This window comes from Juglans regia, chromosome 14 (genome assembly GCF_001411555.2).
Source record: "Juglans regia cultivar Chandler chromosome 14, Walnut 2.0, whole genome shotgun sequence".
Lineage (NCBI taxonomy): Eukaryota > Viridiplantae > Streptophyta > Magnoliopsida > Fagales > Juglandaceae > Juglans > Juglans regia.
Window position 1 is genome coordinate 17,668,271 of NC_049914.1, and position 128,661 is coordinate 17,796,931.

Genomic DNA, 128,661 nt, shown 5'->3' on the forward strand with positions numbered 1-128,661 from the left:
TTTATGAAATAACTTTGTGGATATCTGGTACCAAATATACTACAACGAACATATACTTCGACGAACTCTTAGGGCTCTATGACCACTTGCAACATAGTTGTGTTGACACTATGGGATTGTTGAATGCTATGGCTATGATGATGAAATTCAAATATTGGGGAGAATATTGAGAAGATAAATATATTATTATTTGTGGTTGTGATCCTTGACCCCCGATATAAACTGGTTATTATAGAATTTTGGATTAGGAATGTCATCGGGGATGAGAAGGCTAATGAGTTTATTAGAGAGCTGAAAAGTGATATTGACGAATTATATAGCCATTACCACAGTAATGATCAATCTTCAACCGAATGTGGTAGCGCCTCACGCCTGACCAGCTCGACATCTTCCATAGATGACACGCATGCATAGAGTTAATTTGTTTTGATGCGACCGTATCATCAAATCCGTACATCGAGAAATATTATGCAATGTACGTCTAAGGCTAAGTATTATTTTATGGAAAATGTCGAGGCACCTAGTGATGCATTTCATTTATTAACTTGGTGGAAAGTTAATTCTACCAAGTTTCCAATCATTTCCTGAATAGCCTGGGATGTATTAGCTATTCCTATCACTACAGTTGCCTCTGAGTCAGCGTTTAGCGTTGGAGGTCGCGTATTGGATGCTTATCGGAGTTCATTGGCATCGACCGGCCCCCATCCTCGACCTCCATTCTCTTGAACGCTCTTTGGTACTTCTGCACCACATCCAACATTAAGTATGTAGAGTTCCATCAAGTCAGAACATTCAAGCTCAACATACTAGAAGATGAGATCTTAAGTTGTTCGACTATTGTCTTAAACTTTGCAAGCCTTTGAGGGAAGCCCTCACATATCTCACAAGGTTGTAGACTTTGGTAATGGAATCATCAACCTCTTTCACAAGCCAAGTCAAGCCATACCTAAAGCTCTCTGCCATAATGAAATGTTGTTTCTTCTTGGACAAGTGAGAAGCTAATAGAGTGTGTTTGTTTCTCATGCATGTATGGCGAAGTGTCATTGATTGGATAGATGCTTGCGTTGGCTATCTATCATCTATTCCCTTGATGATATAAGACACGGTTTAAATGGACATTAACGTCGTAATTAAAGTGTGGGGACCAACCCTAATCCTCATGTCATGTACAACTAGCATATATGTCTTTACATAAAAGACCGAACCCCACAAATTCCAATGCTTAAAATTAAGAGTTATTCTATTCTTAACCTATTCTATGGCCATAGATTTTTTGTTCTTATCCTTAAATCAGACTCAAATAAATTATTGCAATTTGATCTTCATCAAAATTCTACTCACAACTTGCAGCTCTCCATAAGGTAAAAAAAAAGCACTTAAAAAATAATGGCTAGCAACTAACTGGATGTCAATCTTATAAAATCTTATAAAAATGATCAAAACCTAGAAAACCCTCTTAAAAGTCTATGCATTACCACTAATCTCATACAATGACCTTATACTAATTTCCTTTTTTTTTTTCTAAGAACCGAATATATTATTTGAAAAGTACATTAATATGTATCTAATTTTGTGGCAAGTAGATGTAATTTAATTAGAGGACAAGAGGTCATTATTTGCAAATCAAATTTTAATATGTATAGCCATTATACACGGAATCGAAATTGGGAGAAAAATCTTCGAAATCGAAATTCCACAATAGGGCAACAAAATTAGGCATCGTTTAAACAACAGAATCACAAGTATCATTAAATTAGATTTACAAGTCATGGCAACAAAATCCCCAAAATTTAGGAACCCTAAATTTCAATTTCATCACAAATTCAACACCAAATACCAATTGCGAATCAAACAAATGGAGGATGTAATATACTTACGGCGTCGTGAAGGCTGAAGGGAAGTAGTCTACAGTGGGGCTAGGCTCGCAACAATGGCATGACCATGGCAAGCGATGTAGAACGTACGAGAAGAGAGAAATAGAGAGAGAACAAAGAAGCCTTACAAAAGAGTGAGGGGGAGAAGGGAGTCTAGCATTCTGGACCCCTGTGTGAAGAAAACGATGTTGTTCCACTTAAAATGGAATTGCTTCATCTAGTTAGGTTTAAAAAAAAATATATGTAAAATGGCGTCGTTTTACATATGATTTTAAAAAAAATCGAGTTCAGAGCTCATCTAACTCCGAACTTTGACTCCAACTCCAACATGAGATTTCAGAGGTACTTGACTCTAACTCCGACTCTGAATTTCTACTACCTTGACTCTGTCAGAATCGAAACTGGAGTACAGGTTGACCGGAGTTAGAGGTGGCGAAGGGTTTGCACATCCCTACGGTCTACCGAATCTTGAAAAATGGGTTTTTGGGAAAGTGTGGTAGGGGAAGGTAGGGGTTGTCGCCACCTGATAGAAGCAGAAGCCGAGGCCACCAAAGCCTATATGCGTCGAGTGTGTAGATTGAAAGAGGAGGGGAGACAACTAAAATGCCAGCATCGAAAGAGTCGTGCCATTCAAAATTTCATTTTTCTTAGATCCATTGCTTGATTTTACTTGCTCTGCTCCCAAAATGCAAAGAGACATTAGAGGGAAGATCCGGGTTCTCTGGGCAAGCAACACCAGAACGAAGGTTATCTGCCTCTTGGCAAGAAAATCCCTTCATTTGGATCGAATATTATCGAAGTTAGAGACTACAAATAAAAGTGTCTAGTTCAGCCAATGAAGGCAATCTTGGAAAATAACCCATATGTACTAATCCGACTGGTCAAACCGAGTATTTATGGAGAGTCGCAAGATACGGCCAAAAAGCAAAGAAGTCGTCGTTGCCATAGTTTATCTTTAAATCCCTTGTTGCCTATAGTGGAGATTGAATTGAATGAAAATACTAGAAATTAAGCAATCAATTGAGCTTAGTGATGCTTCCACGGTATCTCCTCTTGTTGAATCTCTATCACTTTCCTTCGGTTCGAGAGGCGACTGCTACAAAGTTAACTACTAATATTCCAAAGCCCAATCTTTAGGGTGTGTAAGTTATTCACACTCATTTCGAGAAAGGTAGATAAATTTAGGACCTAGATAAAAATGGGAGTACATGGAGTTTGCACATTCTATGATTGTAAAATATCATAAACGCAACTTCTCCAAGAAAACTGCAAGATTTCCTTTCTTGGGTTTCCTCGTTCTCACTGCCTAGGGTTGCTGCATGGTAGCAGCAGCCGCCCCTCTGGTGTCTACTCCACCACCAGGGAATTCTGTTACGACTATATCCTATGCTCAAGCGATGTCGAAGATTTCTTCTTCCTCCACTTACAAACTACCTATGCGGTTTCCTGTGGATGTTGATGGCCAACCGAGCTTTGTCTTGTCAGAGGCAGAGATGACTAGGGCTACGGAGAATTTTCGTTACGCACTGGTTTTGAAATTTCTACGCTCACGTCTTTCCCTTGATACCATTCGGCTTGCAGTGCTTAAGAAGTGGGGCTTGCTGGAGATCCCTACCATCAGCTTCATGGATGCTCACCATGTATTTATTTAATTGAAGTTTGAACGTGATTTTATCCATGCATTACGAGGGAAGGGTGAGTTATTGAGGGGTGCATCTTTTGGTTGTTCCACTAGACGAAAGAGTTTGAATTAAAGAGTGAACCCACTACGGCGCCCCAATGGATTTTCTTGCCAGGCCTTCCTCTGCATTTGTACAGGATTAACTATTTGCAGATTTTGGCATCAAGATTCAGACGGTTCTTGGGTACTGAAAATGCGACTATGAACAAGACCCGTGCTTCGGGTGCAAGATTATGTGTAGAGGTGGATCTTCTTGAGGAACCAATACAAGGATTCCCTATAGTTGTCTCCAGTGTTTCAAATATCGTACCGTACCGGCCGGTACGACCGAAATATTCCGTACCGGCCACTATTCCTGTACAGGTATTGCATATGTTTCGTACTGGCCTATATTTTGGTTGTACCGACCTGTATTTCAGCCCGTACCAGCCGATATTTCGTCCTTTGATTTTATTTTTTTTCATTTTTTCAAACTATAAGCTCATTTTTTCAAATTGTATTTATATATAATTTATTCGTATATAGACTAGTATTTTGAAATATAATTTTTATATATAATTTATTCATATATCGATTATCCTGAAACGGTACTGGTACTGAAATATTTCGTTCCAGTGCCTTGACCAGTACGACTTCCGGTATGGTATTCAAAACATTGGTTGTCTCGGCGCACAAGAAAATTTGGCAAGAGATACAATACGAGAAACAGGGGTCGTATTGTAAGCGGTGATGTCGTCAAGGCCATACGGAGGTAGTATGCCGTGTTGAGGTCAAGAAGCAACAACGGGATGATTGTGCAGCTCCGAAGAAAGTAAAATAAGATACCAAAGAGGAATGGCAAGTTGTACAAGCGGTGCCTAGTAAGGAGCAGGAGGATCAGCAAGTTGAAGTGCCCCTAGTGTTCCAGAACCACTGGTTATTGTAGAAGAGCCCCTTGATGGCCCTAGTATAGATCACATAGTGCAGGTACGGGAGGAACCTTCGGCTAGTGGATTAGTGGAGATTGTTTCAGAACTCAAAGGAAAGGGGGTTGTTGGTGGTGACTCGGTTCAATGTGAAGAGGTGCAATTTGAGGAGGTGCGATGTGAGGATGGACAGTTTTTGGCGCAAGCAGGTTCAAATGATGTGCAGAAGGAGTCTCTTGGTGACCTTGCATGTGATGAGTTGTAGATGGTTCTGGGTAAATCTTTAGAGAGGACGTGGGAGGTTACGGGTGATATCGCCATGCAAGAGGGAGTCTCGTTGGTTCGACAGTTTGCGGAGGGGCACCAGGATCTGGTATCTGAAATGTTAGCACTAGAGAATATTGCCACAGTGGCTGTCGTAAATGATGCATATAGTTCGGACCAGGAAGAGAGTGAACCTTGCCATAATTTGGACAAAAAGAAGGGTTATGGCTCGGATTCAGGTTGAAATAATCTGGTGTCTGCTATGAAGAAATCAATGAGCCAGGAATTACGTCACTCTCGACAGGTTAGTTCTTAGCTTGCAAAACTGGATGTATGATTGAGAAGATTTTGGTGTGGAATGTGTGTGGATTGTGTACATACAAGAGAAGATTAAAACGTCTAGTTAAGAAGGATGAGGCTCCCTAGATAGTAGTAGGGGACTTTAATGCCATTCGAGATGACAGTAAGAGGATAGGTGGTAACCCAAGGTCTTTATCGGCTATGGCTGAATTTAACTCATGCATTCATAATTATGGGCTCGTGGATATTGGCTTTAGTGGCTGTAGAATGTCAGTGTAATGGTCATAGAGGAACATCTAGATGATGGGCACACTTTGATCGGGCACTATCGAATACGGCCTTATTCCAATGGTTTCCGAAATTTCATCTTGAGTACCTTAATCGTAAGTCATCAGATCATTGCCCTATGTTGATATGTTTTGACAAGGAAGTGAATTCTTATGGTCCTTCTGCATTCCTCTTTCAAAGCATGTGGTGTACACATGAGAATTTTAAGATGTGCATGGAGGATGTTTGGAGGGCAGAGGTAAGTGGTAGGGGGCTAATTCAATTGGCTGCCAATGCTTAAGAATCTGAAAATGGTTCTGCGTACATGGAACAAGGAGGTTTTTGGCTGAGTGGATTATTCCATTAAAGCCTTAGAGGAATGCATGGAGTTTCTTGAGTTCAAGCTTCAGGATGGTTTCCAGTCGGACTTGAAGCATGAATATTTAAGTACCAAGGCTGAATTGGAGGTGTGGGAAAATAGAGAGGAACTGAGATTAGCACAGCAGGCAAAAAAGAAATGGCTTGAGGAAAGAGATCGTAATACTAAGTTTTTTCATGTCTTTGTAAATCAACGCAGGAGAGCATTGACTATTTCTAAAATGACCCTTCCTAACGGGGTTAGTTTGGATTCACCAGAAATGGTTCACAATGAGGCGGTTAAATTTTTTTAGGAATTCCTTACGGGAGAGGGCCCTTCTGTGCGGCCAGATTTAATGGGTCTAGTATCTTCAGTGATGAATGATGAGGAGAATATTTCTCTTTATCAAGAACCAACTGAGGAGGAGGTTTGGAGGGCTTTATCTTTAATTCCAAAAAATAGTAGTCCTGGGCCAGACGACTTCGGCTCAGTTTTCTATCTAGAGTGTTGGGATATAGTTAAAAGGGACGTGGTTGAAGCTGTTGGGGATTTCTTTTAAGGTACGCTTCTCCCAAGGTTTTATTCGACATCTTTTATTGCTTTCATTCCTAAAGTGCAGGATCTGCGAAGCTTTGATAAGTTCAGGCCTATTAGCCTGTGTAGTGTTGCTTGTAAAAATGTTTCAAAAATCCTTGTGAATCGCTTGGCTAGTTTGCTTCCTCACATGATCTCATGGGAGTAAGGTGCCTTTGTCCCGAGACGTAGTATTTTTGAGAATATCACACTAGCACAAGAAATGGTTCATTCTCTTCATCGCAAGAGTAATGGAGGTAATGTAATATTGAAGATTGATATGACAAAGGCATACGACCGAGTTGATTGGTCTTTCCTATGCTCGGTCCTGAAGGGTGTTGGCTTGTCTGAAATGTTTTGTGGTTTGGCGGAGGCTTGTATGAAGGCCCCTTGGTTCTCGATCATGATGAATGGAACATACAAATGTTTTTTCAAACCAACTCGGGTCTACGTCAGGAGGATCCTCTTTCTCCATATTTGTTTATTATCATGCAGGAAGTTCTCACTTGATTATTGCGAAAGGATTTTTAGGAAGGAAAGATTGGCTCGTATTATCATCCTCGAGGAGCCCCTTTAGTGTCTCATCTTCTATATGCTGATGATCTTCTTATTTTTGCCAATGGGGAGAAAAGATCAATTAAAATGCTATTACTAGCTTTAGAAAAATATTCTTCTTGGTCTGGATAGTTAATTAACAATGAGGAGTTGGCTCTATTTTTGTCCAAAAAGGTTAATTTGTCCAGGAAGTGTGGCCTTCTTAGAATGACAGGATTTATGGAGGGTACTTTTCCAACTACTTACTTGGGGGTGCCCTTGGTGATGGGGCATCTTACGGCTAGAGCCTTGGAATCTTTGGTGACTAAAATTCAGAACAAGGTTTGTGGGGTGGAAATTAAAAATTCTATCTCAAGGTGGTCGCCTCACCTTGCTTAGGCATGTGTTGTCTTGTATGCCGACACATCTTTTGGCGGTGCTTAATATGCCTAAGGTTCTTCTCATTAAGATAAATTCTATTCTTTCGACTTTCTTCTAAGGTAAGTATAATGGAAAGACAAAAAAGATGTGGGTTTCATGATCTGCTATTTGTAAACCGATCAAGGAAGGAGGCTTAGGAATTCTAGATTTTAATGAAGTTCAGCAAGCTATGCATATGAAATTTGCGCGGTGTCTCCTAACTTTAGACAATCTTTGGACCCGGTTCTTCCGAGCTAAATACGTGAAGGAAGGCCATATTCTTTTGGCGGTTTCACGTGTAAATGGTTCATGATTTTTGGAAATCTATAATGCAGGTTTTTCCAGAGGTTTATGATCATTCTAGGGTGCGAGTTAAGGAAGGAAGAGTCTTTTTGGCATGAACAATGGTTGTCGAGTGGACCTCTAAATGTTGATGTTCATAATATTATAAATTCTAATCTCCAAGTCAAGGACCTCTAGGTTGGTATGTATGGGATGAATCTACCCTAGTAAATTTAATTGGAGAAAATAAAACTCTTGAGGTAATTCGGTCGGTGGTGACAGGTAAGGAGGGGTCGAATGTTTACAACTGGGAACTGAATCAAGATGGTCATTTTTTCATGTCTTCTGCCTGGGACATTATACGGATTTGAAGGGAAAGCTATCCATGGACGAATTGGTTCTGGCATAAACTCATTCGTAGACGTGTGGTTGTTTGTGTTTGGAAGGCATGGTTCAAGTGCCTCTGAGTGGATGCTCTTTTTATAACTATGGGTATTAATCTTGCCTCACTTGTGATTGTTATACGAATGGAAGTTCTGAAAATTTGGATCATGTTCTGTGTTCTGGAGATATCGCTACGGCATTTTGGAGGAAGGCCTCGACGGCATTGGGTGTTCGGTGCATGACAGCTTCATCATGGCTTGCACATATTTCCTGTTGGTTCAACTATGCTAAGCGTGCATCCTAGCGGGGTGTACTTGTAGGCTTGCTTCCATGTTTGGTTACTTGGAGACTGTGGGCAAGAAGGTGTAAGGCTAGAATGGAGGTGACTTATGAATCGGCAGAGGAAGTATGGATTGTGGCAAAGTTTTGGCTTAGCCAAATTTCTGAGAATATGTCTAAGTGTAAGAGGCTTTCTTCGAGAGATTATGAGATTATATCCGCTATTAATGTGCCTATTAAGCAGGTTCGTGTGAGCTAACCCCATGTGATGGTGTGGAGAAAACCAACGGCTGGGTGGGTGAAGTTGAACGTTGACGGGAGTAGTAGGGGAAACCCGGGACCTTGTGGAGGGGGTTGGAGTGATTAGTGATCATTTGAGGAATGTCAAGGTTGTCTTCTCGGAACACTTGGGTATGGGCACTAATAATGCAGCTGAATTAAGGACCCTACTGAGAGACATCATGGTTTGCAAGGAGTTTGGCTTCAATCATGTGGAGATAGAGTGTGATTCTGTGTTAATTGTTCACTGGTTGACTTCGGGTGCCTGTAATGTGTGATACCTCTAAGACTATTGGGAGTTGTTGCTTGAATGTCTAGAAGACATGGTTTTTTTCGTTTCACATATTTTCCATGAGGGTAATCCAATTGCCGACTTCTTTGCTCGTCAAGGGGAATTTGGGATCACGAGGACGTATGGATCAGGTTCTGACTTTTTAGCTTGTGCTGTGAGGGCCATGATCCGACTGAATAAGATTGGTTTTCCTTCTATAAGGTAGAAATATTTTGAATTGTTTTATTTGTGTGTGGTAGGAAGTTAGATGGTTTCTTGTTGGGCTTGGTACAGGATGATTTTTATTTTAATTTGTTTTGATGCATGGGGTTTTTTTGTAAATTCTAAATGTCCGTCTGTTATCACGGTATTTCTCCATCATAAGTGAGGGTTTATTAATAGACTTGGAATGTGGCTGCTATGTGGGTGGCTACCGACTCTTCTTAAAAAAAAAAAAAAAGTAAATATCATTTTTCTTAGATATAATTCTCGAAGTCTAAAACAAACACTTCAAAAAAGAAAGTATGACCCATAAAAAAAAAGAATTAAATTTTTCTAAATAGATTTCACGTTTTTTCAAAGAGTTTATCCTAGACTTAATCAGCAAAGACTCCTGTCTGATTTTACAAATAGTTTCAATTCAATTCATCTCATCTCATCTTATATCATATTATCTCAACATTTAAACACTATTTAAATATAAATATTTTTAAATTTTTTTCATCTAATCATTATTTAATCATTACCAAATCATTATAACTTTCTCAAATTTCTAAATAAAATACAAAAATACAAAACAAAAATTATATTAAAAAATTATATATAACAATATTTTAAAATTATAATTTTTTTATTCTATTTTTCTCTTTCATTTCTCAAAAGTTTATAAAATATCTTAACTCAAATTATTTTATTACTATTTACAAATTATCTCATTACTATTCACGTATTTTCGATCTTATCTTATTTCATTTGTACCGTAACCAAACGAAATATCACAAATAATTTTTTTGAAAATAGTCTTACGAGTTTTTTGGTAGACTTTGTCAAAATGGATGGAATTCGCAGAAAATATATTAGGATTGAAAAAATGTTAGAAATATAATTTTATTATATTTGTAAAAATAATGGGCTCTTTCAAAATATACATGGAACGAAAAGTTTTGTTAAGATTTTATTCTTTAGATTTTGCCACTTTTTTATTTTTATGTGTTTGCACATAGCAAATGACCAGATGATTTTTAAAAGCTTAAAAAATAAATTATAAAATAAATTGTAGTAAAAGAAATGATAAAAATTATTTTAAGGAAAATATTTTAATTATAAAATAATTACATACATATAAATTTATAAATTGATGTGACTTATTATGGTATGTCAGATTGTAAAGTTATTTTTATTAAAAAATAAATTTTATAAATTTTATAAAGTGATATCAATTTATAACTTTATTTTATATAATTTTTTTTAATATCCGTAGCAATTCTCTTATTTTAAGATGTTTGGAAATTGGATCTAAAGTGAAATTATCTGGAAAAAAAGAAAGAAAAGAAATTATGATAGAAAAAACAGAAAACAAAGCTAAGCGCCACAGAATCTTTCTTCTGTTCTATCCATGGCGACACTCTCATGCTCTCTCCACCCACTATCTTCTCTCTCTTGTTCTTCTTCGTCTTCTTCAACGACATCCCTTACAACCACTCATTCTCTTCCACAGCAATCCCCAGCTAAACCAGAAATCCTCGCCCAGTCCCGCTGCTCGTCTAGACTACCCAGAGCCATTCCACCATCAAGGATCTTCGTCCACCCCGTTCTGCTCTTCAGCGGCTTCGATAGCCCATTGGATACCCAAACATTGCTTGCCACTATCAGTGTCTTGGCCGCCATTGCTCTTTCTCTTTTTCTTGGTCTAAAGGTGACAGTTTCTGCTCCTTGAACTTCACGCAATTCTGGGTTTTGTTTGTTTTCGGGGAAACTTGATATTTTCCCAAAACGAATCTCTTACGCTGGCTACATATGTGTAAATGCTGACAGACTCACATCTAGGAATACATACCTACATATTTTCTGAGTAAAAGAACATTGTTTCAAAGAATGTATCGGACGAAATGAAAGGCCTATGGTGTGAAAATTTCGCGGTTTAAGTTCTTGAATATCATGGGGCTGATGATTTATTGTTGGGTTTTTTTTTTTTTTTTGCAGGGAGATCCTGTGCCGTGTGAGCGGTGTGCTGGCAATGGTAATTACTTTTCTGTACTTAGTCTTCTTTTGACATGAATTTTTTAAGGAAGTGATCAATGTTGATTTCCAATTAACTGGACATGTCTGCAAGGTGCTGTTGTCTCTCACTCTATGGTTTAATATGTATTTCAGTGTGTTTTTCCCACCCTGCGGTCTCTGTCTTTCGTTCTAATTGTACCTTTGGACATTAGTAAATGGTGGTGGTTCGGATATAGTCACCTCGAGCGGATATATACACAATATTGCATTCATTCTTGTGGAACGTATGGGCGATCCAGCAAACCTTCTAGGACGGGTCCAAAATACTTGTGAGAAAGGTACCCACCATATATTCTGGTGGAAGCTTTGCACATCTTGCTTTCAACAATGATGTCCATGTTTTAGACAATGACCAGAATTTAACAAAGAAAGAGGTGGTCTTGTTGGACTTACTCTGTTGTTGAAACAATTTTGTAGTGGGTTTAGTGTACATGGCTTAGACAATGCTTCTACTGAAAGGTAGTAATTTAGTCTCTCGTCTCTAAATGCCTAGAAAGTTTGTAAATCTGGTCTAAATAATCACTAGAAAAATGTGCTTATAGGCAAACTGGAAGTATGGACTTTATTAGGCCAGTCAATTAGCTTCCACTTGGCCATTGGTCTGATGGAACTTCTCACCGTCCCATGGGGGCAGTTGGGGTAAGGCTGTATGGATCCAGGGATCGAATCACACTGACTGTGTATGACTTCAAAAGGTGCGTAAAAAATCCAGTCAATTAGCTAAATCATAGTAAGTACTAATCTATTATCCATTTTGTATCAGCATCTTATTCTAGTCTGTGGAGGTAAATCCATTTCCTTCTAGTACGCTTTAGCAAAAAAATCTAAACGATAGTGACTTCACTTGGAAAAAGGAAGCACACTTTGTTGAGTTCCATCATGTTGATAGCAATGCATGATGAGATCATACTTTAATAATCACTTGAACTTCCATGGGGATTCTGTGGCGTTTTCTTGAAGGTAATATTATAAGGTCTTGAGGTGTGAATCTGTGCATTTTAGAGGTATTAAGAGCACCAGAAGTTTGTTATTTTAGGAAGAAAGAAAACATTATGCCTGATAAAGCACAAGATGGGATAATGATCACAAAGTTGCTAATGTGATACAAGATGATTTCACATGCAGCCCTACTGTGTTGCTGAAGAGAACTCACTGAAATTAATGTGACATGGACCACTGATTGGAAATAAGTTGTCGTCTACCACCTAGGCAAAGCAACCTTATGGTGAGACTAATTAGCTCTGGCATATTTTGCTGCAGCACAATAACCTGAACTCTCTCTGGGAACTGCATATTATTAATACATTTGTGCAATTTTTAACTCTTATTAATTGTAGCCATTTGACATAGAAAAGAGAAAATCATTTTAGTTTTGCGAAGTATGCTGCAATTCATTTTCAAGGTACTTTCTTGTGTTCCTTTTTTTATGGTCTAGGAATCACTCAATGTACTTAAGACAACTGCAAACATGCTAGAACTTATCTCTTGTATGCATCCAGTGTACTTAGCTATGCCTACTGACATCAATAAATCTGTCAAAAGAAAAAACTTGCTAGAATTAGGGATTACTAAACTACCAATCTGACTTGACTGTAAAAGAAAAGTAAGCATAATAGACCTTGGCTGCATACCTCATGAATTATTATTTCTTTAAGCTGTACATACATCATCATTTAAAATGTCGTTTTGTGGGAATTTGTTTTCTTTTTAGTTTCTTTTTTGCCCAGTATTCTGTTGTCTACTCTTACAGCCGATGATCTTTTGCTTCCTTACTCATAAGCACAACTAATCCTCTGTGTATGACTGTGTCTCCCAGTTGGACTAATGCTGGACATCCAGAAATTGGATAGTTCCAAGCATAATGAATTATCATGATGGATTTATGAGCAGTTTGGAGAGTATACAGTGGATTACTATGCTTTACTTTGTTGATTATTGCTTTGTTATTGTATAAATGTGCATTTCAAACTACTCACCGCCCCCCAAATAAATGATGTTCATCAAAACAGTTTTTTATGGTCCTGTGTTCTATAATTTTCTTCATGTTTTGGTCGTTGAAAAATTTCACTTTGTTTGTCAATTTTCTATAATTCTTCCTCTTATTGTCTCCTTTCTGCCTGTAGTGAACTATGAAATTTACAGTGACCCATAAATTTTGTATTTGGTGTTCAAGGAAAATAGCATGTTTGTAAAAGTGCTTTCTGATGGGCAGGTGGCACCAAATGTGTCTTCTGTAACAATGGTAAGATGAAGCAAGAGATGGGTATGGTTGATTGTAAGGTGTGCAAAGGTGCAGGTATTAATTTCTGATGTTCAGATACATCTGAAATAGATTAGATGATTGGGTTTTTTAAAATCAAATATTAGTTAATTTCCCCGTTTGCATTCTGTATAAGTTTGAATGGGTTACTTGAGTATGCTAATTAAGCATTTTGATGAAGTCTTTGTTATCAAGTGTCTCAAACCATTCAAGGATTTTATTGGAACATCTTTCTACTTATTGTTATGTAGCCTTCAGTTTTAAATGATCAATCCATGCATTCAGATGCAATGTGAAACTCCATGGAATGACCTATTTTCATGTGTTGTTAGAAAAGAAAATCATGCAGCTATTCTATTAGTTTTTAGTGACAAACAAGATGGTGCGTTAACCTCAAATCTTTAAGCTCGCAATTGCTGCTTATTTGTTTCATGTCATTTAATATCAACTTCTCTTAGCCTTTCTTCTCACACTTAAGCTAATTGTCTCCCTGTAGGATTGATATTTTGCAAGAAATGTGGAGGTTCTGGATATTCTAAACGGCTTTGAGCTTGTTCAGAAATATTTTTTTTCCCTCTCTCTGGCATTGTTCTGAGGTTTTTTTTATTTCCTTTTCTCGATTTCCAATCTGTAAGATTTTTCCTAGCTTCTCTCTTTCATCCAAATCCTTGATTTCATTATTCCTTTTATTTCTTACTTTTCTGAATTCCCTCCTGCCCCCTTTTGTCTATTGTCATTGCTCTTAACTGATTGGAAATTGGTGACCAAGTGAAGGAATGAAAAGTTGTAAATTCTGATGTAAAACTTTATTTTCTTTTTTGATCATTAATTTTCTAGGACCATCTTGTGGTGTCTTATGATTATGAATTTATTATTCTATAAGTTGAAGATATTGAGTAGCTAATTTTTTTTTTCTTCATTCTTTCTATAAACTTGTCCAGCCACAAGATTTACGTTTGGTTACGCAGTTCAAATGAGATGAGATGAAATATTTTGTTGAAAGTTAAATAAAATATTGTTATAATATAATTTTTTAATATTATTTTGATTTTGAGATTTGAAAAAGTTGAATTGTTTATTATATTTTATGTGAGAGTTTGAAAATGTCGAGATGAGATGAGATATGTGTAACCAAACCAGCCCGAAAGTTATTCATTAGTACTTGTGAAAGGAAAGAAAAATCGTTGAGGAATAGAATCTATATCTTCTTGTGATCCTGCTCATGCAATGGACACAAGGTAGGGAAGTTGAGGCTTTGTTTGATGCTATGATGAATGTCTGGGCAGTTTAAACTCTACCTTGTGATGTAACTTTTTGCTCGGATGGTCAGCTGTGGCAACCAAGAGCAAACAAGAACATAATCGGTTAAGCCGGCTTAAAAACGTAGGAAAAATCGTGTACGATCAAATCTTTCGAAAACTTTTATGGGTTCGCAGGTGTCAAATTAAACAAAAACAAAAATGAATTAATCTTAATTGAAACATGTAAATTTTATTTAAAATGGGACTGATGTGGCAGCCTTGTGGCATGCCACATGGCACCCCCCAAGCCCTCTTGAAAAGCCAAATGTGTGAGGCTGAGTTTTCTTGTTTGTTTTTACAAATTCTCTCATCTAATTATTATAATTTTTTTAAAATTTTTACATAAAATAAAATAAATAATTCAATTTTTTAAAATTTTAAAATAAAAATAATATTAAAAAAATATATTATAACAATATTTTGTTCAACTTTTAATTTTAATCTCAACTCATCTCATCTCATATGTAAAAACAGAAGCAAGCCCCTATCCTAGAATCTTGACAAGTGTCCACTAGGACATATTGACTTGGCCAACTTTTCTTTCTAATTTTCTCCCCGAACCAGATTAACTGCTTCCTCATCTTCACTTCTCTTTCCTTTTTTTCTATCTATGTTAAATTCATATTTAGTTTGAGTTAATCAAGATAATAAGTCAGGTTGATGATACATTGGAAAGATTATTATAACACTCCCTCTAGAATTAAGAAAAATGCTAGTTTTGGGAAATAGAGAAAGACGTTTTTCCAACTCATCTCATCCGATCATTATAATTTTTTTCAAATTTTTATACAAAATATAATAAATAATTCAATTTTTTTAAATTTCAAAATAATAATATTATTAAAAAATAATATTCTAACAATATTTTATTCAACTTTTAATTTTCATTTCAATTCATCTCATATGAACTCACTATCTAAATTTCACTTAAAAAAAGATTTAGGAGCTAGGCATAGAAGTTTCCTAATTTATATATATTATATAAAAGATTTAAAATAGAATCAACGGAAGCACTCATTAAAATGTTTAAGATCTTGTGCTTAGAAAATCAATTAAAAATAATTGAGATAAACTAGAAATTCTCCAAAAATAACTAGACCTTTACCTCTTCTCCATAAGCCAAGTCCCGTGCTACACTTTTATTCTATTCTAGATCATCACTTAGGGTGGTTAAAACATACAAAAATTAATTGAATGCTCGGTAAGAACCAAGTCACAATAAACATAATAAGCAAATAGAGTTTTCGATTGTAAAAAATCACACATATTCGTGCATTTCGTCACGTTACCCTTTTCATTCTTTTCTCTAGTCCACATACTATTAACCTTGGTGTTTTAGGTTTAGCTATCTTTATACCCGACTGGTTTGGGGCACAAGACAAAACATAAAATTTTCATCTCATCATTACACATTTTTCAAATCCTCATACAAAATATATTAAACAATTCAACTTTTTCAATTCTCAAAACAATAATAATATTAAAGAATTATATTTTAAACTTTTAAACAAAATATAAAATTCTAATAGAGTTTAAAATATAATATTTTAATATTATATTAAAACATGAAATCAATAATAATAATGTTAAAACATTATATAGATAATATCAAATTATCTATATATATATACATATGTGGGAAGCTCGAAATGTCACACCTCATATCCTAGTGTGAACCCTGTTAACATGAAATTAACATGAAATAAATAATAATATGAACTTCAATGCAAAAAATCTCCCAAAGAAAATGTCCTAAACACTATGCCATCTCCAACCTCCATTTGAGATTTTAACATAAATTAAAGCGTCAAGATGTACAACATAAGTTAACATATTCTCATTCATGACAGATAATATGCAATATACCTAGTATGCATATAACAATATACAATAATTGCAGCAGAAAAAGTCTTTCGACTTAAAATATGTACCAGAATAAGCTATGATTCTAAAAAAAAAATTTATACCATTAAACATGAAGTATGTTGCACAGGCAACTAGCCAGCACAAAATATATACAACCCAAAAACCGTAACATATTGTTTGGGAGTAGTGAACTCCTCATACACAAACTTCAAAATGGAGACTTCACTTAGTTTCTGCTAATCGATTTTGTCCAGGCTTGTTCGTTCATCTTCATGTCGACCTAACACAACTTCTACCATTTCGAATGAAAATGGTAGTTGAGACTACTACAGTGAGATTTTTATAAATCTTAACAAGTTATACTACTAACATACCAACAGTTTACAAAGCATGTATAACAATAAACATGGAGTGAACGCATGAATTTGCTTTTAAAAATAATAATGTCGTTGTCATCAGAATTTCATTTCATGCTTACTTTCATAAAACATTATCATCGGAATTTCATACTTCATGACATGCTTGCTTTCATAAAACTTCATTCATTATTGTTCTTATTCTTACAGAAGGTCAACGCCTCACAACTCCCCATAAAACCGTGTGCTCCTGCTGCTTACTGCACCACATCATAGGTTCTTTGATAAGCTATGAATATGTCATAAAAGGAATAAATACTCAGGAAGATCGTAATGCCGTCACCATGAGTACCCTTTAGCTTTTGGCAGATCGAATCTCCTTCACCAAAAAATATCTTATTTCGCACCCACTAACATTAGATGCCACTAATTCGCTCCAGAAACCTTTCGGTCCCATTTGAAGCCCATTTGACTATTCTTCGTCAACTTAAGGGATTTTCACTCTATTTTTAGTCATGCTAAAGTAGACATAGGAGTTACACTAAGATAATCCCTCATCTTAACATTGGATTCATGACAAAAAAAAAAAAAAAAAAATTACATGTTTAACTCATGCTTCATGATAGATGATAATATAATATGACATGAATGTTTCATATATTAATGGAAACTCAAAATAATAACCTTGATCTCTAACATGACATTTATTATTAAACATACTAACATAAATTGGAAGTAAGTTAGAAGCTAACATATTGACTGCTTTTAGTAAAAAATTTTCCATAGTTGAAATAAATACACACTAAGATTAGGGACCATTTAATACACCATAAAAACTCATAAAAACTTTTAAACTTCCAAAAACAGAAATTTGCAAACAACCCCTTCAATTTTTCTAAAATTTACAGTTTGACCCCTAAAGTTTCCATAATTGCATTTTGACCCCAACTTTTTCAAAACTCCATAAACCTCAGATATTTTCTGTTCTAAATCTATTTCTAACTTACGAATGCTGTTTTCATATATCATATCCAAAAAACTATGCCAACACCGAAACCCTTGAGTGTTAACATCTTGCTATTTGAATTTTAATCATAAACTTGCAATCATTTAACCAAATTTATTCTTTGATAATTTTTTAAATAGAGCTCGATATCCCGTTCATTCACATGTTTCAAGTCATAAAGGACCAATTTTTTGCAAAATAAGTGATAACTTACACAACCATAGAAATCCAATATCAAACCGTGACCTCACTTAGTGATTCTTGTTCTTATTGAGTAAAAGTTATAACCTAAACTTTTATAACCTAAACTTGATCACAATCACTTCTTGAAACTACAAACTTCCAATATACAAGTAAACTTAAATAAATTTTAAAAGAAATCATACACACAACTGAAGGCTAAATTAAAATGTGTTTCGATACTCTTGATCATATAACATGCTTATGCCCTAATTCCAACGATTTCCTTCTTAGATCTAACCCATTAACAAATTTATAAGCCTAATACAAACCCCTAAGCATTATATCATTAATAAAAATCCAACCCTTATGAAGATTAAACTCAAAATCAACCATGCCCAACATTAAGACGAGCATTGGCAATGGCTTATGCATCTTTATATTCATCTTCATATTTGCATAATATCTCTTTAAATTGGTCTACATTGGATTATACATCTTCAAAATTTTTCATAGCTATGAATTAGTGTTTCTTCAAATTTGAAGAAATACTATACACTCTCCAAATATTATTTTACTGTTTTTCTCTCTCCTACCCATTAAAATCAATTTTGCGAAATTTGTATTAAGATGATTTTGATATATGAAATTTGTATTAAGTTAATGATAAAAAGTGTTTTTTAGTACATATTAATATTTATTGATAAAATTGATCATTTTGATATATGAAATTGGTAATATTTAGATATATGGAATTGGTATTTTTGAGCACGTGGTGCGAGTTGTAGAATATATAAAAATAATAATTTTAAGAAAAAAATAAAAAAATAATAATAATTTTTTATTATTATTTGATTCAAAAATGCATAATCCAATATGAGAGTTTTATTTTTTATTTTTTTATTTTTTATGCAAAATCAATTTTTAAAAGATGTGATTTTGAATATGCATATAGAGAAACCAATGCTAGTGCTCCCAAGACATATACTAGCTCTATATGGCATTCTAAACTCCAATACTATGAATTTTAAACAAAAATCATACAACCAAGTAGTATACTTCATTTACAAGTTCAAACAAAAATTGTAATCTCCCTTCAAGTCATATAAAATCTAACTTTTACAAAACTTAAACTCAACTACTTATCACTTAACAAAAAGCATCCTACCCAAAAATTTTGTCTCACACAACTTCAGAAAATCAATCATTTTCTTCATGAAAAACCTTCCCATAATTCACAAACTTATTCATCTAACACCTATAAAAATATAGAGACGAAAACTTGCTTACCAAAAGATGAGGTTCTCGGCTAGGGGTTGAGAACTCTCCACTTCACCACACACTTGCACACTCTCAATTGTGACTCAAAGATGGGTTGCTCTCTTTTCCTATTGTGTGAACAAGGGCTAAAGTACGTGTGTGTGTGTGTGTGTGTGTGTGTGTGTGTGTGTGTGTGTGTGTGTGTGTGTGTGTGTGTGTGTGTGAGGAAAAAACCAATGAAACGAAAGGGGGTGTGGATGTGGGAAGGCTAGGGGAGGGAAGCTTTTCTTTTCCTTCACCCGATTTCACATCAAAGGCTTTGTTTGGTCTTTGAGTGTATCAGACTTGACTTAGGCTAGCATGTGGGATGTGAGGGGATTGAAAAGAGAGGGGGAAGTCCTTGATGCAGGCTGGACATGCAGAGCAGGGCATGGCTTGGTATGGAAGGGTTGCTTGCAAGGTTAAACTTGTATGTGTGTGGGAGAACCAAGCAACCAATTGTGATGTGTTGTGCGGAATGTGAAATCAAATTCAAAGTGTGAGAGAGCTAGTTAGTTCGGTACAAGGACAGGGCATGGTGTTTGTAAGAGGGATAAGGTCTTGTAAGAGAGCATGGCTTTGACTTATTTTGCACACAACCTTACACATGTGTACTATGCTTAACATGTGTCAATGATGACCAAATGGAGGGTGATGATGGTGCCATGTGTAAAGTGAGATTCCTAGAGTTTTTCAGCTGACTCGGGCATTCTACATGGCAAGTGCCAGCTGGTTGATGATGTGACACACTAGGTGACACATGGTGCTCTCCCATTGGCACAGTTGGCATCTGAAAAATATAAATTTTTTTATTGTACTATAAAATTCTAAAGATTCTAATGAATTCAATGGTGCAATTCTTTTTATCTAATTATGACCCTAAATATCTCAAAAAATCCAAGTAGGTACATATTCTCTTTACAGATCATAAATCGACTTTGCTTTCAAACCAAACCGATATCCTAACTAGTTTTAATCCATAGATCACTTTTTTTTTAGTTCTCATGTCATAACCAATTGTTCAAATTAAATAACTTATTTTAGTCTAATTTATTTAAGGGAGATACAAACAATAATAACTATTCTCTCAAATATGTCAAATAATCTAATGCCACCTGACACTTATCTCATATTTCTCTTCTAATCATGCTATGTGTCATCTATTTCAATTGTCACCATCAACGTCATCTTAAAAATAGTTGAGATAAATATGTGAGTTATCAATAACTCAGTAAATATTGAACCTATATTAATGTACAAAGTACAAACATGAGTCAGTTACAAAATGCAAAATAAAATATACTCTCAAAAATAACATTATGGTATTTCATAAGCATTTAATTATAATAATATGGACAAAAAATGGAGTGGTGTAGAGCGATTGTGTGTGGAGTGGTGCAGAGCGGTGGTGCATGTAGTGTAGCACCCTCACTGATCATGACAATAGTACCAATAGAACAACAAACAAAGGGTTAGAGAGGGAGGAAAAATGGTCACAAAACCAACAGACAGAAAGGACTCACCGTGGTGGGAGCGATAATGTGGCTGGCAATGAGGTCAAATATGTAGATTAACCATGATTTAAATATGAGAAATGAAGCCAAATAAATTAGGGTTCAGTTTGGAGCTTGAGATTTTGGGTTAAGTTCCTAACTTATTAGATCTTGGGTTTTGACTATGGTGTAGCATGGTTTGAGTTTGATTATGAAGATCAAACTTGAATTGATGATGTAAATGAGGGGAAAGTACTAGGTAAGTCTCGGGTCACATAAATGTGTAAGAATATTAGTTCTAGTTAGATTGATTATGCATTTGGCAAAGCCAATGACAATGCTCTAAGTATATAAACTTACTCCAACATAAACTAGAATCTTCAAGATTAATACATTTAAGCTATAATAACACATTTGGGATCAACAAATAGGACTTCTACCGTAGCAAGGTCATTTAATATTTAAACATTATTTCATCTAATTGAATCCTACTTTTCCTGTTATCCTTTTTTGTTCTTTCCCACAATCAGCTTTCCCCAAGCCGTTCACTCGTGCCATTTGGTCACAAAGGCACTGGCATCACCATCTTGATCTTCTTCTTTTTTCTGTACATCTCTCTTTGCCTTCATGCATGTAGATGAGAAAGGTTTTGCTTCCTCCATCACCTGCTCCTCTTCCATCTCCAGCTCCTCCATCAATAGCATGGAAATCAAGATGAGCAACTGTATTTTCTTTGAAAACCTAAAAAGAAAGAAAATCTTACCGTTATCGAAGGAGTCATTAAGGTTGGTATTCGATGGCCAAAAGCTGTAACGACCCGGTTTAATAATTATAAAGTCAATATATAGATAATCCTATTGGGCCTAAAGTATGTTTATGGGCCATATTGAAAAGCTCAATTGCAATTTATTAGACAATTCGAACTAGGTCACGACTCAAATGGGGATACCCAACCCACTTAGAAACCCATGCACACAAAATTTCCTTTCGCCCTCATAAAGCTAGGGTTTTCGGTAGCAGTCGTACATATATATATATATATATATATTGACAAAGCACGACACCTATGCCTTGGTAAAGGTGGTGATCAAGTGCTCCTTAAGTATTTTGGAAGGATGCAATACAAGAATGATGATTTTTTCACCGTCATGGATTTAGATGATAATGAGAGGTTGAAGAATATTTTTTGGGCAGATGCACATAGTAGAGGGGTATACAAGAAATTTGAAGATGTGGTAACATTCGATACCATATACTTGACAAATAGATATAGAATGCCCTTTGCACCTTTCGTGGGTGTAAACTACCATGGGTAGTCAATCCTTTTGGGCGCATGCCTTATTTCAAGCGAGGATCCAAAAGCATTTGTATAGTTATTTAAAACTTGGATGAACTGTATGAATACAAAAGCGCCGAATACTATTATCGCAGATCAAGATCAAGTAATAAAAAATGTGATCATCATTGTCTCCCCTAACACGCATCATAAATATTGCTTGTAGCACATACTGCAAAAAAGTTCTTGAGAAACTTGGTGCCCATAGTTAATACAAATATGGGCTGTAAAATAAGTTGTTATTCTCTGTCTATGACTCCCTTAGTATTGAGGAGTTTGAGAACTCTTGGGAGGTCCTAATTACCACGTTCAATTTGCATGAAAATGCATGGTTGGAAAGTTTATATGCAGAGCAAGAGTTTTGGATGTCGTTATATTTGAAAATTTCTTTTTGGGCTAGAATGAGTACAATTATGTGCAGTGAGAGTATGAGCGCTTTCTTCGACGACTATGTGCATACTAGGACAAACCTAAAAAAGTTTGTTGATCAGTTCGATAATGTAATAAAGAAAAAGATTGAAAATGAAAATGTTGTAGACTTTCATTCATTTAACTTCAAAATTCATTGCATTTCACACTTGCCACTCGAGTGGAAATTTCAAGAGTTATACACAAACACTAAATTTAGGAAGGTTCATGTAACACCCCACTTAAAAGCACCTTAGGACTTAACCATGACCCTAGCCTAGTAGAAGTTGTGATCCTTAAGAAAAATGTCATTTTTGGACCATGAGTTGGCAAAAAGAACTTATACCATTGGTTTAGTTAGTATTTTTAGTGCTATAATTTTGAGAATATGTGCCAAGGATAGAATGACAAGTGGCATATTGGAGACTTGACACCTTGGTGGAATAAGTATCTTAGTTAAAATACTAGATGGATTTAGAGAAGGCCCAAGAGTTGGTTAAATAAAGCCATAACTTATTAAGATAAGAAGGCTAAGGATAGACTCAAGACTATAGGCCCAACTTAGTAGACATAAGACTATAGACCCAAATTAGTAGATACAAGACCATAGGCCCAACTTAGCAAGACCCAATATAAAAGGCCCAACTTAGTGAGCTTTTAAGGCCAAGAAAAGCCTAATAAAAAAAATAAAAACATGAGGCCTAAGGAAAGGTCCATTGCAAGGCCAACACAAAAGGCTTGAAACATATGGCCCAATGAGATTTCAACACTTGGATAAAAAGCTATTCCTATCACTATTTCAAATTATACTCACTTACATCATACCCTTGGTGGAATCTCTCCAAAAGCCCATCCCACACACCCACCCTTAAGGTTAAAATTTTTAACCATGGTCAACTCTCCATCATGACTTCAAGCTTCCATTCCCAAAGATCCTTCATCATGCCAAAATAGTAATTTTGACAACCTTGAATGTTGACTCCATCAAGCTTCACTACATCATTTTTTTCTGGAACTTTCACCTTTCTCACCTTCATTAGATCACTCTTTCATGACTCTTGAATAGTAGATAAATCACAACCCATGTCATGCAGTGAAAAGGCATGTCATAAGCCAAAAGAGTCCACCAATATCATGTGATTAATCATTTCGATCATTATATATTATAACATAGGTATAAAATATCAATGCAGGCTAGATAGAATCTGTACAGTAGGAGAAGAAGGGAGGGACTGTCGCACAGAGGCTAGGGTTAGGATTAGTGTAAAGAGATGGAAAGGGGATCAAGATGAAGGAGAGAAGGAGAAGGGAGGGATGTCAGGCTAGAAGGAGAAGGAAAGTGGTTTTAGAGCATCCACATCCGGATGAGCAAGTTTTTTCCTAAATTTTAGCTAAAAATCATATTTCCCTAAATTTTTCTTTAAATTTTACTCATCTTTCCAAAATCTCCTATATCTCACACCCTATTATTTCTCAATTTTATTAAAATAATATTTCTTTATTATTTCTTTATTATTTTTTCTCTCACTTCTCTTTACAATCTTAACTACTCATTATTCTATCTTTTTTCTTATATTTTGAACTATTACTCTCTAGCGAATATTTTAAACAAAAATTTAAATTATTTTTTTGCGGGTACGATAATATTTTTAAAATTGTATAATATATTTTTATTTTGTCAAAATTAACCTTCTCCAACAGTAATATTTTGTAACAGTTAAATTTTAAAAATTAGTAGGAAATTGAAATATATAATTAAATTCGGAATAAAATATCTAAAAATATTTAATTATTAGGGAATTGAAATCATACATAGCACTATGAAAATGTACGTTTGTTAATAAAAATTAGTTAGATTTTTAATAAAAATGACTTTATTTAATATTATTGAAAGATATAAAATTATTCTACCTCACATTAACAAAAATAATAAAATTTAATTTTTATGATATGGTTTATAGTTTGGAAGAAAGAGTAGGAATAAAAATATATCTAAATAAATATAAATTTAGAATAAAAAAATTTAAAGAATGATTTAGGCCTAGTACAGTTGCTTCCCAAATCAAAAGTTATTTTAGGGAATGGGATGTAGCTCACATTTTTTCACTTTTCATGTTTTTTTTTCCCTAAAATTTGGTTAATAATAGATTATAGGGATACAGATGCTGATGCTCTAGTGTGCCATTTCACACATCAAAACAGTGTGTTTTGTTCTTTACCCAATACACACCGTTTCATTAGATGCAAAGAATTTCCACCCACTGTTTTGCAATTCAATTCTTCTATATACAATCGACGGTGTGGAACCGACGCGGAACCGTCTGACGTGGCACTGCCATGTTAGCTGATATTTTATTTTATTTTATTTTAAAAAAGAAAACGAATCAAATATGCAGGAAAAAGGGAGGGAAACTAAAAGCAAGCCCCTCCATTGTAAAGAGCTAAACCCAAAGACTCTCACTCTATGAATGATTCCGTTTGTGGTCACCATCGTGGACCAAGCCAATTGTTGCAGTTGTCATTCGTCACACATTCTAGATCTGAGCTGCCATCGACGTGGGTTGGACTTGATTTCCAGATCTGAGTAGTCGCGGCTCTGCTTCTTCAAACTTCCACTGCCACGATTCTTGAGTATTTCTTTCTCTTTTTTTGGACTTGATTTTCTGTTTTTCTTGACGCATTCTCTTATTTGGAAGTAGTTGTTATTCTTATTCTACTTGAAAATGGGAATTGAAAAGGCAAAATGCGATGTCTTTTTGGCAAATATCAGAGCTAGAAAGCACTATTTTTGTCTAATCATGTTCTTTAATAGTTTTTCCTTTACATTTTGTTTTTTAGACCACATCTAGTCATCTTCTTGTTTCCATTAGTTTTTACATATTTTCTTGTTGCTATTAGAGAAGAAGTGAAAGAAAGCATTAGTGGGCACTGCAAATGTTGATGTTGGGTGCATTTCGGAGGAGGAGATCACTTCCTTTTGCATAACTCCATTTAAGTAAAGTTGAGTGTCAGAAAAAAGGAGAATCTAGTGTACGTCAATCCCTACCATAATTTTAGTAAGAGGTTAAATAATCATTTGATTCCTGGATTTCAAACCACAAAAATGTAGGATAAATTGTATAGAATTTGTTAATTAGAATTTATTTATTTTAATGCTAACCGGTTACATCATATAATCCTAGTGCATTTAGTATTATTCATTTGTTGAGGTTAAAGTTGGAACACTTGCTCTAATATTCACATCGAATCTTCCCTTCATTAGTGATATTGTTTATTTGTGTATTGATGAACAAATAAACATATACTATGTGCATGGTTACATTTGTCTAATGGGAATTATTGATCTGCATGGGGTGTTGGTTTTTTGGGCTTTTGACATGTCATGAGGTGGGTGTAGATGCCTTGAACTTCATGTTTTGCCTTCCTATTATATGTCTGTAGCTCTTGAATGTTTAAGTTGTCTAATTTGTGTCTATAGTATTTGTTTTGGGTTATTGTGGCCTAAAATTGTTATATTTTGGTGTTACATAGATTTTAATGTGATTTGAGTTATACAATATTACCATTGACAAGCTGCATTTGTCTCCCTCTCAGCATGAAAAAAGGAAAAGAAGATCCATCTACCCTAAGACCATCTAGCTCAAATCCTCCATCCGCGGTATGTTATTTTATTTAATATATAAATAACATTAGATTCAATATTAGTTGATATTTATTTTCAAAATACATCAATAATTTATCCAATAACATTTTAGGACATACCATCAACTTTTTCAAACATCGCAATACACAGTTACTAGGGACCAGTACCCGTGTGGTTACTGACTTTCTGTCATATCCCGCTGCCAACCAATATCCAAGCAACAGGTGGTGATGTCATGTTTTTCGTTTAATTTTAATAAGTTGGTTTTACAAGAGTTTAATTGCATTTTTTTATTCTTTTTTCCATAATGCTAGTTACCAATTTCAACATGACATGGAAGGCCAATTGTCTCTCAGTAATACAAGCTTCGTTAAAAGCATATTTATTGGTACTGAGGATAACAGACCCGATGTTGGGGACATTGAATCGTCATGTACATCTTCTAGAGTTGAAGAAATTAATCTTGATAGACCAGATGCACAAGAAACCGAGTATGGCAGTGCCGAAACATCTGAGAAAGTGCTAATGGATGGTGATCATAAGCCAAAGTTGGGATGGAGTTTAATTCCCTAGAAGATTTAATGAGTTATTATAAGGAATATGGTAAGAAATGCGGGTTTGAGGTGATGACAAAAAGTAGTGAGAGGGGAGAGGATGAGACTGTTAGGTATGTCATCATTGCCTGTGCTCGTGGTGGGAAGGCCCGGAATAGGATTTTGAATGTCGTCAACCCATGTCCGACAGGAAAGATAGAATGTACGGTAAAGATTAATGCCTTAAAAGCTGATGATGGAAAGTTTTGGCTAACTATAGTTCACAATATCCACAACCACGACCTCAGTCCAAAGAAATCTCGTTTCTTTTAATGTAATAGAGAAGTGAGTGAATCCGTTAAAAGAGTCCTAAATACAAATGATTTGGCTAGAATCCAAATGAACAAGAGTTTTTGATCTCTTGTTGTTGGCGCGAGTGGTTTTGAGAACTTTCGAATTTTGGAAAAGGATTGTCTTAACTACATCGACAAGGCACGACATGTGATATTAGGCGCAGGTGGTGCTGGAGCGCTTTGAGACTACTCTTTACGGATGCAGTACAAAAATATGGGATTTTTTTGCATTAATGAACTTGGATGATGATGGGAGGTTAAAGAATGTATTTTGGGCAGACCCCTGTAATAGAGCAGCTACCAATATTTCAGTGATGTGGTAACTTTCAACACCACATACTTGATGAACCGATATGGGATGCCCTTTGTACAATTTGTTGGTGTAAACCACCCTGGGCAGTTAATTTTGTTGAGAGCTGGCTTGATTTCCGCTGAGGATATTGAGACCTTTGTGTGGTTATTCCAGACTTCGTTGCAGTGTATAGATGGTATAGCGCCGAAGGCTATTATCATTGAACAAGACAAAGCCATGAAAAATGCAATTGCAATTGTGTTTCCAAAAAGCCGATATAGACTTTGCCTGTGGCATATCCTGAAGGAAGTCCCTAAAAAACTTGGCTGCCATGGTTCCTACAAAAGTGGAATGAAAACTGCACTGATGAAATGTATGTATGACACCCAAACGTCGGAAGAGTTTGAAAAATGTTGGGATCAGTTGATTAGCACGTACAACTTGCATGAGAATGTTTGGTTGCAGAGTTCATACATTGAGCATGAGCATTGAGTACCGGCCTTATTAAAAGAGGTTTTTTGGAATGGAATGAGTACAACACAGTGGAGTGAGATTATGAATGCCTTTTTTGATGGTTTTGTTCTTGCTAAGATAAACTTGAAATAGTTTATTGATTAGTATGATAATGTCTTGAAAAAGAAAATTGAGAACGAAAATTACGCAGACTTCCACTCATTTAATGTCACAATTCCCTACATCTCTAGATCTCCAATTGAAAAGAGATATCAAGATTTGTGCACAAATGCTAAATTCAGGAAAGTTCAGCACCAACTTTTCGACATTATCGACTTGGACCCAATTTTACTTAAGGCGGATGGTACAGTAAATACCTATTTGGTAGATGATGAAGTTCGTGTCGAAGATTTCACTAAGCTGGTTACACATTCAATGGATTTTAGTGAGGAAGATGCAGTCGCCAAGTGTTCTTGTGATTTATTTGAAATGCGCGGGATAGTGTGCCGTCACATCTTCACCGTGTTCAAATGTAACGGGATTAAGACAATGCCAGATATGTACATTTTGGATCGATGGAGGAAGGACATCAAAAGAAAATACATATTAATCCACAGCAGTTATGACGCAAGGGATCAAAGGGAAGATGCTAATAGATATTCAAGTCTGTTGAATATCTGTTATAAAATGATTACTTGTGCAGCTGGTTCGGAAAAAACATACTGAGGATGCAGCGACTAAGTTGCATGCAATGATTGACCTGTATTCTGCAAACCAAGAACCCCTATCGATAACTCAAAAGTATTTAAAGGTTGGTGGCACGACAAATGACACAACTACAATTGGTAGTTCAATGCAAGTATTCAGTCCACGTGTTGTGCAAGGGAAAGATAGACCCCCATCTCTAAGGAGAGTATCCAGGATAGAGAAAGACCTGTAGAAAGTTAAGAAGAAGACGAAAAAAGCGCAGGGAAAGGGAAAACGCAAACAAGTGCAGATTTGTAATATTCCCTTCTTTATTTAAATTTTATAAATTTTATCTGACAAATTGGTTACAATTTATTAGCGAGATGGAGAAGATACACCAATTGTGGACACTTGCAGGAGGCTATTTGGCCCTTCCAATTTGGTCATCTCCAATGTTGGACATGTGCAGGTAATATAATAAGTATATATTTATATTTGAGTTATGATTTATTGTTGTATTTTTTACGAGTATTTATCATCAGGCTATTCCAGAAAGCATACCAACTGCTGACATTAGTGAAATCCAGCCCAGAGAAACAGTACTTCAAAGTCAAGAAAGTGTAAATGAATCCAAAATTTATCGGTATTTTAATGACATTAGTCGACATCACATTAATATATGAGTTAATAGTCTTTTACAGATGCAATTTGGGTTGGATGGATCACAACCGCTACACGTTGAGTTTTATGGATCACAACCATGACAATGATATGATTATCTTGGGTATGTTTCAGTAATTAATAAAAAAAAAAAAAGTTTTGGAAAGGTCCTTCCAAGCAGTTTTGGAAATATTCAATTTTGTCGAAAATATTTATATCACTTGGAACGGCAGTCTAATTTGGCTTTGACTTGACAAAAATTATGGAAATTGATACTATCATTCTGGGAGTTACAAGCAGTTTTGAGGATACCAATGTGTGTCAAAACTTTCAAGAATTATGGCTATGTATATGACTTGTATTTTGATGTATATAGAAGTATGGCAGTCTTTGAAGCAAATGGGAATGCTTGTAAGAATTCTTATGTTGAATGGCCATATATATATAGTAGGTTTTGATTTGTTTGTTATTTTGGACCAAATGGCAAGTGTGTGTGCTTTGAGTGGCCAAATATAGCAGGTTGGAGTTTTGTGTAATTGAAAGAAACTTTTGTTAGCAAATGAGACTTGTCAATCAAGTTGAAGATCAATTAGAGAACATGGAGAACACTCACGCTCGATATTCGCTCGAGCTTGAAGTGGTTCGCTTGAAGGTAGCTCGAGCTGACCTTCGAGTGAACTCTCTGACTTGGTGTTCTCGATGTTCAACTCGATCTGAGAACATGGAGAACTTTCACGCTCGATATTCGCTCGAGCTTGAAGTGGTTCGCTCGAAGGTCGCTCGAGCGGACCATCGAGCAAACTCTTTGACCTTGTGTTCTCTATATTCAGGCATTCAGCTCGATCTGAGAACATGAAGAACATTCATGTATGTAATTATCCTAGTAAGAAAAATAGCTTTTTGATGGTTAAGATAACTATCTCCTTCTCTAATATGTGTTGTTTCTTTTCATTTATATTATGTGTTTTTTCTTGCTACTATCATAGTTAACCTTACAATTACCATTATTATTAGATTTTTCAGAAGGGACAGGGGCTTGTGGAGGCTAATTGAACAAAGAAGAAGTCTGCATAAACATATGCTTTATCTACCACTAACTTTGACTACTTGAAGAAATACAATAATTTAGAGCGAAAGGAGCTCACTCTCACATGATAAAAAAAGATGTTGCATAGTACTGTTGTAGTGATTAACCAAAATAGACATGATTTTTCATGAGGAATAACTTATAAATTTCTATTTTCTAGTCAATCAACGGTGATAATGATTTTGCAGATCTGAATAACTTGAAGCTCTTCAAGGGGTACTTACATAGAAGATTGTAAAAAGAAAAAGAAAATACTTGAGTTTTGATAAAATACAATTTTCAGGACCTGTACAATTTATTATTTGATACAATTAATCAAGAAAATCATGTGTGCCCCAGGAAATTTCATGTTTTTCCTTTACAACATATCCCACCCACATGTATCCTATGATAGATAAATAAAAAAAAAAAAAAAAAAGATCAATGACCAGCATCTGGAGGAGGTTGTGCAGCATGCCCAATGCTACTCGAATTCCCAACGTTACTCGCATTCCCATCATCCTTAGAACAATTTGTTAGTAAAGTTTTCTCCATTTCGTTCAAGCATCGTAGGATTGTGTTTTGAAGCATATCAAATCGACTACCCATGGTATCGAAATGATATACCAAACTCTCATATCGAGAATTCATGCGCTCAAGATGAGTATATAAGCCATCTACACAAGCATCCACACTATCAATGCGAGTATCTAGATGATCCTCAATGCGATGTAGATGGCCTTCCAAATTATCGAGCCGAGTATCGATGTGCTCAAGACCAGTAACGATGTGATCAAGACGACTATCGATGTGGTCAAGACGAGTTTGGGTACAGCTCAAACAATCAAGTACTATTTGTATTCCCCGCCGATTCGGATCTGGTGCGACTATCGATGTGGTCAAGACGAGTTTGGATGCAGCTCAAACAATCAAGTACCATTTGTATTCCCCGCTGATTTGGATCTGGTGCAAGGGTGGATGGTCTTGAGCTAGATGGTTGAGAACCTGATGGCATTGCATGGGATGGTTGCGAATTGGGTGCAGGATCCTCATCATCAAAAGGGAATCAATGAATATGTGCACGATTGAGCTGAATGGTCTGACGACCAATTGGAGCCTTCAGAGGGATTCTAGGCTTTGTCTATGGAATAGGAATAGAGTGAAACAGAGCAATGTGAGTGACAAAACTCGCAAAAGGCAATCTCATTGGACTGATGAGCCTCTAAAATGACCTTGCAAAGATGACTTCCTAGATCGATGGGAACATCATTGATCAGTGCATAAAACAATGTGGCTTTGTCATGGCCGACATCATTGTGATGGTTGGTTGGGTAAAGGTTAGTAAGGATGACCCTACTAAGAAGGAGATAGTCAGGGGAGAACTTATTGGTAGGAATGCGTGTCCGACCATCCCAAGCCACCTCATATCCACACAAGCGGGTGTAGATAGCAAGGTTGCTAGGATTAGAGGTGCTAGCATACAAATATGGGGCCTCGGTAACACGATGTGTGTTAAGCAAATCAACTAACATGCCCAGACTGACTCGGATTTGGATGTTTCGGAGAGTGATATTAAAGGAACCATCAGGTGAGATGGCTTGAATGTTGGAGTAAAACTCCCGAACCAACTCCACAAACGGAGGGCGGAAACCAGTGTTAATGATACCCACTGGCGAGACTTAAAGATATGTGGCAGTATAGTCTCTTGAAGCTTACCTAGATTGACCCCACGCTCGATAATGAGAGTGCGCTTGGAAAAATTTTTAGTGTATAGTTGCTGAGCCCGAGCATTATGGAACACTGATTGGGCGGGAGCAGAAGGAGTTGGTTGGCGTCGTACACATTGCATGGTGCTTGTCTGTAGGCATAATAAAGCAAATTACACATTGAAGTAAATTAATAATGCAAATTAGAAATTAATGTCAATTAATGTCAATTTGTTAGGACAATAAAAGGTAAGACGTAGACTAAAATGATAAGTAGCAGACTGCATTAAAAACTCATCTCTAACATAGTCATTTTAATTGGGACTATCATTTTTCAAAATATTGTTGGACAACAACCCTGCAAGTCCTAATTAAAATGACCATGTTAATAATTGAAAGACAAGAGAACTAGTCTTATAAACACCAGGTTTTTTCAACACAACTACAGGAAGAAAAAATGTGAAAGAGTTGGTGGTACTTGCAAGTGTAAACTGTAAAGCATTCTATCATGCTTTGAATGTGGATGATTGGTGTTGTCCACTACAGCTCACTAGTGGGTAGCACCATTATACGTATATAGGCACATTCCATTGGAATAAAGTTCATATTCTATAATAGATTATACAAATTTTCTAAGATTTATGTATGCCTTGAAATATATAGAAGCCAAAAGGAAAGAAACAACACCTAATCTATTCTCTGTATAACTTATGGCAGATGTTATGGTAGAGAGATTGAAAGAAACTTTACCATGGTTGCAATTGCACCCATAATTTTTTTTTTTTTTGGCAACTTTAGAATTGTTTTCCTTGATAATTCAGTGTTGGTTTTACTTTCATAAACAACCAGGTCAATATACATGATACAACTCCCTTCACCTATATAACACAAAACCTCAATAAGAACATGAAAACATAACAATAACCTCTTTAATGTCACAAATGTGTGTATGGAAGGAAAACAAAAACTATTAACCTAAAAACAGTCTTACGATAGAGTATATCCATATCAATACCTACTAAATACTGTCTCAACAAACCTAAACTATTAACCTCAAACAGTCTTACCACAACGACTATATGGTATGTGATTTCAATAATTACATGACTAAAGAGTTATTGACTTCAAAATAATCATTTATGAATCTACCCTTTGCCATAAAGGGATACCAAGCACATCAAGTATGTATAGAATGTATGTTGGAAACTAAAACCAAAACACATAAAAAGGAGAAAACTAACTTGATTTTTGCAAGGGCATAATTTGAAACTCGGCTCGATTGATGATTGAACCAAAGTTTTGAAGGTTGGGGTTTCGGTTCTCTGTGGGAAGACGAACGGGTTCATCTTCCTTTCGTGGGTTCGAGGAGAAGACGAAGACCCACTCACTTTGTGTAGAAGACGAAGCTGACGGGGACGAAGAAGAGAACTCAGAGATTCAATGGAGGCTAGCCTCGTGGGGAAGACGATGAGAATGGAGAAGACGAAGAGAATCCACTTCTTGGGGGATGAGGGTTTTGATTGGGATGGAAGGGGATGGAGGCCACTTCGAATTCGTTTGAATTAAATTAGAATGATGTCATTTTGAAATGAACCATGTAGGACGCGGTGACGCGGGGGTTTCCCAAGTCGGTTGTAAGTAGAATTTTTATTCACAATTTCCTCTCTCGCCCAAGACACAGCCCCGCTCATTTTCTTTGTCCAAGACGCATCGTTTCACTAATCCCATTAGCTTGCCAGCAAAGCTTCATGGGCGGTGCCTCCCCAATACATGCTTTCGTTTAGCATTTTTCATTTAAAAATCGAATATTAATACTTCGTTTGATGTTAAAGCCTCGTTTAGTTATATGAACTATTTTATCTCATCGTTATAATTTTTTCAAACTCCTATATAAAATATAATAAATAATTCAATATTTTTAAATTCAAAATAAAAATAATATTATAATAATATTTAATTCAACTTTTAACTTTCATCTCATCTCATATCAAATTATTTGTGAATAATATTGAGATAATATATGAATAATAATAAAATAATAGTGAATAATTTATAAATAATAATTAACTATTTGTGAATAGTAGTAAATTAATATAGTTGTGTTCCTAAACACAACATAAGTCAAATCCAAGTTGCCTATTAAATAACGTTATTTATTTTTAGATAATGATATTCTTACACCTCCTTTACTACTACTTTACAATTCAGTTATTTTTTTTCCTTTTTCTATTTGAACTTTGAATTAAAAAATTCAGAATATAAGCTTCTTGCATAATTTAAAAGAAAATAAATTCAATTAACTAATGTTATCATGCAATTTAATTAAAAATAAATTCAACCTTATATAAAATTTGACATTCTTTTACTCTTTGAGTCAATTTTTTTATAAAACTGAGTTTGTTTTAAATTAATTTACATGATTACATTAGTTGATTGAATTTATTTTCTTCTAAATTATCCAAGAATGTCATATTTTAAAATTTTTAATCCAAATTCAAATAATATAAAAAAAACTGGATAATAAAATTTTAATAAAAGATTTGTAAGAATATCATTAGCATTTTTTTTACATCCCTTCACATTAGGAGTGAAAACCGATCCTATTGGCGCGGTTTTGGGGTAAAATCGACACCAACTGATACTTTATTTTTGGGGGGAGGAAATCAGCCGAAACTGATCAATGGGGAGAAGAAACACCGGCTGTCTCGACACCGGCAGTTCTCTGGTGGTTCACAGTTGGTTCATCGGCGAGTTTCGTCTGAGAGAGTAGAGAGAGAGAGAGTGTCGCAGAGGAAAGAGAGAGGGAATGAGAAATGAGATTGTGTCACTGAGAAGAAGACGACCTAATTTTAAAATGACGCCTAAACTAAACGGCGTCGTTCTACTTAAATTTTTTTTTTAATACGTTATGAATAAAATGACGCCGTTTGGTTTAATACCAAATGACGTTGTTTCAGTTGTATTAAAAACACAATTACAGACTTAAAACGACGCAGTTCCACTTAAAACTTAAGTGGAACGGCATCGTTTTGAGTACAAAATATATATAAAAAAATAACATTTCTTTAATTGGCCGGCTCAGTAGTTTGAACCAGGTTCGAACCGACGCCGAACTGGCCGATATCGGTTTACACTATTTTCTGCCGCACGCGTCAAGTTCTTCACCTGTTTCGGCCAGTTTTGAGCTCCAACGGCCAGTCTGAGTCGGCCTAGATCGGTTTCTCAATTTCTTGTACAGCCCTACTTCACATGAATACCATTTTCCTTCTATTTTCGGTCTTCTTTGCGAAGTAGCGAACGATGCGCACGCGTGTCGATGGTGTTACTGTCATCAGCACGTCTTTAACTTCAGATTAATTTTTGTTTGAACTTGAATTAAAGTTCCGAAGAGCAGAGCGGGGAGATATCCGTAATTAGCTACATATGCAGCCACAACAATATCAATGGCTCCAATGTTCGAAAATTTGAAATCCCGATCTCGAACGGTCCGCAACTTTCAACTTCAAATCATCTCGACCGTTCATCTCGACCGCTCTCGACCGCCCGATCGCACCACCTCCCTCCTCTTCCTTGACTCCCTCCCCCCCGAATTTCAAAATTCCACGCCCACACTCCATTTCTCTCTCCTTCCCAGACGAATCCCAGCGGTCGAGAGTTCCCCAAAATCCTTTGTTCCACTTCTTCGGCGAATCACAGAATGCCATTCATCTCGGACACGGCGAGCGCAATCAAGAGCCGGTTTGGGTTCCATGACCATTCCTCGTTGGACTCCACGCCATCGGTCCGCAGCACTCCAACTATTCTGAAATCTGCGTCAGAAGAGAATCTTGGGCAGTCTTCTTCGGCAGTTCGGAGTATCAGTAATTGGGATGGGGACGAAGGGGGAACCAGTAGCAGTATCGGGCCGTCGAGCCAGAGTTTCGACTTCTGTGAGGACCCCTCGTTCTGGAAGGATCACAATGTGCAGGTAGTAAATGCGAAGGCATTATTGAGCTTTCTTGTTTGCTTTAGTTGTTTGATTCCTAGGTAAACTCCAGACTCTCCTTGCCGAGTCTTGCGTCACAGTATCGGGCTTAAATGGGATGAAGATGGAGGCCCCATTCTATACAAACTCATCTGGAGTTACTCCTCCAGTTTCTTCCAGTTCCGTTCCTAAGCTCCAATTTCATGCTGCCAATCATGTGAAGCTTTTTTTAGGGTTCTAATTAATAACGGTCATTAATTGATTTTACTTTCTTGTCGTTTGAGTGGGTGTTGTATAATGGAGTGCAATTAGAAGGAAACGTATGGTAATTTATAATCTTTTGATTTAGATCAAGATTTCTATGAGCTGAAAGAAAAAGATTACAAAAAGGCTATTGAAGGATTTTTTCTTGTTGCTGGAATCAGAACTCCTAAATCTCCTTTATTAAATATGCAGGTTATCATCAGAATCCGTCCGGTTAGTACTACTGAAATATCCCTACAAGGTTACAGAAAATGCGTTAGGCAAGAAAGCTGTCAGACTATCACTTGGACCGGGCATCCTGAGTCACGCTTCACCTTTGACATTGTCGCAGATGAGCATGTTAGCCAGGTACTTTTAGATTGTTATCGTTTCTATTGCTCTGAGTTATCTTTTCCATGCCATGGTCTTCATTTAAGTGATACAACAGGAGAAACTATTCAAAGTGGCTGGATTACCGATGGTAGAGAACTGCATGGGAGGCTACAACAGTTGCATGTTTGCTTATGGCCAAGTGGGTTCCGAACCAGCTCATTTTTTGTGTTATTCTAGTATGTTTGGTTAGGTTAAGAAAGATGTTGGATTGTTCAGATATCTTCCATAATTTTTTTCCCGAACCTTGTAACAGTTAATTTGTTGAAAACTTTCTAAATTATTAGGAAATGAGTCCCAGATAATCTGTTCCCAATTTATTTGCATTCTTTTTTTTTTTTATTAATAATTAGTGATTTTTAAAATTTCTTTCACCTTTAGACTGGAAGTGGAAAGACTCATACTATGCTTGGAGACATTGAGGGAGGCACACGAAGGCATAGTGTCAATAGTGGGATGACACCTAGAGTCTTTGAACATTTATTCTCCAGAATTCAAAAGGTACGTGCCTTCCTATTATAGGTTTTAGGTGGAAGGAATTATGTTGTGTCTGTGTGGGATTACAAGAGTCCTTTTGCTTGACCTCATTGTTTGGATTACCCGTGAAATGATTTTTATTTTTCTTGAGAAGCAATATATTGAAATCTGTCGTCTACTAAATCATTTATGGATGTGTGAGCTTTTTTTTTGTCTAATTCTATATGCCTGAGCTTTTGGATATGCGCATGGATAGATAAACCTTTGACCATAATCTGATTTTTCAGTTACTTTCTTGCTTCTAAGGTGCTTCATTGATATTAAGATTTAGTTCTATAAGTTACATTGTATTTTTTTTGCGTAAGACTAAATGCAATTGTTAATGCCCCAATTTTGGTACGCAGGAAAAAGAAGCTCGTAGGGATGAGAAGTTAAGATTTACTTGTAGATGCTCATTTTTGGAGATATACAATGAACAGATTCTTGATCTTTTGGATCCATCATCTAACAACTTGCAGGTATGGGTAAATCCTCTGCTGAATTTTTTTACCAACCAGTTATGCCCGCAGAAAACCCAAACTATAGTGATGGAACTGCCTTTCAATTTCTGGAATGTCCCCTTCGTTACATATATGATGACTTAAAAATATAATTCGATGTCTCTTATTGAATTGATAAGGAAATTAAGAGCATTTTAAGTCCTTTTGAGTTGCTCCTTGTGTTAATATGACTATGTTAGAAAATTGAATTTTTTTATGCCTATGTTACAGATAAGAGAAGACATTAAGAAAGGGGTGTATGTAGAGAACCTGAAGGAAACAGAAGTTACAAGTGCTAGAGATGTTATACAACTACTTATTCAGGTAAATAACACCTTTACAACCTGTTCTTTTATTTGTTCTGATTCAATTATTTATAGTAACATAGCGCTCTTAAATATTTGGAGTCTAAAATAATTATATCCTTTACGTAAATTGTATGCAAAAAATAATATTATTTTCACTTTATCTATATAGTTAAAAGGATTATAAATGTCCTACGTACACTCTAAGTTGAAGACTTAAAGACAATTCTTCTCTTTGATATATACTTTTTTCAAATTTTTGTAAGCCTGATCTATAGAGGTTCTTGCTTTTAGTTGGCATACAACTTTTATATTGCTCCCCGTTGTTCATATGTTTCCAGGGGGCAGCCAACAGAAAGGTAGCTGCTACTAATATGAATCATGCTAGCAGTCGTTCTCATAGTGTATTTACCTGTATCATTGAAAGTAAGGTGAGTAATTTTGGAATATTTTGATTCGCCAGTTTATTGTATTGTTCACTCTGTTTTCCGAATGTTACATTGGTTTGATAAAATATTTTTCTTATCAGTGGGAATCCCAAGGTGTAACTCATCACCGATTTGCTCAGCTTAATCTTGTGGATTTAGCTGGATCTGAAAGGTGATCGGATACAAAGAACAATTTCTCAGATCGTAACTACGATTATCCTAAATAATCTTAACTTATGCCTTCATGTTGCTGTGTGTATTTTACTCACAGGCAAAAGAGTTCTGGTGCTGAAGGTGAACGTCTCAAGGAAGCTACTAATATTAATAAATCTCTTTCGACATTGGGGTGTGTTGTTGCCACTTTCATCTATAGTTCAAATTTTTTTTCATCAAGGGTTTATTTAGAAGCAAGTTATTACAATTTGTTCATACAGTTGGTATTATTATCTACAGACTTGTGATCATGAACCTAGTGAATTTATCCAATGGAAAGTCTCTCCATGTTCCTTACCGGGATTCTAAGCTAACTTTTTTGCTTCAGGTAGGTGGTGAAACCTTTGAGTTGATAATTTAAGATGCTCTGCTACTATTATTGATACTAATTGCTTGAAGTGGAGAGCATATTGGTTTTTGAACGAGATAATTTTCTTTTGCATTAATTTATGTTGGCAAAACTAATGTTTTGGATTAATAAGTTGAGAGTTTCGTAGAGCTGTTTCATAAGCAATATAGAGCCAACGGCTTAGGTGCCGTTTGGATAGTGAGTTGAGGTGAGATGAGTTGAAATGAAAATTGAAAATTGAATAAAATATTGTTAGATTATTATTTCTTAATATTATTATTATTTTGAGATTTGAAAAAGTTGAATTGTTTGTTATATTTTGTATGGGAATTTGGAGAAGTTGTAAATGATGAGATGAGATGAGATGAGATGAAACTCACTATCCAAATGGGGCCTTAATGTTGCAAATATATCTGTAGTCACTACTACCAATTGTGAAAGTATACAGTAAGCTCTTGTGTTCAGGCAATTTATTTTATAGGTAAAATAAAATTTTGTTGATAGAAGAGAATAGGTGTAGTTCAAATACTGGGGAGGTATACAAATAGAACACCTATCTACATTTAGGAACTAGAAATGGATACTAGAAATTCTGTTGTTTTCAGGCAATTTAGGCTTATTTTTATGTGAAAGCACTTCTTTTCCATGTTTTCTTCTACTGAAGTTGATCCAGTCTTGTTAAGAGAGTTAGTGGATGGAACTTGCAGTTAGTTTGCAATATAATTTCATCACATATGAGAAATATTGTTGTCCAGGTGGTTGAAATTTTAGTTTTAAATTATAATGAAGTATTTGCTTAAACATATATATGCTTTTTATGGAAAAATTATATCTTAGTCTGTATCCATTGTATATATCAAAGACATGCTGCAATGATTTAAATTTCTCTTATAAACTTTTTGGTCTCTTTTCAGGATTCTCTTGGAGGAAATTCAAAAACAACTATCATTGCAAATATCAGTCCTTCTAGTTGGTCTGGAAATTTTCCTTTTTTTTTTTTAATTATCTGCCTTTTTATCTTCTAGCTTTCCCATCTATATAAAGTATATTATGCTCTTGGATTTACTAGCATTTTTCTAGTTCAAAGTTCTCTTTCTATTGTTAAATCTTGTTCTTTCATTTGCGGTTTCCGATTGTTTGAAAGACTGTTGTCTTCCATGAACACACTGTTCTATCAAAGTGCATGAATTTCTTGTTCTCTATATTTCAATAACCTTTAATTATTCAGTTGACTTTGTTTTGGGTCCTCTACAGCTGTTCCTTGGAGACACTGAGCACCCTGAAGTTTGCACAACGTGCTAAATTTATTAAGAACAATGTATGTGATAAAGCGACTTGTATCTATTTCTATTTTTCTACTCTGGTTGTCTATAAGATGAAAAAAAGTTAAATTGACTCATTCATTTGAAACCACAATTACGATGGATCTTATGTAATTTTAATAAGACATACTTCCGGGTCTCATGTTTTATTTGCATACTGAAAGCATTCAGTTATATATCTTCAGGCAATGGTGAATGAGGATGCATCTGGAGATGTTATTGCCATGAGGATGCAAATTCAACAACTCAAGGTAAATAAATTGCAAATTTTTGGGTCCATTTGATTTCTGGCGCTAAACTTCTGATAGGTTTTTGCTACATCCGTCACTTGTGCTGATATTTTTGCCTAGAGGTCTCTCCTTTTAAGTCTGTGAACTAAACTGGTCACTGCGCCTTGTATTGAAATTATAATTTTTATCACACACCATGCAAAGAGTGTAATTTTGAGGAAAATTTTTGGCTTGGTGTTATCTGGTTTCCTTTTCTTTTTCTTTGTTTTTTTTTTTCATTCGGGGGTGGTGGCTGGTTTTATTTTCGACATAATTGTTTTAGTTCAAGGTTGGGATGTTGAACTCCTTAACCCTGCTATCCCAGTTTATCTACTCTACTTCCATAGCAATTCCTTTCTGGACTTTTCTTTTCGGAAAATTAATTGATTGTTTTTGGGTCAGTATAAGCCACAATCAGCTGTTAGTGGGGTAGCCCTCCCACTACCTACAAATTCGTACCTTCTCCTCTGATGAAGGTGGAAACCAGTTGTATGACCCAGTAGAGACTTAACAAACAGGGTAGTCGGTACCTTCATAATACTGGCTCTTTTTGTAATCACTTGCATGTTTAGAACAAATGATAAAACGTGCTCTTCACCATTTATAACAGTAATAGATGACCATATTATTCTGTATTGTTTCCGGCCAGTGAATTGGTCAGTTGCGTCATCAAAACTACGTTCTTTTGTTGACTGTTAATAGAGTGCCCAACTAGGTCTGTAACTTATAGACTTCTGGTGATCACTGATCAGTAATCATTCTTATTTGTATGATTTGTGCATTTTCAGAAAGAAGTATCTCGCCTTCGAGGGTTAGTAAGTGGATCAGAAAAACAGGATAATGATACATTTGCAGAAAGCTTTCCTGGATCTCCAGGATCCTTTAAGTGGGAAGGATTATATGGATCTTCTAGTCCGCTTGCCTCTAGCAAAAGGATGTCTCGAGTATGCGCTATTCTTTCTTAAGCTTGAGAAATCCTACGGTTTATAACTGTTGATTACTAAGTAGTTATATTGTTTTCTCAGAAAAAAGATTATGAAGTTGCCCTTGTTGGGGCTTTCAGGAGGGAGAAGGATAAAGACATTGCATTACGGGCTCTGACTGCTGAAAATCAGGCAGCTGTGCAGCTGGTATATCTGCTAACCTCCGGAAACATTTAACATAAGAGAAATGCTGTAGACAGACAACATGGACGGATGCACAAGGACCAAGGCAAAAAAAAAACTATTTTGCCTTCTTCCATATACATTCCGTGCATGCCATGTGTGTGTAGCAAGACTCTTAAAATAATGTTGTAGGTTAATTAAGTAGGTAATAATAAAGTCAGCTAGAAATGGCTTCAGCATTGGTATTAGACATTTTGCTGAATGTTAGACCCTTGGATTGAATTCAGTGGTCATGGCATTCAATAAGTGCTGTTACTTCTGCGTGATGTATTGAGCATTTGTATATAATTGGATTCCTTAAGTTATGATGTGAATTCAAACTATTCTTGAAATTAAACCATCCTGTTTTGGATTGATATAGGCCAAACAAAGAGAGGATGAGATACAGGGCCTGAAAATGAGGCTAGGTTTTCGAGAAGCTGCAATAAAGCGGCTAGAAGCGGTTGCCTCTGGGAAGATCAAAGCTGAGACACACTTACTGAAAGAAAAGGAGGAACACTTGAAGGAAATTGAAATCCTTCGTGCCCAGGTTGATCGAAACCAAGAAGTGACCAGATTCGCCATGGAAAATCTCCGGCTAAAAGAAGAAATTAGAAGGTATGTCATATTATGCTGTTTGAATCTTACTGTTTCACCCAAAATTTTATTTTTTCTTTGTTGTTTTTTCGTCCATTGGTGCAAGCAGAAAATTAACTTAACATGTTTTCATGATAAAATTGTAACGAATAAGAATGACAACATTAATGGCTAACATTATAAAAGTTATGCATGATCCTGTTGTAGAAAACAGATGCTTCTTAGTTCTGTTTGAAGAAACATTACAGGTTTTAGGATCAACAATTAGGTGTTTGCCTCATTTACTTCAACGAATTTTGGAATTTATTATATATTTGGTTTTTTCTTCATGTTATGGTTTCTTAGTGGCCTTTTTATCGAAAATTAATTTAAAATTCCAAGGCTTTATACCTCTGTTACTTATTCATCCTTTTAACCTACAGGTTAAAGTCATTTTATGAGGAAGGTGAACGGGATATGATGAATGAACAGATTCTGGTGTTACAAAACAAGGTAAAAAATTGCTCGACTCATTTCAAAGTTCACAGCAATGTTTTCTGGAATTAAATGCATGTCTTGTGCGTAAATTTGCAGTTGCTGGAAGCACTGGATTGGAAACTTATGCATGAGTCAGACCCCATAATTGTTCAGGTTATTTCCATCCATTGTCTCGAAATCTTATGGTAATCTTATTCCTGCAAGTTTTCATTTTAACTGAAATATCTGAAAATCTTGATGCTGTAGAAAGAAGTTTCAGATGTGGTGATGGAAGAAGTTCAGGGTGATGGTAATCTACTGATTTCCATTCAGGTGAGATCGAGTTTCATCTTATTCTTTCTCAATGTGTCCAGTAGCTAATCTCTCCTGACTTTACTTTTGAAATACTGATGAAGAGTGGGAGCTGCTCTGTTTCTGTTTACTCAAATCTGTATAATTTAATCCTTTGCACAGACGTCCTAAAATAGTTACTTTTGTAAGACTTTCGTGAACTAGGAAGTATTGCATCGATATGAATGTGAACAGTAGTCATAACTTAAGTAGAACACTTGAATGAGAAAGATGAAAGAACTTAAGCCTTACAAAAAGATGTCTTCTTTTCCATGTGAATAAATATGCAACAGTTGCTGTTGATCGCTTTATTCTTGATTTTGGGAAGCTATCAGGGTCTATACCAGTTTCATGCCTCTTCCTTGTCCATGTGGTAGGGCATTCCGCACTAGTGTTAACTGTCCTCATAGTCATTGAGTGAAAACGATTCTTTGAAACTGTAGGATCATGCTAGAATGACATTGGACAAGACTTCTTACCACAAATAGTTTGTCATGTGAAGTTCATCCTGAATTATTTGTCCACAAATTATGGAAATTTAACACACTATTCCAGTAACCTTGGTAGGAGAATATCTTTTCTAAATATCAAACGAAAGCTCAAATCCTTACCTAAAAAAAAAAAAAGACAAAAGTCCATTTACTTGCCAGCCTGTCATCAATCACAAATTGGCAAATCATTACTACCATTGATGAAGACCAGACCAGTTTGTCACTGTCATAAACGGCAATGATTTTAGCATATGTGAAATCTTTTAGGTTGAAAACATAGGTATATTCCATATTGGTAAATTGTCACAAGTATTTTCTTAGCTTTGGTAATGGATTCAGCTTCTTTACATTATGGTTGAACTCTCCCATGCTTGCATAAAAAAATATTTGCATTTGTAAACATTTATACAATGCTTTTTACATCTTTCAATACAGGAGGGAGGATCAGCCAGGAGGTCTTCAATTAGCGAGGAGAATGAATTCCTCCGCATGCAGGTAGAACATGTTCTTCGTTGTTTGACAATTTTCTTTCTTTTGGTTTCGAATTTGTCTTATTTGATAGAAATGGTTCTTATCTCGTTGAATACATTAAATTTCATCTATCACAGGCTATTCATAATCAAGCAGAAATGGACACACTCCACAAGGAACTTGAATTTTGCATTGAAGAGAAAGTAAAAATGGAAAGGTAATGGTGTGATGGGCATATTGCAGTATTAATTTTAATTTGATGTTTTAATAGGTAGTAAACCAATTGCTATGTTATACCTTGACCTACTTTAATTTCTGGCCAATGATTGCTTCTGCAATCTGTCTTTTTCCATAGTTTCGTAGTGCATTTTTTCCTGTCACTAAGAATGAAATAATGCATGTCAATTCGATCGTGAATAGTATTAATTTTCAAATTTTTCAGGCATGTCAATGATTTGGAAGTAAAACTTGAGGAAGAGAGAACTTCCAGGGCCACAAACGAAGGAACACTGCAAGTTGAGCTTCCTTCTCTATCAACTAATGCTCCCATTATTAATTTGAATGACCAAATGGAGCTGAAAACAATGGTTGATGCCATTGCTGCTGCAAGTCAAAGAGAAGCTGAAGCTCATGAGACAGCAATTATGTTATCTAAAGAGAATGATGAACTGCGGATGAAGCTCAAGGTCTTGATTGAGGATAACAACAAACTCATTGAATTGTATGAAAGGGCTGCTGCTGAAAGTAACTATAAAAGTACATACAAAGCTGAGAGGGCTGAAGGTGAAATTGAAGTTCACAATAGTGACAGTTTCACTGAACTTGTAAAAGAAAAAGAGACGGGGATGAAAGAAGTGGTTGAGAACCTAGAGCATCAGCTTATAGAAATTAATGAAGAGAATGAAAAATTATTGGGTTTGTACGAAAAAGCCATGCAAGAGAGGGATGAATTCAAAAGAATGCTTTCTTGTGAACAGAGAAGAGCTGAAAACAAATTAGAATTTGATTGCCCAGAAAAGCTTGTAGAAGTTGATGGTGTGGATCATATTGAGTCAGGTGAACCTCCTATGTCTTTGGAGGTTAGAGATTTAATTGTGGAGACTGCTCTCCCAGACTCGAGCCTGCAGGATAGAAGTCATGCATTTGAGAAACCTAATATATCTGGAGGCGTGGAAGTCCTTCGGGCAGAAAGTGATTTTGCAGAATTAGATCTGCAAGTTGGGTCCAGCCAAGGTTTTGGGAATTCCCAAATAATGATAGAAAATCAAACTGATTCTTCTTGTCTGTCAGATGGGCCTCCTTGCGTTGTTAGAGAAAACACGTCAGTGGAGGAAAGCACAGAGTTAGTTGAATCTATTATATCTAGTGAAGTCAAAATTTCTGATGAAGACACTGTCATGTCTGACCTACATCCTCTAGATTGTCATGCAGATTCTGCAAATCCGACTAATGTTGGGAACCTTTCATATATGGAAACAGACCCATCAAATCTTAGTTCGGCAAAGCTCTCAGATCTGAATTTGGTCAGAATGAAGCTGGCGAGGGCAGATGAACAACTATTAGATTCTGCTAAGAGTATTACTATGCTTGGCTCACTTGAGAAACAAATTAGTGAGGTTGAGAAGCTCTCAAGAAAAGTTGAAGAAATGAAAGATGGACTTGAGGATAAGAGGCAACGACATGAATCACTTAAACTCACTACCGCAGAAATGAAAGAAAGAAGGGCTCGTACTGACAAGAAGTTATCCGCTCTCAAATACTCTCTCGCAAGCTTCTCTTCATCTCTAGTATATTTTGAACAACGAGAAGCCCGGGCAAGATCAAGAGTAACTGCTTTGACATCTTACTTGGACCGAAAGAAAGATGAATTGGCCTGTCTTCAGACCCAGAAGGATGAAATTGAGAAGGCACATAGGAAGATTAAACAGACCGAATTTGAATTAAGGAACAACCTTGCATGCTTGAAAACAAAATTGGAAGAAGAAAACAGGAAACAAGAGAATGAAAAGGTTTTGTTTGCCACAGAAAATATTGAGAAAATAGATCCCTCGCAGAAGTTATGGCATTTGGGTGGCAAAGCTACTGAATTGCTCAAGTCAGAGGAAGAGAAAACCAAGTTGCAAACTGAGATGAAGCTATCTCTGGAAAAACTTGGGGACATGAGAAGGGAATCTGATGATTTGAAATCAAAGCATGAAAAGTTAGATTCTGAGATGCAAGCAGCTCAAGCGGAGATGGAGAAACTTTTACTTTCTGTGGAAGAGAAGGAGCTTGCACTTCAGGGTGTAATACAAGAGAAGGCAACACTGTTGGAGATTAGAGAGAATGGGAAGACTGAGATTGAAAAGATGATTCTTGAATACCAGCAGCATGTGTTTGAAGCAGATTTGAAGGAGTCTGAGACGAGAATTATTGAGGAAGAAATACAGACGGAGTTGAGAAGGATAGAAGAATTAGGAACAGCCAGGTCTACTGCCACTGAGGAGATTACCCAATTATTGGAAGGCCCTTGGTGTAATTCATGCTGCTTGTCGGAAAAGATGAAAGAAGAGCTGCAAAGTGTCCGGGCGTCTGTTATTGAGGCAAAGTCATTGTTGGGGGAAGGCAAGTGAAGTGAAAGTTAGTGTCCTTTGCCTTACTGTTATTATAGCGTGTACTGAATATTCCATGCAGATATATGGAAAAGCTGTGGTTAAAGCACTCGTTATTATCTACAATCATTACCATTCTTGCAATGATTCTGTATTGAGTAGATTTCAGTGTTTCTTTCTCTTCTGTTAATAGACTTGAGGTTTTATAATTACCGAACATTGTAGCATGACATTCCTTCAAATATATACCTGGAATGTTCTGACAGAACCAGAACATCAGTCTGCTTTGTCTCTTGGCAGCAAGGATCCAGGGACTACGATTGCAAGGGAACTTTCAATCTCCTTCAAGTATTCGTCTAAGAACAAAACAATCATGCACAAGATTTTAAGTTCGTAATTGTCATCTAATTGGTATAAGTTTATTTATAAACATACTAAACACATTGATGTAGAATTTTTCCATATAAATTAGTACAAAAATAAGTTTTATTTTTGTTTTTTATAATTAGTAATTTACCTACAAATTTGAATAAATAATTAGTAATTTTTTTTGTTTTCATTGGATATATGGTATCGTTTTGATATCAAATTATCAAAGTTTTTGATATATGTGCAAAATTGTAAAAAAGAAAATAAAAGGATTATTACGGTTATTTTAAATTATAAGTTTAATAAATTCTATTCAACCCTCTTAAAACTTTTACTAACACATGGGTCAGGACTTCGACTTCAATTTCAACGGAGTCGGATTGGTCAACTTCTACTTCAGACTTTGACTTCGGTCGGAGGTCAGTTTGAGCTCCGATGCTGACTTTGATTGGGATTTGATTCGGACTCTAATCGGAACTGCTAGAGGCGTAAAACAGAGTCAGAGCCCAATTTGGAGTTGGACCAGTTCACTTGGTCGGACTGGCATTTTATTAACTTGTTTTTGGGCTTGATCCAATTTCTATGCTCCACTGATTTTATATTTGAGTCTTGATAGTTGGCCGCCTAACTCATACCGCTGGTTTTGCCTACTGAACGCAGCCATGCCATGTGTCTGCCACCTGGATAAGTTATTAAAAGAAAAACAACAAAAGGCATCTGATTGTTTGAGGCAAAAGAGTTCTACTACTCAACCTCCACTGTTCATGCAACCTCTGCACTCTAGCCGACGTGGCTTTTTTTTTTTTTTCAAACAAAACTTGGGTTTTGGTTTCAATTCCCCCTCGGCCCCCCACTCCCGCGTGTTCTACTTCACGTCTTCTTCAGAAATTCGTCCCCCTCCACTCCCCCATCCAGCTCGTGTCCTTTCGCCGGCCTCACCCTCTCCCCACCCCGTGTGGTTACATTACTCCGGAACTTTGTGACTGCATTACTTCGACACCGTGTAAGAAATCTTCTCCTCTGGGTTCACCATTTTCGTACGGCTTCTCCAACTTCACCACTTCTGCACGACTTCAGTCCTCTGTTGATATTGTATTGTAGCTGTCGAGTGCCACTGTACGTCTTACAAGGGTAAGAAATTAAAGAAAATGGATTTTATTTTTCTCTTTTCGTTTCATCTCTCCATTTCTAGTATTACTCATTTTGTGTGTTTATGCGTTTATGGATTTGCGATTTGATGTTTGTTTGATCTGTGTTTTGTGGGGTTTTTTGGTTGTTAATGTTGTATGTGTATGCCACTAATTTTTTGGTTGTTGATAATATCTGAAATGAGCGAGATTTTTTGGTTGTTGATGTTCTTGCTTTTAAGGTTTGTTCTAATCTTGGAAGTGGGTGAAAATGAATGCTTGGAAGCCCAAACGGGAAGCTACTTAACAGTATAAGCCATCAAATAGAGGCTTAAAATGTATTCTTGAAATATTTTTTTTTCAAGGTTCTCACTAATAGTTGCTTTATCTGGGTGTCATTGTTAAACTATGGGTCTGCTACCAAATGGTTTAGAGAGTTCAGTTGACGTAACACCGCACTTAATTAACTATTGATTAATCTTTAAGTACTCTAGATTAGACTTTTAATTATGGGTTAATCAATTTTATTAAGGTTGATAGTGAGATTAGCATTAATATTGGTACTTAGTGTTAATGAGCTAAGGATTAGAGGGGCAAGCCTATTAGTAATTTTGGTGAGGCTTTTTAGGACCCAAGTACATTCATGGGCCTAGCCCAAGAAAACCTTAAACCAAGCCCTTAGAAAATCATAACTAGCCTTGGCTCAAATATAGGAAGGCATAAGGCTTTTGGTGTAGATTGGACCCTTGGCCCTTTTCAAGCTCATGTGGCCCAAAGCCATGTTTGATCTCATTTTAACATTCAAAGACCAAAGGCCCAATACACCATACCATTGATTTTCTTAAGCCCAAATCACACTCAAAGTACCCAATTAAGTTTTAAAAATTGGTTAAAACCATTAACCATCATACTTGAAGTTAGTGCACTTTAAGCCATGCTTTGAAGCTTAATCATGCATAATCTTTTGTTAAACATTTTAATTCAAATTTTTTTGAATTAGACCATGTTAATATCCTATCTAAACCATTCCACATGTTACTAAGAAAAAATGACATAACAAGCCCAAACCATGCTTCAATCGCTTTTGTACATTGCCTTTTGTAATGCTTGGACTGTTTTGTCCTTGGGCCCAACATTTTTGTGATTTATCCTCAAGGGTAATATGGTCCTTAAACACCTTATGAAACTCTCCAAAACTCAGTTTGAGCCTTAGACGAAATTGGTTACATCAACCAACTCAAAGAACCAAACCGGGTACACCTTGGTCTAGTTTGTGTAGGAACCATTTGGATTGAATTTGAACCAACCTCCTCCCATGGTTTGCACAACCACCCCATGCCACCTCCTTCACCACCCAATCAACAAGAAGTCCCATGACCATCATGAAGGATTTTGACTCATTTTTGTTGCCCCAAAAGATCTAAAATCGAATTGATTTTTTGCCACCACAAAACCACCTTCATCCACCCTGTTTTCAAGGGTGGTTTGAGGGATTCTCTGCCATCCAAATGATACCCCACGACCTGGAGTCATCTACAGGACCGTTGCAGCTACTATGGAGAGGCAATGATGGTGGTTTAGGACACTATTTCATTTTACACAAGTAACTTAAGCTCATGCAAGCAAATATGAAATTTTTTTCAGATTTGAGCACCTCCCACTTCACCCAATCACCAAGCCCCCAAGCCAACGCCCCTCACCCCTCTTAGAGATCAAAAGAGTGCAAACTGAATGAGTTTTGGTGAGTTCTTGAGTGTTCTTGTGTAAGACAGTCTAGAGAGCTTGGAAGGTCACGAAATTTGTAATTTTTCTTCCTCTTGATCTTAGCTAACATTTCAAACTTTGTTTCCAAGTGTTGGTACAAAAATTGGTTGAGTTTTGAGAAGGTTATGATGCTTAATGCAAAATCGGGTCAATTAAAGGAAGGTTTGAATGATTGAATATTTTTAATAGGAAGTTTAGTTATGGCATGTGCTAAGCATAATTTGATATGATCTATCATTATCCTAGTATGATTATGGAAGGTTAAATTTGTGATTAGAAGCATATCATGATAGGTTTTAAATCTATCTTGTTTTGATCATCAAACATGAATCTGTTTTAAGCATATTGGTGATTAAGGATTTCTTAGCTTTGATTAAGTGTTGGGATGAACTTGATTACTCAAGGGTTAGACTTCATAATGTCTCTAAAGATGTTAGTGATCATTAATGATTAAAGAAAATCTCATATGCATTCATTCATAGGGATCCATAGTTGAAATACACATAGGAATCAACTAGGATGCATGCCACGGGTTAGGACTAATTGGACAAGTTCCACTATGAATTCTGAAAATTTAAGGGCATTGATAGTTTTAGAATGCCAAAAATATGAACTCCATGAAGTTTGGTTAAATTTGGAGTTCATTTGCAATTAGTAAAAATTTAGGGCCTAAATGGCAATTTTTGAAAGTCTAGGGGTATTTTTGTAAATTCAATTTTTTTTGAAGCCTTTGATTTTGAACCTATTTATAAGAGTATTAACCTAACTTAGTATACACACGATTTACGCAGCTACGACGCTAATTTTGAATTTTTCTAGAAGTTTGTAAGTTGGCCTTTAACTTACACATTGATAAATTTCTTATGAATATTGATAAATGCTTCATTTATTCTTCAATTATCATTTTGAGCATAAATTATCATGTTATATGACACATTGAGTGCATACTTACATAACATATGACATTTTCACCATTTTTGGCATATTACATTTATAAATGTCATTTTTGCATGAAATTTACTACATATGCATATGTCATGAAAAATATTTTTTTAAAACATAGCATGAAAATCATTTTGTCACGAACCCAAAGGCTGGGATGGGGCATTATCCTGGTGGAACTCCTCTGTCCACTCTGGAGTATTTAATAATGGAGTGGTAACCTCTGTGTTGATAAAGAACAGTCAACAGGATTTGAATGGATTCATTTTAAAGAATGCCGGAGCGAAGTCAACATGTTATGACACCTAACGCTGGTGGGTGTACACAATATGAATTTTATGATGTTACGTTATATTTACCAACGCATTGAGAATGAGTTTATAGAAACGTAGTTTCAACGAAAGTTATACTACGGTCGCCGGCAGGTACTCACAATACATATGAGAAACTGTGACACTACCACACGTTATGTTATTAATTAAGATAATGATGTAAGTCTATGATGATGAAAGTTTATGATGAAATTTTTATGAAGAAGTTATGTCTTTTAAAAAAATGATGACGAAATTATTTACTGAGTAAAAACTCGTGTCTCCATATTTTTAAGAGATGTTGAGGAATTTGGATGGGAGACATGCATATTGATTTTCTATATCTCATGCATTACATATTTAGCATTTTTCATGATTGATTTATCTTTGTGTCAGTTATTGGTTAACTTACTGAGATTTCGAGTAAATCTCACCTATTTATGAGACCACTATCATTCCACTCAGAATGATAGAAGTTGTGTCAGGAATCGACTTGGATCAGATTGATGGAGCACTAAATTCGCATGATTAAGGAGGAATCGGATCTGGAAAGGAAGCTGGACTTAATTTTGATGTTCATAGCCCAAGTCCTTTAAGCTATAGATCGCATTAAGAGAATGATATGACTTTGTATATAAGTCTATGCTACTTTAGTATTTCGAACATGATGATTATCTAATGAAGTTGGGATGTTTAAGTTATTCTGGCATATTTTTCACCTTAATCTTTTATTTCCGCTGCGATTATTGCACACTACTAGTTGCATACTAGGATGCATTGCATATTAACTGTCATGAACAGAGGTATGTACCCTTGTGTTGCATGTCCTTGCACTCTAAATCTCCGTTCCATCCCAAGCAGAGATTGAGAGCGTCATAGTTGATAATAACGTTATAAAAGCATTTGCAGATTTTTTGGAATGCAAGTCAGACTTTGCATCTTGTGGATGTTCAATGTGATGTTTACTTAAGTTGGGTTAAATCCTCAACTAACATGATATTTGCCCTGACTGCATATTATAGCTCATATGCATTACCTTACTGATTTTTCCCCTACCAGGACTCTTAGAAAATGTGGATAGTTGACTGAATTTAGAATATTGGACTAGGGATTTTTTTTAACTGTTTTAAAAAACTTCGTTTGTCAACTTGTATTATGGTGGCACTTTGGTTTGATGATACGAACTTAATGGGTATTTAATTGTGTTTAGGCTACTTGTGCAGATTGTTCTCATTTGAAAAAGCATGTCATCTTAGGTCATACATTTAAACCTGTAATTTTAAAGAGTGATTAGGAAAATTCCTATTAGCTAGCACCTTCAAAGGTCCAGGAAAAAAAGTCCAGAAAGAAAAGATGAAGATTTGCGTAAAAGGGTGAATTTTAATACGCCATGTGGTTGTATGGTTTACAATTAGTTCAATATGTTTATCTTTATGCAGTGAAATAGCATGGACCCCCTACATGGAAAATAGTTTCTAATACATTTGAGTGGGGTGAAGGATGGCTTCCCATGTTTTTCTAACATGATGGACATCTTGCATATCGGGAGTGAGCTTTTGCATTGCCATTATCTAGACTATATACAACTTGGTTTCTTATTTAATAAAAAAGTGTATGGGAGTTTCTCAGTCGATGTAGTTTTGGCCTTAAGTTTCTAGGTTCTCTGTTCAAATATGCATCGATAAGTAGTTGCTCACGTAACTCCTTATCTTTCGTTGCTAAAAATAACTATCATTTTTAGGACGGACTTTTTAACTTTTCCATTCATAACTATCAATATTGGTAGGATGTTTGGGTTGAAACACTGTCCTTCAAGATCAGGTGGCCATGTTGGCTGTTTTAGTTGAAATTTGAGTGTTGTACTTCAAATCTGAATGTAGGTTGAGGGATTTGTCCATGGCTATAGCCATTGACCTGGTTGGATTTCTATACACTTGATATGTCCGACTACCTCTTCATTTCATTTGGCTGTGAAATTTTCGATACACTGGTGGATTTCTTGCTGCTGTTATTTTTTTCTTTTAAAATTTTTGTTTCCTGGGTTGTTTGATTGTGAGACTCATAAGAGCTTAAATTATGACATTTTATTCGATTTTTATTCTTTCTCCGTTGAAGAGGTACTGCATGTGTTGTTTGATCATAATGACGTTTTTGGGTGTGAGTTGGGAAGTTCAAGTAATTAATGTATTATGTTTTAATATTTTTTGTTCAATAAACTTATTTGCGGCGATCACATATCGCCGTAAAACACTATTCCGGCAAAAATTACCCCGTTGGGAATACATTATGGCAACGATAAATAATTATTGCTGGAAAAAAAAACTAGTCAAATGCGGCGATTTCAAGTTACCAGCTGTCAAATTGGTTTGAATGCCCTTTACTGAGGGTTATCATATCTCCATAACATCCCCCCTCAAATTGATGCTGGTAGATCAAGAAGCATCAATTTGTCAACCAAGAACTGATGCCAGTGCCGAGAAAGAGCTTTAGTGAAAATGTCGACAGTTTGATGTGAGGAAGAGTAATCACATGTTTGTCAAAGGATTCTCGTATGGAATGACAATCGACTTCGATATGTTTCGTACGCTCATGGAAGATAGGATTAGTGGCGATCTGAAATAGCACTGGTATTATCAGCATGAAGAGGAGTGGACTGAAGCTGAGGAAAATCAAGTTCACCCAATAACCCACGAAGCCATGTGATCTCAGAGCATGCGGAAGACATAGCACGATACTCAGACTCAGTGGAGGACTTGGAAACTCTGTCTTGCTTCTTACTCTTCCAAGAAATGAGTGCATTGCCTAAAAACATGCACCAGCCAGTAACAGAGCGACGAGTATCCGCACATCTGGCCCAATTAGCATCACTATACCCCACCAACTGTAAGGAAGATTCCTTAGAAAAGAATAACCCGCGTGTAGAGGTGCCCTTCAGATATCGGATAATGCGGCGGACAACGGCTAAGTGAAGATGTTGGGGGGCCTGCATAAATTGACTGACATGCTGCACAGAAAAAAAAATGTCATGACAAGTAATCGTCAAGTAGTTCAAACTCCCAACGAGCTGTTGATACAAGGATGGATCTGAGAGAAGTTCGCCTTCCTCCTGACGAAGCTTAAGATTTACCTCCAAGGGAGTAAGAACAGAGTTACCCGATTGGAGACTAGCCAATGAAATCAGTTCTTGTGTGTATTTATGCTGGTGTAACAATGTACCAGTCGGAGTAATTTGCACTTCAAGGCCAAGAAAGTACTGCAGGGGACCAAGATCTTTCATGTGAAAAAAGGCCTTGAGATTCTGTTGTAATTGCTTAATTAACTCAGTATTAGAGCCAGTAATCACAATGTCATCAACATATACCAGAAGCAGTACAATTTCTACAGAAGTCTTAAGAAGAAACAGAGAGGAATCAAACTGACTTTGAGTAAAGCGAAAAGCAAGTAAAGTAGAGCAAAATTTATCAAACCATGCACGCGGAGTCTGTTTCAATCCATACAAAGATTGGCGTAGCCGACAAACCTTTGAGGAAGGTGTAGTAAACATGCCGGGAGGTGGAGACATATAGATTTCTTCTTTCAAATCCCCATGTAGAAATGCATTCTTCACGTCCATCTGCCGGAGAGACCATCCCTGCGACCCAGCAAGTGCCAAGATAGTAGTCTGTACAATGGTCATTTTGGCAACAGGTGCAAATGTCTCTTCATAATCAATACCATACTCCTGTTGGTTCCCAAGGGCTACGAGACGAGCCTTATATCGGTCTAGTGAGCCATCAGACATAAACTTGACTGAGTACACCCATTTACAACCAATAGGTTTGACACCAGAGGGATAAGTCTCAAGATCCCAAGTGTGATTGTCTTGAAGAGTTTGGATTTCTTCTTGCATGGCTTGCTGCCAACATGCTTGGGTGGCTGCCTGAGTATAAGAGCGAGAAACATAAATAGTGTCGAGAGTGGCAGTAAGCGAGGTATGAGAAAAACCATACCTATTTGGTGGATGTGTAACCTTGGTGGAGCGTCGAGGTATATGAAGCATAGAATCAGATGACAGATCAGTGTCTTGAAGAGGCGTTGAGGGAGGACGTCTATGATACACCACACCTGTTTAAATCGCTCAATAGAAGAAGAAGACACATCATCAAAAGTGGGTAGGAGAGTAATAGAAAGATCAGAAATAACCTGAGACTGAAAGAAGTATTGATTTTCAAAGAAAATCACATTTCGGGAGATCCGGAATTTGTTTGCATGAGCATCATAACAAACAAATCCTTTCTGAGTAGGACTATATCCCATAAAAGCACATGTGACAGACTTGGCAACAAGCTTGTGACAATCAACAAGTGGCAGATGAACAAAACAAACACACCTAAAAGTATGAAAGGATTGATACTCAGGAGATATGCCAAATAATCGAAAATAGGGAGAATCATAATTTAGGGTGGCAGTAGGCAAACGATTGATCAGATAAACAGCAATAGATAAAACTTCTACCCAGAACTTAGAAGGAACAGATGAATCAATTAGCAAAGTACGGACAACGTCTAAGAGATGACGATTCTTATGCTTAGCAACTCCATTTTGTTGAGGGGTATAAGGACAAGAACGCTAAGAAATGATCCCTTTTTGTTGAAGATAAGCCTGAAAGGAATGAGACATGTATTCCCCCCTAAGTCGGAGCGTAAGATTTTGATACAAGTGCAACAAATTTTTGAAAAATAGAGAACACGTTAGCTTTAGAACAGAGAAAATAGATCCAAGTAAATAGACTATAATCATTGATAAACGTCACAAAATAACGATACTGATAATGATAAATAATAGGACTGACACCCCAAACATTAGTATGCACAATCTCAAAGCAAGTAGAAGCACAACTACCATGCGCAGGAAAATGTAATATTTTCCTTTTACCAAGATGACAAGTAGCATAATCAAAAGATACATGAGAAGAAGAATAAGAATCTTTATTGCCCAAAAAACCATGTTTCAAAAGATGAGTCAAGACAACAGAATTAGGATGACCTAATTTCTTATGCCAAACTTCATTATTATTGGCAGTAGCCATACAAGCAAAAGAAACAACATTAGGAATAGAAAACTGTAAAGGAAATAGACGTCCCACTTTAGGCCCCTTCGCGATCACCGTCCCAACACCTGATCCTGCACAAGACAACCACCACGAGAGAAATGAACATCACAATTATTATCCACCAATTGTCCAACAAAAATTAAATTGGTAGATAAACCAGGAGAGATAAAAACATTTCAAAATGAAGATCCCAAAGTAGCAATGGCAGCAATGGGAAGTGTACTGCCATCAGCAATCTGAATAGTTTGCGTGCTTCCATACTTACGAACACCATGGAGACCTGTCGTACTTCCAGTCATATGATTAGAAGCACCCGAATCAACAATCCAAGAAGAAGTGGAGGTAGGATCTGTACCTTGTAGGCCCAAAGTTGTAAAAGTAGACACAATCATCTGTTGAACCATGGCAGGTGTGAGAACAGATGAATCATAGCTTATAGTGGGGGGCGCAGAAGTAGACGAGGACTGAACAGCAGCTTGAAAGGCTTGGGAGTGGCGATTCTGAGGCCGCACATGACAATCTTTGATGAGATGTCCCTCTTTCTTGCAGTAGTTACAAACTTTCTTCGGACAGTTGCGAGCAATGTGACCGAACTCCTTGCAACTGAAACACTGCAACTTGTTCCTCCCTCTCCCTTGTGCTGCATAGGCGACATTCACAGCCTCAGAAAAGACTTTCTCAGAAGTCATACCCATCTGAGTGGATAATCGTTGTTCCTCACGCAATAATTCTCCCACGCAAATATCTAAGGAAGGAACTGGATTACGGTTCAATAAACCAGCTCGAACAGGCTCAAATTCAGGTCGAAACTTCATCAAAAATTGATTGCGTTGACTCTCAGCATGAATCGCTTGAAGAGCTGCGAGGGCCGCAGTGGGAACTTTAGCATGAACAATAGCAGAATACTCGCTCCAAGTATTAATAAAAGCAGAATAAAATTCCTCAATGGTCAAATTACCTTGAGTGTAATTGCTAATTTACAATTCCAATTGGAATTTCCGAGCGTTGTGATCTTGGTGATAAATACGATGGAGATAGACCCACATAGCCTGAGCCGTAGTAAAACATCAAAGATTTGTCACAAGATGAGACTCCATCGTCCCCAACAGGCAAGACATTACCTTAGCATCATTGACCTCCCATGGAGCAAATTCATTTTCATCAGTGGGAACTCGAGCAGAACTATCAATATGATTTGACAATTCTTTCCCTTTCAAAAACATTTTAAATTGAGATTCCTACGTAGGAAAATTCTTGCCAGTGAAACGCACAATAGTATTCTCAATAGACATGATGGAAGTTATGTAAAACAAAATCAACCCAAGCAGTCAAAAAAAATAACAGCAAGCCCAAAGCAAATCAGTTCCAACTCCAAGTGAAAAAGAGGCCCAAACACGTGATGCAAAATAATAGAAGCGCACAGACAGAATGATGAGGCCCAAGTAACACAATAAGAGGGCCCAAAAATGATACCTGCCCAGCTCAAAATGATCGGCAAACAAAAGTGCTGAGTTCACACGGAGAGGAATGTGCACCAAGCACCGACGTCAACATAACTGGCTGACCACCTCGCAACCACCACAGAACCTCCTGTCTGCCACAGAGAGAGCCGACGTGCCCACAACAACCCAACCACCACAAAGTAAGCACCGAAAGAGAGAATAACTGCCAGAAATAGAGCAACGGCCACCGCAAAGATGGTCAAACACCACGCAACCACTACAGAAAAGGCCGAAAGCCTCCACAGAGAAGGTCGACTGCCATAGAGGAAGCTGATGGACGCCCTGCTACCCAGCGACGACAAGAAAAACACCCAAAGAAAAGGATGCGCAACTCAGAGGCGTATGCTGCACCCAGAACAGTACATCGACAACCACAAAACAAGAAACCCACGAAGTTGGTGACCACAGAAAGTACCGACACACCAATATCAAGAAGAAAAAAAAAATTCTTCCTGTCACACACGAGTGATTAAAACCACAGAGATGAATAGCAGAGTAGGGGCTCTGGTACCATGTCAAATTGGTTTGAATGCCCTTTACCGAGGGTTTGTTTTCATTATATAGAAGAGAATAGACAAGATTGTTGCCAGATTCTATGCGTCCAATATGCTATACAAGGTAAGTATTTACATCAATATCTAATCTAGCTAGAAAGGAAATTATCACCAAAAGTACAATAAATCATATCCCAAATCATATCTCCGTAACACTAGCTAGCTACCAAATAATGCTAGAAAATATCATGCTGATTATAGGATTCTGATCTAATCACTTGAAATGCATTTGTAATTCTTATATGAAACTCATCTTTAATTGAGTTGTAAAAGTTTAGATTAGATTTTTTGGAGCTAGCTAGAAAGAGTTCTTTGATTATGTTGCTTAAAAAAATGAAAATGATACCGAACTTATATAATTTTTGAATGTGATCGCACCCGTTAAATATTCGAATGAAATGAAAATAAGATAATTTGATAGTCATAATGTGAAATTTAAGAAAAAAAAAAAACCCAACTTAGATTGTTCGTTGACCCATTTTCTCTCTTTCTATATATTTGAAAAGAGTAACGATAGAGTCGCATACTTCTTACAATTTTGTTTTCATAACTCTACTTAAATGGAAGATATGTTTATAAAATAATAATATTCTTATAACTCCATTTTATAAAAACAAGCTTCATTTAAAATTTTAAAATAAATTTATAAAATTTTGAAAAAATAGTTGTCTTAGATCACTTTTCATCTGAATGAAAAAAAATAATAACTGGAATGGGACTACGTTGAAAAAATAGTGTCTTCGATCACTATTTCATTCGAAAAAATAATTGGCTTGCTGCTCGCATTTATAGGTGGCCTCTTTTATCTTGAATGAGACTACTTTTAATGACTTTTTACACTCAATAGCTATTGAATAATAGTGTGATGGGCGAACAGGAAGATGGAAGGCCACCCATGCCTTCTACATCGATTTCACTCACCCAAGTATGATACACATTAGTTATTTGAAAATATCGCTGCTTCAGATATTGTAGGAGAATAGTTAGTCCATGATTTATTTGTATATTATAGGGATATTATGGAACTGTAAATCCATATAACCTGCCATATATGATGCCTCAAAATACATATCCACATCCATATCCATATGCTTGGGGTAGCCAGGTAAAGTTATTTTAGTATATTGATTTTTTTAGTACGTGGGTTTGAGTCATTCTAACAAAGTGGATTTTTTGCAGCATCCACTGCCACCCTTTGGACCAAACATGCCATCCCCTCTGTCTAGTATTCGAGGGAGTTGAGACAAGATGAAGATACAACCCAGGTAGTTCATTTTCGTCTCTTTTTATGAATTTTCTTCTACCTCCGTATTTTCCTTACTGAATTAGTTTGCATTTCGAAAAAATGCAGCATTTGGCGATGCCACCATGTGTGCCAATCATGCCCTACCCATATTGTGCAAGTGAGTCATCAACATGCCATCCAATGCTGTAGGTGAAAAGAAATTAGGAGGTACAATATACTTTTAACCATATGAGTTAGCATCCACTGTATATATAATCAAAATGCAATGTTCCTAACCATTCAATCTTCCTTGTCAGAAATATATCCACGTCCATATCCATATGCTTGGGGTAACAGGTAAAGTTAATTTAGTATATTGATTTTTTTCTATGCGTGGGTTTGAGTCATTCTAACAAAGTGGATTTTTTGCAGCATCTACCACTACCACCCTTTGGACCAAACATGCCATCCCCTCTGTCGACTAATCCGGGGGAGTTGAGACGAGGTGAAGATACAACCCAGGTGATTTATTTTAGTCTCTTTTTTTATGATTTTTTCTTCTACTTCCGTATTTTCCTTATTGAATTAGTTTGCATTTTGAAAAAATGTAGCATTCGGCGATGCCACCATGTGTGCCAACTATGCCCTACCCACATTGCGTAAGTGAGTCATCAATTATGCCATCCAATGCTATAGGTGAAAAGAATTTAGGAGGTACAGTACACTTTTAACCATATGAGTTAGCATCCACTGTATAAATAATCAAAATGCAATGTTCCTAACCATGCAATCTTCCTTGTTAGAAACTTCTTCACATCCATATCCATATGCTAGGAGTAACCAGGTAAAGTTAATTTAATACATTGACTTTTTTCCATGCGTGGTTTGAGTCATTCTAACAAAGTGGATTTTTTGCAGCATCTGCCACTGCCACCCTTTGGACCAAACATGCCATCCCCTCTATCAACTAATCCGGATGAGTTGAGACGAGGTGAAGATAGAATTCAGGTAGTTCATTTGAGTCTCTTTTTATGATTTTTTCTTCTACTTCCGTATTTTCCTTACTAAATTAGTTTGCATTCCGAAAAAATGCAGCATTCGGCGATACCACCATATGTGCCAACTATGCCCTACCCACATTGCGCAAGTGAGTCATCAACTATGCCATTCAATGCTATAGGTGAAAAGAATTTAGGAGGCACAATACACTTTTAACCATATGAGTTAGCATCCACTGTATAAATAATCAAAATGCAATGATCCTAACCATGCAATCTTCCTTGTCAGAAACTCCATCCGACATAAAGATAGATCCAGATGCGGAGGGGATGAATGAAGTATCATATGATGATAATGGAGTTGAGCCTCCAAAATCTGGTATGCAATTTTCTACTGATCAAGAGGTTTTAGACTATTACAAACGATACACCAAACAAGAGGGTTTTGGTGTTATCATAAAAAGGACGAAGAGAGATTTGGATGGGGGTGCGAAGTATGTGACCATTGGCTGTGCACGTGGTGGCATGTACTATCCTAGCCACAGTAATTTATCAAAGCCACGACCAACGAAAAAAATTGATCGTAAGGCAAAGGTAAATGCTCGCTTTGTGAATGGGTTATGGGTGTTGACCAGTGTTGATCTTGTTCACAATCATTGTACGGTTAGCCCACAAAAATCAAGATTTTTTAGATCTCACAAATGTTTAGATGAATATAGTCAGATGATGCTCGATTTGAATGATAGAGTGGGTATTCGGATGAATAAAAATTTCCAAGCACTTGTGACTGATGTAGGGGGTTTGGGAATTTCACTTTCCAAGAGAAAGATTGTAGGGATTTTATTGACAAAGCTAGATATTTAAGAATGGGTAAAGGAGGTGGTGAAGCACTAAATGACTACTTTAAGAGAATGAGGAAAATGAATGATGGTTTTGTTTCCGTCATGGATGTGGATGATGAGTTTAGAGTTAGGAATGTGTTTTGGACTGAAGCACGAAGTCAGGCGGGATATGAGTATTTTGGAGATGTTATTACATTCGATACAACATACCTAACAAATAGGTACGGGATGCCTTTTGCTCCCTTTGTTGGTGTCAACCATCATCAACAGTCCATACTATTAGGGGTAGACTTGATTTCAAGTGAGGACACAAGTACTTTTGTGTGGTTGTTTGAAGCATGGTTAGAATGCATGAATGGACAGGCACCCGAAGCCATCATAACAGACCAAGACCGGGCAATGAAAAATGCGATTCAAATTGTATTCCCGAATACAAGACATAGATATTGTCTCTGGCATATAATGCGGAAACTGCTCGAGAAATTAGGATCCCACTCGGCATACAACGCAGGGTTGAAGACTGCCATTCTGAGTGCAGTCTAGATACACAGAGTTGCGAACAATTTGAGGAGAAGTGGGGGTAGTTAATTCATAAGTATGACCTTATTGATAATGCATGGTTGCAGGGGTTGTACACTGAGAGGTTATTTTGGGTACCAATTTACTTGAAAGGTGTATTCTGGGCTGGTATGAGTACTACCTAACGGTCTGAAAGCATGAACGCCTTCTTCGATGGATATGTGTATTCCGGTACGACATTGAAAGAATTTGTCGATCAATTTGGCAATGCTCTGAGGAAGAAGGTGGAGATGGAGACGACAACTAATTTCCAGTCGTGTAACCAAACGATCCCATGTGTATCCCTATTCAAAATTGAGAGGCAATTTCAATCATTGTACATGAATGCAAAATTTAAAGAGGTCCAAGCAGAGGTTTGGGGGATGCTTTTATGTAATCCTACACTTGTCAGCACAGAAGGTAGCATTTCCACCTTCGATGTTTTCAAAGAAATTTTTACACCTGATGGACATACCAAAATTGAGAAGTACATAGTTTACTTTAATGAAGACAAATGCGAAGTTAAATGCACGTGTATCCTGTTTGAGATAATAGGGATTCTTTGTAGGCATGCATTTAAAGTTTGTCAGATGAAGTACATTCATGTGCTGCCAGAGAAATATGTGTTGGGTCGATGGAGGAAAGACTTAAAGAGAAGATACACACTGGTTAAGAGTAGCTATGATGATTTACGGGTCAATGCGGATGCTCGACGGTATGACCTCGTTTTTAAAAGATGTATAAGATTTGTGATGCGTGTATCTCGAAATGATGAGCATGTGAATGCTTTCTTTCATATGTTGGATGAGTTTGAGCAGAAGTATGTAGGATTAGAGACTTAGTCTGGTTCAACAAAGTTAAAAGAGAACATGGTCAGTGATAAGGATAAGAAAATATTAAGCCAGCACATTGTGCGGGGGAAAGGGAGCTGCCAACGGGAAGAAATGTCCCGATGGTCGAGAAGGCTACAAGGAAGAGAAAGAAGAAATAGGTATTACATTTTTCATCGTTAGTTGTGTAGATATTGGACTGCATACATATATTGTTCCTAATAGATGTTAATTTTTATTTTCCAATTTAGACTTATAGGAATCTATTTGACGATGAATCACATAATGTTGACCTCCCGGTGTCAGAAGTTGTTGCTACTGTTGACGAGGTTGTTATCCCAACCCTGTGTAGTACTATAACACAAGTAAGGCCTCTGGCCAATGATGAGGTGTGAGGTTATTCCCACCTTTTGGCATATATATTTTTCTATTTTTAATGTAATCTTAATAATAATTTTGACATTTTGAATATATTCAGGCTATGCCAAGCTTGTCCCATGGAAGTTAGCATACATACTGTCCCTGAGTTTGAGTTGAGCATGGGCTTGCTAGTTGTGTATTTGTATTTTGGAGATCTCAGTCTTTTGTGAACTATGGTGGAAGGAAGATAGAGTTTGGGCATTTTGTCTGAAAGCAAATATGGTAGAAGCACTCTGATGCTTTTTGTTTACTATTTCCAGCTACATTGTAGGGTACCAGTTTACAAAAGCTATGTATTAATGTTGTTGGTAAGCGTGAGAAACTAACATAATACCTGTATGAGTTTTAACTAATGCAAACTTCCTACTGATGCTATAACACATACTGGGTGGGTAAGAAAATTAGATGTGGCGCATTTGAGTTATGCTCTTTTTCCTATGCGTATATAGAAAATTAGATGTAGGTTAATTCAACTTGCAACTAGCACATCCAGGAAATCCCATGGTGTTCCTAACCATAATTGTTTCATATTTAACCATCTTTAGAGTATAGAAGCATCATTTCACAATGCTAGAAGGGTACACTAACATTACTGTTTTTACTCAATCATTGTATTATGCACTGGTATTTTCTTAGTGAACAAAAATAGCTAGGGATTTTGAAGCCACCTATGACAGATATGACTTGCTTATGTTGAATACAATGCTCTGTGCTTACTGTAGAGCAGGTGAAATGGAAAGCGTAATGCAAATGCTAAGGAAAATGGATGGATTAGAAATCAGTCCAGATTATAAAACTTTTCATATCCTTATCAAATATTTCTGTAAGGAGAAGCTGTATCTGCTTGCTTACAGGACAATGGAGGACATGCACAATAGAGGTTACCAACCAGAGGAGGTACGACCTTATTGAATTTGTAACTTCTACATAAGAATTCTAGAGCAAAACTGTTTTACTTTGTTGCCTCCCTCTCTCTCTCTCTCTCTCTCTCTCTCTCCCTCAGTTATGTTAAAATAATTATACAACCCCGCAGATTGTTTTTCCCTGCCTTTGTAAATTATCCTAGTCCAGGTAACACATGGTTCAATTAACTGCAGTTATTTGTAACTACAAAAGTTCATTTCCATTTTTTTATTTTGTAGGAACTTTGTTCCACTTTAACGTTTCATCTTGGAAAGAAAAAAGCACATTCAGAAGCTTTTTCTGTGTACAATATGTTGAGATATAGTAAGAGAACGATGTGCAAGGCCCTTCATGAGAAGATTCTGCACATTCTAATAGCTGGAAGGCTACTCAAATAGGCCTATGTAGTAGTAAAGGTATACAATTTTGGTTTAAGAATTCTTGTATTTATTCTTTACCAATCAAACTAGTGATTGTTTTTGTAAAACATTCTCTGCTCAGGACAATGCAGGGTTGATCTCTAGGGATTTTTTTTTTATTTTTCTTGTTTTAAAACCCAAGTTATACCGCGATGTCAGGTGTTAGAAATTCATCGAAGTATCTTGACTGCTAAACTCATCATATCTTAGGTGAGTCCCACATGTGATTAGATTACCGGGCCATGTAAAGAGAATGAGGTGGAGATCTTAACAGTAAGGTGTAGTTATCTTGAGATTTTTTATTTTAATGAAGAAACTTACTCCAGAAACACTGCAAAACATGCTTTACTTATGAGAAGGGGTGTAATCGGTCCTGTTTTGGACAAAATCTAGGACCGAACCGGTATATAGCAGTTTTTCATTTTTCAAAACCGATTACGCTCCGGTTACCCTCCTAAACTGGTCATCCGGTTTTACCTGTTTCCGGTCCGGTCCGATTTTCTGGTTTTTTTTAAATATAAAAAATATATAATAAAATATTACTTCTTATGATAAAATATTATTAATAATTTAATATATATATTATGTTTAAAGCATATGATCAATTAAATTTTCATTTTTAAGGTTAAACTTTTATTTTATAAATTATAATAACATTATCTTATATATAATTATATTAATAACATATGATCAAATAAATTACAAATGTTCATATTTAAGATTAATATTTTATGTTATAATTTATAAATTATAATATGAAATTATTTTATATATGATATATAATTATATATTATATATAAAAATTTAATATATTATTATATATTATATATAAAACTTATATATATATATATTTTATATAATATATAAAATTAATTTTTATATATATATTTTTTTCAACCGATCCGATTTTTCAGTTTAAATTTACACCTCTACTTATAAGCCTTTGGGTGTTGAAGTGAAAAAGAAGATAGGTGTGGAAGGTGGGGATATGGTACGTCTTAGGTTCAGATATTTTTTTTATAGGTTTCAGATATTATCGAACAAAAGGAGTTGGTTTAGTAACATCATTTTACTTTCTTCTGCAGAAGAATATTTGGTAGGGTGATCTCAATTACCATATAAACTTGCCGTATGAGAAAACACAAGAACTAATTTCCAAAAAAGTGCAGACTATTTTGGTTGAAAAGGACGAGGTATGTAATCAATTGATTGTGATACTCTATCTAAGTTGGGGATTAATGTTATTGTAGCGCTCTTCACAGCCTTGTCCATCATACCTTAATGTGAATGGGGCTCACATAACAGTTTGAACCAACACTGATCCAAGAATGTGTTGTAGACATCAAATTTTGAATTCAGTTATATTTATCAAACAATTCAAAAACTCTGGTCATTAGTCTGGTGCAAGATAAGGGAAAGATTTGTAAGATCTACATTTTTTTCCCCATTGACATTAATATACACTTAAACATACAATCGCGGATGTTTATATCAGTAGACTTCTTTTTTTGAAAGGTAATCAAGAATTTTTATTCATAATAAAAGAAGGCATAGCCCAATTACACAGATGTATAGATGAGAAGTACCTAACTAGGGTTTACAACCAAAAGTAGAAAATCATGGACATTTAGTCCATTAAAGAAGGCATGGCCCAAGTAGTCTATGGCTTTACATTTATAATGATTTGAATTATCTGGATATGGTATTTGAAAACTGACGTTTCTAGTTAATTCTTTCTCAGTTGCACATTTTGAGATTATTTATCATCCCAAATATGTAATATATGGCTATTCATATATATGCAATGTGGCTGTACATTAATGGGCTATACAAAGAAGAATGGTCAGATCATGTTTCTTGAACTTGTGTATTGGCCGTCCACTTGTCATTGTACTGAAATCTAGGCAACTACTTAGATGAAAACTTAAAATAGTATTTTTTTTTTTTTTTTTGAGATTGAAACTTGTTTGGTTTGAAGTTGAAAAACATTTTCAAAAAGTTTTGGAAAAATGTTATCGAAACATGGATGCTGTGTATTGCAGAAATTCAGGCACATGATGAGGGAACTGCAAGGGGCAATAATCGTTGGTTCAATATTTCAGAGCATTTTGGGATACAGTGGCTTGATGTCCCTTTTTTTAAGGTAAAATAATGGGCTAATTGTAATATCTTCCTTGTGCTTGTCCCAATCTTCAATGCTTCTTTAAAAAGAAGTTTACAAAAATTCCTAGTAAAAAATTAATCTACTTTCTCAGCTGCATTAGTTCTGCCACTCCCGAGTTCTGTCTTGATGCTATTTATTTCCAGTATCTCTTCTTCTAACCTTTTGGGGTGCAGCGTAGTAGTTAAAAAGTGAGCTTGGAATGAGTTGTTGACTTAGACTTTCTAGGTTCGTTTCCATGTTAGAAGTTCCTGAATTACATAATACGTGATTCTGGTGAATGGGGATCATGTATTTGGGGTTTACTCCCTAGAGATCTTGAAAGGTGAGGTTAAAAAACATATACGAGGATCAAAGCTTCACTCTAATTAATCTATGTTTACTGGACAATTTCTGGAGAAGAAAATGGGCTTGTGATATCCAAATCTCTGCTGGTTTTATGATATTCTTCTCTATGCTAGGTGAGGGACAGAATACTTGTGTCACAATGTACTTGCCTGTATAATCACGCTTCTTGTTGTTGAGACTAATGTTTTCGTTTTTAACTTGACTCTGATTTCTTGATTGGTGCAGGAAAATTTGGAGGTTTGTTTGCATCAATACCCTTCACTCAATTTTGTTTATGTATTTGGGAGTCATTATAGGAAGTTGAAGTTGCATTTCTTTATTTATGTATTTGGGAATGATTGTAGAAAGTTGAAGATGCATTTTGGCTACTGCTGTAGGAAGCTGAAGATGCAACTCTGTTGTTGGGTTGACTAAAGATATTTGTTGAACTCATGAACTCTGTCACTCTTGTTTAGAAAAATATCTTTTTGTATTTTATGAAAAAATATCTGCACAGTGGCTGCTGTTGTGGTGTGCTAACGTATATTATATATGTATTATATATATATATATATATATATATTTAAAAACAGAGCAAGCACATCTGGAATATAGACAAGTGGGATCATTTTAATGTTTTTTATCTTCATACCAGCTCCAAAGTTTGTTTCCACAAAGAATAATTGATGGGGGATAGGGATCAAATGCATAAATATTGCAGATATTTTCCGAACAAGATATCACCACCATATTCATTATAATCAGCGAATTGAGTTATGTATTTGGCTACTTGTTGGGTTGACTACAGAAAATTCTGTGTGGCTTTCTGAATATCCCTAGAAGGCATGATGGGTTAAAAAATCCATTCATTTGGCACAACATATCAATCTTCTTATTTTTTACAAGTAACATGACATTACCAATCTAAATGCTTTCAAAATTTGATATATAGTTATAAACTTCAGAAGATCTAAATATAAGAACCAATAACCTTTCAACTTCACCTCTTTGGTCATCGAATAAAATAATAAATAGGCAGGCTAAATTGCTGATCATCAGCAGAAACTGTCACAGTAGACAATGTACAATAGACTAGGTTTAATGCTGACAACCGGTAGCTAAATTCATAGGCACCTTGGCTAGAGCGAAAAGTCAAGCGAAGTCAAGCGAACTCTCTGACTTGAATGTAGCTCGAGCGAAGTTTTGAACCATGACAAGAGTACTCTCTGGCTTGAAGTTCGCTCGAGCGGAGTCAAGCGAACTCTCTGACTTGAATGTCGCTCGAGTGAAATGTCGAGCGAACTTTCTGGCTTGAGTTGACCCTCCCTTTTTCACTTTGACACACTTCACACTTGTTACAACATAATTTTACATAAATTTTCACAAGAATATGTCAATCAACTAATTTTTCCCTCAACAATCTCCCACTTTGACATTTCTGTGACAAAACCTCTAACCTATACATTTGGACCTAATTCTAACACACTCTACTAAGGATTCCAAAATACAGGTATAGAACAAGTTGGGATAATTCTGCACACTTAACAAGCAAATAAGCGTATCAAAATGAAAGTGCACAAAATATTCTCACATGTGTAATCAATATAGTTAAAAGCATAAGTTGATGTATACACATGACAAGCACACTTTTCATATAAAAAGTTTCTTCATTAAGAAAATATGGCATTGAGTTTCAATGAAGCATGCAATATAATAGAAGATAACAAATTGTGTTTTTCACAAATAAAAAATTCTAACACTTGTGCTCCCCCAACATATGTGCTCCAACATAACACTCCCCCTTTTTGTCACTAAATATGCAGGGGGCTCAATCACCACCATTTGACTGACTGCCATCATCCTCATTACGGATGAGCTCCTCAATGTTGTTGAGATGTTGGGTGACATCCTGTTGGAAGCCATCAAAACTAGCCTGAAGACGAACCAAATAGTCCAAAATCATCTGTAGACTGGGCTCAGTCGATGGGGTCAGTCCAGGAGATGCCGAGGAGGATGGTGCTGAGCTCGAAGGCCGAGATGCTAGTGCCGGTGCCGGTGCCAAAGGATGCTCAATGTTTAAAGGTTCAGGGGCAAGGTGAGCACGACTGAGCTGAATGGTCTTAAGACCAATGGGAGCTTTGAGAGAAATCCTTGGCTCATGAGGAAGAAAGGAGATGGAGTGGGCCAAGGCAATTCGGGTGATAAGACAAGGGAATGGAAGTCCAGTTCGGACTTTGTTTGAGCGGAATGTCTCAAATATGACCTGTCAAAGATAACCCCCCAAATCAATGGAGACGTCATTGATCAAGGCATAAAGAAGAAGTGCTCAATCATACCCGAGATCACTATGATGTGCAGTCGGGTAGAGATTAGTCAGGAAAATCCGACTAAGAAGAAGGTGGTTAGGTGAAAACTGAACCGTATGCAAAGGTATCCTACCATTCTAGATACTTGGCCTCCGAGTCAAGCATTCAGCAATGACTGGCATGGGAGGAGCAGGGGAGGTCAGGTACGGATAGACCGGGTCGGATACCTGAGGGGCATTTAACAAGTCCGCCACCATGGTAGGGGATACTCGAAAATGGATGGTCCGGAGACTTACCTCAAAGGAGCCATCATCTGAAATGTCATGGATATTTAAGTAAAATTCCCTCCCCAACTCCAAAGCAGGAGTGGGAAGACCAATGGTCAATCCAAGCCACTGGCGGGATTCAAAGATACGGGGCACAATGGTCTCATTTAGCTCACCTAAAGAGACCTCACGCTCAACAATCAGGGTGCGTCTACCGAAGTTCTCATAAAAAAGATTCCGAGCCCTAGTATTGTGGAAGTGAGACTAGGCTGGGGTGGGAGTATGTTTACGAGGACGCACACAACGAGACATGGTTTTAGGCTGTAGATAGAAACAATGATGGTTAGACATGGCTAAAGGTATTGTGAAGATCCGATGTATGCATGTCTAAAATGCCCAATGCATGATCCAATGCACATGCCTAAATGTAAACCAATGTATGCAAATGCACATGCCCAATTCAAAGAGCCAATGTATACTTTGCCAAACTTGGGTCTTAAAGACCCATTTCAAAATGAATGATACACATGCCCAATAACACAATTTAACAACCCATTTCAATACCCAAAAAAGAAGAAAAAATTTTAGCACCTTTTTGGCATTTCATCAAGCACTTCAAGTCCATGACCCTCCCATATGCAAACACCATTCCAAACACAATGCCAAGGTTGGGTTTTAAACCCAATGGAAGTCCCAAGCCTCAATGCCAAACACTATCCCAACACTAGGATAGACATGTAATGAACATGGGAACAATGCTATGCTAATGCATGATGAAAAAGTGAAACCAAAACACCATTGTGGCATTTCACCGAGCACTTGGAGTGCATCCAAGCAAAAACCAAATGAAAACTCCATGGGAGTTCCATGAACCTCCTAAATACAAAAACCATCAATCCAAGAAACCATTTAAGAGGATTCAATGACCCAACAATCCAACAACCTCCATTTTGAAAACCAAAACAAACTTCCCAACTACAACCGTGAAAAAGAAAACCGTAGCCCCCATGAGTGAAAAAAAAATGAAAATGAAAATGGAAATGAAAATCAAAGGGACTTACCGTGATTAGGATGAGATTTCTTGAGAGAAATCAAGTGAAAACCACACGGAGAGAGAAGAGGGAAGTATCGCACGAAGAGAGAAGAGAAAACGGCGCAGGAAGAAAAAGAAATGAGGCAAAAGGAAACGGCGAGGGCTTTTAAAACGTTTTTGCTCAAGCGAAGTTTAAGTTTCGCTCAAGTGGAAGCCCAAAATTTTTAACCTACTTAAATTTTTCATTATGATTCAAGTATGAAGTTAGTTTTCAAACCATAAATACATATCAAATGTAGAAGAGCACCATATTCTCATAAGACACGTAGGTAATAAAAACAAAGTACCACAAGTAATAAAGACATGCGTGTTTAACAGGGTCCTTTCTCAATCAAGAAATTTCAACCGAAAAGTATGAGTGGGGTTGGGTTGTACAAGAAACTATAAATGTTTGGGAAGCTCTTCCAAGATGCAGAAAGTCAAACCTGGATGATTCTGTTTGATTACTTGTATCAATTTCAAGATACCTGCTTTTCATGTGTGTTTTTTTTTTTTCAATAGTAGCATCATCTCTTTTTCTTTTCCATGAAAACACCATAACAATTATCAGATGTCCTTGTTCCCTTCATCATGCAATTTCCATTATTATCTGAAACAATGCACATTTCTTTTAAAAAAAGGGACTTCTGCACCATTATCACTAAGTAAATAACGCTTGTATTTTTCATTTGAAGGAAGATAAAAATGGACAAGAAACAGTTAACCAAAAGACTTGATGAAACTTGCGAAAACATAAGCATGAAGAGCACTAAGTTATACTTCTATCCATATAAGCTGTCATAATTAGACTTCATAGATAATATATCATATATGTTAGGATCCGATCATTCAATTTACATTTAAAACTAACATGATACATCTACATTCAGAACCAACCAAAAACTATTACAAGAGATACAATCCAATATAGATACAACAATATACGTACAACCCTATTCTCTACTATCATTCTTCGAAGTTCATCCTCTTGCTTCTTCAGCATTTTCTCTCTTTCTATTAGTTTGTCCTTTTCTTTTTGAGCTTCATACTCACGTATCAATAAAGCATCCTCCTTCTTCCGAATTTCACTCTCTCTCGTCAGGTTTTTCTCAGATACTACTGATTGAAGTATATCTGCCCATATGAAGAATTGACATCTTGTTTCTTCGTGTGTACAATTCAAGAATTTCAATCTTCATATATAAATAATTTTGTACATGCATTCAAAAGAAATACAAAAGTTGGAAAATTATTTACCGTTCCATAATTCGGATAAGCATAAAATTTTCTTCTAGGATTTTTGTGGGTGTGGGAGATCTTTAATGATGCTTTCAAACCACACCAACAACTTAGTGATTCCATTTCAAGATCATTAACTACACATGATAATGATTGACTCGATGCCATAGTTGATCTACGTGATGATTGATAGATGACTACTTTAAGTGCAACACTCAATTATTATCCACATGCTTCATTATCAGAGTTATTAGACGGTAGGAGAAGAACATCAAATATCATATAAACCACGAGGCAAGTATGACACCAATTTGCAGATAGAATAGAGGTATGGGAAGAAAAAATCTAGGTGCATCTATTGTTCACATCAATTTGACATTATTTTTTTTTTCAAACCAAGTAAAAATCTATCTAAAACCAGATAAAATGCATGTTAAAATGCTAACAAGTAAAAGCAGTTAAAATGCTAACAACAAGCGAATTGTATTGCATTTTGGCAATCAAAGCATGGCACTAAAAATTATCTAAAGTCCCAATTCCTATTAAAAGTTTCTGTCTTTCAAAACAGAACAAGGCATAGTACTTGAGACAATTCCCAAAACGATTATATGAACCTGCCCATCACCTCATTCTCTAGATAAACCTAAGTCGACTTAAAATTATCGAAATTTAAAGATCCAACCCCACAATCTTGATTTCAACAGGATCTGGTTTGGTATCCCATCTAAACTCCACAACTGAGGAAATAAATAAATACTGATCCAACCTTACTTCCATTCATGCTTTAGCATACCAAAAAAAAAAAAAAAAAGAGAAAAATTTAAGTGATATAGAACTGAACAACAAAAATATCAGGAAAATTCAAGTAAAATATGGACGATGTTTCCTGCTTTAGCAATACAAAGATTAAGCAATATATAATGCTACAAGAAAGCAATATTTCAACGATGTCCATGTTTTTTAGACTACTTTAATTTAGTGGAGATTAAGCAATATATAATGCTACAGCAAAGCAATATTTCAACGATGTCCATGTTTTTCAGACTACTTTGATTTAGTGGAACATGAATTTGATATGTAAAAAATGAAAAAATCTCAAAATGATTTTCTTCTAGAATACTCATTTATTACATTACATTAGATGTGGACATGAATTTTGATGAATTCTTTCTAAACAAAATAATAACATGATAAAATAAAGAGAAAATAAACAACCATATGCTGAAGCACCTTCCAAAATTTTCAATGACGAGGAAGAAAAGCTTGAGACAGAATTTGAACAAAAGATTCATTCACCAAAAAGAGAATGATGTATTGCAAAATGACATGCAATTGGGTCATAAAACACTGCAGAAATTTCTAACTAATTTAGGATTACTTTAGGATCAACTTAAAAGAACTTGGGTGAAATCCTTTTGAAAGCAATTCAAGGTTATGACTGTGCTGCTTCATAGCGACCCAATATTCAAGCTAGAAGAATGAGGAATTATTGGTTGTTGATGTTGTTGTTGTATGTAGAAATGAGCTTTGTTTCCTCAGCATGATATTGGTTGTAGACTATTGTAAGTGTGCGCACTGGTTTTGTATTTCTTCTACGGTTAGGATGGTCTTTTTCATACCACTATATTGTTGCAGTTTTGCAAATTGATCTGAATACTGACTATAACTATTTGTTGGGAAGCCAAAATTAGTTATGAATGCCAACATATGTAGCTATGAATATCTGTAAAGTTCTATGGATGTGATATCTATTAAATATTATAAAGTGTTTGGAAGCACAAAGCTTTGCTTCTGTTTATACACATCATCTTTTTCTCGACGATATTTGATAACCGTCAAACTTTCCACAAGTTATTAGGTTTGTAATTTCCTAATTCATGCCTTTTGATTTTCTAAACTTCAAGTTTTTTTTATATAGTTTTCTAACCAAAAGCTTCATAAGGGTTATTGAATTACAAACAAAAAAAAAAAAAAAGGTTATACAACTTATACTACTTGCAAGTTGTTACTGTCGATAGATAGAGTTGTTTTGGCATACCATGAAAAAGCTTCTTATTTTTTTCTCTCTATTCATGAAATTGTTACAGGATTTCTCATCACTAACATATGAACATAAGATAAATGGCAGCTCTGTTGGGCTCAGAGAGAGGCAAACCTCTAGGCGCATCAAGTTGCAAAATGGAAAGCAACATATGGAGAATGAGGGTGAGAGGACTGAGGGAGAAGAGTAACAAGAGGATCTCATGTAGCCAGAGTAAATAACGATGCACAACAAGAAATGTGCAAACAATCTAAATGAGAAATTGGTGGATGTAAGCTCAATCAAATTTTTTTTGCTCATATAATTAACAAGAAATAACTTAATACTTTACCAAATTTTGTTGGTACCCAATTCTCACCACAAATTTTTTATAAAGGAAAAACAAAAATAAAGTTCATTTCGAGGGCATCACATTATTCTCATGGAACAAAATTTTTAATGCTTTTTTTAAAACTCATTGATCAAAATAGTTGAAATTCATAAGCATATAATTATAAATGCTGAAAATATAGAGATGTTAATAAGTAGTGTTCAAAGGAAAAACAAAATAAAATGAAAAAGAAAATTGCCCTACTTCGTGCTACATAGGATATATCCACATTCAAAGGTAGAAGATATTCCTAATCCGCCACCAGAATATAGCTTGGCAGTCGCCCAAACAGATCCATATTTGAACATCGCGGATGAGTCATGAGAGGAACTCCTTGGCTTAGAGCTCCGAGAGTTCCAAATTTCTTTTGAAAAATATTCATTCCCTCCAGCCAACATGCCCAATTAGCCAGAACAAAGATTTTGTGTAATAAACAATCTAAAGGGTTTTTTTATTTGGAGTAAAACAAATACTAGGGTTTTCAGTCGGCTTTTTCTTTTGTGCATTGTACCATAGAAATGATAAATGACCCGTAACAATTGAATTCAGAGCTTCCCAAAATTTGAAGAAAGGAAAGGGAGACTGATAGACTTGCAGTTACCAATAACTATGTTGAGGGACTTGCCTGAATTTAATGGGTAAACATGTGCGATTGAGAAGTGAGTCCCATTAAAGTGTGTCTCCAAAAAAAATGCAGAAACTCTAAGAGAGAGAGACGCAACATTGACACAAAGGTAGACATTTAAAATGAATTGGAAAAAAAAAACATACCTGTGTCCAGACGGAGAGTACTGCGTTGAGTAAGAGGATGAATTTTTCTAGGTTCGGGACTGAATGGGGTGAGGGCGTCGGGGTGAGAAAGAAGGAGTGAGAGAGAAGTGTCTGAGGTTCGAGAGGGAGAAGAGGGAGAGTTGAGAGGTTTGAGTGAGAACGAGCGAGGGTGAGAGGTCTAAGTGAGAACAAGCGAGGGTGAGAGAGGACTGAGGGAGAACAAGGGTGAAAGAACGAGGGCGAGAGGAACTCAAGAATGAAGCAGCTCGTGGGATGGATGCTAAACTGTGATGTGGAGAAGAATAGAGAAGAAACGGGTTCGGCCACGTCAGGAGTGTGGCATGCGGTTAGGGAACCGGAGGTTGAGTAGATATCTTACTCTTTCGAGGCAAAACCCTGGGATGGAGTTTACATGGCCACCCTGGGAAATTCCAAACCAGATAACAAATAGTCCTAGTATTCAAATATGCATGAGCTGCGTTTTATAGTTCCAATTAGGGGTGTAAATTTAAACTGGTAAACCGGAAAACCGGCCCGGACCGGACCAGTTGATCCGATTTTGAACCGGTCCGGTCCGGAACCAGTTCCTATATTTTGAAAACCGGTCCGGTTTCGGTTCCATAGTTTCTGGGACTGGACCGGACCGGTTTGAAAAAATATATATATAAAAATTAATTTTATATATTATACAAAATATTTATATATATAAGTTTTATATATAATATATAATTATATATTAAATTTTTATATATAATATATAATTATATATCATATATGAAATAATTTCATATTATAATTTATAAATTATAACCTAAAATGTTTATCTTAAATATGAGCATTTGTAATTTGTTTGATTATATATTATTAATATAATTATATATAAGATAATGTTATTATAATTTGTAAAATAAAAGTTTCATCTAAAGATAAAAATTTAATTGATCATATGCTTTAAACATAATATATATATTAAATTATTAATAACATTTTATCATAAGAAGTAATACTTTATTATATTTTTTTTACATTTAAAAAAAATCAAAAAACCGGACTGGACTGGAAACCGATAAAACCGGAGGTACCGGTTTATGAGAGTAACCGGAGCGTAATCGGTTTTGAAAAATACAAAACCGGTACATACCTGTTCGGTTCTAGATCTTGTCCAAAACAGGACCTAACCGGACCGGTTACACCCCTAGTTCTAATGACGGGCAATCGTGCAAATATTAAAGACCTAAATCCATAATGTAAATTAAAACATATAATTATCCATAAAATTATAAATTATATTATTATAATCCATCTATAATAAAAAAAATTAAAAACTAAAAATAGATAATAGAATCATAAACATTAAAATACAATCATGCAACAACACAATCGTGCAACATAATATCATAATGCAAGCCCTAACAAACCTCATAACATGGGCTCGTGATGTGGTAGAGAACATCTTTTCTAAAGGCAAGCCAGACAACATGAGAGGTTTCCGGACCAAAACTTTGAGTGAGTACAAATTTAGATAGTGGGCAAAAAAAGGTGCTTAAAATGAGTTGGTCATGCTCATACCAAAAATCAAATTTAAGATTTGGTTGGGGTGAATCGGTGTAGGAAGTGGAAAGAAGAAATGTTGGTGGAGTAGGGTGGCTGCCATCAACGTAACCAAAGAGTTTCTGTCCATAAAGGTAGGGAAGGAGTTGGACTTTCCAGTTAAGATAATTATCACGATTAAACTTAAGAGGGAATTGGTGGGAGGGATTGATAAGTGAACGATGGGGTTGGGGCATGGTGGAGGAGGAAGGTGTATTTGAGCAGGTGGTGGACATTGATTACAGATGATATGATGAAAGTGGTGTTGGTGATGAAGCGACTGGTAGCTAGAATATTAAATGTTGAGTTGTGGTCAACAATGAGTTGATAATGTTACAAAACCAACAAAGGGCTAATAATACGCTGAAAGATTAAGCCAACAATAGACTATATATAACCTTGGTAAACTATAAAACCAAACTCAAAATGTCAAAAATGGATATGTGGCTTCAAACGATACTCACAATATACCAAAATCCAATAAAAATGGCTCATAAATAATAAAGATGCATGAATTTGAGATGAAATATGGTTGAACAGTGATGAAAATATTTTGAGAGAAAAAGTTGGCTGTAGAGTTTGTGGAAGCATTTTCTGAAATTCTTCCACAAATTCATAGTGGGGATTGTATATCATTTATAATATTCAAATGCAGCATACTGAAATTCTTCCACAAATTCATAGTGGGGATTGTATATCATTTATAATATTCAAATGCAGCATGGTTGTTACACTTGCTACACTAGGTTTCATTAGGATAAACGCTATCTATTCCTTTATCTATCTTTTGACACTGATTTAGAATATTAGTCCATAAATACCATCTAATCAAATGAATAGAAAATTTCATAATAAACCTCAATTGGGCATCTCAAAAATATTAATCCAGTAATACCATCTAAAATATTTCTTTAAATTAAATATAATAAACAATTCAGTATTTTTAAATTTTTAAATAATAATAATATTAAAAAATAATATTTTATTCAATTAATTTAAAATTATTTTTTCCCATCTCACTGTCAAAACCAGTCTAATGTGTCATCCCTGAGAATACTTCACGAATAAGAAAATTTTTAAAGGTGAAAAGCCTTCCGGTCCCTTTTGTTCTATAGAATTAACTTTATTCTTTAATTCTAAAAGGGATGGGGGTGTTAAACCCTCGTTGGTGGCTCATGGTTACCTTTTTTATTTTAGGCTATTTTGATATTTATTTTAAGAGAAATGATAGTTATAATTGTGAGTGTATAATTATGAGTGTATAATTATTATATAATCATTTTAAAAAAATAAATAAATATAAAATCTACATGAAAAAAATTACTTAATTTTTTAATAATATATTTTATTATTTTTTTAAAGTAATTATATGATATTTATACATTCTATAATGTATATAATATTATTATTATTTTAGATATTTTTTTATGGAGGTGGCTGAGCCACTGAAGTGGCATAAAAGGATCATGTGTTGACTTCTTATTGGGTCTTACGTGACATTAATCTCATGTATCTTCTCTCCCGCTAACAAATCGAACGAATGTGGGATGAAATCAGATAATTATAGAACTTTTAATCTTAAAAATAATTTCCTAAAATTAGAATTAATTCAACAAAGTTCAAGGAGTATTTTGTATTTAATCATTAAGTTTAATCAATGAGCTTTTAAACGGTAAAAGTCGTAGTCTAAAGTTTATGAGTTTCACTATAAATGCTGTGCTAACACATCTGCTTCTTCATAGCAAAACTGATAATGATGTAGCTACAATGAACTCTTTTATAATAAATCAAACTAATGCAATTATCCTACTTAATTAAAAAAAACTATAATTTTATAATATTACTCTTCATTTCATATATCTCGTTTGTTTTTACAACTTTCTTCAACTCATCTCATTTAATCATTATAATTTTTATAAATTTTTATATAAAATAAAATAAATAATTCAATTTTTTCAAATTCTAAAATAAAAATAATATTAAAAAATATATTTTAAAAATATTTTATTCAAATTTTAACTTTAATCTCATATCATCTTATCTGTGAAAATACACAAGATATAGAGTTATAAAATAGTTGTAAAATAATTATAGGTATAATTTTTAATAAAAAATTATATATATCACACTACCATCTCATTATGATGAGGTGACATTATCTATCAATTTTTATATTTATTTTAAAAAAAAGAGAAAATATACTTACAACCGTGAATTGCGTAACCGCAGTGTAATCGCTTTAAAAAAAATGAATAAAACATGGGACCCACATGAAAAAAATTAATTTTTTAATAGTGGACCCCACTCTTTTTCAAAGCGATTACGCGGCGGTTACGCACTTCACGGTTGCATGTAGAATTACTCTAAAAAAAATTATCTAATAATAATAAATATATTACATTTTATATAGCAAGATAAACGTAGAAAGAGAGCTATAACGTTACTTTTTTTCAATAATTTCATGGTTTGGTTTTGGTGCAAAACTCTTGACAGACTATGGGGTCCGTCGGGACCATGCCAGGTCAACTTGCCTAGTTATGGAGCCGTTTGGGATATCTTGTGCTCAAAATAATTAAAGAAAGATAAAACTAAATCAAAATAAATAAATAAACCAAAAAGAATATAAACGGAAAGACAAAAAACCTAAGAAACAAAAGAAGAAAAAGGAGAAAAACAATATGTGAAGGAAAAAAAGCAGAAAACATAACCAATGAAAAAAAAAAATAGAAAATAAATGTAAAAATAATGAAGTTTAAGGGCACGTTTAGAGTTAGACAAACTCTAGGATCTTGGTCCGTTGTCAAGGATCGAATTTTTCATGCATTTTAGATTAGTAGTTGCGAAGAATCTAACGGGGATTTGTCATTTGACATTTTTGCCTAAATTTCATCGCTTGATTTATTTTCACAAATTATATCATTTTATTTCATTTAATTATTATAAATTTTTTAAACTTTTAAATAAAATATAAAAAATAATTTATTTTTTTCAAATCTTAATAAAAAAAATATTAAAAAAATTATATTCTAATAATATTTTATTCAATTTTTAACTTTTATCCTAACTTATATCAACTATATAACCAATTGAGAGCTAATAGTTAAAGAGATGATACATTAGCTCTTCATTTGAGGTACAATATCCACACCAAATTATAAGTTTTCAAATTTAAAATTAAGAATAATCATACTTTACCCACTTAACTTGCCTCTTCATTTTGATATATCATGTATTTTAATTTTTTTATTTAATAGTTAAGGAAGTGACTATTAGTGTATTGATTTTTTTTTTATATATATTTTTTTGAAATGTTAAATAATAAAAAAATATAAATAAAAAAATTAAAGAAAAATGAAAAGGTCATTTAGCAGCCCGAGTAGCACCACTCTATCGTTTGTTTTCAGAAAACATCTCATCTCATCTTATCATTACAATTTTTTCAACTTTCAATACAAAATAAAATAAATAATTTAATTTTTTCAAATTTTAAAATAAAAATAATATTAAAAAATATATTCTAATAATTTTTTAACTTTAATATTAATTTATCTCATCTCTCAAAATAGAGGAGCCATGATAACACAGAGAGACAAGAGTAATGGTGTTGGTGGCTGATAACCACTTCGAAGTTGGTGTGGCACCAAATTTGGACACCAGCTTTAGAACCAACCATACTGGCCAATCTAGACCGGCGGTGGAAGATCCGACCAAAACAGCAGCATATCGATATAGCAAAATGGGGTCCGAATCCGATACTGACTAATTCCGGTAGTCTCTTGAGACGGCTGGAATAGTAATTAATTAGTACAAATAGCTTTTGGGCTTGAACTTCCTATTTTAAGTTTTTAGGATTTTTTTTTTTTGAGAAAACAACTTCATCCATTGATGACTGGAACTGGTACAATAGCTGAACAAAAAATCTTCACAACTTTCTAACACTCCACACTTCATATTATTTTTAATTTTTATTATTTTTTTCTTTTATTAAATATTTATTATATGAATAATGAATAAAAAATTTGAAATAATTTAAAAAGAATAAACTCAAAAAAAAATATTAAAAAAATATTAAAAATTTTAAAAAATATAGAGTGTAGAGTGTAGTAGAGGTTGTGTAGCAATGCTCATAGCTGAATCAGTTTGGAGTTTCCTCCAAAACACACCGCCTTCATGTCTGATACGTGTTTTTCATATCATCAAGAGTAATTTTAAAAAAAAAAAAAAATTCAGGAAATTTAATTAAAAATTACATTTAGTAATTTGATTTTAAAGTAAAATGAATTGCTTATTTTATACTTACAAAAAAGACGTGTCGTGTTATGGTACAAATAAATTTTATAAAATTAAATTTAAAAAATGACGTGCCTTGCATTAAATTATTATATTATTTTTATTATAAAATAAATTTAATATACCATATAAAAATGAAAATAATTTATACAAATTTTAAATAGACAAGTTACATATAAGTCTTTGTAAAACAGTAGATCTTACCTAAAAAAAAGTGTAAGAAAATTATTCTTTATTAGTGAGATATATTTTTTATAAAAAATTTATACGAAACTTGACTAATTGAGACTTATATCTAATATTTTTTTTAAAAAAAAATGTACCTAACATTAAAAATGTGATAAATTTATTTTTATAAAATTGTTGCAATAATTCTTTAATTTGATTGCTGATGATCAGAACGCACGAAAATGAAAATGAAAAATGATTTGTATAAATTTTAAGTAGATAAGTTACACGTCTTTGTAAAAAAGTAGATCCTATCTAAAAAAAATGTAAAGAAAATTATTTTTTATTAATGAAATCTACTTTTTATTATATGAGACTTGATTATTTGAGATTTATATTTAATGTTTTTTTTAAAAAAAATGTACCTAACATTAAAAATATGATAAATTTATTTTTATAAAATTGTAGCGATAATTCCTTAATTTGATTGCTGGTGATCAGATCGCACCAAAATGACGGTGCGGTGTGACGTGGTTTCGCTAAAAGAGCACAACGGAACGGACAGTGCAGTGTGATGCGGATAGATTGATTGATATATTAGGAGAGCTTTGGGGGCAGGGATAATTTTGGGAATTAGATGAAACAAAAAGGGTAAATAAGGTAATTGAGTTTAGGATGCCATGAAACGCATATTCGAGTCTTGAGCCGGTCTCCGTTTCACGCCCTCTTCAATAGCATTCATCCATCCATCCGTACCTTCTTCGTTCAGGTTTGGTGGGCGATACCCCCCATAATAATACCGAATCCCTTCCCAGTTTTCCGAATACAACAATACTTTCTATCTTTCTTATACTGTGTTTCTTTCTGTTCCCAAGTAATTCTTGGGTCCTCCAAAGTTTCCCATTTCTCTGTAGAAAGCATTTGAAGAGGAAGAAACTCGTTCGGTTTTGGCGGTTGAGTTTTGTCTGATCCGTTTGATTTTGAAAATTTTTTAGAGGAAGAGACGGGATGTTTAACGGAATGATGGATCCGGAGATGATAAGGCTGGCTCAGGAGCAGATGAGTCGGATGTCACCCGCCGAGCTTGCTCGGATCCAACAGCAGGTCCGCTTCCCTTTCTTTTATTACTTTATTGATCTCTCTCTCTCTTTTTTTTTTCCCTTTCCTGTTGTCATAACTTTGTAATTCAGTCTAATTTTGTGATGTCGTGCGGTGAAACATATTTCCTTTCCGGTGGCTGACGAGAATCTATGCGTTTCTACGATTTGATTGCTCATTTTGAGTTGGGACTAGGAATTGTAGCTTTATTATCTATTTTTTTCCTTTCATTTGTAGTGGGACTTTTCGTTCCTTTGTATAGTGGTTGTTGTTCGTTTGGAATTCGAGCATTATTTTATTCAATTTTTTTCTTTTTTCTGATCAGCTTTATTCAATCAATCTCTTTTTTTCAATCATATCCATATCCTTGTTATTGCAGTGTCTATGTATTATTCTTTCGAATATATTCTGTGGGTGTGGCGCTTCATTTCTACATGCCCATGGAGTTCGTTTTGAACTTTTGCCTGTATTGTTCCCCGAGAAAAAAAATCAAGTGCTGATTAAGCTCTCAATAACTTGATAGCATTTAACAAGCTCTTGCTCATTTTTTTTATCTGTGTAGTTTTGATAAGAGGTGAGAGTCTCCTATATTTTGATAGCCATCTCTGATCATTTGCATTGCAGATGATGTCCAATCCGGACTTGATGAGGATGGCCTCTGAAAGCATGAAGAACATGAGACCTGAAGATTTTAAAATAGCTGCAGAACAGTTGAAGCATACCCGTCCAGAGGAGATGGCTGAGATTGGTCAGAAGATGGCTAATGCATCACCTGAAGAGATGGCAGCCATGCGTGCCCGTGCTGATGCCCAGATCACCTATGAATTGAATGCAGCTGAGATGCTAAAGCAAAAGGCAAGTAGCAAGAATCTCAAGTTAGAACATTCATATTTTCTGCAAGAGACATGAATCATTGAACCTGTCTTTACACTGGTTAAGAAACTATGCTTGAAACTGATTTCGAGTAGGATAAAGGATAGAATGCTGAGGTGAATGATAGACATCATAGTGGGCTTTAGAGCTGTAATGATAAATGGCTTGTGAGGGCTCTTAATATAGATGCTAACATTGTAAAAAGCAATGTATTTATGGGAAGGAAAAAGCCCTGGAGCTTTTTAGATGTAACACCCCCTCCCTTATAAGTTCAAGAATGCTATTAACCTTTTAATAATTCAAGAATGCCAATATGTGGTTGAAAGCCGAGGTTTTGTGGAGAAGGTGAGATCGTGTATGTTGGTATACTGGTCAGGGGTGGGCCAAAAAGGTCCTAACTTGGTGAAGTTCCACATCATCAAGTATAATTTTAACAGGAGTAAAGTAAACAAGTACACTGGGCGTATACAAGAAACACCTAGTCCATATTAGAGAGCCCCTAATGACCAATAAGCCCGTGAAAAATTAGAAATCTATCCAAAATACAGCAAGCCCAAATAGGAACAAAACACACCTCCCCAATCCCAACCCCATCCCGAAACTCCCTCTACGAGGACAGCTTCATAATACCCTCCCTTTAGTCTTCCCTTGACTCAAACTACCTCTCTTAGTATCGTAGTTGATTGCCCAAGAAAGACGCTTTAACTCTCTGCTTTTCTTAAATCTTGATTTGGTTTCAAGCGAGTGGCCCGCCTCAATCACAGTGAGTAGTTCTGCAAATTGGTTGTCGCATCCCTCATGTGGAAGCCCCACACACTGCTGAATCTCGTTAACCTTATGTAGAACCTAATCTGATGATGAACCCGCTATATGGTTTATCGGAGGAAGAGATACCAGGGGAACAATATTTTTCCCAGACACAGCTCCCAACTACATGCCTGAGCCTAAACATTCCTCCTCACAAGGCACTAACAACAAACCCATAATTTCCTCCGCACCATCTCCTGCATTCAAATCCCCAATCTATAATGATAATCCTAGGTTTGATGCAACTGTATGGCCCATTTTTTATTCATAAGACCCCTATATATCTCCAAAAAAAGGAAATTAACTTGGTAAAACGCTATCTTGAAATAATGCTTCCACAAAATAAATATTTCTGTAATTTTATTGAGAAAAAAATGAAGAAGATACAGGCTCTAACTACTTGGAATACTTTCTAGATCCTACGTAACTCTGCCATTGAATAGGTCTGGGCATACATTAATGAATCAAGACTGACTGAATTTAGCAAAATCTACTTCTGCTTCTGTATACTTTTATGCACTGTATTGTTGTCTACCATGTATTTATGGATTTATTATCAATTTTCCAGGGTAATGAGCTTCACAGTCTGGGAAGGTTTGAAGATGCCTTGCAGAAATATTTACTTGTAAGGGAACCTCTATGTTCTTCTGAACCTTTTATTTATTTTGCTGGCTGTAGGGTTTTCCTTATTGACTGAATATTATTTTGCATCTTCTTTCTAACTAAATTTAGGCAAAGAAAAATCTGCAAGGCATTCCATCCTCCAAAGGCAGAACGCTATTATTGGCATGCTCACTCAACTTGATGTCGTGTTACTTGAAAACAAGGCAGTATGGTGAATGCATAAGAGAAGGCTCGGAGGTATGAAGAATTCAATTTTCTCTTCTGATCTAATCATGTAATATGGTATTAGTCATCCATTTATGACGTCCGTATCCAAACATTCAAAGTGATGCATCTTTTGAGAAAAAAATACATTTATTAGGGAGGCATTATGACATTCTGGAAATATAAACAGGAAGGGAACATGTTATAACATATGTAGGAAGATCAATAGACAGCATAAACTAGGCTCGGTTTGGATTGAGAGAGCTCTCAATCCATCTCATCTCATCTCATTTTATCATTACAACTTTCACAAATTCCCACACAAAATACAATAATCAATTCAACTTTTTGAAATTCCAAAACACTAGTAATATTAAAAAAATAATATTCTAATAATATTTTATTCAACTTTCAACTTTCATCTCAACTCATCTCATCTCATCTCAACTCACTATCCAAACCTAACCTAAAACTTCTTCGATTTCTTTTACTACTGCCTATATAAATGGACACTAATATATCTTAATTAGTTAGTTTCTTTCATTCCCACTATCTCTACCTTCTTTAATTTCAGTTATTTATTTTTCCTACTGCTTCAGGTTTTGGCATATGATACAAAGAATGTCAAAGCTCTATACCGAAGAGGTCAAGCATACAAAGAACTTGGTCAATTAGAAGTGAGTTTCATGCATTTACATGAGTTGTTTGCTGTGATTTCCATATTGTTCTTCTAAGGGATGCTTATTTTTATGTCAATGGATTCTGATCTGATTGTGTTATTTGATGTCATTTTTTAATATGTTAGGATGCCATCTCTGATTTGAGCAAGGCACTTGAAGTTTCCCCCGATGAAACCATTTCAGATGTTTTAAGGTGCGGCACCTCTCTCAAACTCTCTCACAATGAAAGAATCTTGCTGTTATTTGTAATTTGCTGTGGCATTCACAGTATTTAAGCCTTTGCTTCATACGTTAAGTCAGTATGAAAATCTACGTTGCTGATTTGGTAGAGTTCATCTTCCCTCTTAAGTATTGAAAATGTCCATTGCAACATAATGAATCTGAGCTGGCAAATTAGTCATGCTAAATGGCATTGAAATGTTGTCACAGGGATGCCAAGGAAAGATTGTCCGAAGAAGGTGGTGGACGTTTGCCGAGAGGTGTGTTTATTTCTTGGTTGTTGACTCTCGTTTTTCCATTCTCATTATTTTTGGAACTTATTAACTTTGAAAAAAAAGAGACTATAGCATATATATACTTAATTTTCGGTACTTTAATTCGTTTGATTTTTATTGTTTAATAGGAGTAGTAATTGAAGAAATAACTGAAGATGTTGATGCTGCAATTCCTGCAAATAATAAAAGGTCGTGCACAGAAAATTTGATGGTGCAATCACAGCTAAATAACTCTACTAAGAATCAAAGTGCAGTTAACAATGGGGGTATCACGACAAATTCTGAGGCTTTGCATGCTTTGAAAGATGACTCGGAAGCTGTAAGGTTTGTTTGCATCCATAAAAGAGTTATTAACCACTGTCTACTAACAATTTATGTTGAAGATATTACTTGTGTGTCCGCATAACACTTCATACATTTCATTAATTTGAAATTTGGAGAATTAGGTGACGTCTTTGTTGTTGTTTTCTATGTTTAATTATGTTTTTGCCTATAATATAGAAAGTTTGAATTGAGATTGAACCTCATGAAATCTTTTAAAATACTGCAGTACGCAGTTAGTGGTTAAAAATTAATGCTAAGATTAATTTACTTATGTACCATGGAAACAAATCTGATTTGCAAGGAGGGGGGAAGAGAGAGACTAGGATAGGGTGCCAAGCTACATACATTGGATGATTCTGCTAGAATTAATCCCATTAAGAGTGTTGCATGGTCTCCAGGATTCTTCACTATAAAAAAATAGATAAAAATAAAAGGCATTAAGAGTTGACATTGGATAAAAATAGTTCTCCTTTGCACTGCTTCAGTGCATTCAATTTGAAAGGAAATCCGGCTTCCTTATACTTCTTGGCTCTTTTTTAAAGAAAGTATCTCAGAACTGAACTGAAATCTGAAATATGATGTGGTGCTGTTGGAAATATACTTATCTTTTTGTTTCCTGGTGATATATAAAGGTTCTCTTGTCACTTTGGACGATTCTGTTATTGTTTTCCGTACAATCGTCGGGAGATAAATTCAAAATAGGTTAACATTTGTGTGCTTGTGTATTTACTTTATAGATCGTTCCAGAATTTCATTTCAAATGCTGATCCGGACACACTGGCTGCTTTGAATCCTGGAAAATCTGGGGAGATACCTCCCGAAATGATTAAGACTGCTTCAAATATGATTGGCAAGATGTCACCCGAAGAACTTCAGAAAATGCTTGACTTGGCTTCATCATTTCAGGGGGAGACCCCAAATTTTGTTGGAGGTTCATCCGAAAGTGATTTTAACAACTTTAAACTTGGGTCAGTTCCTCCTAATGTGACACCTGACATGCTTAAAACAGCAAGTGATATGATGAGCAAAATGTCACCAGGGGACCTGCAGAAGATGTTTGAAATGACATCCTCTTTCAGAGGGAAAGACTCAGCTCCAATGGCAACAGCTGTAAATGGTTCATATAGTGGGCCAAAATCTTCGGGAGGCCAGAAAAATCCTCTAGAAAATAGGAGCAGTGCTGTGGGTGAATCTAGTTCAGCTCGTGGTCTATTTTCAGATTCAATAAATACTTCTCAGTCAAGCTTCCCAACCTCAACTTCTGATTTGCAAGAGCAGATGAGAAACCAAATGAAAGATCCAGCAATGCAGCAGGTTTGTTCTTTTTATAAAGTAACAGATTTTTTATTGATCGGTAAACAAAATTTTTATAAGGTAACAGATAAGATGTATGATGTCATAGGTTGATGGAATTCTATAATTATGTTAGACTTTAACTGAAATTTTTTTAAAACTTTATTTGTAAAATTTTTCCTGCAATTTACAATTAGTATTACATATATTCTTAAGTTTATAAACTTGTATCATCTATTTTTGGCTCGCTCTTGTCAGTGGCTGCTTATTGTTTCTAAAGAAGTTTCAAGTTCTTAAAGATGAGTTTGTGCCTTTGTTTGTTTAAAATGCACTGTTGAACGGCATTATTTTGTTTGTGGCTAAGAATTTCATAAAATGATATCTCCATGATCTTGTATGGTCTCTATGTAGACCTTAATATTTTGTTTTATATACTTTACAGATGTTTACATCAATGATTAAGAACATGAGCCCCGACATGATGGCAAACATGAGCGAACAATTCGGTTTGAAGCTTTCTCGAGAAGATGCAGCAAAAGCTCAAGCAGCCATGTCATCATTATCACCAGAGGACTTGGATAGAATGGTACCTTCTTTTACTCATGCTTTATTATCATTGAAAATGGCCAATATTTTTTTAATGTCTAATGAATGTTGTTTGTTCATGAAACATCACAGCAGTTGCCATTAGCTAGCTTATTTGTATATATGCTTGGATCCTATCCTTACTTCTCATTCTTCAGCATGGGCCTTCCTTCGTGGGGCACTCTGCCCCCTATTTTTTTTTCTTTTTTTGATGAACTTAATAACAGAGTGAAATTATCAAACTGAAAAGTGATATGATTTCTTGATAGGTTTATGCAGGTTTACTAAAAAACCAATAGTTGGAACTGTGGTCCCTTGAAATTAGAAGATATGAAAGAGTGCTCTTGAGAAAATTCACCTAGGACACCTTGTCTAAATTGTGCACAATGTGCCATAATTGGTGGCTAATATGAAAGAATCGATTTGTGTTGAATTGTTGTTGCAGATGCAGTGGGCGGATAGGGTTCAAAGGGGAGTGGAATGTGCAAAGAAGACAAAGAAATGGCTGCTGGGAAGGCCTGGATTGATTCTGGCTATATGCATGCTCATTTTAGCAATGATCCTTCATCGGCTGGGATACATTGGTAGCTAGAGGAATGGGCTGATATTTGTGTTGATGATTGACGAGCACGATGAGAAAAGGGAAAAGTAATGCAGGGTTTAGTTGAGATGAAGAAAGAGAGAGACGACGATGAAACCAGGGCGGGAGCGGTGTATTAGTGTATAAACATAATTCAACACAATTTGGTGCCACTCCATGTAATACTTTCTCATTTTAGCAATAAAGAGTTTTTTTCTTTTAACTTCCAAAAAAAAAAAAAAAAAAAACTTGTATGTTTAAGGGAATTCTTTGGTTTTTAGAAACTTGCATTGATCTTCATACTAGAGTATATTACAGTGGTTGGTGGTAGGGAATCCAAAGGAGACCCCAATTAGGGAACTGATTTTCTCTACTCTGTAAAAGAAGGATATTATTTATTTATGGTAGCCATAACTAAGCATTTGGAAGTTCAAATTTTATTGATCACTCTCTTTTTTCCTTAAATGTTATGCTTTGATTAAAACTGGTGGCATTGTGCCATGTGAAATATAGAGAACAGATAAGCCTTAGGCCCCGTTTGGATATTCTTCTCATCATATAATTACAATTTTTTAAAAATTTTACATAAAATATCATAAATAATTTAACATTTTTAAATTTTTAAATAATAATAATAGTAAAAAATAATATTATAATAATATTTTATTAAACTTTTATTTATAACTATACCATCTCTTCTGGACTTATATTTCAAAAAGTGTGCAAAGGATGAATGGGATTCCGTACATTTATTAACAAAAAAATTCTGTACATTTATTTACCCAAAAATAATAGAAAAATACTAGTCTATCGTCTAATTTTGATTGCTCATATATTTAATTTTTTTATTTAATAATTAAAAAAATAATTTTTAGTGTATTGATATATAAATATTTTTAATTTTTTAAAATATTTAAATATGTTAAAAAAATATAAAAAATAAAAAGAAAGATTTGTGCGGCCACGCCCAGCACGCTAGCACTGCTCAAAGCAATAAGCAAACAAACAATTCAGAGTCTCAGACTTCAAATGCCTTTAGAGTCCACTTTTGAATACGACACGGTGTAAAAAGGGGGGTTTTCAACACCCAATGGGAGGCTGAAACCTCAGCCTTCCCATTGCTTTTTAAAACAATGAGATACACAAGATTGTAGCCCAAGTAACGAAATTTCTCATCTCTTTCTTTGGTTAAGAATCAAGAAGATGTCCTGAACCTCTTTCATGTTAATGTAAACTGAACTCATTTATCAATTTCACATAAAATCAAATCAAAACACAAAACAATTACATTATGTCGTTTGTTTGAGCGAAATAATTAAACATTACATTAAAATAAAAGAAAATAAATGTAGTACGAACAGTGAGAAGAGAAATTCCAAACAAGTCATACAAAGCAAAAATGAAAAACGAAGTAAGAAATAGCTACAAAAAGTCGCTCCATATTTCCTGACATGGTGCAAAAAGTTTCAACGTGCCTCCACAATGGTGGGTGTGGATCACTGTAGGGAGGTGGAGTAAAGAGAAATAATAGTTATAGTCGTGAGTGTATAAGCGTTATGTAATCATTTTGAAAAAAATGAATAAATACGAAATCTATATGAAAAGAAAATTAATTTTTTAATAGTAAACTCTACTTTTTTTCAAAACGACAGCACGATACTTATATACTCTACGACTATATGTAACATTACTATAAAGCAAAACATTAAAAACCTATTGGGGGTGGTGTGTCGGACGCTGTTGGGGGTTGAATGACAGTTATCTAAACTCTAAAGTCCCTGTAAACAACTCAAAAACTAAAAAGACAATACTAGGATACACACCAAGGGAAATAATATTTCTATCGAGAGTAGGTTCAGAGAAAAGCCACCGATTGTGATTTTTTATTTTTTATTTAATGGTTAAATGAGTGTTTTTTAATGAATTTGTGATTTTTTTAAAAATGTTTTAAGGGATTTAAAAAATGTTTTAAAAAATTACACTTAATGGGTGGCTTCTCGGAATCTACTCAGTGGATGTAGCAGTGCCTGCACACCAAATATGCATACCAATGTAAATGAATTTTTTTCGTTTAAATAATTTTTAAATATCCTTAACTATTAAGAAAATATAAATTTATTAATAGTCACTTTTTTAACTATTAAAAAAAATTAAAAAAATTAATATACACGAATGAACATATTTAATGAATACATTTGAGAGTCATACGAATGAACATATTTAATGAATACATTTGAGAGTCATTCTATCATTTTGGAAAAGAAAACCCAAGCAAAGCATAAAAACGTATACAAAAGTTGGAAATGATAGAAAAGAAGAGAAGGCAATGTGTGAAAATGGGTCGCAGACTGCCACTGATACTGGCACGCGGGCGGGACTCATGCTGTGACCAACTGCTCTAATTTTTCTTGAATTAGTCATGCGATTTCTTTTTAAGGCTTTGTTTGGATAGTGAACTATTTAATATTTTATTATTATTTTTTATATATATTTTATTACAATTCACTATCATATAATATTTTATCATTATTTTTTCACAACTTCTTTATTACTATTTATAGATAATATGAGATCACCTCATTACTCAAATGTATACTAAGTCTTGAATCTCGAACCTCGTTCTAAAATTTAGCCTATGATTTTAAAATTGAGGCAAATACTATAAAAATTTTGGAATATTTTTAGAAGTCTAAAACTATTTAAATGAAGTATTTTTAAAATTACTTAACCAAACCTATATTTTTGGAATTGAACCTCTCCAGTTTTAGATTCCCGTAAATAAAAATTAGTTTTGCAAATTCATTTTATCTAAATAATTTTATTTCTCCTAAAAGCACTTTTTAAGATTCATTATTTTGTTTTATGTCAAAAACTCTATTTATTGGATCAAGAATAAAATAATATTCTTTCGTCTATTTTTACGAAAATGATTCAAACTTATTTAAGGAATTTCTATAATATCTAATTATTTTATTAATGTGAAATATGGTCCTTGACATAATCCTAATTGTAAACATTATAAAGAACCATGATATGCATGGATATCAAACATTATCGATACAATGTACAACAATTACCTGGCTTCCCCACGGGTAAGGAAAATATCTACATGAAAAAATTATTTTTTAATAATAAATCCTACATTTTTTTTAAAGGTAGTGCCGTGAGACATGCACATTCTAAAACTGTATTTAGCATTGCTCTACAAATAATACCGAAATCGAATCATGCCAAAGAATACAACCTAAGCATGCTTGCCAATCTCAGAAATTTGAAGTTTTATATTAAATTGAAGCTTCGCCAATATCAAATTCCAACATTGTAGTCTAATACATAAATGCTGCAAGTGTCAATGATAAGGGACTAGATGAATTTACTCCGTTCATCTCATGCTAGATTTTAATTTTGAATTTCCTACTGACTGAAAGGAATCTTAGGGGTGTAAAAAACTTCGGGTGGATAGAGAAAACCGAACAAACAGGCTGGTTTTGGTCGGTTCGGTCCAATCATTGGGTTAGACCTGTCCATGTCGATTAAAATCTTCAAGAAAAGTTCAGTCTTTGCTTCATAGGGAAGGAAATATGTGTGTGACGCAACTAGTAAACCCAATACGAATACAATATGAAATTAGCGAGTTTGAGTTTGATGTTAATGAATTTGGGTAAAAACGGGTTGACCCGTTAAGACACGATTTGTAAATGAGTTAATAATTGGTCAACTTGTTTAACACGAAATCAACCCGTTTTGACCTGTTTAGAATTTATTTCAAAATTAAAATTTTATTATTGTTAAGTTGTAATATTAGTATTTCTCAATATGCTTATGTTTTTATTGCTTTTATTATTGGGATTGTATTTTTAGACCTATGCTCATATTTGCTATTGTATGGTTTGTAATATTGGTTTTACTATATGTTAAAATTTGAAAAATATTGATATAAAGTTTTTAAGATATTGTGTTTATTAATAAATATAGATTTTAACTTTTATGTAAAATTATGTTAATCAGGTCAAATGAGTTATGAGTTGTAGTTCAACCCATTTACATGAAACAAATAGGTTTAAATGAGTCGCGTCGTGTTAACTTATTTATAATTAATTATTAAACGGATCAAAACGAGTGACACGACACGACCCGACCCGTTATCTAAATGTGTTGGAAGTTTGACACGTTTAGCTTAACGGGTTAGGTTTAGGTTGACCTATATAGTTGAATATTCATTACTTGACACGACATGAACACAATCCGAAAACACGATTTGTTATCTCTAGTTCCGAGGTGTGGTTTTTCCACCCAAATCAGATAAGATCAGCTGAAATATATATGTGACATCCCCAGCCCTCGCTTGGGATTGAACGGTGACTGAAGCGTCGAGACATGTAACACAAGCCTACATCCCCCTCATATATGACAGTTAAGATGCAATGCACCTATTGATATATAACAGTATGCAGTATATTGCAGTGGAAATTCTACTTAGGTCAAATAAATAAGACATATATCATGGTACCGAAGCACATAAATTCCAAAGCAGAAATTTTCATAATAGTCATCAAAAGACTTAATTGTTCCAAAAGAAACTCCCAAAACGTGAGACCATTACATCAAGTGTCATTAAAATAAGCCAATCATAAAAAAGGTCCCATAACATAAGTCTTTTAGTGGGATTGATCCTAGTTGGCTTTGTCCTGATTCAAAATCCTCCTTAGTTGCTCAAAAAGCTGCAACACCTCAGTGATAAATTGACGACTCCTAAGAGACCTCACGTCTCATTAGAGACTCCTTAGGAATCCGGGGAGCTGGTCTCTTGCCCTTCCACATTACTATCTTCTTGGATTCCGGTCACAACTTCTACCATTCCGAGTAGGGGAATGGTAGTGAAAATTACAATAGTGAGATTTTGAAAAATCTTAGTAAGTAAACAAATAACATGTAATAGATATTGTAAGCGTATGTAAGCAAACTCAGAATGAATGCATGAACATGAACTTTACTTATGCCTTTGACTTTTTAAAAACACCGTGTATATCATGACTTCCATAACCATTTTCTTTCATAAAACATCTTTTTGTTATTTCATATTTGTTCATTTAACATGTGAGTTTGGGTTCTTGTTCATATATCATAGCATAACTTGGAGCTCAAGGCCTTTCTTTGACTCTTAACTTATAAATGGATACCTTACGGCTCCCCTATGCACCATGTGTTCCCTGCTAGTTACTGCATCAACCGTATGGCAGTTCGCTTTTCGCCTTTACCGTATGGCACCCACTAGTTTAGGTGCAACCCCGCTCCGGTATCATTTTCTTTTATGAACCATTCAAGATCCACCGATTGTGCTTCGCCGACTTAGGGGTTACAACTCTATTTTTAGATACTCCTGAGTGGACAGAGGAGTTCCACTAGGGCATTTCCCCACCCTAGCTTTTGGGGTCGTGACAAAACCTTTTTTTTTTTTTTTAAATGACACCTTTTCTTCTTGAAAGATTTCACAAACCCAATGCATGTGACATGAATATGAAACTTTGAACTTTTATGGGACACATGCAATGCCGAAACGTAATCATGACCAAATGACAAACAATCATGCATATCCATGTACATTTTGCGTTATGGTTTGAAAATATTAGAACATGCGACCATGTTCTTTTTCATAAATTCTAAGACATTCAATCAACAAACAAAAAGCAAACATTCACAACTTCATATGTATTATGCAATGGCCGAGACACATAAACATTATCATGCATGAGAATTAATTTTATGCCTTTAAAACTTTAATCACATCATGCTAACCCTTCATCCATGGTCATGGCCGAAACCTATTATTTTTTTCTTTTTTTTTTGAAAATAACTGACTTCATTCATTAGAGCAAATGCTGAATACATGGAGGATAATCTCAATAACTATATAGTCTTCCGAGCAATTAAGAGCAAACCTTGCCAAATGATGGGCAATTACATTGACTTCCCTAGGAACATGTAGAATAGACTAGTTGCGGGTCTTGGAGAGCATGAGCTAGATATCTCTAATAACAATTCCGATGGAACTCCAGCTATCTTCTTTGTGTTGAACAACCTTCACCAGAACAAGAGAGTCACCATCTAGGATAATATGATGCAGCTCCAATTTAGCACAAAAAGAGGTAGCTCTTCGAGCAGCTACTGCTTCTCCTAGGAGTGGATCAGGATTCAGGGGCATAGATGAACAAAATGAAGCTATGATGGAGACATCTGAATACCTAATGACCACACCAATCCCCATTTTTGAATTGCCTTTATCAATGGTTGCATCCCAGTTAACTTTGAAAAAGTTTGGTGGGGGAGCAAACCATTTGTTGTTTGGTGGCACATGGACCTTAGCCTATTTTATCCCACCCTCTAACCAGGATCTAATTGAAAGCATCTCTGCATGGACCTGCTTGGAGACTTGGGAAGGAGGATGAAACTGCTATGTGACAGGATCTAATAGCCAAGCGTTCCTTCTATGCCAAATTGCTTTTGCAGTGACAACAACTTCAGTGATTTCCAAAGGGGATAATTGGCCTATGATAGGCATTAGAATGTCCTTAAAGAAACCATCAAGAATACACAGTATTTGAACTCTTCTTGAACTCATAGACCACACATCTTGAGCTGCTTTACAGGACCAGATAGAGAAACTGACTGATTCAGGGTCAAGGGAACATATTGGACAAAGGGGTGACTTCACCACTTTCCTTTTGTGCAGGTTTAGATTAGTGGCAAGGGACTCACTGACTGCTCTCCAAAGGAAGGACTTCATGGCCTAGGGTGCCTGGATACGCCAAATTTTGTTCCAAAACCTCGATGTGGAAGCCAGGTCTGATGACTGCCCCATTCTAGCATCTTTTATTGAGCCTTGTAGGTGATAGGCACTTCTCATTGAAAACTTACCATTGCCTAAACATCTCCAAGTCAGCATATCTTGGCTCCTGCAGGGACTAATAGGAATCTAGCTATTTAAGCTTGCCTCAGAAACTGAGAAGATGGCATATATAAGAGGAAGATCCCACTGCATAGTAGCTGGATTTATAAGTGCAGAGAATGGTGTTTCAACATCCAGAGTGTTAACAAGAGATTGAACTCGAAAGGTTGATGGGCATGGAAGCCACTTGTCCTACCAAATTTTAATCTTGCTCCCATCTGCTACTCTCCATAGAAGGCCTTCATTGAGTACTAGCCTTGCTGAAAGGAAGCTTTTCCAAACATATGAGTCATTGGGTCTTGATTTGGCTGAGAGATAATCAGAGGTAGGAAAATACTTAGCTTTAAGAACCTGAGCAGTAAGGGATGAAGGACTTTGGATGATCCTCCATCCTTGTTTAGCCAGTAGGGCTAAGTTAAAATATTCAAAGTCTCTAAAACCCAAACCTCCTCTCTATTTGGGTTTCCCAAGTGTTTGCCAACTCAACCGATGGATTTTAGATCTATTATCTCTTTGACCCCACCAAAAGAATTGCAGGATTTGGTTGAGACTTCTAAGGATGGTTTTGGAAAGTTTAAAAATGCCATGCTATATGTAGGGATTGATTGCAAAATAGATTTTAGTAATATTTCTTTCCCAGCTTGAGACAACATATTAATCTTCCAGCTAGTCATCTTGGCTTTGACCCTGTCTAACACTGAATTGAAGGCTTGGGTTTTGTTTCTTCCCTCATAGGAGGGTAACCCCAGATATTTATCAAAGGATCCTGAGGCTTTAATACCTGCTTGTTGCAGAATAGCTTGTTAGACCTCTAGCTTGGTGTTGTTGATGAAAAAAATAGAGGTTTTGTCAAGATTAAGCCTTTGCCCAGATGCTTGTTCATAGTTGCCTAGTACTTGTTGTAATCTACTCCACTCTGTTGGATTGGATCTGCAAAAGACCAGGCTGTCATCTGCAAAGAAAAAATGGTTCACATGTAGAGCATCTTGACCAACTGGGATCCTAGAAATTAAACCATGCAACTCAGCTTGATTTAGGCTATGGCTAAGAAACTCAGAGCAAATGATAAAAATGTAAGGAGATAGGGGGTCTCTCTGCCTGATTCCTCTAGAAGGAGTGAAAGATTCTTGAGGGATGCCATTAATTAAAATAGAGTAGTTGATAGTGGTAACACACTGCATCACCAAGTCTACCCATTTACTATCAAAGCCCATTTTAATCATCACTTTATGCAAGAAACCCCATTCTACTCGATCATAAGTTTTGCTCATGTTGAGCTTAAGTGACATAAAACCATTATGCTTCCCTTTTAATCTGGTTTACATGGAGTGTAGTAGTTCATATGCAACAATTACATTATCAGAAATCAATCTTCCTAGAACAAATGCACTCTGTGTAGGGGAGATTAGGTTAGGCAATATGAGCTTGAGTCTATTTGCAACCACTTTGGAGATAATCATGTAAAAGATATTGCAAACAAAGAGAAAATACCTCAAGCCCTCACTCGTGCGTCTATGTCCCATTCTCTCCCACTCCATTCTTCTTCCAATCTCAAGCTAAGCATCCATCATTCCTCTTTCTCAAGAGGAAAATAGTAAGGTAAGAGTACCCTTAATCCTTTCCCTTTGTGTATTTCGAACTTGGCCATAGTTAATCAAGTGGGTTTTTCTTTTGATGATTGTTGATGTTTTTGTTTTGGGGTTTTTGAATTTTCTTTGTTGGCCGATGTTGTATGCTAGTTTCTAGACTGATTTCTCATTTTTTCCCTCTAATATCTATTCTAATTGGGTGGTAATAGAGTAGCAAAATGAGAGCTCATATGTGTTATGCTCTGTTTTTGTTCCCAGCCGGGTATTTTGCATGGCAGTTTTGTTGTAATCTTACCTTGTATTTTCTCAAGTTTAAGCATTGTTTTAATTATGATAAGTCTTGTCTTTATGTGTTAAATTAATGGAGTTTCGGGTTATAATTTTAGATATACTTTCCTCAAGGTTTATGGCCTAAGTAAGCCACTAAGAATTTTAATTAAGCTAGTAAGCTTGCTTTGAGAATTCTGAGTTGCCTAGTGTTGTACCCATTATTTATGCTATGTTTTCCAAAAAATGTGATGCTTTTCTTAAGTTTTCTACAATTCTAGTATTGTTTAATTATGTAGTTGAGATTTTGGTTAAGAGATGGATGTTTAAGACCATGAATGTACTAAGATTTGCTAGCTGCCCATGTACTGCAGAATTTCTGAAATATGTTCTGTTTTGAAGCCTAAACCAGCCCATTTCATCCCTTGTTTAGTTTCACCCTTTTGTTCAACCAAAGTTAAATTTTAATATGAAAAACCATTGAAGGACAAGTGACAAAAATCAAACCTCTTGTGGGCATTGGCCCTTTTGTTGGACTTACTTTCTACATGATGTTACAAAGCTATCAAATACCCTATTTAAATGAAAATTTCAGACTTGTAGCACTTCCTTGTTCCCTTTCATTCTTAAATAAATCCCTACCATCTATACATTCCTAACCTATGATTTTTACGTATCCTTCATATAAAAAACGATTGCCTTTAAAAGGGGACAACAAGCAAGTTATGTACTTTCATGAGTCTCTTTAAAATCGGAATGAGGATATTAAACTTGAGTTAGTGCCATGTATGTAGCTAAAGGGGTTAAGGAACACACTTTAATTCCAAATTTGGAATTAAAGTGAGCGTGTAAGGGTGTCAGTTACTAAAGCTTAAAGTAAGATGGATATTAATGACTTTATTCCATTTCATTGAATGAGTTTATTTTCAAGTTCAAAGGAACTTACTAGTAAAGCTCGCAGGTAAGTAGCTATGACCATGCTTCTTACACCAAGTTCTCTTTATGAAAGAATGTCTCTTTCTCTCTTATTGCAAATGTTCTTCTAAAGAAAAAAGTAAATGTATATAGTATGTACAAATCCTTTCTTGATAGCCCCTGTTAAGCACCTTATCGATTATAAATGTGTGAATGTGTATAAGGTAATGCATGCATGTAGGTTCTAAGTCATAGATTTCCATACATGTTCTCTCAATAAACTTATTGATTATTCATATATGTAGTATATCATGAAAATGTATCTTTTCATAAAAAATGCATGTGCATCGGAGTAAGAAAGATGATGAAAATATTTTGATTGCAAAGGAAAGGAAAGGAACTTCTCATGCCTTATGCTTTAAGTGATGCTTTCAATGATACGAAGAAAGTGTTTTAAAATATCCCTATGAACTAATGCTTTAAACGATGCGAAGAAAACGTTTTAAGATGTCCCTCTGAACTAATGTTAAATTGTCTCTATAAACTGACGCTTTATGGATGCCATGAAAAATGATGTTTAAGCTCATATTTTTAAAATGATTTTTTTTATGAATGCACTGTTAAATGAAAAGATGATGTTTAAGTTCATGCTTTTAAATGACGTTTTCCATGAATGAACTGTTAAATGAAAAGGACTGAAAGGACTAAAATGAATGAAAGAAAGGACTGAATGAATGTCTTATTGTATGAAAATACGTAACGGCCATATGAATGAAAATAGTACCAAAGGAATGGGCAGATTGCAATGTCGGGAAAGTAGTACTAGTAGTGCATCCAGTGTTCCCCCGACTGAAAAAGATTCCCAACCTGTGGCCACGGGTGGAATCCAGGTCCAAAGGAAGACCGCTAACCCCAACACATAGGGCGTAATAGTGTGTACTGGCCAAATAAAGTGAAACATGAAAGTATGGTTATTTCTTAAAATGTTTATACATGAAAGCATAGTTATTTCTTAAATGTTTATGATGAAAGTACGACTTATCTCTTAAACTGTTATGCATGAAAGTATTGTCAAGAATTAGCAAAATGTTTATATATTCATGTTTTCAAAAGAAAAGAATAGATGCCTAGTATGTTCACTGCATGGTGTACTACTTACTGAGTATTCGACTCACTTTTGTTTTAAATATTTTAAACGTCCAGGTAATGATGAAAAGGCTGGGGAGCAAGGCATTACTGCAGAGGGAGAGGCAGACGCTTAGTATCTTCCCTAACTAGAATAGTTATGTTTATGGATGATGGGTTATGTTTATGTATAGATGTTTTATGTTGGGATGGACTTTGAGAGTCTCTTATGGGTGAAGGTTTGAAAAGAATGTCTATCAGGTGTTCCCTTTATTAGATTAAAAATTTAGAGTACACGTGTGTCATGTTCATGCTGATCGCATATTACTAGGAAAAGAAAAGGAAAAAAAAAAAAGAAAGAAAAGAAAGAAAGAAAGAACAGGTATGTACGTCGCGATACCGCCCTTCCCGGGGCGGAGTTGTGACAAAGTACAAGTTAGAAGTTTACTTACAAAAATCCACAATTGATAAATAAGCAAGCTGAAAATATATATACAAAAACCATTAGGTTCAGTTATTTAAAACCCTATCTCGTAGGTGTATGTGTAAGCTCATGACATCTAGTCTAAGGAAAAACTCCTAATATTTTGGACCTCCATTCCTCAAGTCCGAAACTTGCATCAACTCAAACCCTAGTTTAGAATAAACCCTAAAACCGTGTGTGTATATGTGTGAGCTCATATGGGAAACTCCACAAACAAGAGCTAACTTCCTCTAGCTCGAGCGTGTGTGTGAGAGCATGAGTTCATGGTGAACTTGCAAAAACCGAAACTTGCCTCTCATGGCCGTGTGTGTGGTGAAATGGAAAAGTGGTTTTTGGCTTTATACCTTATGTGATTTCCTCCTTAAAAGGTATCCTTTAACTTTGCTTGCTCTCAAAATGGTGTTTGAAAGAAAAGAGAGTAACATGGGTGGTGTTTGGATGGTGAGAAAGTGATGGAAAGTAGAGAGAAAGGTGGTGGCCGAAAGAGTCAAGAGAAAGTCCTCCAAGTGACTAAAAAAAATAGGGTTTTTGGCATCCTCTCCCTTTTATAAACATAAGAGGCTTCTTGTACAAGCTAAGCTCATTTGCATGAATGCCAAGTGGCCTCTCACCCTTGAGCCTCTTCTCCTTCTCCATCATTAGATTGTGTTGGAAACACAAGGGAACGTTTTGGACAAGCGGTGCCTTCTTCTCAAAACCGAAATCTCCATCCCCTAATTGCCCTTCATCTCGTGTCTTGGTTCAATGAACCTCATGGCAAAGTGGTCTTTCATCTAGCTAGGATCTTCCTCAATCTCCTACAAGTGTGCATGTGTGCCAAGTGGCACATGAGGAGTGTGTGTGTGTGTGCATGGTGGCCGAAATATCCATCTCTACCCAAGAAGATTCTCTTCCACCAATGATTGGTTACAAAGATGGCAAAAGTGCACAAACTTCCTTGCCCTAGCCGTCCACCTCAAGGGATTTTTTTACAGAAATCCTTCTCGAAACCCTATTAGGCATGTAGCCCTTTCTTCCAACAAAATCTTGCCCTTTCCCAAGACAAGGCTCTTCACCTTTCATTTGCATGCATGACACATGGCAAAAATCAAATCATGTCCCTCTATGGTTGTCGTGCATGCCCTTTGGGCTTTCCTCAAGTTTCAACTTTTCATGTCACTTCATCTTCCTTCTAGAAACTCTCACCCATAGTGAAAATTGTCAACATACTATCACCTCACAAGAAAGCCTTCTTGCATGTATGACATATGGCAAGAGGGAATCCATTCCCTATTGTAGGCGTGTACCCTAATTTCAATGGGCTCCAAAGCCCTAATTCCACTACAAGGCCAAGTTGCTCATGATCTTGGGCCTTCCTCAAGATCTCATATGCATTCTATTCCAAACCTAATTTCTCAATGGGTCATTCCTCCTCTCTTGGCCCAAATTAACAAGATATAATCAAATGCATAGAAAGCTTAGCAAAAATCTTAATCGTCACAACCTCCCCCCCTTAGAAAAAGATTTCATCCACGAAATCGCTACCATAGTCACAAAACAAATCTATTAATAGAAAGAAAACTAATCCTCATTGGTACCTCTTTTACTAGCTGCGGTAAAATCCTCAGATGATGATAGATGCAGTACTTCACCTTCTTCTTCTATCACCGAATCTTGCGATAAATAGAATATCATGTCCAAGTCATTATCATAATACATGTTTACTCGTATCTCATTTAACCTCTGCTCAATCTCTAGCTCAGTATATGTAATGGGTTGTCCTTCCTCACGATAACAAATACGATCAGTAGACGTATCTGAAGTTTCAAAAGGCTCATATCTTAAAGCGCGAGCTTTTACATCGCGAATGGATTCTACCTCAGGGTTAAGTCCAAGTAGACGTAACCTTGAGGTCCTACTGTCTCCCCGAGAAGAAGCTTGCATCCGCTTGGTTCAATCTTGGGCAATGAAAAATCTTAACTCTACTTGGTCTGACGCCTACAAATATTGATAGATTCTTGATGGTTTCTAGTCGGGCTCATGTGCTTGGCCGTGAGATCCTGGGTGCCCCTTCGCTGACGTGGAAGTTGAAAGGGGGGCCACGTCTAGAGGAGGGAGGAAAGAAAAAGAAAGCTTGCCTCACGGCGAAGCCGACGGATGCGTCCAGTTCCTCCAAGCCCACTCCACTTCCCCGTCCCCCTGCCAAACATAGGGGAGGGGTCGAGGAATCCTCCATTAACTCGAGTTGATTCACTAGATGCCATTATGGCCCAAACGGATGTTGAGTTGGACTTTATTCTTGAAGGTGGGGAGGCCTTGATGTCAGAGACTCTTGCTGGGCGAGCAACTACCCCTGAGGATGCCCCTCCCTGGAAGGGGGAGGGTTTTATCTCTGTTACGGATCGAGATTGCCTCAACAAACCTCCTGTTGGCGACCTTTTTCCTTTCATGGCTGAAGATGTGGACTCGTTTCAGTTAGGGGATGCTGGCAAGCTATCGTCTGCTGCCTCGACGGCTTCGGGTAGGAAGACTCCTGAACTGCCCTTTGTCTTCCCAAATTTATCTGTTGCTAGTGGAGTAGGATGTCAATTCCTTCCCCCTTTTCAGTGCTTCCCTGAGTGGGGGCAAGAAACCTTCTCCCACTTTTCCCGTTGGCAATTGTCAAACCGGGGCTTTATTGCTGGAGGATGCTGCCATTCCTCGCACCTTCGACAGTTCCTCGAGAGGTGGTGGGGAAACTTCTCCAACGTTTTCCATTGGCGATTGTCAAACTGGACATTCCAACGAGACTTTGTTCCAGGACAGTGCTGCCATTCCCCCAGTCGACCAAACAACTGGGACTTTAGCTTAAGCAAACACTAACCTGTCGCCTCCTCCTATTCGGGAGCCGTGGACTCTGGAAGGCATTACTGGGCTTTCCTTTTAGTTCCTTGCTACTCGGGGCGGTGCTTCCTCTTCTCGCCAAAAGACTCCTCTCAGGCCTTCAGATCACGCTGTGATGAAGCATTGTCATTTTTGTTGGACCATGATTTTCTTTGTCCTGATTGATTTTTTGCAAGGAGTTGATAAGTTGGCTAAGATGTTTGAGGAAGATCATATGGAGCTCGAAGAGGAAAATGACTCCATGCGTTCATTTATCAGTAAGGCCCACGAGGCTGTTGTTTCTGCTCAGGAGGAGAATGAGAAGCTGGTTGCGGAGCTTGCCCTGGTTGAAGCTTCTTATCGTGAACAGGTCGCCTCCCCCCAATCCCAACTGGTGAGCGCATTGGGCGAAAAAGAGCTGTATAAGGCTAGTGTCACCAAGATGGAGGTTGAACAAAGCAACCTTACCGTCCGCCTGAGCGAGATAGAGAAAGAAGTGGAAGACCTGAGGAAGGCAAAAACTGACTGCCTCGACTGCCTAGCTGACGTTGAGGACGAAAAGTGAGAAACCAACCTTCGGTTGAGTGTTGCTCAGGGCAAGAAAGTTAAAGCAGTGCAGGACTTGGCTGCAGCCAAGAATGCCCTTAGAGAACATGAGCACAGTTTTTGGAAGCTGAATCAAAGTTGAGGAGGAGAAAAAAGCCTTACTTGCTTCTGAAAAGAATGTCTCCGAGCTGAATCAGGAACTAGGCCATTTGCAGGGGCAAATTGATCACCTTATCCCTCAGATCAACTCTGCCCATGCAATTTGGGATCGTGGTTTTGGGCTTGGTTTCAAACTTGGCATCAAACAGTTGCGGGCGCTTTTACTTGCACATCCTAAAATCGACCTCCGCACATTGAAGTAGAGAGATATATGTGATAGTTCTGCCGCCTATCATTACTTTGATTCTATTGGGAGAGATGTGATGCCGGATGCCTTGCCTCCTCCTCCGCCTACTCCTTGACGTTTTGTTTCTAGCATTTTGATTATGTTTATATTTCGGGCAGAATGCCCCTTAATGATTGTTTATTTTGATTTTGAAACTCTTTCTGATATTACCAAGCAATATGAATGCTTTATAGTTCAAGACCTTATCCCTTCACTTTAGTAGTTGCGTATTTGTGGAACTGTGTATAAACGAATTGCTAACATAACTTTACTGTTGATTCAATTACCTAACATAACTTATTACAATTTGGGTCAAGTTAGATAAAGGGTGAAGAGAACAAGAGTGAAGATGGACTTAACTTATCTAAAATCCAATTGCTTGTAGGTGTAACTTGGGCGAGTGGGTTGTGGCGAGAGGGTTCTTGATCGTGTAACTTTGCCGAGTTGAGTAAGGCGGGAGAGTTGCTCGACTGCTTGATTTTGGTGATTGGCGTCATGGGAGGGTTCCTCAACCTTGTAGCCTTGGCGAGAAGGTGTGGCGGAAGTGTTGCCCAGATGACTAACACAAAAGGGGGTGAATTGAGTTGTATTTAAAAATCTACAATTATAAATTAAATACACAATATAAAATATGAACAAAATATGAAGCATCAGTAAATATAAAGAGTAAGGGTAAGAGGAAGCAAATTCAGTATTTTAACGAGGTTCAGCCCCATTGCTTACATCTTTGCCTCAAGCTACTTTTTGAGGATTACCAAATTCACTATCAAATTTCTTTCAGGTGGAGATAGAAACCTATTACACCTTTGAGCAGTACTGCTACAAAGAATCCTTGTAGAACATCCTCTACACTTGCAATCACCTTACATGCGGTGATTCAATGTCTATTCCCTGTGTAGAACACCTTCTACACCCATAAGGGTTATACACACACTTTTACTGATACAGGAGCTGATAGTGGATAGATTATCAGAAAACACTCCTCAATGAGTGGAATAAGAACAGTACAACGCAAACTATATATCTCTCAAAATAAACAAGGGTTAAGGCTCAATGCTCAGAGAAGAGAGATTGAAAGTTTTGAATGGATGTTGTAAAACTTGCAATTGATGTGTATATGCTCTTGTTGTTGTATTCTTAATTTGAAGAACTCAAATGAGCTATTTATAGACATTTGAGACTTCATTTTCAAATTTAAAAAATATTCACATATCAAAGACACATCATTCACTTTTCAAAATTTTCAAATCAAAGTTTCTCATTCTTGTAATTGTTAAAGACAACATCATTCACTTTTCAAATTTTGAAATCAAAGTTTTACTTTTCGCAATTTTCAAAGACAACATCATTCACTTTTCAAAATATTCAAATCAGAGTTTCACTTTACACAATTGTCAAAGACAACATCATTCACTTTTCAAATTTTCAAATCAAAGTTTTAGTTTTCGCATATGACAAAGTTATCACTATTTACTTTTCAAAATTTTCAAACAAAATCATCTTCCTTTTGCATATGTAAAAAAAAGTATCAATCACTTTTGAAAAGTTTCAAACAAAACATGCACTTGTGAATGACAATCAATCATCTTTTAAGTTTTCAAAACTCAAACTTTTAATCATGTCATGCACATGTGAAAGATGACAATCAATCATTTTTCAAAAATTCAAATTTCAAACTTTTAGTTTTCAAATATGTCATGCACATGTGAAAAATGCAATTTGATGCTTTATGATAAAAGATTAATTTTGAGCCTTAATCCAATTTCGAATTTTATCAAGAGATGAACAAAATTACTCTAAAAGCTTCATTTACGAGCTTGTTCTCTTTCTTGCTCATGCTTGATTCATTGATGTGCTTGACTTCATTGTTTAGACAACTTAAGCGTGAGATTCCTTTATACTTGAATTCATTTGCTATCGTCAAAATCCATATGTAGATATGTAATTATATGAGGCTTGAAACCTTGGGTTCAACAATCTCCCCCTTTTTGATGATGACAAATACTTAGTAGAATTCTGAGGCCTGTAGTAATACTTAAACTCCCCATTAGAATGTGAGTTAGTTTTTTGTTGAACGGAGTGGTGCGCGAGTGACACGCGGGGGCTATAGCAGTGCGTGAGATCCATGCGCCACCGCATCAGGAAGCTTCTACTGTCGACACATGCGGCGTTTCTGGGACCAAGGACCTTGGTTTCTTCAGACTCGATTGGTCGCCACACTCCTAGCGTGGCTGGTGTCCCTTACGTGCTACCACAGTCTCTTTGTTTCTTGTATTTTGCTTTCCTTTAAGCTGAAAATTCGGATCTACAGTTGTAATCCGTCATTTTCACATCTATCTTTATGTTTATTATTATTTCTTTTTGTTTAGGAAAAATAAAAAAGAAATAGTCTCTTATACATTTTTTCCATGGAGTGAAAATCCTCACCTCTTCTCTAGGTGGGGTTTGAAATCTCTACTTTAGGTAGAGTGTGGTCTCTCAGACGGTTTGTCTATAGAGAGTTATAGAAGTTAAGACCATACCAGTCAAAAAGAATTTGTGTACTGGTGGAGCCCCAACCGTGAGTAGTTAGCTTGTAATCTGGAATTTTCTCTAAATGTATCAAGTCACACCTGTAATTTCACTTTGGTGAATGAATGAAGTCTATTTGCTATAAAAAAAATACTTGATTTGTCTATGTAATTACATATAGACAGCGAGGTAATGCCAAAACTTTGCATTGGGGAAAAGGAAACAAAAGTAATCCAAAAAGAAGTAAAATTGATGGGAACCAAGGTGGGCCTAGTCTTAAAGATATGTTGCAAGTACCAGATGGGTCAAATACAAGTTCAAGGGCTTAAACGATGAAGATTATGCTTTGATTCATTTCATAAGCTATGGAAAGGGCAACAACATGACATATAGGCTTTGGACACTTGAAGACTTTCAACTTATTTAATTAATTTCAAGGACCTATTTTATTTGCTTAGAATAATTGGGTTTATGCCTATGCAAGGGCATATTGGGAAAGTTATTATTTTATTGAACTAGGGTTAGGGTTACTGTAGCGAGTTACTGTAGCTCCGTACTGTAGCCGCGGCACTGTTCATCCAGGGGCACTTTTGGAAGATGGGGGGTTTATTTTGGCTAGGGTTTCATTATGTTTTGCTTTAAATACTCTATGTGGCCACATTTTAATCAGTTTATGAAGTTTATAAAATTTGATGAATTTATTCATTGTGAGTTGAGTTTTACTCCTCTTGTTCTTAATTGAACTTTTGAACTTATCAAAGGTAAATCACAACCTTTGTGGCGTTCCTCCTTTGTAATCTGGGTTCTTGAGACGGGTTCTTCAACGGGTCTAGATTTTAATATAATCTAGGTTCTTGAAACGAGTTCTCATTGGGTCTAGGTTCTCCATCCGTTGACTTGATTTTGGCTTTCTTGGGGTATTTTCAAATTGACTGTGGGTTCAAGGGATTCCTTTCCCGCGGGTTCATATCATTTGGTATTCAGAGCAAGGTTTCCAATCAGGTCTGATTCTATCTTTTAATTTTAGTATCCTTAAATTTAATTCTAGGGCTTCATTGTTCTAGGCTTGCCAAAAAAAAAAAAATAGAAACAAAAAGTAGGCTGCCGAAATTCTTAGGATTTTGGGTTTGGCTGAAATTTGCATCACCTAGGGTTTCAATATTCTAGGGTTTTCTATATCTCTAAGTCTGTCAATTGCTTGGAGTGTCGTTCCATTGATTCTCTTCTACTTCATTGTCCATGCTTGTGTGTTTGAATTCAATTGGTTGGTTTTCACAACTGACTATTGCTGTTTGTGGATGAATTAGAGAAAAGAAAAGAAAGGAAAAGAAAAGAAAAGAAAGGAAAGGAAAGGAAAAGAAAAGAAAAAAAAAAGAAAAGAAAATTCGAAAAAAAAAAAACGAAAAAAAAAAAGAAGGGGATGAAGAAAAGAGAAGGTAGCATATTCAAAGTTGCTACATAGTTACAACAAAGAGAAAGAAAGAAATTTGTTGATTAAACCTTATGATCAAAGGGGCTGCTGCATACATCACTCAAGTTGGTATATTGTCTTATTGTTAGTCTTTCATTCGTATAACTTCATTGATTCTCGTGTCATTTTTATTCCTTCATGTTTCTCTTGTTCTTGTTTCCTGGATCTAATTACTAGTTGGGATAATACAAGGTTGTATTGTCTTGATTTAGTTCAACTAGTTCTTAATGAACTTGAGTGGGAAAACTCTTGAGGTAAAAGGCAAGAGAGTGTGAGATTATTATCGAGTAAAAAGCCAATTCAGAGTTACACACGAGTGGAGTGTCATTATTTGAGTGTAAACACGTAAGGGAGTGTGTGAGGTTTTTCACTAACATTCTTTTTGTGCAGCACATTATGATGTCTCATAGGAGTGACTCATCACCAAAGGAGATGGTAGATAACACATCCTTTGTGTTGCAAGTCATGCAACAACAGTTTGAGAAGTTGAACTTAGTGTTGGGTGAAGTGAGGGATAGGATGGATCATCAAGATGTGGTAATTAGAAATCTTCATGGCAGGAGAGATAGGAGGCGTCCCGAGTTTAGTGTTGAAAATGGGTATGAGAATGAAGAGTATGGTGATTCTCTTGTTACCAGGCATGCACTCAATACAGAAATTAAGATGGATGATATAGAGCAGAAGAGTGAGAATATTTTTCATACTAGATGCCACATTAACAACAAGGTATGTAGTATGATCATTGATTTGAGGAGTTGTATTAATTTGGCTAGCACTACTTTAGTTGAGAAATTGAATTTACGTATCTTGAAACACCCTAGACCATACATGTTGCACTGGTTGAGTGATTGTGGAGAGGTTAGGATAAATAAGCAAGTGCTAGTTTCTTTTTCAATTGGAAAATACCAGGATATGGTGCTTTGTGATGTAGTGCCTATGCATGCTAGTCATATTTTGTTAGGAAAGCCATGGCAGTATGATAGGAAGGTGATCCATGATGGGTTAAGGAACATGTACAGTTTTGAAAAAGATGGAAAAACAATCAAACTTGCTCCTTTAACTCCAACACAGGTCCATGGGGATCAATTGAAGCTGAAATGTGAGGTTGCTCAAAACAGAAAGAGTGAAAATGAGAGTGATAAAAAAGAAAGAGTAAAAGTGAGAGTGATCAAAAAAGAAAAAGTGAAAAGGAGATTGAGCAAACAAGGAAGAGTGAAAGTGAGAATGAGCTGAAAAGCAAGAGTGAAGGTGAGAGTGAAAGTGAAAGTGAGATTGAGCTGAAAAGCAAGAGTGAATGTGAGATTGAGAAGAAAAGAAATAGTGAGACCGAAATGGAGAAAAATGAGAGAGAAAAAAGAAGAGGGTGAGACTAAGACCTCAAGCAAAAGAGAGAATGAGTTGAAAAATAATTATGAGGTCGAGAGTACAAAAAAAGATGAAGAAAAAGAGAGTGACAGAAAAAAAGAGAGTGAAAAGAAAAAAGAGTGTGAAAGGAAAAAAGAGAGTGAAAAAGAAAAAGAGAGTGGAAAGAAAAGAGAGTTGAAGAAAGTGAGAGAAAAACAAAGAGAAAAGTGAGTTTTTATGCTAAGGCAAGTCTTAATCCTAACGAACTTGACGTATGTTTGCCTAGTATTGTTGTCTCTTTGTTGCAGGGATATGAGGTCGTGTTTCCAAGTGGTGTATTTAGTGGATTGCCACCCATTAGGGAGATAGAGCACTACATTGATTTTGTGACAGGTGCAACAATTCCTAACCGACCTTTCTTGGAAGAACATGAGTCATTGACACACTTAAAGGGAGAAGGTAAGTTGTTGACCATAATGCGTGCTAAGCGGGAGGATTCTATTGAGACTTTTGCTCATGTATTCAAATACACCCAAGGTATGGAAACTTTTGTGGTTGATGCTTTAGCAAGAAGATATGTACTTATCTTCATTTTAGATGCAAAATTGTTAAAACTTGAATATGATAAGGAATTGCATGCTAATGATGATGACTTTGCTATTGTATATGGAACATGTGAGAAAGCATCGTTTGGTAAGTTCTATAAAATAGATTGGTACTTGTTTATAAAGAATAGATTTTATGTACCTACTAGTTTTATATGTAAGTTGCTTGTGTGCGATGGACATGGTGGTTTGTTGGGTAACCATGGTGTAAGGAAGACTTTTGTTGTGTTGCATGAACGTTTGTGGGAATATCATTTGCCTTTCAATGACGTGTTGCATGAACATTTGTGGAAGTATCAATTGCCATTCATTGATGTGTTGCATGAACGTTTGTGGGACTATCATTTGCCCTTCATTGAGTTTGCATATATTTGGAGTAGTCATTCTGGTGTCAAGAAAATATTAGACATTTTGTATGAACATTTATGTTGGTCTAAGATGAAGAGAGATGTCAATTGTATTTGTGGCAGGTGCATTACATGCAGAAAGGCCAAATTTATACTTTTGCCACATGGGTTGCATACGCCCTTACCTATTCCTAGTGAGTCATGTGTAGACATATCTATGGACTTTGTTTTGGGGCTGCCTAGGAAAGAAAGGAGTAGAAATTCTATTTTTGTGGTTATGGATGGATTTATAGAGTTTGCATATAACAGGACCATGCATACTACCACTTTATATTCTCCTTTTGAAATTGTTTATAGACTTAATCTATTTACTCCTTTAGATTTAATATCTTTATCTGTTGACAACAGGAGTAGCTTAGATGGATGTTCTCAAATTCTTGAACAAATTAATGACAATGCATATGAAATCAATGATAATGTTACTAACATTTTTCCCTTTGATCCAGGTGGAGATTCGAGGTCGAATCCTTTTGAGGAGAGGGAGAATGATGGGAACCAAGGTGGGCCTAGTCTTAAAGATATGTTGCAAGTACTAGATGGGTCAAATACAAGTTCAAGGGCTTAAACGATGAAGATTATGCTTTGATTCATTTCATAAGCTATGGAAAGGGCAACAACATGACTTATAGGCTTTGGACACTTGAAGACTTTCAACTTATTTAATTAATTTCAAGGACCTATTTTATTTGCTTAGAATAATTGGGTTTATGCCTATGCAAGGGCATATTGGGAAAGTTATTATTTTATTGAACTAGGGTTAGGGTTACTGTAGCGAGTTACTGTAGCTCCGTACTGTAGCCGCGGCACTGTTCATCCAGGGGCACTTTTGGAAGATGGGGGGTTTATTTTGGCTAGGGTTTCATTATGTTTTGCTTTAAATACTCTATGTGGCCACATTTTAATCAGTTTATGAAGTTTATAAAATTTGATGAATTTATTCATTGTGAGTTGAGTTTTACTCCTCTTGTTCTTAATTGAACTTTTGAACTTATCAAAGGTAAATCACAACCTTTGTGGCGTTCCTCCTTTGTAATCTGGGTTCTTGAGACGGGTTCTTCAACGGGTCTAGATTTTAATATAATCTAGGTTCTTGAAACGAGTTCTCATTGGGTCTAGGTTCTCCATCCGTTGACTTGATTTTGGCTTTCTTGGGGTATTTTCAAATTGACTGTGGGTTCAAGGGATTCCTTTCCCGCGGGTTCATATAAAAAATGCTTTTGGATACTTTGACTTTAGGAAACAAGGTTTCATTAACCTTTCCGAGACTACATGGGATGCTGAGTGTGTACTGTTTATATATATATATATAAATAGAATTTCTTAGTACTGGGATGGATGAAAATGCCCGTCGCTTCATTAATGTTGCAAGCTTTGCTCATTGACTTTTTAAGCCATGTGATGATTTTGTGCACTAATCTACTCCTTTATATCGCCATTTCATCAATACTCAGTTTAATTCTGCAACATATCCCATCTAGAGCCATGCTTTCTATCCCTAACAAAAAGTACATTGTTTTTGGCTCGATTACTTTTCTTTAAATAATAATAAAATCTTACTTTGTTATTGTTAAATAAAGTCAATTCGAATTATCTTAAGAAGCATAATTTCTATGAGCATGGATATTTTCTCGTCTTACAGCCCAAATCGTTTTGTTGTCATTGCATCTCTACGTCACTTAGGAGGCTACTAGACTCTCATAAATAATTTCACGCTTCAAGATCAAGAGCTGATCAAGATGGTTGCTTTAGAAAATTATAGAGAGATAGAAGAGCCTTTGTTTTTTGTTCGTTTACTTTTCACACTCTTTTAAATACTGTACGTAAAACTCTCATTTATAGAGTTTTCTAATAGGCAGTTACTTAACTTCCCTTAAGTTAAGTACTAGTGGTGGGGAGTTAATTAACTCTTAGTGGTGGGTAGTTAATTAACTACTAGTAACTTTTCCATCCAAGTGAACATAAAATGGGTCATGGGATACTCACTACTAACATCTCATACTTGTCCGCAATGGATGTCATACCCATTAACAATCTCCTCATGATCTCTCAATCAATTATCCCTTATACGGAAAATGAAGCGTACGACCTGATGAGAAGGTAAAAGTTAGAAGTACTATATTGCATCTTACTAACATCGTACATCACTCATAAAATCTCGTTTATGCTCCAGACTATTTGGTCTTACTAGGTCAAGTCGTTAAAACGACATAATCGCTTGGGCTATGAGACATAAAATAACAAGTAAGAATCTAAACATCTTCCTAGACACTCAAGTCAATTCAATTAGACTTGATTACTTTCTTAGACATGCTCCACGTAACTGTATCATTCGTGGCCATAATAAAACATGGTAAAGTAGAGATATCAAGTTTTCATCTTATGACATAGTTCTAGGTTCAAGGGAATAGGGATAGATCATCTATTGATCCATTAAAGCTCACAGAATAATGGAGTAGGGAGCCATCCAGTCACTCCCTCATATGGTCATCTATGAAATGTATGTTATGGCAGAACTCCCATTCAATTTGGATTGTTACATTCAAAATCCATAGGAATCTTAGTCTAGTCGACACAAAAGGCGCTCTTAATTGAGTTTCTTAGCACAATCACTCATCTAGCACCTACCTAAGATCTTACATTCTGTTTTAATCAGGTTTCATGAAGTTGTGCAAATATTTCATATATGACTCTTGTAAATCTCATCTTAGCCAAACTAAGGCTACATTCTTTAAATTTATCTTGAATGCTCCCAAAAACCAAGATGTTTACTTGCTCACTTTCCAAGTGCCAAAGTAATTAATTTGTCTCATGTTGCTCGTTATTCAAGCGCCAAGGTGATCATCCATATGAGAGGACTAGTATTTGCCCAGTAATATCTTTATAATGTGTCCATTTCATGTAGTATCAATTAACTTATAATATGATATAAATACAATAATGTGATTGATGTAATAGATACTAATAGTGTCAAATTTACAATAAAGTCTAAGGTATCCTTAATACAACATATATAAAATCCGATGACGTCCCAAACTCCTAACATGAGTTTGGAAAACATTTATACTAGTAGCCTTAGTAAGAGGATCATCTACCATCTCACTAGTAGAGATATGCTATAGGACCATCTCGCTTCGCACAACAATAGCGCGAATGTAATGAAGAAGAATATCTATGTGTTTGGTTCTCCCATGGTATTTGGGATCTTTGGCATATGCCAAAGCTACCATACTATCATTATATATCTTAACGACTTCATCTGCGAGAGTTGTAACCTCTAGACACTGAGAAAATCTCCTCAACCAAATAGCCTCTTGTACAAGCTGTTGAACAAGCAATGTACCCTGATTCCATCTTGGACAAAGCAATGCATGATTGTTTCTTGGTACGCCAAGAAATAGCTCCCCCAGTAAAGCATAAATGCGTAATTCATCATGGACTTACTCTCATATTTATGACTAGCCCATTCAACATCGTTATAACCCTTCAATTTCATGCCTCCACCCTAATAGCAAATAACAAGGTTTGCTATCCCATGAAGGTATCAAAAAATCCTCTTAACAGCTTTCCCATGAATAGGCCTTAGGGTACTCTGATAAAGGCTAACTAATCCAACTACAAAGCAGATGTCAGCTCGTGTACACAATATATCGTACATCAGACTTCCAATTGCACTTGCATAAGGGATTCTAGTCATTTTTTTTTCATGATTCTTAGGGCAATGTTCTAGACTCAATGTATAACCATTATCAATTGGAGTGTCTATGAGTTCAGAGTTGTGCATACGAAATCGTTCTGAATTTCCGTAATGTAAGTCTCTTGAGACAAATCAAGAAGCTTCTTAGAATGATCCCTTGAAATCTTAACTCCGACCATATAATTTGCTTCATCCATGTCATTCATCTCAAAAGTAGAGGACAACCACTCTTTTGTAGCTACAATTATCTCTATATCATTTTCAACTAATAAGATGTCATCCACGTACAATGACAAAATTAGCAACTCTTCCTTGTACATTTGACATACACACAATGGTCTTCTTCTAGCATTTCAAATCTAATTGAAGTAATGGGCTCATGAAATCCAAAGTACCATTATCTAGAAAATTAGTTAAGACCATAAATGGAACTTTTCAGTTGGCCTACTTTACACTCTTGTCCCTCAACCTCAAAACTAACAGGTTGATCTATATAGACCTCTTTATCTAGTTCTCCATTGAGAAATGCATATTTTACATCCATTTCAAAAAATTTCAAATCTAGATGTGCAACTATAGCTAGAATGGGGCGAATGGAAGCAAATCTTACCACAAGGGAGAAAGCTTTTTTTTTTTTTTTCATAATCTGTACCCTCTCTTTACATATAGCCATTTCCCACAAATTGAGCCTTATACTTGTCAATTGATCATTTGCCTAGCGCTTAATTTTTAAAACCAATTTGTTTCCAATAGATTTGTGCTCAAGTAGAAGATCAACTAACTCCCAAATTTGGTTATTTTCCATAGAACTCATCTCATCTTTCACAATAGCCAACCATTTATTTGAAGCAAGTGAACTTAGTGATTTCTCGTAAGAAGAAGGCTCATCAAAGTCACACAGAGCACACATGAAAGACTTCCATTCAAACTCAAAACGATAACGAGGAATGGTTCCACTAGGAGGCAAGTCACTCCCACTATCTTTTGTGATTCTAGAATATGATAATTCTCCACCCTCGCCAAAAGACGGTGTAATTCCCTCAAATTCTTGCAACTCAAAAAGTTTAAGATCTTTCTTTGCTTCGCCAATATTGAGAAAATCATTCTCATTAAATGTGACATCACGCGATTCTATTTCAATCATTCCTCTATTAGGATATTCACCATACACAATATAGCCATTTGAGCTTTCTGAATATCTTATGAAAATATGTTTATTTGCTCTAGGGCCTAATTTTCCATATTTATGGGAAGTCGTGTAAACATAACCAGTAGAACCCCAAGGCCGCAAATGTTTCAAATTTAGTTCTGCGCCATTCGATAATTCATATGGGGTTGAATGAATAGATTTAGAACGCACACGGTTCAAAATGTAGGCAGCAGCTAGAAGAGCCTCCCCCAAATGATATTGATAGGTTAGCTTGCCCTTTATTGATTGAACCATTTCCAATAAGGTACGATTTCTCCTTTCCGCAACACGATTTTGTTGTGGTGTGCCAGGAATCGTTAAATGCCTACTTATTCCATTTTGCTCACATAGTCCCTGAAACTCTTTAGGCATGTACTCTTGACACCGATTAGTTTGTATAATTTTTAAAATCCTTTCTTTTTGATTCTCAACCTTAGCCACAAAGCACTTGAAGCAATCCAAATCTTCAAAGCGGTGGGAGATCAGATAGACATTACTGAAAAGTGAGTAGTCTTCTATAAATGTGAGAAAACAAGAGGTGCCAAGTGTGCCTTCACATTCATAGGTCCACAAATATCAGAATGGACTAGCTCTGAACGATAAGATGTCCTAGGAGGCTTTCCAAAAGGCTTCCTATAGGCCTTACCAGCTAAACACATACAAGTAGGCTTACATTAGCAAGAGTCCTCAATAGTCATTCTCTAGCCAGTCTAGTCATTTTATCTTTTCCTATGTGGCTTAGTCTAGCATGTCATTTCAATGAATTAGAGACAACATCATCACCATCATTTGAAACCATAAAAGAAAATGGGAATTATCGAAATCCAACATAAAAAAACCATTTTAAAAAAATCATTTCTATACAAAACCCTATCCAAATAAAAGTCTAGTTGAGGGCCATCAAAATGAAAAGTAAAATAAAGTTTCAAGATAGAAATAACTGAAAATAGATTACATTGAACATCAGGTGCATATAGTACATTATGAAGAAGTAACAAGCGCCCCAGACGCATCTTGAGTTGGTAGGTGCCAACTCCAAGTACTTCCTCTCGAGTTCCTTTACCTAATATAACGTATTGTCTGCTAGCTCGTATTGTTGTATAATCTATGAACCCAACTTGATCTTGAGCTACATGTTTGGTTGCTCCTGTGTCTATAATCCATTCAGAAATTGAGTGACCAACAACAATATGTGGACAAACATAAGTAATGAGAAAGTTGCGTTTAGTGGATACCTTATTTGCCTCAATGCACTCATGAACAAAGTGTCTCACTTTTTCACAGTTATAGCACTTACTTGGTCTTGTCTTTGCCAGCATGCTTGCCTTTGTAGCGCTTTGCCACCTTTCCATATCTTGGCCCAAGACTATTTGCCCCTCCAGCAAATCTCCCTTGTTGCTTTCGCTTAGGCCTGAATGCATTGCGCTTCCCATCTTGGACGATAAGAAGAGTACTACGATGCGCATTTATATGCTCCGCTTCTAACTTTAAATGGCGAGATATATTAGAAAAAGTCTTAATATCCTCACTATGTGACAAAACGAGCTTCATTTCCCCCCATGTTGACTCGGGCAAAGATCGTATCATAGCGGTAACTTGTTGTGTGAGATTATTTCCAGCAGCTTTTAGATCAAGAATCAAGGTAGCCATTGACTTCAAATGCTCAGTCATGATATGTTAGGGTCCATAACATACTGCTCAAACCTCAAAGTGAGAGCACAAAGCCTAGTAACTGATATCCTCCCATTGGCAATTTCCAGTTGGTTCCACTTATCTTAGGCAATTGGGCAGTTCTCAAACTCTCCAATAAGATTATTGTGCATACTGCTAAGCACTGATTTTTCTTTGCCCAAGCCTAATAGGCTTCCATATCACAAAGATATTGGGAAGTATTCACTTCCTTAGGTTGTATCATAAGGTGGGACAGATTTTCTAAGACCTCTTGTTCATTAAACAGATATTAAATTTTCCTATACCACAAGTTATAGTTGGTCCCATCTAGTTTCTCTCATTTAGTAAGGTCAATAACTATGTTCTTAGCTCATATTTAATTTTATTCCAAAATCTAACTAGACTATGAAATTCCTTCCAACACAGTGAGATAAATTTTTTTGTAAAAAACTAGTAATTATCTCCCACTATATAAGTCAAAATACCACATCTAATTAGCTTTCAATAAAATTTATAGATGATTCTAAAAAACTCATAACTCATGCACATATAATTCATTCATCAAATATGAAAGATCCATAACTATTGCGCTAAACACATTACGCATAAGCTCCACTCGAAACCTCATTGATAATTTGGTCTATCATGTTAAAGTGACCTTAAAGTATATCGATAGATGTTAAATGCATCCCTTTACATGGTCTCAATAATAAAATTACATTTCTAATATTATATTTCCAAAGAAAGTCCTATTACAAATCTTGTAGGAAAATAATAAATAAAAAATGCCATGTCACCAATATACTTATAAGCTACACCTTATCCATTCACATAAAAATAAATACATACATTACACATGAGCATAACAAATTACCAATGTCAACTCTATCCATTTTAATTTAAAAAAAAATACCAATGAACTCAAACATTTAATCATAGTAGTATGCATGATGATTCAATGGATAGAGAACCCATGTTCTCAACTAATGATACAGTTTTTATAGGTCATCAAATATAGGGACAGATATTCAATATGGACATGAATTTAACAACAAAAAATTAATACAAGCATCCACAAATAACAATTTAACATAGAAAAATTGGACTACTTGACAAAGTATGACAAGTGTCCCAAAAATAACTTATATTATCATCAATTATTTTTATTAAAATTGGTTTTTAAAAATTATTCTTGACTCTCAAACTCAATAACAAAAATATAACTTTTTAGACCCACCCAAGATTACACGTACCCCACGTGACCACAAAACAACCCCGAAAGCTACTGAATGCGCCCCACGCGCTTCTTGTGCGTGTGTGATTTTTTTTTGGCTCAAGAGATTATCTTGCCTTAGCTTCACTTTCTATGGTGGAGCGTGTATATTAGCTCTACCGTTTCCGAAGTTTTCTTATGTTAAAACATAAAGTTATGTCATCATAATGTGTATTTGTGTCGATAACGTGAGCCAAAATGCACCTGTAGTGAGATGGTGGATCCCACTCTCCATAGCCAAGAGTGGGACTGGTAAAAAATGTAGTGTTCATTGTCTTCTTCCTCAACCCAAATTTCTGGTTTTTTCCAATTTTGACAACCCATTTTCAATCGGCTATAACATACTCATATTAAGTTTGAATTAAGTGTACAATATGTCAAACTAAAGTTTATGAACCCTACTTTCTGACCATATAAGACTTATTTCCAGAAAATAACATTTGACTGGTTAAATATTGGCTCAAAGTCACGATTTAAACATGAACTTTAAAATTAGGGCTCCAGATTTCTTCCTCTACATGCAACAGAATTTTACCAAATTTAAAGGACATGTTTTTGACATTATAAGTAATGTTTTCATGTAGATAATGTGATCTTAAACAAATCATAGCATAGCCTGTAATGAAGATCCGAAATTCAAACAATCATGTCATATCATAAATTACATGCTTTTAAACTCATTCCAAAGCATCAAATAACATGTAATCATATTTATATGGGTGAAAACAAGCAGAATAGACTCCGATACCAATGTTAAATAAGGTTAATTTGAGTTACATGAAGGAGTAGAATTCCTACAAGTCCGGATCTTTGTTTGTTTGACAACCCACGTTACTTTGTTGTGATTGCACCTCTACGTGCTTAGGAGGCTACTAGAGTCTCCTAAATAATTCTATGCTTCAAGATCAAGAGCTGATTAAGATGGTTGCTCTAGAAAATTGTGAAGAGATAGGAGAGCTTTTATTTTTTGTACGCTCACTTTTCATATTTTTTTAAATAATGTAAAACTCTCATTTAGTAGAGTTTTCTAATGTGTGGTTAATTAATTTTCCTGAAATTAAGTGCCAGTGATGTGAAGTTAACTAACTCTTAGTGGTGGGGAGTTAATTAACTACTTGTAACTTCCCCACCCATGTGGATAGAACATGGGTTATGTGGTATCTACTACTAAAAGTTGCCTAAAAAATAAAGTTGTAAAAGTTAACATAGCTAAAATCATTGGTTTTTTTAATGATAGTAGAACGACTTTATTATTTCATATATCCTAATTGATATAAACTAGCATAAAGAAAAAATGTCCAGAATATGGGTTATGGGCATCTAAAAAAAATGTAAGCAACGCTTAATTTGGGCTCGAGAATATATATATATATATATATATAAAAGGTTTAATTAGTATCTTTTATTTTCTTTTTTTAATGTCAAAAAATAAACTTTGCATTTGACCCTATAAAATTTGAAGCACAATAAATCTATAAAAGATTGGCCCGTTTTGATTGGGCTTATAAATTTTTTTAAAAAATATCTCACTACAACACAATTGCTTTTTAGTGACTGTTGAAAAATTGTGACAGTCTCTAAACCGTCACTAAAAGGCATTTTCTATGATAGTTGCTGGAAACCGTCATGTAATACCCTGCTCCTTCTTCTTACGTACGCTTATTCTTTTCGACGTATGTTCCGTATCTATGACGTAAGCAAATCCCGAAGGTAAAGATTATGTGATTATCTACCCTTCTGTCTAGCGACTGTGAGCCACGTTGTGCGTGTCGAACCATGATGGCGTGTCTCGAAAGATATTGTGTGACTTTTAGGGCACGCCTAGTGTTTTAAATATGCTGGAAATATTTATAAGGAGTATTTCCATTTTTATTGAATTAAGATTGATCTTAAATACGACAATCATAATATTCTTGAAGAGTTCCAAAAATATTATAATTGTCGGAAATCATTTTAATATTATTATTAAAATGATTTCAATTATTTAAGATATTATGAGATTTAAATTATGTTGAGAACTTTTATTAATCAAATGGTTTAATCCTTTAATATGTTAAGTGAGACTTCATCATTTTATTAATGATGAAGAATATTATTTTATAAACTAAAATTAGTTTAAAATAATATTTACCTTAATTCCTCTAAGTGCTTTTAATTAAATTAATAGTTAATGCATTTTGAATTAGTGTTTAATCCCTTGTCGTTAGATCATTACGTGGATCCCCAGACGAAGGGACTGGGTTAAATACCCAGACCCTCTCTCTTTCTCCCTCATTTCCCGTAGCCCCCTCTCTCTCTCCTCCCTCTCTCCAGCGTACACTGTACGCGATCCACCCCATGCCCGAATGGCTCAAGGCCTCAGCCCGGCGCAGCCGTGCGCCGCCAGCTCTCACTGCCGGCACCATTGGCCTCCTCTCCCTCCGGCGAGCCCATCCACAGCAGCCCCTCTCCCTCACTCTCCCTCTTCCTCTCCGTTGGAAGTGCAAGGCCCGAATGGGCTTGCTGTCCTTAGCGCTGCCGTGCGCCACCCTCCAACGCCACCACCTCCATGGCAGCTTCCTCTACCGCCGACCACCACCCTCCAGCAAAACTAGCACTTCCCATGCAGCCACCTTCCCCCTCCGCCGCACACACGCACGCACAAGGAGACCCATGCACGGCTTCACCGTGCGTGGCCTCTAGCGCCGCCGTGCGCAGCATCCACGGCCACCTAGCAACACCATGGCTCCTCCCCGAGCTCCTCCACGTGACCCATGGCCAGAAGCTCCCTCCTCCACCTCACGGTTTCTCCCACTCTCATGCACGGGTTGCACATTGTGCACCGCCACCCATGATGGGTAACCACCGTCATCAGCCTCCTCAGGCCGCCACCAAGCCAACCGAACCTCCCACGGCCCCAATCTGCCACCCATGAAAGCACACTCTCTCTCACTCTCCCACGGCTTCTCCTCCACGGTATGGCCAGATCCGCCACCGTGGCACCACCTCGACGCCACCACGAGATCAACCGCACCTCCCTAAGCCGAGCCCTAGGTCCAAACCACCACTTTATGTGGTGGGTAACCACTGCACGTGATGGACAGTCACTGCGTGTGATTGACCGCCACTACACGCGGCTAGATCCGTCGTGTTATGCTCTTTGCCATCATCACAAGGCCACCACGAACCATTCCAAGACCACACCTAGCTATCCAAATGCCTAAACAGTTAACGTACGTGGGTTAGCTGCCACGTACGACTCTTCCGACATCATCGGCTATGATGGTCAATGAGCAACGCACGAGTTATCCAGTCGATGGTATAACCCTCTATCCCTCATAATTATGTTGGATATTGATTAGTTGACTAGGTTGTGGACTGTGCTGTTAGTATTAATGGAGTTGTGGTATTGTGATGTGGTGCTCTGTAACGAAGTGTTGGGCACTCTGTGTAATGAAGTGTTGGGCTTGTCTGTGTTGTATGGAGGTGCGTTGTGCCGCATAGTGTACTGTGAAGTGTTGGGCGTAATTGAGAAGTGTGTTGTGTAGTGTTATGGATTGTATTGTAATGGTGGTGTAGTGTATGTGGAACGGGAAGAGTACACGCTGAGTGTACTCTGTGTGAGGTATGGTATATGAAGGGGGAATATGTGGAATGTACTCCGTATGGCGGATGTGCTATAATGATGATGTGGCGTGGTATGTATGAAGGGAGTACACGTGGAGTGTACTCCGTGTGATGGAGTGATGCTCCATATGGCAGGTACGCCATAGTGGTAATGTGGCGTATGTGAGGAGTACATGTGGAATGTACTCTATATGGTGGACGATGCACCATATGGCATGTATGCCATAGTGGTGATGTGGCGTAACATGCATGGAGTATATGCAGAGTATATTCCATGTAGTGGAGTGACGCATCATATGGCGGATACGCCATAATGATGATGTGGCGTGTTGTATATGTGGGGAGTACAAGTGGAATGTACTCCATGTGATAGTGAGATGCACCATATGGCGTGTATGCCATAGTGGTGATGTGGCGTAACGTGCATGGAGTATATGCAGAGTGTATTCCATGTAGTGGAGTGACGCATCATATGATGGGTATGCCATAATGGTAATGTGGCGTAGTGCGTATGAAGAGAGTACACGATGAGTGTACTCCGTATGGCGGGGTAATGCACCATGTGGCGGATATGTCATAATGGTGATGTGGCGTGTTGTATATGTGGGGAGTACATGTGGAATGTACTCTATGTGGTGGAGTGATGCACCAAATGGCGGGAATGCCATAATGGTGATGTGTCATAGTGTGTATGAAGGGAGTATACGAGGAGTGTACTCCATGTGATATAGTGATGCACCATATGGCTGGTATACCATAGTGGTGATGTGGCGTATGTGAAGGGAGTATACGTGGAGTGTACTCCACGTGGCAGCGACACTTCGTGTGGCGTATCGTAGAAATAAAGATGGTTATGTGATTTATGGATGTGGAACGTGATGGATAGTGTCGGGAATTGTGGAACAGTGTCCCGAAGAAGTTATGGCGAAACCTGTAGTCTAAGAGTGTGCCGCGGAAGCATGACTGAGGAATGTCACGAAGTGACATGACTATTGACAGTCGTGCTTGTGATGGATGAAGTAGTGGAACAAGTGTAAGAGTACGCAGCGGAAGCATGACTGGGCAACGTCACTAAGTGACGTGGTTATTGGAAGTCATGCTTATGATGGGTGAAGTGTTAAAGTGTAGAAATGGCGTAAAGGGAATGTGATGAGATGTCACGATGTGACGGGAGTACGTGAGGAACCGTACTCGTGATGAGTCAGGAGTTGACGTAGCAGAATGTTCGGTAATGCGACAAGGTCACAGTGTAGCTCTGGAGCAATCTCGGGCTATGTGACGTGACATAAGGCGTAGTTGTGAATGGAGTCTTTTCGTGTTAAGTGTTGGGATGAACTGTCAAAAGGGACGGGTAGTATGAAGAGTCATGCTAGCTGGGTTAAGAGAAGATTGGTATTGGAGTATGGTTCTTGTCCCTATGAGCAGATGATCAACATGTTATATGTTGATCTTAGGTAATAAAGGGGTAAGGCACATGTGTAACATGGTGAGATACATGTGTCGGACGGATTCACCATATATAATGGGTAATCTGTCCTAAGTGCAGTTACACGGTGCTTGAGCCTCAGAGTTGGCTTAGAGCCGTGTGGCTTGTATGGATGGGAATGAGGATTTAGTATGGGCTAAAGTGCATGAAGGTAGTGACGAGCATATTATCTAGGATTGGGATGCGTGATTCCATCAGTCGGAATCATGGGTCGGAATGTGGTTGTAAGAAGAGTAAGATGAATGTCTTAGTGTCTTAATCTTAAGGTGAATAATGAGTTCACTTTAGTGGATGAGCACTCGAGACAAGACCTTGAGTTGGAAGATGTGGTGACCGCAAGTGGTCTCCGAAGGGTTTAATATCGTGAAAGGCACATAAGTGCATGGGATAGAAGAAGAGTGTTCCAAGTATAGCGTAGTTCTATTTATAGTTCAAGTTACTTATGCATTAGATAGAGAATGACGCTAAGGTATGTGTATGCATATAGGTTGCCATCTGACAAGCACATGAATGGACTGAATGACATGCAAGTAGCATGGAGTCCAGGTAAGTGTTACGTTCATATTCTTCTAGAGTCTTTATAAGATAAAAGAAAATGAAAACGAAAGTTTTTCCTTTATGACGCTTTAAGAAAAGACTAAAGACGTTTTAAGAAAGAAAATGTTAAGTGTTAAAAGGTATAAGTATGTACGGCCCCTCCTTGGCAGCCCCTATTTACGCAACCAAAGTATTAATTGTATGCATGTGAATGGATGACTATACGCTGTATCTATTGTATGTATTTTCTAAGAAAATCCATAAACTGATGAAGATGCATGAAAGGCATGACAACGGATGCTTTTGTGAATCCTACGAACCGACGCTCTCATGTGCGCCACGGGGTGACGCTCGTGGATGCTATGATTGACGACGTTCAAGGTGACGCTTATGGATGCCACGAAGGCTGACGTTTAAGCCCATGTATGTTTTTAAATAAAGTTTTCCACGAATGAACTGTTAAAGAAAGGATAGGACTGAAATGAACTGAAAAACGAAAAGACCATTTTGGGGCTTACGCCCCAAACGATATTTTCTCATGAAAATAAATGTTTTCTCATGAAAAGAAAGGACTGTTAAATGAAAGAATGAACTGAATGAAAGCTCCAGCTCTCTCGAGTTGACATGAATGAATGAACGAATGAAAAGAAAGAAATGAAAGCATGAATGTATGAAGATACGTAACGGCAACATGAATGAATGAAAAGGGTACCAATGAATGGGCAGATTGCAATGCCGGGTAAGTAGTACTAGAAGTGCACCCAGTACGGGTACCAATGAAAGGGATTCCCAACCCGTGGCCACTGGCGGAATCCGGGTCCAAAGGAAGACCGCTAACCCCAAACACATGGGGCGTAACAGTGTGTACTAGCCTATGAAAGTGATAAGAATGGATGGATGTATGCATGCATGTGCGAACGCACGAATGCACGAACCTTTAAGAAATGAAGGCACTGACGAGAGAAACGTTTTAAAGAAAGGAAAGCCTTTTAAAAGGAAAAGCTCCTTCCAGTGACGTTTTCAAAAGAATGCACGTATGCACGTAAACATGCACGAACTCTTGAAAAAATGAAGGCATTGACGGGAGAAACATTTTACGAAAAGGATGTCCATGTTTTAAAGAGAAAAAAACTCCGTCCAGTGAAGTTTTCAAACGAATGCACGTAAGCACGTATGCACGCACGTAATAGTATGTACGAGTGATAAATGCATGAATGAAAACCTATGTTGTTATATTTTAACTATATAAAGTAATGCTTACGAGTCTTCGACTCATTTTAATTTTTATGCATGTCCCTCTCCCCACAGGAACTGCATGATCAGGACGGACACGGCCCATGGAGAAGAGCACAGAAGTCTAGACACGAGTTTTAAACCCACGAGATGCCTTTTATTATAAGATTTATATTTTCCGTTGTAAACCTCTTTTATCGTCAAAGCACATTTTGATTTATAAACGTGGAGTCTCGCATCTTGGATATGCAAGTGAAAAGTTTTAAATTGGACGGTAATTCCCACCACAAGGACGGGCGTTATACGTCACTAAAGATAGATGAGATTTTTTTACGTTCCAACGTATGAGAAATTTACGTTCGAACGTCACATATACATTTGAACGTTGTGGCTGTTTACGTGCAAACGTGAAATGTTTTGGCGCAACCGTTTGAACGTTATTAATTAACGTTCAAATGTAAAATGTTTGCGCCAATGTTCGAACGTTAATTAATAACGTTCAAACGTTCGTTGTAAATTTAAATTAAATATGACTTTAATTTAAAAATTATGTGATTTTTATTGTGCATAATTTGTCAACAAGTCTAAAAAATTGACTTGTATATATTTATATATACACAATTTGTAATATATAAATATATATTTATGTTTATATATATTTGAAATGCAGTGATTTAGTATTAAAGTTGGAAAATATAACATCAAAGAAGATTAAGAATTGAAATTAAAAAACGATAGAAATATTCAATAATATTTTTCTTTACAAATATTAAAAATAAAATACAAAATTTGATAGAATGTAGTAAACATTAGTCAGATGATATCTTTGTCCGCGAAAGTCGAACTTCGTACCTCTTCAGTCAAGGTATCAACCTTGTCGTTAAGGATAGTTACACAATGGGTGAGTTCGGCAACAGACGCCGATATAGCCTCGAGCGATCGATCAATCTTATGATCAATATGCGCAGTCAGCTGTGAGATGACCGCATCAACCCAAGCAGGCCGCACATCTCCTGCAGATGTACTCGGCGTATGCTGACTACTACTCCCCACATGACCTGGCTCAGGCTGCGTTGGAGGAACTAGAGCCTCTACGTCGATGCGTGGTCATGTCGAGGGGGCTCATCGACGTTATTTACCAGCAAATCATGCATGGAGAAGAGAATGTGCCAAGTTTGATGGGAGAGTAGAGGATATGATTGCACCAAAATAGTTGTCTGGAGAAGAGATAGTGGAACAACTGCAACATGTTAGAGCGAACAATTTTGTCAAAGGTTGGGGAAAGAACAAGAGAAAACGAGGCACAACAGAATTGAATTGGACAAAGCGTAGTATTTTTTTTGACTTGCCGTATTGGTCGTCATGCAAGTTGCGACATAGTTTGGATGTAATGCACATAAAGAAGAATATTTGTGATAATATACTGGGTACATTGATGAGTATTAACAAAAAGATGAAAGATACGATCAAGATGAGGAAAGATCTTGAGAGAATGGGAATTAAACATAATCTGCATTTGCGGGTGGAAGGCAATAGGGTAGTCATGACGCATGCATGTTTTACGATGACGAGGGAGGAGAGGATGGATTTCTGCAAATGGTTGCAAGGTGTGAAGTTGCTAGATAGTTATGCTTCAAATATTGGTAGATGCGTGAGTCCTGATGATTGGAAAGTCAATGGATTGAAAAGTCATGATTGTCACGTATTTTTGCATAAGTTATTACCTGTGGGAATTCGTGGGAAGCTTACATCTAATGTACGTATCGCCATATCTGAACTCTGTATGTTTTTCAATGATTTGTATGCTCTGGTAGTAAATCGAGATGTGTTGTCAAAATTGGAAGAAGACATTGCTACTATACTATGTAAATTCGAGCAGATCTTTCCACCATCATTTTTTGATGTCATGGTCCATTTAGCAATACATTTACCTTGAGAGGTACTTCTGGATGGACCGGTGCAGTTCTGTTGGATGTATCCAGTTGAAAGATATTTGGGTCGACTGTAGCGCACTGTTGGGAATAAAGCCAAAGCTGAGGGTTCAATAGCAGATGCCTATATACACGATGAATGGTTAACATTTTGCTCTCTATATCTTCGTGGTGTTGAGACACGATTTAATCGTCAAGAGCAAAATGCTAATCTTGCTACTCCTCCTCCTCGTGAGCTATCAGTGTTTTCCCAAAATGTACGACCCTTAGGTGCACAAACAGATTACGATTTAATTGATGGAGAGTTAGGTAAAGTTCGGTAGTATGTGCTAAATAATTGCCGGGAGATTGATGATTATCTTATATATGTCATTTCATTGCTTTGAATAATTATAGTTTTCTTAAAATTAACTATAATTGTTGTGTTCAAAATATACTTCGTTTGCAACATGTTATAACAGTGAGCACATGGACAAATTTAGGACGGAAGGCGTAGAAAATATAGAGGCAAGACACGAGGAAGAATTTTTCGGATGGTTTGAAGAACGTGTATGAACTAAAATTATATATATGTTATATTTTGAAATTTTTAACTCTGGATAATGAAATAATAAATATATACTATTTCAATTGTTAGATTTTGGAACAACGTGCTCTTGATCCCGGATCAATTTCTTCTGAATTGTATGCATTGGCCCGTGGTCCCTCAAATAGAGCACTTCGATACACTACATGCACGGTTCGAGATTATAGATTCCATACTTTGGACCGTGAACGTAATAGAAAGACTCAAAACTGTGGTGTGTTGGTCGAGGGGAGTCATGGAATAGATGATATTGACTATTATGGTGTCATACGTGATATTATCGGATTAAAATATTTGGGTGGGTCTGTAACATATGTCTTTAAATGTGATTGGTGGGATCTAGGCGGTGGTCGGGTTTCGATACATAGGGATAATCACTTTACGAGTATCAATACTGCATCTAAATGGTACGAAGATGATCCATTCGTATTGGCTTGTCAAGCTACCCAAGTCTATTACTTGATTGATCCAATGAAAAGTGCTGATGAAGATAGTGGAGAGATAACTTGGCGAGTCGTACAAAAATTTGTTTCTCCAAATATATATGAAGCAGGAACTAGTGCAGATTACGAGAATAATAGAGATGAAGATGACACTCCGATTATAGAGGCATACCGAGAAGATGGAGAGGGTATTAACTTGTTTGTTGACCTCGGTGCACTAGAGTTGCTCCCCTTGTGTAGAGATGATGTCCCACATGTCCATCACAACCCGTCTGTATTAAATGATCATTCAATTCAAGTAAGTGATGAGGAATAAGAAGAAGAAGAAGAGTCAGAAGATGAAGACGAATCAGAATCTGGGCAGGAGGTGGATAAGGACGATGAAGAAGAGGTGCATGATGATGATGAAGATGTTATTGATGGAGATTCTGAAACAAGCATGGAAAATTCATCTAAAGATGAAGAATAAAAGTACTAAATATTTTATTCATATAGGTGACTATAAAATATCTTGAATTTTCATAATTTCTTCTAATTAATTTTCTTTGATATAATTAATTATTTTCAAGAATGCCGCAAAAAACGACAACGAATAAATGTGCCTCCGCCAAGTCCAAGTCATGAATCCATTGAGGACTCCACACTCGAGGAATCTGTTCCTGAAGATCAAGCTAACACAGAAGAGAACAATAGCCAGTCGACACCTACCAGTAAGGAAATATTGTCGTTGATAATTATTTATAGTTAATACTTTTGTCTCAATAACTATATAATTATAATTATAATATCAATTATCATGTAGTTGATGCATCTGCACGTCGCGGTGGTGGCTATACACGTGGAATCTCACTTAAAAAAAATAGAAGGCATGGAAAACTGAAGATCACAATTCCTGATAATTCCATTGGAGGAGTGGATGATAGTGCAGCAGCGCTTTCCTCCTATATTGGCACAGTAGTTCGAGCTTATGCTCAATTTTATGTGCGCTCATGGCTAGATGTTCCGAATGAGATTAAGGAGCACATTCGAAGTCGTGTGCTGGTGAGTTTACTTTTCAGTACATTTTTTTCACCTAGATTAGTATATTATATTTTTTACCTGATTACC

At 36.1% G+C, this 128,661-nt stretch overlaps 5 protein-coding genes across 6 annotated transcripts; 4 read left to right on the plus strand and 1 right to left on the minus strand.

Annotated features, from left to right (window-relative positions):
• The first annotated feature begins 10,227 nt into the window (after positions 1–10,227).
• On the plus strand, positions 10,228–14,112 carry LOC109013995 (protein BUNDLE SHEATH DEFECTIVE 2, chloroplastic). Of its 2 annotated transcripts, none has more exons than XM_035684970.1 (4): positions 10,228–10,586; positions 10,874–10,910; positions 13,164–13,193; positions 13,708–14,112. In XM_035684970.1, exons 1-4 carry the CDS (start codon positions 10,287–10,289, stop codon positions 13,758–13,760), a joined length of 420 nt encoding a protein of 139 aa, XP_035540863.1. In that variant the 5' UTR covers positions 10,228–10,286; the 3' UTR covers positions 13,761–14,112. The 2 variants fall into 2 exon arrangements, with proteins under 2 accessions (XP_035540863.1, XP_018851835.1); XM_018996290.2 differs by having other exon boundaries at positions 10,229–10,586; positions 13,164–13,247.
• A 21,296-nt stretch (positions 14,113–35,408) lies between these two features.
• On the plus strand, positions 35,409–46,781 carry LOC109013996 (kinesin-like protein KIN-12E). Its single transcript, XM_018996291.2, has 22 exons — positions 35,409–35,816; positions 36,270–36,425; positions 36,505–36,588; positions 36,828–36,947; positions 37,328–37,441; positions 37,694–37,786; positions 38,109–38,198; positions 38,297–38,367; positions 38,467–38,541; positions 38,649–38,736; positions 39,672–39,730; positions 40,012–40,075; positions 40,265–40,330; positions 41,137–41,292; positions 41,374–41,478; positions 41,876–42,111; positions 42,513–42,582; positions 42,664–42,720; positions 42,814–42,879; positions 43,824–43,883; positions 43,997–44,076; positions 44,302–46,781. Exons 1-22 carry the CDS (start codon positions 35,547–35,549, stop codon positions 46,469–46,471), a joined length of 4,350 nt encoding a protein of 1,449 aa, XP_018851836.1. The 5' UTR covers positions 35,409–35,546; the 3' UTR covers positions 46,472–46,781.
• A 6,784-nt stretch (positions 46,782–53,565) lies between these two features.
• On the minus strand, positions 53,566–54,639 carry LOC109014032 (uncharacterized mitochondrial protein AtMg00810-like). The gene has a single exon (XM_018996342.1). It carries the CDS (start codon positions 54,637–54,639, stop codon positions 53,566–53,568), a length of 1,074 nt encoding a protein of 357 aa, XP_018851887.1.
• Positions 54,640–60,604: 5,965 nt separating this feature from the next.
• LOC109014033 lies at positions 60,605–61,198 on the plus strand. Its single transcript, XM_018996344.1, has one exon. It carries the CDS (start codon positions 60,605–60,607, stop codon positions 61,196–61,198), a length of 594 nt encoding a protein of 197 aa, XP_018851889.1.
• Positions 61,199–81,627: 20,429 nt separating this feature from the next.
• On the plus strand, positions 81,628–88,717 carry LOC109013997 (outer envelope protein 61). The gene is made up of 11 exons (XM_018996292.2): positions 81,628–82,011; positions 82,630–82,860; positions 84,254–84,310; positions 84,418–84,546; positions 85,113–85,190; positions 85,319–85,386; positions 85,623–85,672; positions 85,816–86,011; positions 86,749–87,325; positions 87,747–87,890; positions 88,335–88,717. Exons 1-11 carry the CDS (start codon positions 81,916–81,918, stop codon positions 88,479–88,481), a joined length of 1,773 nt encoding a protein of 590 aa, XP_018851837.1. The 5' UTR covers positions 81,628–81,915; the 3' UTR covers positions 88,482–88,717.
• Positions 88,718–128,661: the final 39,944 nt, after the last annotated feature.

Bases quoted from the DNA above. Each gene is read 5' to 3' on its own strand.
- LOC109014033 (XM_018996344.1), top strand. From the start codon at position 60,605: ATGCAATCTTCCTTGTCAGAAACTCCATCCGACATAAAGATAGATCCA.
- LOC109013995 (XM_018996290.2), top strand. From the start codon at position 10,287: ATGGCGACACTCTCATGCTCTCTCCACCCACTATCTTCTCTCTCTTGT. The intron at 10,911-13,163 runs GTAATTACTTTT...TCTGATGGGCAG, and splicing joins TGAGCGGTGTGCTGGCAATG to GTGGCACCAAATGTGTCTTC. The intron at 13,248-13,707 runs GTATTAATTTCT...GTCTCCCTGTAG, and splicing joins TAAGGTGTGCAAAGGTGCAG to GATTGATATTTTGCAAGAAA.
- LOC109014032 (XM_018996342.1), bottom strand. From the start codon at position 54,639: ATGACCATTGTACAGACTACTATCTTGGCACTTGCTGGGTCGCAGGGA.
- LOC109013997 (XM_018996292.2), top strand. From the start codon at position 81,916: ATGTTTAACGGAATGATGGATCCGGAGATGATAAGGCTGGCTCAGGAG. The intron at 86,012-86,748 runs GTTTGTTTGCAT...TTTACTTTATAG, and splicing joins GATGACTCGGAAGCTGTAAG to ATCGTTCCAGAATTTCATTT. The intron at 87,326-87,746 runs GTTTGTTCTTTT...TATACTTTACAG, and splicing joins AAGATCCAGCAATGCAGCAG to ATGTTTACATCAATGATTAA.
- LOC109013996 (XM_018996291.2), top strand. From the start codon at position 35,547: ATGCCATTCATCTCGGACACGGCGAGCGCAATCAAGAGCCGGTTTGGG. The intron at 38,199-38,296 runs GTGAGTAATTTT...TTTTCTTATCAG, and splicing joins CCTGTATCATTGAAAGTAAG to TGGGAATCCCAAGGTGTAAC. The intron at 40,076-40,264 runs GTATGTGATAAA...ATATATCTTCAG, and splicing joins CTAAATTTATTAAGAACAAT to GCAATGGTGAATGAGGATGC.